The sequence below is a fragment of the Camarhynchus parvulus genome, chromosome 5 (assembly GCF_901933205.1).
Source record: "Camarhynchus parvulus chromosome 5, STF_HiC, whole genome shotgun sequence".
NCBI classification, from domain to species: Eukaryota; Metazoa; Chordata; class Aves; order Passeriformes; family Thraupidae; genus Camarhynchus; species Camarhynchus parvulus.
In genome coordinates, this window is record NC_044575.1 from 3,428,601 (window position 1) to 3,568,758 (window position 140,158).

General features: G+C 41.5%; 3 protein-coding genes across 18 annotated transcripts in view; 2 read left to right on the forward strand and 1 right to left on the reverse strand.

Moving 5' to 3' along the window:
* The window catches only part of OLFML1 (olfactomedin like 1), a 6,005-nt gene extending 3,345 nt beyond the window's left edge, over positions 1-2,660 (forward strand). The window contains exon 3 of the mRNA XM_030950097.1: positions 1,478-2,660. Within this exon, the coding sequence (XP_030805957.1) occupies positions 1,478-2,256 (779 nt within the window). The 3' untranslated portion in view covers positions 2,257-2,660. The remainder of the gene's footprint in view (positions 1-1,477) is intronic.
* An 11,256-nt stretch (positions 2,661-13,916) lies between these two features.
* On the forward strand, positions 13,917-106,877 carry PPFIBP2 (PPFIA binding protein 2). Of its 16 annotated transcripts, none has more exons than XM_030948833.1 (30): positions 13,917-14,306; positions 30,769-30,866; positions 44,140-44,354; positions 64,856-64,945; positions 68,846-68,959; positions 77,022-77,153; positions 82,299-82,478; positions 83,885-83,977; positions 86,456-86,564; positions 87,998-88,030; positions 89,684-89,745; positions 90,263-90,338; positions 91,042-91,139; positions 91,320-91,384; positions 91,782-91,850; positions 92,232-92,292; positions 93,838-93,879; positions 95,453-95,597; positions 96,927-96,959; positions 97,515-97,653; positions 98,298-98,426; positions 98,906-99,056; positions 99,206-99,317; positions 99,805-99,893; positions 100,606-100,728; positions 101,323-101,448; positions 102,285-102,473; positions 102,867-103,037; positions 104,543-104,608; positions 105,266-106,877. In XM_030948833.1, the coding sequence occupies exons 2-30, from the start codon at positions 30,803-30,805 to the stop codon at positions 105,335-105,337; spliced, it is 3,048 nt and encodes a 1,015-aa protein (XP_030804693.1). In that variant the 5' UTR covers positions 13,917-14,306; positions 30,769-30,802; the 3' UTR covers positions 105,338-106,877. The 16 variants fall into 16 exon arrangements, with proteins under 16 accessions (XP_030804693.1, XP_030804700.1, XP_030804691.1 ...); XM_030948829.1 differs by lacking the exon at positions 13,917-14,306 and adding an exon at positions 14,709-14,756; XM_030948840.1 differs by lacking the exon at positions 82,299-82,478.
* LOC115903924 (NADH-cytochrome b5 reductase 2) lies at positions 106,262-113,718 on the reverse strand. Its single transcript, XM_030948846.1, has 9 exons — positions 113,596-113,718; positions 113,343-113,489; positions 112,676-112,748; positions 111,498-111,604; positions 110,384-110,513; positions 109,578-109,661; positions 108,994-109,079; positions 108,348-108,447; positions 106,262-107,490 (listed from the first exon to the last, which is right to left on the reverse strand). The coding sequence occupies exons 1-9, from the start codon at positions 113,608-113,610 to the stop codon at positions 107,318-107,320; spliced, it is 915 nt and encodes a 304-aa protein (XP_030804706.1). The 5' UTR covers positions 113,611-113,718; the 3' UTR covers positions 106,262-107,317.
* Positions 113,719-140,158: the final 26,440 nt, after the last annotated feature.

The following is a 140,158-nucleotide window of genomic DNA, read 5'->3' on the forward strand; positions in this document are numbered from 1 at the left end:
AGAGTGAGGACTCCCAGGAAAAAACAATCCGCTCTGTAGCAGCAATATCCAAAAGCTTTGATTAGAGGGTATCAGTGCACACAAATTACATAAAGATTGCTTTCTACAGGCAACTGGAGTCCTGCCACTGACTTCAATAGGTTCCTATCAGGCCAAGCAGGGGAGCTGGTTTTGCTTTCTCCATTTCATCTGCTGCCAGAGCTTCCTGCCTTAGAGCTTTGTTTGTCCTGTTTACTGAAATGGCTGCACTCCACTGAAAGCAATTCTTTCAACTTCAAATGCTGCGCCCTGTAATTTATGAGTGCCTTTGGTAAACAAGCTTGGTTAATATGCTTTGCAATAGTTTTGGTTTTTTTTTTTCCTGGAAAGGATGCTGCTTGCTAAAGATCTCAGAGTCTAAATGCCTGAGTCCTCCCAGGCTTGGTGCTTTCTGGTCTGAAACGTCCCTGCAGAGTGCACAGAAAATGTGAAGAAGCCAGAGCTGTGACTTGAGGCCAATTTTAACCCTACAGGGAGGTAGAGAGAGCTGGGTGGCTCCACCAGCCACGCTCCTGGTGCAGGAATTGGCAGCACAGACACCACCCCAGCTCCTTCAAAGGCCACCTCAGTGCATGCACACCCCTGCTTGTGTGATCTATATTCTGTTCTTGCTCCTTTGTGTGCAGGTGCTGGGAAGGTGAATGGGAAGATAGCCCAGTTTTTTGGCTTTCAGTTATGCTGATCTATTTTTGTTCCTCTTTATACTATAAATGCATAAAAAGAGGCTATCTGAGGATAAGACCAGTCCTGAAAGAAAAATACTATACATGTGGATAATGGATTTTAATTTGTATGCCTCCAACAAGAAATGAATCTGATTACTGTGTTGATCTAAACCAGAAGTCAGTTCTCTGAAGTAAAAATTATAGCCCTGTAAAAGGACAGACAAGAATAATCACAAAATCACTAACTGTGCTCTTGGTCTCCCTCAGACACACAAACATCCAAATGTTTTAGATAACACTGGTGTAATAGAACAAAGCCAAACACTCTACAGGTAGATGAAGATACTACAGTTTTATTAGCAGGAATATATAATAATAATAATATCATAATATTATTCACATATAATATATATTATTATAGATTATAAATTCATATATATTATTGTATAATCGTTATAGAATATAGTATAAATAATAATATATAAGTATATATAATAATATATATTATAGATTGTTATATTGTTATTTTATATATTATTCAAATATACTATAATATTATTCAAATATAATATCACATAAAACTATTTTCAGCACTACTTGCCAGAGCCACACTGCTGACACTTTTACTGATATATTGACTCTTTTTTGAGTCAATCGCCTTTACTGATATATTGATGAATTAAAAGGAAACTAAGTAATTCAAAGAAAGGAAACTAGAAAATTTACAGATATTCTAATTTTATTTTTCTTTGTCTTTGGTTATTTCCTTGCAGGCTGTGACCACGTGCTTGCAGGTATTAGGTCCCTGAAGGTAGTTAAGAAGACTGGAGGAAAGCACGGCTCTTGGATGAAAGATCCTGGCAAAAAGCACGCCAAGATTTATTTATTAAGTGGCTCTGTGAATAACGTGATTCTGGAATTTGCAAATATCATGGCTTTCATGGAGAACAACCAGACTCTGAAGGCTCGCAGAGTCCCTTTGCCAGTGCCCTGGGAAGGAACTGGCCACGTCATCTACCAGGGCTTCCTCTTCTACCACAGGCACGGCTCCTTGAACGAGATCGTGAAGTTCCACCTCCAGAGAAGGCACGTGGCTGACCAGATGCTGCTGCCAGGGGCTGGGAGGATTCCTGCCTACCAGCTCTCTCCACAGACAAAGATAGACCTGGCTCTGGACGAGCAGGGGCTGTGGGCCCTCCACGCAGAGCCAGAGACCAAGGGGAACATTGTCCTCACCAAAATCAACCCGGTGGCCATGGCGGTGGAGCACAGCTGGGACACGCCCTGCAGCAGCAGGGATGCCGAGGCAGCTTTCATGGCCTGCAACACCCTCCACGTGGTCTACAACTCTCCTTCTGGGGGCTCCTCCCGCATCCAGTGTGTTTACGATGTTTTGGGTGCTCTGAACGCTCACACAAACCCAGGACTGCATTTCCCTAAACGCCAGGGTGGTCACTCCAGCGTACACTACAATCCTAAAGAGAGGCAGCTCTTCGCTTGGGGTGATGGATCCCAGATCATTTACAAACTTCACACAGAGCAGAAAGTTTAAAACCTTTAGCAGCTTTTCAAGCCGACCTAAAAGCCACCAGTCCCAGGTCAACACAGCCTTTTCATGCGTATTGAAGTTGCATTACTCCCAGCTGTTACACCTTTCATCCATTTTACGTAACTTAAGACTTATGTACCCCAGTAATCTTATTGCCCAATAAAGAATATGTGAAGACTGAATGAATATAAATTACATGATGACAAAATGTCACAAAGGACTGTCAGGAGGCAGGAGACAGGCATGACAAGACTGCATGAAAGAGGGCATTGACTTCAGTTCAGGTAGATGATATGATTGTTACCATGGAAATGGAATTGGTACAAGGGGACCTACACAGAGGAGTCTTCATCAGGAACAAATAACACAAATGAGTTTATGACCTCCACCTTCACCATATAGATGACATCCATTACTGTCCTTGTTATTCAAGTCCTTTTATGCTACACTTTCTCCATGTGCTCATTTTGCCTGAACCACTGGGCTCATTCCATGTGATCCACTGGCTTTTTTGCTTTTTCATGCCCAGACCCTCCTCTAGAGGGGAATTCAATGCCCTCTGCTCTGACAGCAGGATCACCATCCTCCCAACAGAAGCAGCACTATTCAGTGCTTTGGCTGCGCTGCAGGTCCCTCACCCCTTCAGTGACACTGCTGTCACCTCATCCTTTTCCTGCAGTGGGTGGTGGCTGCCCCTTCCCACGGTGAGAGCAGGTTTCACTGCCCAGATGCTCCTCATTTCCCTGCCCACTATTCCCTCTGCCATCTCTTCCCCAGAAAGGTGGCTCAGGTCAGAATAATCTGCAGTGATTATGTCCTGCTTGCACTTGGAGCAGTCAGAATTATCACAGACAGAAAAGTTTTTAGCTCTCTATCTGGATATTGCTTGGTCTTCTTTCCTGATGTTCATACTGGCATGGGTGCCATTTGTCTCAGAATTTAGTACTGCAAAATATATCAAAAGCCCTTGTTATCATAAATCACTCTTTTAAATAATTTTGAACAAGTAAAGCCTTTATGTGGAAAAGGTTAATAAAAGAACCTTGTTAACTGCTCCCTGCGCCACTGTCATATTTAATGCAGATAACCACCTGTTTTTCCTTCTTATTTAAGGCTGATTTCTCCATGGGACTGACCCCATTTAGTGAGTCAGTCCCTACTCCACAATTACAGGACTGGGCCCTTTCTTTTGGCTTTTTGAACTGTTTCTTAAGAGTAGGAGAACAAGGGGGAAAAAATCTTTGGAGAATGTTTTATTTTATAAACCTTAGAAGTACATCAAAAAGTAAATACTTCTGAGGTGCCTAATTTTTGAGAGTTCCTAGCAGACCTGGTTTTCTATTTCCCAGTATTATCTTCACCCAATGAATCTGAAAACTGATGCTGAAAGATATGGAATTTTTGGGAGCAGCTGTAGAGATACCCACTTTAGAATGTGCTGGGGCTATATCTGTGTGTAAAGAAAACTCCACCTCTGTTAAACAATCCCTACAGTCTGGGTAGGTAATTCAGACCTTGGGAGGGAAAAACACGGTTGGTTTTGCCTGTAACACTCGTTTGCATTCAAAGCAAAACCACAGGCACACAAAGTGGTGCTGCCATTTCTGACCTTACCAGATCAGGAGGCATTTTTAGGGAGCAATTTTCCCCAAACTGTGAGCTCAAGGACTCGGTACACACTGAGGTGTATTCCCCCCACTCCCTATCATGACATCTCTGATGAGCACAGACCAAACAGAGGCTCCATTTTTTGCTGCCTTGGGTCCCTGCAGTCAAACCATCAAGTCCAGCTCTTGGTAAAGACTCAATTTTTGGCCCACTCATTTCTACCAAAACTAATCTGAAAAATGGGCAGAAAAATCATGGGAGACAATGCAGTGAGGGCAAGAGCAAAGACCTACACTTAGGCAAGAATGATTTGGACAATTCCAAAAGAACCCCAAGCTTCAAAAGCTGATACTGTAATATTGTAATATTGTACTATTGTAATATTGTAAATTTTTGTGATATCAATATTTATTTTAATATTTATTGTGATATTTATTGTAATATTGTAAAGCAGAGGAGAAAAACTAGTTCCCCATCTCACCAATGGACAGAAATAAGTCAAACTGCACTCAGGCATTAGACAATAGTCTCAAAAATTTCCAGTGACAGAGGACTAACAATTTCCCCTGCCAGGAACAACCTTAGCTTGAGCAACCTTGCATTTTGGCAGGGGACTAACCACACAGCAGTTACCTGCAGAGAGGAGGAGCAGTCTCTGGGGCACTGCCTGAGCCATCCTGGGATGTTAACTGAACAAAATAAACTTATTATCAAGTGTATTTTCTCAGTAGGAATCCGTGCCCCTCCTGGAAACTGGGAGCTCCAAAATTGAAAAAATATTACTTGACTAGACCAATCTTTCTGTATTTGTACATGGGACATTCTGTGTGATCTGATGTTGCACTCATTTGCCTTGGAAGTATGATTGGCATAAAATAACTGAAAAATCGAACATTTTATAACTCTTATCTGGGTCCCCTTGTCCTATATTTGATAGAAATAATATACTTCATTAGGATGTCCAAGTAAAAATCCCTTTAATAGAGGATTATTACACTACATTGTTCTGTGACCTCAAAGTTAGTCGAATTTTCTTATTCTTAATTGAGAAGGAAAAGGAAAGACTCCAACATGTAAACACTAATTGCTAATGCAATGAGTTAGATCATGAACATCTTATACATTTTTCTGTTATCCAATCCTTTGTTATAATTAATCCTCTATGTAGAATTTTTGGGAGCAGGGCTTAAATTTTGTACTTCTCACGTAATTCCTGAAACTCTCTGTAATTATTAACAAATACCCAGACAGAATTAAGTGCTTTTGTGGGCTTTTCAAACATAGATTTTTCAGACTATTTAATTTAAACAACGCACGTGTTTTATCAGAATATTTAATTTAAACAGTGCATATGACCAATGGCTTTTTCTTCTAAAGGCCTTATAGTGCTGGCATTACCACTTCAGCTGAGGGTTAGAAGATAAAGTGTCAGCATCATTTCCTGTGCACATTCTCAGTTTGAAACCAGTAGCTGTTCCATGCAGACGGATGGCTCTCCTCAGAAGAGCTGCAAAGATTTACTTTGGCCTTATGCTCACAGTGTGCTTTTCCAAAAGCATTTTTAATGTGTCTGCAAGCTGCATCCTGCTTTCATGCCAGCTCTCCAGTGCCACATGTACAGCTGTGTGGGTTTGAATAGACAGGTGCTTGCTAAAGGAAGGCAGGAGCCTCCCTTGAAATGGAAAATGTAAACCCCCTCCCTCTGAATTATTGTAATTTTGAAATTAAGGGGCTCTCAGGCACAGATATGGGAGTAGGTATAACAGTTTATACAAGGAAAATTAAAAATACAAATGCAATAGTACAAAAAATAAAAAAAACAAACCACTGCCAGAGTCAGACCATGCCCTGCCCCCTGTGTGTCAGGGGGTGGCACAGCCCCATCCCATGGGGGCTCAGCCCTCCTGCAGTGCCAGCTGTGCTGCTGCTGGAGCAGGGATCCTGCACAAGGGGGGAGTTTTCCTCTGCAGCTCCAGGGCTGCTGCAGATGGGCCTGGGCTCCCTCTGGCAATGCAGGGCAGCAGAAAGCTGCTCCTCTGGCAATGCAGGGGGCAAAGGCTGCTGTGCTGTTCCAGGCCCAGATTGGATCCAGGTAGGAATGCTTGGCTCCTCCCCTGGGCGCAGCATCTCCCCATGGGATGCTGGAATTGGATCAGCCATGCAGGGACACTCAGTGGCCATGGACAGCAGAGATCTCCTGGAGGGAGGATTGGCTGTGGCAGAGATAAAGAAAAAACTGCCCCATGGACAGCAGAGAACTGCCCCACCTCTGACAGGTGGGAATAGAACACACACCCAGACACAACCTGTAACCTAAGACAAGCTTGTAAAAACAGCTTTGGCACAAAAAGTGCAAAACCTGATGTAAAGCTTTAGCTGCTCTTTATACAGATCCCCAAAAAATGAGGGGAGTGTCTGAAATCAGATATTTCAGTCCCAGCAGCAATCACCTATGATGTGTGTGCAAAACTTGTATCACTGTGAAAAACACAACCTCCTATGAGGGCCTCTAAAAAGTTCTATTTCAGTAATCATTTTAGCAAAAAAAGGAATTCTGCTGCATGCTATGAATTGCTTGTTTACTCCCCCATTTTGCAAGCTAGTGAGAACATCCAGAAAAAGATGCATTTCCTATTCTGTTGTTTGGCCATAAAATGCAAACATAAATTTTCAGGATTAATGACAGGAGTAAGTGAAAAATGTATTGCTCTAAGCTTAAAGAACTTGCACACAAACAAACTGAAACAAGCCCCAGGCTACCCTGAATCCTTTTTTCCCCCTGTGGCATTGCTATCCTAAGAAAAACAACATATTCACATTCTTGTTGCATATTTGTTACCACTACATTCCTAGTCAGTCTGGTAAACAAATAACTTATTTTGTTTTGATATTTGAAAAACAGATGAGATCCAATAGTTTTATGAAAAAACATTTGAGTTCTCCCCACCCACCTGATAAACCTCCATAGGTTTATCAGTCAGAGCACAGCACTGACATCCAGCTGGGACAATTAAGTTGCAGTTTTCATATTAGATATGACTTTACTGACTCCCTCTAATGGAGGAAGAGGGCAAGGAAGGTGCTGCTTATCATGTCCACGAGCAAACTTTCTGGTGAAATATTTATATTTACATTGTCTGATATTCCCCACAACACCAAATTAACTTCAACACTGTAAATGTCAGTACCCATAAACACTGCTTTTCGTTTCAGCCCTGTTTGTGTCCAAAGTAAAAGAATTTGTGGGGCTGCTTGGTGAGGACATACAACGTCACATGGCCGACTAACCAGAAAAACAACAAGGAATGCTCAAAAACAAGATGTGAACACTTTTCTAAAAGGAATGTGATGTGTACACAGAAAGAGGATGTCTGATGATGCAAAAGCAAAGCAGAAGCTAAATTCCTTATTCATTCCATCACTTCAGGAGAACAAATATTTCATGTGTGCACTGGGTAAAGTCAGTGGTTTAGGCTCTCCTATGGGGAACTAGGCTTTAGGAACAGATTTTTAAAGGAGCCTGAAAAATGTGGACATCTTCCTAAACAGTTCAGCTAAAAGTCCCAGAAGAAATCTTAAGATCTTAAGAGCAGAAAAAGAAATCATTTACAATAGCAAAAGAATGAAACACTTCTAAGGCTGAATGCATGAGCCACAATTCAGATGTGGATCAGAAAGCCACTGTCTAAATCTACAGTTATGACAGAAATGCAGCTGTTGTCATATCAGCAAGTTTTTGATACTGAGGTACTTCTTTTGGCTGGACGTAAATTCACACCAGGAAGAAAATAATGGAGATTAAAAATGTGCAAAAAAATTCTAGTTCTGTATCAAGAGCAGAGCACATGCACTGCAACAAATATGAGAACAACAATAAAGTTGACTGACCATCATTATTTCCTGTTCAGAGAGGATTTTTTGGGAGCTAGAACCCCCTAACTATTTAAAATTTACAAGTCAAAGACAGAGTACATTAGGAAGCTGCAAAGAATAAAATAATGCATTATGATAAATACATCTCAGATTTTAGATTGGATCTGTGTAAAGAAAATTAAACTGCAAATTACCTGAAAAGGCTTGCTAACTGCCCAAATGTCAGCATTACAGTGCTCATAAATATCTTTTTCTATGATTAATTGTGTTTTTCTTTGAGCTAACAGAAAGCATGGCAAAGCACAGAAGCCAAGTTTTGGTTTTCAAACAGAGACAAGTTTATTTAGAGGCTTATGTGGCTGCAATCAGCATGAAATCACAAGAGGATTCAGAGGTCATGGGCAGCGAAAAACAGGTTTTCTCAGAGTCAATCAGAACTGAGATCAAGCTGAAAACAACCCTTCTGAGAGAGCTCGTGCTGGAATTAACTTGTTTCCCCATCAGCTCCAGTCTCAAGGGGGCAAAATGTGCACGAAGGCTGTACAGCTTCTACCCCTGAGGTGTAGCCAGTTTCTAAGCTAGTTAATTTTAAGAACGTAAAAATGAATCAGGAGACAATTTCCTGGTTACTTCTGAAATGTAATGAAAGTCCAGTGACCAGGATATGGGCAGTCATCTACAAAACATCAAAACATGTTTGGAGGTCAAAGGCAGGGCAGAAGGAAGAAACTCTTTTGACACAGCAAACCAATAACCAAAAAAAAAAAACCCACCAAACACAAAACCCCAGCACTCTAAGAGCAAAGAACTGCTGAAGACCTGCAATCTGTTGGATAAACAAGACAGGTCTTAGGTGCTAAATCAAGTCTCAGAAAAACACCAAGTTTATCTCTGAGGGTAGAGAGAGGAACAAAGGGAATGGGAAAATGGCTGAAATTCAGATTTCAGAGGCAAGAAGGGTTCTCTGACAGGAAACCTGTATTCTGTGCAAAACCAGGTCACCTGTCCCCAGGGAACTGCAAATCCAGGAGTTCCCACTGCTGTGTCACTCAGGGTCAATTACTCACAGGTTCCAGGCCGTGCAAGCTCTGGTACACCCATGTGGGTTATCAGCTGCTGGGTGCAAGACAAGCCCTGGAGATCAGGACCTGCTGCTTCTCCCTGCCCTTGGCTTGGGGTTTTCCGTGGGATTTTTGCTGTAATGGACCTTAATGACTGCTCTGGGACTGACACCCAGCATGTGAATCAGCAGAGCCTCAGCTCTGCAGCTGGCCACTCTTCAATCTGCATCATCCATGCCCTGTGAGATGAATTCCCATCTCAGCAAACAGCAGAAAGCAGCAGAGCAGAGCTGAGCAGTGAGCAAACAGAGCCTGGGCATGTGAGCGAGCTCCTGAGCGTCAGCTGAGCCCCAGGAGCTGACCTTGTCTGCTCTGGCTCCTGTTGGGGTTAGATGAAAGGCGTTTAGGCTAATCTCGCCTCCTGAGAGCTGGGACAAGTCCCAGCCCACGGCTCGTTCCTGCAGCTCAGCCAGCACAGGGCATTCTGTTCCGTCACAGCACCGAAGGGCTGAGCCAGAGCTGCCCCAAAACACAAAAAGAAGGCCTGGGCTGCTGCAGCTGGGTGTGGGGCTGTGAGAAAGGGGCTGTGAGAGAGCCACCAGCCCCTGACACACAGAGGTGAGCAAGGAACAGCACCATCAGGGAAAGAGACCCAGCTGGTGTCCTGCCTCCGAGCTTGCAGGTAAGCTGAACTCAGTTTTTCTGCTGTCATGGTCTCTCCTGATGTTTGAAGGGACAGGATTTCATGTGTATTTCTTTTAATAAGAAATACCTTTAAAAAAACTGACTAGCTTTCCTGAAGAGATAATATGACAATAAAATTTATCTTTTCAGCCAAGAAACAGCTTAATAACACCTTCTGTAGCTCACAAAAGCCTTTCTAGCATGTTGGTTTTTTTCCCCCACAGTGAATTCAGGCATTTGTTAAAACCCCCAGTGTTGTGACTGAAACAAACCCCAGGACTGAACATCATCTCGTGGAAGGAGCTGGAGCACCAGCTTGCATGGGGCTGTGTTCTCTGCACCAATACACTCAGCCACACAGGGTATAAATCCACCATCTCCCCAGCTGCCTGATGGTGACAGCAAATGCAGATGTTGGAAACAGCTGTGCCTGCCTGAAAAGCCGGCAGCTGCCCCCCACCAGCTCTTGGTTTGCTAAGGCAGGTTTGCCAACCCCAGAATTTATAAATCCTCCACATGGGGAGGCTGTGTTTACCTGGGGGGGGGGCTCCACCCCAAAACCTATCAAGATTTAAATCCCTTGGCGAGTGGTTTAAAGGCTGAACACGAGATGGCGCCAAGTCCTTGCAGCAGCAGCACTGCCTAAATTTGGATAATTTCACCTGTCTCAGGTGGAATTCCAGCTACAGCAAGCAACCGCATTCATGGCTTGCTTAAATGTTTTTTTAAATGCTGAATGAAAGGCGCAATAGGCTCCTGAAAGGCTTTATTTAAGGACTGCACATGTCAATTAAATCTTCTGGAATAAAATGGGAAGGAAAAACCCCAAACTTCTCAACAAATATACATATTAAGGATTTTTTTTGACTGTATCATATCTGTCCCAGTAAGAAGACCTCTATATCATGTGTTCTGCTAAATTATGACAGAGGAAAAAATAAAATTCTGTTTTCGTATCAAGTAGCTGTAGCTAACGTGCAAAATCTCATTATTCTAGTTTCTAAATGCAGAATTTCTACTTTTATGCAGGGGCAAAACATCTTTATCCAAGCTCTCAACTTGAATGCTTCAAAGTCATTCCACCAACTAAAATAAACCACAGGCATACCTTAACCACTTAAAAAAGAAAGTTTTCAAAGGGTAAGAGAAGGTTGTGCCAGAGGAAATTGGTGATGTGACTGGCCACAAATCTCAGCTAAAGGTAAAGCAGGCTGCACTTTCTAGTGAGACATAATGGATTAGCTGCATGGAGTCCATGGGAAGGATTCTCCAACACATTATTTCCTGTCTGCAGCTGATTTATCCCCATTTACAGGGAAGGAATTCCCTGAGCATTTCAATGGGTCACTTTTTTCAAAGCAAATAGATGACACAGTATTGCAGCTTTCACCATCCTGCATCACGATGTTTGTTTGTTGTTTTAATGCTGGTGTTTCCCAGCCTGCAGCCTATGAGGACTGTGATTTGGGGGGAAGCAGTGAAACCATACTGTGACTAACTTTTGTTGTAGTCTTGGAGAAAAGATTTCATGAAGAAGGATGTGAAATCTTGTGAGAATTCTTGAGCAAATTGATACTAAAATATCTGAGTGGTTGGGACTGAATTCAGACTACTTTAGCTGCAACTAATTTACTCTCCTTCATAAACAGGAAAATTACAGCTTCATAAAAACCGCTCAGCAAATATAACAGCAATTTGGAACATACTGAAAAGTGATGTATCAAAAGATGATTTTTTTTCATTTCCTGCCTTAGAACCATGAGTTTCTATCCAGGGAGCACAGCCATTTAGAGCCTTCATCTCAGAGTCTGTTTTGGCCCTTATCCCTCAGGGACTGTGATCCATTTTGCCACTTTTCTGCACAATCCAGTAACAGGGCAAGCAGCACAAGGAAGGAACCCCTGGGTGCATCAGCCTAACCACCATCCAGGCCCACTTGCAGGATCAGGAACCTGGCCTGAACTGAAACTCAGCATTGCCAAAGTGACCCAAAATGTGACCGCGGCGCTGAGGAAGAGAAACTTGGTCAGGTCTGCTCAATAAGTTTTAAGAACATAAGAATAAACCCTGGTGATTAAATCTCATCAGGATAAACTGTGGGATCTCACATGGGAGATCTCACAGCCAACTTTGCTTTTTGGGATGGAAGCAATGAAGATGGTTGGTAAAGCCCCAGTGCTCTGCTTTGGGGCTCCTGACTTGTTTTTCTCGTGGGCCTTTTCCGAGAAGGATGATTCTGCTCTCCCTGAATAAACCCCATTGTTACACAAGAGAGGCAAAGACTCAGCACAATGCCAGCTTTGTGGCAGTCATGGGTCTGCACCACTGCAGCAAAGACACCACTCTCATTGAAGGGGCACTTCTGGCATGGTAATTAGCCAAGAGGCCAGCAGCGCAGCGGAGGGAGCGCTCCTGGAACCCCCTGCACTGAGAGAGGTGCAGAACTGACTCACCTATTACAATGATCATAAACAGGATAGACAGGACCAACAAGCTAAAGGGAGCCCAGAATTAAGATTCTCTCTGCTTTCTGGTGGTGCAGCAATATTGTGTGGAGCTGTAAAATCATGAGCCATGAACAGACAGGGGCTCGTGCTCTGTGCTCAGCCTCCCTCTGCTCCTGCCTGCTCTTCCCAAGGGAGTGGCAGTAATTGCCTCCCCATTCCAGGCCCTTCCCCTGCACTGGGGCAAGGCCGTGCTCGCCTTCCCAGGCCCTGCCTGACGCTGCTTCTCCCAGAGAAATGGAGAGCAGCATGGGCTTGGCAATTCCAGGGCATGAACAAACAGCACAGGAGGAACCCTGCATCAGTGAGGCTCCCAGGCGCTGCTTCTGTCATGGGCAAAGCTGTCCAGACACCCGTCCTAGACCTCCAGTGAGCTGGGGAAAAGGAGAGGAAACTGGGCTGCTTTCAACCAAGTTTTGCCCAGATTGTTCTAAATTCCACTGACTCTTTCCCAATACTCACCAAGCAGTGCTGCCCAATGATTTTTGGTATCAGTATTATGAAAGATGCAAATGTTGTCAACCTCTGTGTCATTTTCACCGCTCCTCTATGTGACATATTTAAGAGGACTACCTCAAAGCTGAGACAAAAGACAAGAAACATTCAAAAGCCAAATTAATACACAGCCCATGGATCCTTGCCAGGTTAAATTATTCTTTGGCATGTTCAGAGACATTTCAAAGGCATTCTACTTCACTTCCCACTTTCTCTCTCTCCCCCAGCTTGGGCATGTCTGCTCTCTACGTGAGGTCCAATCCTCTATCTGGAATATCTGGTATGTGATTCATAGACCTGGTGTTTTGTGTAAGTTTAAAGCAAAACTGAAGTAACATGTCATTCTTCCCAAGGTCAGAGAGTGGCTCAGCTGGTAACAGGGAACAAGTTTTAACAACTCAAATATACTGGGAGATTATTCCAGGCAAAAAGAGATTCTAAAACTGAGGAGAAGTGTTACAAGTGACAAAATTACCTTTTAAAAAACGTGTATTTTAGACATGCTTAAACTATTTAGATGAAAGATACCATCATGCCAGAAAAAAAGACAGCAAACTGTAGTGGTCAAAATACAACCACTGCACAAAGAGTGAAAAGTGTGCATTAATTGTATTGTATACACGCCTGGAATCTCTTTATCTCACTTCCTGCTTAGCAGTTACTTTTGTTTAGCCAGCTCCACAGAGAACTGACATCCCCAGAAGCACTCAGCTGCTGTGAAAGAGCTGTGCCAGCGCCGCACAGGTGACCCCTTTGCTCAACACAAACCCTCCATCAGATTTTTGCTCATCCAGGCGCCCCAGTGATCACCAGGGAGCTCCCAATGACCAAAACTCACAGCACTTTTTACATTCCTACGAGTGATCCTGGAATCTCTAGAGACAGAAGAAAAGCTACACTTCATGAATGTGTTTTTGTTTAACGTTTGTGTACTTGGAGCCTTCCTGCACTGGAGATTTTTTTTTTCAGTCATAAACACAGCATTAGAGGCTAATTTTTAAGCAGAAGTCAACAGGGGGGATGATATGAAATAGTTATAACAATATAAACTACCTATGCCGTTATTTCACTAAGAGAATTAAAGTCGCTGAGAAGTGCTTTAAGTAGAGAAACACCTGATTTTTCAACCTTTGGAGTAGTCGGTGTTTTCCTCAGTCAATACCGCGATGTCCGTGTTAACCTGGAAAACCCCCCGGGGGCGCAGGAAAACTCACCAAAAAAAAAAAAAAAGAAAAATCGACATAAACCAGCGTACTTTCGATTCCAGCAATAACGAAGCGGGGGGGGAACGCCGCGCAGAGAATTCCCTGAGCGCAGGAATTCCCTGGAGCACCTGCCCGCGCGGGGGGGCCGGAGCGCGCCGGGCGCCGTCACCCGGGGGCGGCCCCGAGCACGGCCGAGCCGGGAGCGGCATCGGGACCGGGACTGGCAAGGGATCGGGAGCGGCATCGGGACTGGAAAGGGATCGGGAGCGGCATCGGGACTGGCAAGGGATCGGGCTGCCCGAGGGGGCCCGGCTGCAGCCGCCCGAGCGGTCGGTGAGGGAGGCGGCGGAGAGCGGTCCCGGCTGTCCCGGGTGCACCATCAGGAGCGGGACCAGGAGCAGAATCAGGAGCAGGATCAGAATCAGGACCAGAAACAGAATCAGGACCAGGATCGGGAGCAGGACCAGGATCGGGAGCAGGACCAGGAGCAGGTCATCGGGCCCGGGGTGTCCGAGCGGGGCCGCTCTCGGCGCTGCGGCCTCAGCCGCTCCTGTTGCTCGCCCCGCTCTATCCCATCTCGTCCGAAAGGAGCGGAGCTTTCAAACAGACGCGGCTCCTGCAAGGTAAATATTGATTCTCCCAAACTCCAGTTGGGCTGTCAGGTCGGTAAATAAAGCGCTTGGTTGGCGTAGGGCAGGGGGTTCAGCGAGCGCTGTCCGTGATGACGCCCAGCTGCAGCCGAGCTCTCTGAGGCGGGAGCCCCCCCCTTCCTCCCCTCCCCAGGGTTTGAGAATTCTCTATAAAAAAGCGGTGAAAAGGAGGTTGTTTGAAGGGTATTCAGGACAAAGTAGCTGGAAAATGAAGTTGGCTGTTCGGGCAGCACAGATAAGGAAGGTAAGGGGATGTCAGGTGCTCCCCAGTCCCATGGGTTAGCGCTCCTGGTTCGCGCTGCTCTGGCAACAACACCTCCTCCTAACATCTGCAAGAAGGATACGGAGCCACCCTCATTCGTGCATCGTGCTGTGCTCAGCTTTGCATGGGGCAGCAGAAGATGCTGGGGATCGTTTTGGCAGGTCTGACTGTGCGTGGGTGTAGTGCAATGCTGGCTTTTTGAAGATATGTGTGTGTGCCACACTTTGTACTTCCACGGCCAAAAAATGTCATTTGCAATTTCAGATTTTTAATTTTCAGGTTGTGGAAGGAGGGGATTCACTGAGGGGTGCTTCTCTGGGGTTATTTTGTTGGGTTTTTTTTATAAAAGGAATATATGAACAAGTGCATAAAAGACTTCATTCTGAAACTTCTGTGGAAATGTGGAAGGGGCAGGTGGGAGAGTAAAGAAAGCAGAATTCCAGCTTTCCATGTTTATTTATTGACTTTGCCTGTGTTCCTGATTTTTACTTGCATCTCATGTATGAACTTTAAAACCACTGAATCCTTATGTTTCTCTCCATCTTTCTAATGGAGAAATACTTGGAATAAAACTCGGTATACCAGGCAAGTGCAAGGTCAGACTGGGACAACCATAAGCAAATATGGGTTGTTGTTTTTTAAATGATATGGGTTTTCCATCCACCTGCTTGTGATTCCAGTTGAGAACAATTGTAAACGCCTCTTGAATCTGGAGGAATCCAGTGTAAGTTAAAGAGAGGGAGAATTCAAAAGAACCCAGCTTTATCTTGAGGACAGCTATAGCTTGGTACCAGAATATGAGAAAAAAAATGTAATAATAATATAATTTATAATGTACAAAGTAATTTCAAGTCCCCAGTAACAAGACTTAAGCTGAGGGATAGCTCAAGACTGGTCTCACCACTGACTGCTGAAGTTTTTTTCTGTTGTAGAGACACATGACTTGCCTGTAACTCTTCTGAGCTAATGTTAGCACTGCTTTTGGAAGCTTAAATGCTTTATTTACCTGAACCAGGTAGTAATCAAATGTTCTGACAAAACATGTAGCAGCTTATCTGTCACCCATCTGGGACTCTGCCCTGTGGGAAGCCCAGATTAAAGGAAGGGGCAGAGACTGGGTTGATCTGTGTGGCTGGAGCGTGGTAGGAATTGGGCTGGGAGTGTTGTTCCCTGATTCCAGCTCCCCTGGCTGCTTTCATCTCCTGTCCCAGGGATTAGAGGGATGGCGCAGAGGGCTCTTTCTGCTGCTGCCATCCCTGTTTCAGCCCTATCCACATGCAGATAAACAGGGAAGACAGGAAGGAGGTAGGGAAGGAATAGGTAAAGGTGAGATAATGAGAGTTATCTTCCCCTCACTCCTCCTGCATCTGATCTCACTTCATCTTTCTTCATGTGGTGTCAGCAGTGTGCAAAAGGGATCAGGGGGTGTGTGTGTGTCTAGCAAAGGGAGAATGTGTAGGTGTAGGCACAGACCACAGAAGTACTCTCTGGGCTCCTGGATCCATCCTCCCATTTTCCTGTCATTTCCAGCTTGTTACACTGGGTCAGGGTTTCCCCAGACAGACCATGCAGCCTCTGAGGCAGCAAAATGTGGCTCCGTGTGGCAGAGAGAGTTGGAATGGCACATGGGAGGATGACAGATGGACAAGAGTAGAATAGAGACCTTAAAAATCACCCTCCTCAACACACTGATTGTGTCAGCAAACAGGCAGGAAAGGCAGAGGGACAATGTCCTGTGAGTGCAAAACAGGAGAGAGTGAAAACAGAACAAGAGACACTGAGCCTCATCTCTGTTATTCCATGTGCAACTCTGCTTCCAGCCCTCATTTACCTCCCTTGTTTCCTCTTTGCCTCTTTCTGGTCTCTCTCCTCAAAACAAACAAACTCCCACAAATCCCTACAAGGCACTCATCCCCAGACACTGCTTTCACTCTTATGAGGCTACTCAGAGGCAGACCAGAAATTCAGCTGGTTTTCCCTGCAGCTAAGCATTTGTTTGAGCTCAGGCAGCCTTGACCTGGTAAGATTTGCAAAGGACTCTGTTCACACAGGTAAAGCAGAGCCTCAATAGGATTCTGCTTATTAGCAAAAAAATCCACCTTCCTCCTGCTCCCTTCCCCAGAAAAGACATTTCCAGCAATAGGAGGAAACCTCCTGCTTGCTTTAGAAGTCTATAATGTGATGATTCAGTTTGTCAAAGCAGGGAATGATAAATAAGGAAATGTGTTTTACGATAGTGATCGCTCAGCGTAGGTGCAAAATCATTGAATGTGCTGTGCAAAGAAAGGCTTTTCTGTTTTCCAGAAATACCCAAGGGTGTGGAAATAGCAATGCAGCAGAAGAGGACATTGTTTAGGGCAGTAGATTAGGACTGTCAGGAGTCACTTTTCTATCAGTGAAGTTGCATCACTCCGGTCTCTGGAGATGTTTCTCATTGCTGTTTGCCACCCCATTCCCAGAGATCATTTCACCCTCTCTGGATATAACCTTGAAAATCTCTTAAAGCCACTCAAGAGGGTTTAGCAGCAGTGGATGTCCCTGGAGGGACGCTTGATCAGTTACCAGAGTTGTGTAGATATGTATGAAATAACTTTGCTTCAGTCAATACTCTGAGAATTGGAAAGATTGAGCAATAAATTAAGTTCTTTAAATTATCCCCAGTTTGCTTTTGTCTGTTCAGTGCTATCAGCTCACCTGTTGCTTTGAAGCTGAAGAAACTGAGAGTGCCCCTTTGCTCAATCTCTTCTTTACCTTTGTCTAGGCACCAGCTCTGAGGTGATGTCTTTGATAACCTTTGGCAGGTTGAATTTCTTCCCTTCTTCTTTCTTCACCTTTACAACATTTTAGTTCTTCTTTTAGCTGCAACAAAATAAAGGTGCTTTTTTCTTGTAGCTAGATGCCTCTGCCTACGTGTTTTAGTGTGATATTTTTATTTCAAGTCTCTCTGAGCTTGTAACATTACAGTTACCTTTTTTGTTTCCATCTTCACGTGTTTATTTTCTATAAAACCATTTCTCAATAGCACTTTTCTCTTATCTGGTAATTCACTGATGCAAAGAACAAAGCAGTAAAATTACAAAGATAAATTCTTTCTGAAGCAAACACAAAAAGTAAATCCTGGTGGCACTGTTGCCAGTCTAGGTCAATTTGTGTTTATAATGTGCACCTGCCAAGTTCCAGTGTAATGGTTTAGAGGATTTTAAGCACAACCTGGATTTTGAACTCTAATTTGATAACCTGTACAGCAAGATTTGTGGTTCACTAGTATTTCTGCAAAACCTGTGACTGAAACCTGTTGAGGGGAAAGAGCGGTATATTTTCATACATATCAAAAAGGAAAATGTGGGATCTTCAAATGCCTAAACCAGGGCTTTATTTCTCTGTCAGATCATCAACAAATGAGGAACCATTAGTGGTTTTCTCAACTCTGTGTATGTGATATATAAAATACATTCTGTGTTTCTCTGTTTAGTCAGATTTTCCAGATTACATCTGAAGTAACTGAGGATAAAAGTTGAAGATTGAATACAGGTTAAAATAGAGCACTTTATAGAGGGGTAAAGATAAGAAACCTGATGTGACCAGACAGTGTAATTCAAGGAATAGTAAAAAATGGATCTGACTTCCAAAAAGCTGCAAGTATGAACTGGTGATTGTATGAGAAGCCATTGGCATATCACCCAAGGAAATGGTGATAAGCTGGTGGTTTCCTGAAGCTGATGTGAGTTTGGAGAAAACAGGTCAGCTGATTCTCCTTCAATGAAACCTTGCATTGGTTTGGAGGGCTGAAACCAGACTGAACACTCAAAGTCAAGAAAAAGACAGGTCCAAAGGATGCCTCTGTTCCAAGTCTTGCTTATCGAATGCTGACTCTGAGTGCTGTTTCCATTAGAGCAACAGAAAGTGTGTGAATATTCATAGGGAATGATTCACTTGCTGCTTAGGTCTTCATGGTCTTTAAGATCAACAGATTGTGTGCCAGTTAAAGTAATTAGTGAAGATAAATCTAAGTTGTTGCATTTTAATATGGATTTCCATCACTTAGAGTATGGGAACTCCTGTTTTACCTTATCCTCTTCTGAAAACAAGTCTGGTTGGTCTCTGCATTCAAAGGTGACTTTGCTGGGATTGCCTCCTTTCTTCTCTATGTACTGCTCCTACAAAAAAAAAAGGAATTTTATTTCCAGTTTGCACTATTTTCAACCCAAAGTTTATTTCAGAAATCTTATTGGGACAGGGGAAGATATTTGCCAAGTGTCTCTTGAATGTAATGAATCATGTTTTTTTCCTCTACAAGGCAGATGGTAGCATCTGCTTTAATAAAGCATAATCAGAACATCTTATTCTAATGGCATTGCAGTAAGATTTATGAGTGTGTTTCTGGGATGATCATAAACTAATGAACATAATCCAATCAGCTCCCAAACAGAAGAATTCTGATGTCTCACTCCAGACAAAAAAATAAAAATCTTTAGCAAACACCTTGGGGAGATATCCTGTTTTAGGTGGATAGGAAAGAAACAAGCACAAACAACTTATGAAAGCAGGATATCTTATTTTCTTAAAGAGTGTTCAGTATATCTGAAGAAAAGAAAAATCAAAATTAGTGAAGTCAATAGTTTCTTTTCTTGAAGTAATCTTCTGTAAATAAAATAGAAGTATATGTACAAAGTATTTTAGTATTAGTGCAGATTATATTAAACCTGAAAATTTGAGTCACAGGCATTATAAATTATTAGTTAACTATTTATTGAATTAAAACATTCTTCAAATTAGAAAGGTGAATGTATGCAAATTAGAAATGTTACATGAAACTGTGAAGTACAACTCTCAGTCTGCTCTGGCAGACCTTGTATGTATAAAAAGAAAATCAAATTAGAACTTCTGTCACTAAAAGAAAGCTGTTCTAACAAGCTTTTGTGCAAGAAGCAGGTCTGCTCTGGCCTGCTTTGCAGAGCATGGTGCTGCTCTGTTGTGAAAAATACTGAATAACCCTCAATAGTTACCCATGCTATGCCCAGTGTGGGCAACATTTCATAATAATTGTAAATGAGGCAAAGATTAGAAAACTATTTCAAGAATTGTGGTCCAAATCTGTTTTGCCTTGATTGCCTTCTTCATTTTAATTAGGAAACTTGGTAGCATCTTGAGTTTCCTCTGCAGATTGTGAAGCACAGCTGGTTCTCATTTAACTGGCAAAAGGCAGATTTTAGAAACCTGCTTTTTTACCTTTTCTTTAGCATGAGGAGAGGAGTTTGTGTTCAGAGTAAGTGGTTTGTTATAAAAGGAATTCAAACTCTAAAATGTAGCTGGGATTCACCAGCAATTTGTAGTTTTTATTTAATCAAAGCTTCTGATTATCCAGGACTAATTGTAAATGGGAGTAGCAGCTGCTCACTTTGGAAACCCAGATTTGGGTACTTAGAAGAGCTTCCAAATTAGTAGAGACTGATAAAAGTGCCATACCAAGCAGAATGTTCATGAATATCATTTCAGTCTAAATGAATTTTATTTGTTGTTCTTAACTAATGAGTAAACAGAACTGTTACATGTTTACAGCACAGTAGTGAAGCAGAACTACCTCTTATCAATAAACAGGAACAGAGGAAAAAAAAAGTCTTCATGACAGAACTGTATTTTAGTGTTTGCCAATATGACCATATTCCTCTTTTCAAGTAGGAATGGACAGGATCTATATTATTTTGGAATTAATGAAGCTGTCTTGAATATTTCCACTTGGAGGTTTGAAAACAACTGAAACAAAGGGGACTAAATCTCTCTTATATAATAGCAAACCAAATTTTCCTTGCAAATTTAATAGAAGAGTACAAAGATGCCACAATTACTGATATGGAAGCAGACTTTGATCCATTTTTGGGAAAATTAAAGAAACTGATAGTGAATTCTGATTCCCTTTTCTCTCCTGAAATAGAAGCAAAAGATAATGCTATCCAACAGATGGTCATTTCAATACTTTCCTCTTTTGTCTATATTTGATTTTGATTTTGATGCAAATGGCCCCAAATGCAAGAAACTTCTGACAAACTTTTCATGCAGACAAAACAGCTGGTAGCTGTTAGGGATTAAAGGGCTTTGCAAGTCATTAGCCTGAAATAATTTCATTTTGTGGCTGTATTAATAAACAGGTCAAATAAAGGCATTTTTATCAAGCATTAAAATTCATGATTAATTTATTACCTCAGGGAACTCCATAGGTGTATTCACAGACCAAATATGAGAAGGAGGACTTTCAAATAGTTCTTGGAATCTGCTCTCAGTCCGAATATTTTACACATCCTGCCTTGCTAACTCTGGCAGGATGTGTAAAAGCCTGGCAAGCAGCATGCCCCCAGGTGGCATTCCTGGTTTTGACAGTGCATTGTATGACTTCAGGCCTTGCTATGGTGCCATTCGGGCCCTCTAAAGTAATGTAAGAATTCTTTTTCATTTTTTCTGCTCTGTCAGTACAAAGGTGTCTATTTCAGAGGCAGTAAAATTTGACTAAATGTATAACAATATATTGTTTTGGCTACAGTTATACTCTAGCATTTGGATTTTTTCCTATTTATTTGAACCATATGAAAGAGTTCGTGGGACTGGAAGTAACATGCAGTAGAGTTTTAGCTAGAGTTTGATTTTTTGGGCAAATCCTTTTGTGTCATTGTTCGTGTTCAAGTTGTTAAATACTTATCAAAATACTTATCTGGGAAGGAATCTAGAGAAATCCTGTGTGTATTCATTATAATGGTTTAATTTGTGGATTTTTCATGTCCTAAAAATAGTGGGAATTCAGAGAAGAAAAGGTTTCCTTTAAATATACCGCAGTGATGGATGATGCTGACAGCCTCCTGAACTTCAGCTGTAAATCTGTATATAAAACCCAGGGGAGCACTGAGTTTATGAACAGGTCTGTACCTAGGTTCAGCTCTTGCAATCAGTTGATTTGCAAAACTTCCAAAAGCTTTCTGTGTCTTAGCAAAACCTGTGAGCCAAAATGACTGAACTGGAATGTGAAACTTTGGAGACTTGGGAGGCTTGAAAGTTTTACTGAGCAATCAGTCAATATCTGGAAATGGCACATACGTCCAGAGTTTTGCAAATTCAAAAAGGCTTCCTGATGCATGGAACTGGGGCTTTGCTTTTTCTTATCTCTTTCTCAGTCCCTCATATCATGTATAACATCTAAGGAGAAATTGACATGGATTTGGCTTATCCTTGCTAAGATGATCTGACCTGGAAATGTATTCATTTTACATTTGTATAGAACTTGGAATGAATCCCTGGAAATGTTTGGCAGACACTGCATGATGGGCTCTGTGGGTGCTAAGAACTTGAGAACACCTCTCACAGCTGGTACTGAAAGGTGCAATATTTTACAGGACAATTGGGGATCTCTTTTGTATCCTGTGCCACAGACGTGTCCCCTTTGTGGAAGCAGCACGGTGAGCACTTCAGAACTCTTTTTGAGCCTATAAAATCTTTTCCCTCGATACTCAAAATTGGATATACAGTTGTTTGGCTTTTTTTTTTTTAATTATCATATTATTCTTGTTTTGCTTGTGATAGTCAAAACAGTAGCAGCGCACACAGATGAGTGTGAGATACAAGAGCTGAGCACTTGGGAGGTTTTCAGGGAGGGGGATCCCTTAGGAGCCTTCCCTGGGTAAATTTGTGTTTCTGTGAGCAAACAGAGCCTCCATCACACAGGTCACTGAGGAGCCCTGTATGTCTGGTCACACATCCATTGTGGCCGCTCCCTGTTCCTTCTAAAGTCAGCTCCTGGTTTCAGTGCATGCCTGATCTGTCTCCAGGCACCTTGGTATTCACTTTGCCTCCAGGATTCTCTGGAAAAACAAGGATAAAGGGTGGTGCATTCTTCTTGCCACCTGTAATGATGTTTCTTCAGCTGGGGGATGTTTTATGTTTCTCTCACCTCTGTGAATCTTCAAAGTATTAAATGTTGCTCTTGGATGTCCGGAGCTACTCTTCTGGCTTGCAGCATTACCTATCTGGATAATGCCTTTTTTTCCAAAATTAAAAAGTCATGTTACTCCACTAAGTATGGAAAGCAATTATGATAGGAGGCTGGGATTTAAAATTCAGCTGTGGCACAGGGTTTGATACAGATACTTTCTCAGCGTTGGCCAGCTCTGCAGGGAGTAAGATGTCCCACGTTCTGAATAATGGAGGAGCAAAACCAACAAAATATGTCATGTTTAACCAAGGTTTTACTTGCTGTGAAGAATTTCTGCCTCTTGGTGATGGTGTCCAGGTGTTGGAATGGTGAGTTAGTTGTCTGTAGCGTTGTCTTGTTAAAGTTTAGGGCTTGATGTGATCAGTGATCTCAGGGAGAATTTAACAAAGCTTGAGGAGAAGGATGTGCCACTGACAGTGGGCACAAAGAATGCAGAATTTACAGGCCACAGGGACTTTGGGCTGAACTCCCAAGATGAGGAAGAAAGTAACAAAGCCAACTCATCAACTGGTGCTGCTCTGCTCTGTGTGTGGGCTGGTCTCTGGCCCACCAGGTGAAATAACCTATTTAGGGACAGAAGTTATACCTTTTCTTGAGGCAGAGAAAGAGGAAAAACTTGAATATAACTTTTTTCCCAAGGGTATTTTCAATAATCTTCAGGAAGCAATCTATATAGGAATGTTTTGTTTATAAGCACAGGCATTGAACTGGGACAGCTGTTAAAATTTATATTTTTGTTGATGTGCTGAGTAATGTGGGATGTGGTGCTTTTCATAGTGATCCATTTGCTGTTCCCTGTTCAGGGCTTTTAATCTGAACGGATTCAATTTTGATGAATTTGCTGTTTCTAGCAGAAGTATGTTTTTCTTTTCTTTGTTTCCCACAGACACTTTCCTCAAAATAGCTGCTGAAGCTTCAATTTATACAGAAGTGCTTGATACTGTCAGTTCCTGTTGGGATGAATTCAACATATTTGTATCCACAGATGCAGGTTGGGTAATATCAGACAGGCCTAGTGAGTGTTATTTATAAATTGCTGCACAGAGTGTTTCAAAGGGGGAAAAATACTCATATGGAAATGAATTTTGCAAAGTCAAAAAGTTGACTTTTTAGCACACATTCTCAGTCTTTACATCTAAAGCTGAGTTTAGACCTCACAAGAGCCTTCGTGTCAGGTTTGTACAGCTGAGGGAAATTCAGGAGAGAGCTTCATAATCAAAGTAATCCAAGAGTAGATAGTTTTGAAATAATAAATATTCATAAGAAATATTTTTCTTCCTTGTGTCTATGTTGAGCTGTTTTTCTGTGCAGTCTAACCCAGATCTGAGGGTTTTTTACCTTAGATATCTTGTGGATGAGAATTACCTCTCCGGGTTGCAGGAAATCAGTTTTCTAGCTCATCAACCCTGCTGCAGAAAAACCCAGCTGGGGTCCCTCTGCATCCACTGGTGCCAATTCCTTCCCTGATCCTCACCCTTCCCAGTGTCTGCCCATGTTAAGGAGAATTTAGGGCTCTCCATTCTTCTAAACCTCCCAAGTGAGTTATTTCTGTAAAGGTTCGTGGCTTTTACAAGGAAACATTCACACCTCCACCTGTGTCATCGTGTCGTTCTTTTGCAGAGGCATTCTTTTGCATCTCTCTAAAAATCAGAAATGCCCTGCACCTTGAATGATGCCCATGGCATTCCAGGGGCTCCATGGGCTCTGCCAGCTCCAAGGCTGGCAAGGCTGCTGATTTCTACAATCATCCTAAGGAACTGAAGAAGCAAAGATTGCAAAATTGGACCTCCTGCCTGTCTTTGAGATACAAGATCTTCTGGCCCTGTGTTAGCACTGTTTAGTTTGTCTAAATTTATAGGATTTTTACAGTGACTAGCTTTGAAAATTTTACTTCTCATATCCACCTAGTCTCTCTCCATTGCTTTCAAGGATTTGTCCTCTGCTTTACTCTAGGGCACAGTTAATTTGTGCATGAATTCTGTGGTTACTTTTATTATAATTCCTCACCTCCCAATTTACCAGAGCATGAATTTACTTACATGATGTGGGGTGTGGGGGAAGGTGTGGTCTGAGCAGTTTCCCAGGCACTGGAGCTGGATTTAAGCAACTTCAAAGATCTCATTGAAATGTTGACCTTCATGGAAGAAAATTCAGAGCTGTGACCTTGAGGCCAGTGAGAGTGGAGGAAAAATAATTAAAAAAAAAAAAAGAAACACAGTTTATTTTAAATGTTGAAATGTTGAGGATCTAACATTTCTTAGTTGTGAAACTCTCTGAGGTACATGTGAACTGCAATACCAAATCTGACTTTTGTATGTGTTTATTTTAAGAGCAGAAACGTTCGTATTTTGGCTCCGAGACTTTTCTCTCGTGTATTTTATCAGGTTCAGCTGAAGTTTATATCCAAACTATTTATTCATTGTGTTGCTTTTAACTAATTAGATGACAGAGAAGTGAACTAAAATAATTAGGCTTTTTGGACTTAATACAGTAACAATTAATGCAGTTTTGGTCTTAAGATTTGCAAAGTCAAAAGCTATAACAATTTTCCTTTATGCTGTGTGTACCACATAAAACTTCAGATATCTGATAACAACAAGAAATTAAATGATGAAGGGCTTTTTTAAGCGTTTATGGACAAAGTTTAAAGCAGCACTGAGGACTGAAGGGCTTCCTGCAGTTGCTGGAAGTGTTACAGAGAGGGGCTGAAGAGAGCTCACTTTGCACATGCCATTCTGTCAGCGTCAGCTCTCAGTTGTAAGGATGAGACTTTGTGCAAACATGAGTCAGGAAATTTGGTTGTGGTACCAGGAGGAGCTGTAACTCAATATGCATCAGCCCTGTGGAGGAGTTGCTGTGAGGCGATCTGTGTTTTGAAGCATCAAGTATCAGTCAGATCTAGCATTTTTTTAAAGGGGGCTTTCTTTTTTTCCTTCACCTTCTGTTCCCTCCCAGAACTGAAATTCAGACTTGTATTAGCAAACTTAATGGGTTTATTTTTGAAAAGAGATGTTTGGCTTTGTCTTTGCCGCTTCACAGTGCAGGAAGTTTAGCTCTGTATTTTCAATCATGATTTAGCATATTATGTGCAAAAGCATCATTGCTTTTTGCTTGTTGCTCTGACTTGCATCAGTAACACACAAATATGGCTTTTACAGTGCCAAGGTGCTTCACTTCAGGATATCCCCTCATATAAGGACCCCCAGCAACATCCTGAATAGAGACTTTAGCAGTTCTGACACCTACCTGAAGTGATTTGCTATCAGGTCCTTGTTCAACTTTAGCTAATTGATATTTCACTTTAGAGCTGCCCATTCTGCCTTCCTGTGGGCAATTCACACTTTCCAGCTCAAAATAAACTTGCTTTTTTTTCATTCCTAGTTTAGCTGTTCCTAAAAACCCTCTGAAATAGCCTTGATTTTACTTATTACAGGATGGGTAATCAATGAAGGAAGAGGTTTTTTACCCTTCTGCCTATTCCAGTGAAGCATGTGAAGGAGAAATAGAGCAAGTACTGTCTGTATTAAGAAATAAATGAAATTTAAGGTAGGACCACAGAATGGTTTGGGTTGGAAAGGACCACAAAAGTCATCAGGTTCCACCCTTCCTGCCATGGGCAGGGATGCCTTCCACTGTCTCAAGTTTCTCAGAGCCCTGCCCAGCCTGGCCTTGGGCACTGCCAGGGATGCAGGGGCAGCCCCAGCTGCTCTGGGCACCCTGTGCCAGGGCCTGCCCACCCTCCCAGTAAAGAATTTCCTCCTGATAGTGAATGCAAACCTAGTTTAAGGCTCTTGCCTTTCTTTCTGTCACTACTACCCTTGTGAAATGTCCCTCTCCAGCTCTCCTGTGACCCCTTTGGGCACTGGAAAGCTGCTGGAAGGTCTCCCTGAAGCCTTCTCTCCTGCAGGCTGAGCAAGGCCAGCTCTCCCAGCTGTCAGATAAACAGGATTTCTGGCTGGAGAGGATCCTGCACAAGGAGCATTCCTCAGACAGACATTCTAGTGGCCATCAGAGATGATCCTGTTCCCTGGATTGCTAGTTAGAACTGAGGATTATCTTAATTAGAGATCTCCAGCAGGTGCTAAGAGACCAGGATCCAAACATGAATTTATAACTTTTGTACCTGATGGAGCCATGAGTTGGAGGGGTGACTCAGTGGCTCTGCTCCTGCCTGGATGCTGCACAGAGTGTGGCTGGGGGAAAAGAAAGGGAAAAAAAGGGTGGGAGTTGGGCAGATTTCTGCGTTCCAGGGCAGGAGTCGTCTTGCAGCTGAAGGAAAGCTTGGAGGACTTCTGAGCTCACCCAAGGCACTTGAAATTTCATTATGCCATTAAGTACAAAGCAATGTAATACTCAAAACTGAGTATTTAAAGAGTTTACAAGCATGTACTTATTCATCCTAGGAAAAAAAAGGCGGTGGTAGGTAATTATTATATGTGTCAGCTAAATGTCTGCGGCCTACAAATTCCTCTCACACGGTCTGGATTTCTGGAGTTTCTATCAAAAACCACACCCCTTGTAATTGATAAAGTTGATAATCTCATTATTATGAGCAACCTTGGGGAAAACATCTGAGTTGCCTGAATTCATGTTGTTCATATTCTTATCTCTGAGCAGCTGCTGGTTCAAGCCAGCCATGAAAGATTCAAATTTAATTAAGGCTTTTCATAGTTCTGAGGAACATCTTGCTCACAGTGAAGATGGCTGTTAAATATTATGTTCCTTTGGACACAGTAACTTGTAGTTTTACATAGAGAATGTAGGCTAAGAAATTTGCAAGGGATATTGGCTCTGAGCACAATAGCTCTGCCAGAGATTTTTCATTTTATTTGGAATGCAAATCTCAGATTAGGATGTACAGTGCAAAACTATCTTAGCAAAATAAATTTCAGGAATTCAGACCAGTTTGCTCTGTCTGCACTTCCTGGAAGATGTCATTACGTAGGCAATTATAACAAACAGGGTTGCAATATCTCTGTGGGCTGGGCTCTAAATTAATATGAGCATGTGGCTTAGAAGGGATGGCAATAATTTTGACTTATGTCTGCTTAACAGTAAAACTTCAGCTATTAATAGCAAGGAATTTTCACTGCTCAGGCAAAAAAGTAAATTCTATTCTTCCTAGAGATCTGAAAAGGTGAGTAGCCTGGTTCTTGTATTTTGCTGGCATATGAATTAATCTAATAAATCCTGCAGGTTAGAATTTGCCTATACTGACTCTTGTACTGTAATGTGAGAGGTAGCTTTTGTGCAGTCCTGAGCAAAGCTGATTTTTTTTTTTTAATATCTGTATATATTTACATAAGTAAATAAGTCATGCATATGTTGATGTCATTCAGGAATGAAAACTGTAAAAACATTTGTAATTAAAATACCAGCAAATAGATGGATCCTGTTTGAGGGGCTGTTACAAATGTCTTGTTATTAAATAATATTTTTTAAAAATCCATAGAAGATATTTCTGTAGAATTAGATCAGAAATGGTAGCTGAAAGCCCAGGAGATCTAACAAGCTCTTTCATAATACTGCTCAGAGCAGCCAAACTGTAAGGAGGGAGTGTCTGGGAAAGTGAGACTTGCCTGGAGCACACACAACAGGTCTGTCTAGAAAAAGATGTCGAGCAAGTAATATTACATTATCTCTCTGGAGCAAATAACATTGCTTTTATTAATAAATCCTTGTTTGATCAGCAGGTTTTGCTATAGCTTAATGCAGTTAGGCAGCAAAGCCTCAGTGCGTACAGGTGAGAAAATAGGCTGTGGAGGCAGGGAGGAGATTGGAGATTCACTTCTGGTGGAGTTTTTCAGCAGAACTCTCTGGGTTTTGCCAAGGCTTTGATGGGAGGTTTTTTCCATCAGTGAATTTTCAAGTTTGTAATGCAGTGTATCAGCATTTTCTGTGCCTTTGTCACCACAAGTGATGAAATACTGTATCAGATGTTAACAAGAAATGTAGTCCTGCATTTCTTGTTTGAACAGCCGTGCGCTGCTCCAGTGGCTTCCAGCACAAATAAAATCATGGAGTGCAGCATAGAATTAGGAACTCTGTGCTATGTTTAGCGTTCTTCACTCTTTTTCTGCCTTCTAACTCTGAGCCAGAGATCTACTGCCCTGATTTCCCAACAGACCTGGTGGCCATGCACTCCTGGGAGAATGGCATGGGAGCCTTGGTGCCCCTCTGGCACCTGGTGGCCGCCTGTAGGTGGATTTCCTGTCACTGAGGTGATTATTCCCCGTGGGATGGCTGCTTTGAACTAGAGGAAATACTGCAAGGAAGGAGGATCATTGCAGCTGAGAGGGCTTTGGTGGCCTGTGATGTGGCAACAGAGCATGGAAGTCTCCCAAAAACCAGCAAACGGAAGCAGTGCGATTGGGGGGAGTGTCTGGAAAGTTCACGTGTGAAAGAAAGCACTCTGAAATTTTAAGTTTATATCAGCTGACTTAATGACTTTCCAGATTATTCTGAGCACAATTTATGTTATTTCCAGTGCCATTAAATGAAATATTTGGGTGACATGTACTTTGGTTAAATTTAGCATCGCTTGAACTTAAGAGATTATTTTGACAAAAAAACTGAGGGACCAAAACCACTGCTTCATTTCCATTAATCTGAGCCTTGGGTGGCAGTGAGCATGAGGCATTCTCACGTTGCTCTTCAGATCAATGTGATCTGAAGTTAAATCGTGGCTTACCCACTGTGGCAAGCTGTAAATGGCAGAGTTCAAATGAGAATGTTGCAGTTCCTGACTCATTCCTGCATCTGTCTCTCTGGATCCTGGCGTTATCTACATTAACTGGAATCAACACAGGATGCTGATAACACAGAGGTTCTTAATAAATTAGCTTTCTTTGAAGAAGAAACCCATTTCTTTGAGAAAAACCCATGTCTCAGGATGCTTAGTTTTCAAAAGAAAATAATTTTGGTTGGATGGTACGAATTTTCATTGTAATATTTATTTCAATTCAAAACTACTTGAATTCTTAGCACAAGTAATCCCATGATAAACACATATTTGTGGCATTTCAGTAGCATTGGAATCACAGGCCCATTGCATTTACAGCTACCCACAACCTGACTTGTTTCAAGGACATCTCTGTCCATTGTCAGGCTGATGTCTTTGGTGACAGCTGCTAACATGGAACAATTTTAAACCACAGCTCTTACAACTCGCTGTGAAAAAAAAACCACTGAATGCCGAGAGACTGAATTGCAGCCTTCATGGAGAAGAAATCAAAATACTGTGAGCCTTTGTGGGCTCTGTGGGTGCAGTGAGCTGTGCTGGAGCCCTGTGAGCCACATGCACGGGAGCCACCCCTGTTTCCTCTCTGTGTGGGCACTGCTCTCGTGCCTCAGCCATGAAGTGATGTGCAAAAGGGGATTTCTTCACTGGCAGTGAAATGGACTGCATAAATTCTTCTCCCCTTTGAAATGTCATCTGTTGGCAGCAGCAGCTGCTGCTTGACTTAGAGTCCAGCAGCACCAGCTCACAAGCAGGGACTCATTCTGGAAAGTTTTTCTCTTTTCTTTTTTTTTTTTTTTTTGTTATCCCCAGTGTCAGAATGTATTTAATCCTGTTTTATAGTAGCAGCAGTAAATTCAGAGAACTTACTAATAACCAAATACCTGGGGCATTTTGGTTATTTGAACAGAAAAAAATGGGATTTTTGGTGTCATGAAAGAGATGGTGATGCTGAAAAGACTGAATATTTCAGAGTTTTCTTTGCTCTTAAGGCAAAAATCAAAAAGCAGACTTCCTAGAGATTTCTGTTGTAGGAAAGACATGTTCTGCCCCATGTCTTCATTCCTTCATTGAACCTTAGTCAATCCTCTTTTTTCCCCACATAGGAAAAGGCTGAAATGCACTGAATTTGAATCTAGGAAACCATTGTTAAGGATGAGGAGCAGGAGAATCTTGGGTTTCCAGTATTTGAAATTCTTTGGGATTTTTTTTTATTTGCATTTGACTGTTTTAATATAATATCTTCCAAAAATTAATCAGAACTCCCAAGTCATCTATCAAAAACAGGAACAGATTTTTAGGTTTCTTATTATTGGGCTGTATTTTTGTATCACTAGGCTGCATTGCTAAGCTGTAGCATGGCTTTGGTTTGTGTAGCCTAATGCATAATGTGACAGTGGCATATATTTTGCCATCAGGCTATTTAGTGTAATACTTATGGTTTATTCTGTCTTTTCAGGAGAGGGAGTAAAGATCTGAAGAAATCCCAGAGGATGGCTTCTGATGCCAGTCATATGCTGGAAGCAGCTTTGGAGCAAATGGATGACATCATTGCAGGTACAGCAATGCATTATTTTACACCACACTGTCTTGAGATTTAACTGTGTCTGGTTTGCTTTTTAATAATTATTCCAAATTTATTAGGTTCTCTGTCATGCAGATTTCACTGTTAACACTCTGGTTCAATAGTTGTGTGGAGAAAGCTGAAAGCAAAATAAAGCAAGTAAAATAAGGCCTAAAATTTCCCCTCAGACAGGTGAACATTCAAGTGAGAGAGGTTTACTTAGCTTTAGTGCTTTTATGTTTACTTAAACACATCCTCAGCCATGTGGCAACATCCAAATGTTAGTTTTGTATTTCAATATGAGTTTAAGAAGTTTTCACCAAGTCTTCTGGCTAGCTGGATAACTTATAGCTGCATCAAACACCTGCACATAGAGATGTATAAAAATATGTGTGCATCAATAAAAACATACATAACTTTTATTATGCCCTGAGGTTTGTGCTCACACACCATGCAGCAGGAGCTCCCTAAAGGAGTGCCAGGGCAGGGCCATGATCTCACTTGTGCACAATGGGGAAGAATTCACAAAAGCTTTAGGAATCTCAATAGGGACACCCAAGCTGAGCCTTCCTCCCTGGTGATGGAGTCGATGGCATCAGCCTCTTGTTGCTGCAGTTGTGCTGCTCCTTGATCTTCCTCCTGCTCTTCTAGGAAAGCTCTCTGTCCAGAGACTGATATGGGCCTTTAAATGTCACCATCAGGCTAGATCACTATCCAGGTTTTTTAGCTTAAACAATCACTAGGGTTTGGTTTGTTTGTTTTTTGCATCCTCATATGAGTCTTCAATTTATTCTATATGTGCAAGCTTTAACAGACTGCTCAGATGCACAGAACTGTAAATATGAATATGGGATAGATATAACTGGAGTGACTTTTCACACTGATGGAAAAAGTTCTAGGTGAATAGGAAAAATCACACATATATTTCCTTGTCCTGAGTGCAAAACCTTATTCTAACAAGATTTTAACCAACAGAAGTTAACTGGGATTTTATTTTTTCACACCTAACAAAACAGCATAGACAGGGAAGCATTGAACTTACCTCAGATGTATAAGAAGAAAATAAGAAAAGCAAGTCCCAAACCATAATTCATAAACTAGAGAACTGCAATACTTTTTGGCCACTGGGATGCCATGGAAGCTGTGCTCAGAAATCACCTGCACACAAATGAACTCAGTGTCTCTCTTCAGTGGTGATTTATACCCAGCTCTGCACACACTGGGGGAATATCATGGATGCACCGGTGGTTCCACTCTGCAGAAAAAGCAAGAGACAGAAAAAAGAGTCACTCTATTTAAATTGATTTTCAGATTAGAGACTTTCTTTTTTCCCCAGGAGCCATCAGTCGTGATGCAAGTCCTGGCTGTGACAGTAGGTCTTTAGTGCTGGGTGTTTTTTCATGGTTTGGAAAGATAGCCTCCTAATATGTGATATAACTGATTAAATAGCAATATATGACAGCCTAAGAAAATAAAATTTTTCCTAAGTTTTGTGTCAGAAAAATAATTAAAGCCAGAAGACAGCTTTTCTTTTGGTTCAGTGGTTGGTTGGTTGATTTTAGTCTTCTTTTCCCGGCTCCTTTTTCAGATTGTTTGTGCCATACCATTTCAGGGTTTAATCTTGATAAATAAGGAATAAAATTAAATTTTCCCAGGCTTTCAAATGACATCACTTTTGCCCCCATCACTTGGCTGTCTTGGTGGTGTAGAACACTAAGGCAGATGTTGGAAGAACTATTCCCTGGAAATCAGCTAATCACAGCTGTTCTGCGCTGGTGAGCAAGCCCTAAAGTAAAAAGATTCAGGCATAAATCAACTGCAGTGGCAAGTGGAGTTTATTTCCACTGTGGTCATGAGCAACCTGTCCAGGAGAGCTGACTTTGTGACTTTGCATTACTTATATTTCCAGTCTGATGTCCACTGATAGGCAGCATAACATTGAGAATAGGCTTATATAAAATATCTGATGGGAGAAGAAACAAAGTATTTCCCAGCCAGGGCATCTGTCAAGCCTCAGGGATGTTAATTGAATGCTTCCCATATGATTTCAGTATGATATCTACCTGTACTAACAAAGAAACATACTGATTTACTCCTACACTTAGGGGAAAACTCAGTTGTTTGGAAAGGTTTTTGGCCTTATTTCTTTATTATTTTCTTTTGCCAGGAATAGATAAAACTTTTTAAGACAGATTAAGTCTGTTGTCATTCTCCTCTAGCCAATGTTCTGTGTGTTCCAGAACAATTTCTTGAATATTCTGGCATGACTGAAGGACCAAGTAGATCTGCTGGAGTCTATACTTGGATACAGCTGTTATCCCAGTTTGTCTGAAACTGAGGCACACAATGATAATTCGAGTTTGACTCTCCCTAATTCAATCCAGTAAGCTTCAGTATGCAGTTGGGGCAGGGACTGGAAAACAGGAATTGTCTCTGGTCCTGTATGGTGGTGAGAGAGAATACAAGGTAGAAAACCCCTTTGAAAGGATGACTGTGATACTGTACTGAAACTTTCTAACATCCTTAGGGTACAAGCATGGAGAAACATCAGAGCAAAACAATGTATGTAGTAAAGAAGCTGACAGCAATTAGGAATTATTCAAATATACACAATCACACAATACACATGTGAAATTAGACAATTATCAAGCATTAAAACACTGTATGTCATCCCACAGTCTGCAACAGCTGATAAGCCTCAAATCAGTGGAGAACTGGGAAATCATGTCCAGATAGTGATTCTCCAAGCTCACTTTAAAAATAGGTTCAGCTCTCATATTGATAAGGTCAAATTGCCAAGCCAAAATGATTTGAATATTATTTTTGATGCAGAAAACATCAGGGTTTGTTTTCAAACATCCCATCCAGGTAGAGCTTCAAATACAGGAAAAATCATCTGTACAGATGTAGCTGCTCTCAGAGTTGACAGAAAACAGCAAAAAGTCATTTTTTTAAGAGCTTGTGCTATTTCAATTCACTGTATCCAGATTCTATGGACATCTCCAGGATTCAAAGACCTAAGTTTATCGAAGTAAACTTAGGTAGCTGATAAAAAAGACATTTTCTTTTGCATTGAAGCCTGAGTGAGTACTGGGAGAGCCACATGCTTCTGTTGGCCTCAGAAACTTTTAGGCACAAAGTTAGCATCACTCCCATTTTAGAGAATTGGGAAGTCCAGAGATGTATTTCTGACATTTTTTAGCTTTTGAAGCTTGAGTATAAATGTATATATACACATGCAAAAAAGGGAGCATCCTATCTCTTTAATCAGCCCTCATTTCTTTTGTTACCTCCATTATCAATAAAATATTGGATTATGGCCATTTAGGGTAAGAACTGGGTATATGCAAATATATATCACAAGTATTTACAGATTTGCACTTTTAGCCTTCCAATTCTATAAGTCCTACCCTGTGGTGGTGTTCACAGGGGTCCCAGGACAAGGGAAGAGATGAGGATCTGGCTCCATGTTTCAGAAGGCTGATTTATTATTTTATGCTATATATTGTATTAAAGAAAATGATATATTAAAACTATACTAAAAGAATAGAAGAAAGGATTTCATCAGAAGGCTAGCAAAGGAATAGAAGGAATGAGAATAAAATCTTGTGACTGTTCACAGCCTCAACACAGGTGGCTGTCATTGGTCATCAAGTAAGAACAATTGACATGCTGGGTAAACAATTCTCCAAATCTCATTCCAAAGCAGCAAAACATGGAGAAGCTGAAGCTTCTCAGCTTCTCAGGAGAAACGATCCTACCAAAAGGATTTTTCATAAAATATGTCCATGACACTGCCCCTTGCTCCAGGAGGTAACATCTCTCATGCATGATTCTGATTAATCCAGCCAAGAAGTCTCAGTGCAGCACAAAACCTATTAGTGCTCAGACTGCATGAGGGGAGGATTGTGAGGCAAGATTAACAAATTGAATTTCACTGGGCCTGATCAAATTTGACAGATAGGTCAGTGTTCCCAAGTCTTTTATGCCTCGGTACATCTGTACTGATAACCCGCCCTCATAGCTATATAAATTAGGCACGCGAAATGATTAGCCTTATTTGACTAAAATAGCAAAAAGGGCTAATGTGATTGTCAATGCACATCACTTAGCCATTAGCTGGAGAGACTTGCACTCCAAACAGAGGCTTCCTCTATAAAAAAGTACCATATATCAGTTCCATCTACTCATTCTTCATTTAAGGTGCATAACTTTGGCGTTGTTTCCCTCTGAGCTTTAACCAAGTCATTACTTCTCCTTTTATTTAGCTTGTACCCATTTATTAAGATGTGTTTCTTTGTAGGACTGTAGATTTTAGTTATTTTTCTTTGCAATATCTCATAACAAATTAATTCAGTTTTTATTTTACAAATATTTTATATCAAACTGCTTCTCACCATCATCAGTTTGTAAATCCATTATTTCCCTTTGTGATTAATGACAATTAACTGTAAAATCTAAAAACTCCCATCACAATATATGTTGCTACAGTCTCTTCAAATTCACCAAGTCATCGCTGTAATTACTGAGTTTCCTTTTAACCAGAGCTCCTGCAATTACTGCTCACTGGAAAATAATGAGAAAGTTAGATGTGTAATCACATGTGTCTGTATCAATGCTTCAGTATTAGCACAGAAAGATTAAAAAGTAAATACAATTAAAAAGTTGAGCAAGGAGTATTCATGTTTGAATTCCCTTCTCCTGAGCTGGCAGAATGTTGGTGTTCAGCTCATGGCTTTGGCTGCTGTGTTAGAAACCCAGCACTGCCCACAGCCTTGCTGGAAAAGGGGCCTCCAGAGGAAATTGCACTTCAGAGATAAACAGGCTTTTAGTTCAAGTTTAATGTATTTTCCTCATGGGATTTACCAGCCAGAATTTGAAGGAGGAGCTGTTAGTGGGGATTATTAAATCACCTCTAATAAGTGATTAGAACTTGGTTTCTACACAAAAAAAGAGTACTGCCACTCACTTGAACTCCTTTGGATGGGCTTTAGGTTCTGTGGAACAAAGTTTTCACTGAGTTCCTAGATAAATAAAAGGAAATCACAGTATTTCCTGGTGACCTCATCCTTCACCCCTGAATAGCCACATGTCATCACAGCATTCATTCAGTCTCACAGCCCTTGAACTGAGGAGGATGGACACCTCTGTTCTGCTTCACGAGGGATTGAAATTGTGCAGACAGGACAGAGAGCACTTAATCCTATTTTTGTGTGTTGGGGAGGTGCTGGTGGGTCTCATTTGAAGTCCATGCTGGGTGACATGCAGCTGATGGGCACAGCTGGGACTGTGTAGTGTGGCTAGAAAATACCTTCTACTTGTTCTTTTCAATTCGTTCACTTCCAAACAGTTTTATGTTTTTATCACTTAAGTCCTATTCAAGGTTCACAACACTTTCAAACTCAAAGTTTGGTTTCTATGGTAAAGGTGTATATCTTTATAATAGGAATCTTTGAAATTTCACTTCAGAGCACTGAACTGACTATTTAAAATAATGCTGAGCACAACAGAACAATTTAAATACTAAGCAATACTAAGATCAGATTAAGTGGACAACAACAGTTTTCTTGCATTTTCTAAATAAATTACAATTGTGTTAAAAGGCTATGCTTCAGTCATGATTAGCGCATTTCCTTTTTATTTTCTGTTATTTTTCAATCAATGATTTAGGCTATTTTTTTCTGAACAAAAGAACTAATATACCTAGAGCACTTATGTATCTTGTTACTGCTATGCATTAAGTAAGGCGAGCATTTGTGAAGTTATAATATTGTGGCTTTTTTAACCATTAACTACAGTGTGTTTATGCATAGATCTTACAGCAGTAGAGATAGGAAAAAGGAAATTACATAGAAAATTGCTTGAAACAAGGTCTTTGATAGAGGAATATGTAAATTCCTGTCATAACAGTTCCAGAAAACTTTGCTTCAAGAATGAGGGGGGCTTGAGGGGAAAGGAAAGATAAAAATTGTGTGTGACCTCTAAATATCCAGGATATTAAAGGAGGAAACAAAAAAGCTGAACACAATATTTATGGTTTATAATTTGTGGGGTTTTATTTTTTTACTACTTAAAATTTGTATAAGGTGCTGACATTTATTTTCAGATACTTGACTTCAGAAAAGCTGATTAGTTAATTCCTCGGATATCAACAATAACTTATTTACAGCAATTAAAAATATTTTAAACATTTAAAAATAGAGCAGTTCATTGTTTTTCTCTTTACTCAATTAATCATTTTTCATGCCAGGTCTCTGTGGCCTTGCCTTTAATTTTGTTAACAACACCTAAAACAAACTTACATATTTGAGTAGCCATTAGAGCCATTTGTTACTATAACCAGGTATTTATTAAGACTTTTACACGTGCTGTAGCCTTCAGGTTCAGACTTTGCATAAGTGTCCAGGTGCATTTTTGTTTTAAAAGCATGTGAAAAGCAGGGCACCTTGCATGCTGCTTTATGCCTGTGCAGCGCTGGCTGCTGATCCCTTCCCCAGGGTTGCCAGAGCAACCTGACCTTTGGAATTTCTTCAATTCTGAGTGCTTCACTTTGCAAGAGGTCACTACAGCTGTCCCCAGACAAGCTTCCCGTTCTCACTTTCTCAAAATCACGGGGCTCTGAGCACAGGATGGACAGGGCAGCCTCTCAATATTGCTTGCAGGACTGATGGATTCCCTCTGCAAACAGGGCAGAACTGCAGAACCTACAGAGCTGAAAGCACTGGGAGCCTCTTTCCTATAAATACATAATTATTATCTAAAAAAGAGGTGTTTAAAATTGTTTGCTGTAGGGTCCTTTGAAGGTCCAAGTCAAACTGATTTACTGATCTATTTGGTCTTTAACTTCCCTTGCGAGTGTTTCTGCTTTTCCAGCAAAACCACAAAATTAGAAGTTTTCTTGAAAATGGGAGTTAAAACTAATTCAAAATGGAAAAATACTTACAGTTTAAATACGCTACTTTAAACTTTTTATTCCTGACAAGAGATAGGGGTTTTTTAGTATAGAACATCAGAAATGCTGTAGTGTCCTAGACACTTACACCAGCTTACCAAACTGCAGCAATGCATTTGCAATTACACCAAGTAAACTCCACACATCAATGCTGGTTTTACTGAGTTTTGAGGAAGGACTGGAAAGAAACAGAAACATAAATAGCTGCAGATACAACATGTGGCAAAGAAAGGCAGTTAAACCATGATGGCCAAAACCCCATGGGACTGAAAATCTGAGACACAAAGGTCCTTTTGTAGTTTGTATGATGTGATGATTCTTCAGTACATGAGTGAGTCAGTTCTTTAACAGGCAAGTGAGCGGATTGCTAAGACTTAAATTTAAAGGAGTTTGGTATCATTAAATTCAAAATTGTATCTTGTCCACTTCTTACTTTAAGCTACTGAAATTGATTCGAGTCTTTTCAAAAGTGAAAGCTGTGTGATCTTAATGAAAAAACTTTCCTTCACTTCCCCACGAACTGAATGCTCTTACTACTGCTTATTAAAAACAATTACAGATTTTGTGCTAAAAACACTGTTTTACTTACACTAATGGTTTCACTGGCCCTAAATACACTCCTTTTTTATGTGTAATTTAAAAAAAAATTTCTTACAAGTATTTTTTATTCTTTAATAAATGTGTTGATCCTGTTTTTCCTGTGCAATGGAGACTTAGCCCCAAACCTCCATGACAGCTGCATAATCCATCCTCCTTTTTTTTCACCAGGCTGTTTAGCTTGTGTTTCTGGGTAGGAGTGACTTTCTTTGTTGTAGCTGTGTGTGCAGTCCCCAAAAGTGCTGCACATCACAGCTCAGCGTCTAGAAGCTTGTAGGAAAGAAGTCTGAGTAATTACACCTATGATTTGCATAAGAAATTAGAGACAGTTCCTGGAAATTGTCTGAAAGATTCCGTGTGTGATTGTAGGCAGAGCTCAGCTGAAAATCATCTGAGCTGCGTGAAGCTCTCATCTGAATGTGGTCATTAGTGTTTTTAGGTTTGGAAATTTTTTCCTAGGGCTTCCTGCTAATCCAGCTTAATAGTTACTTTTCCCTGTAGTTAAAGATCTAAAAGCAGAGATTTGAGGAGAAGTTAATATGAGCTGTGATTCAAAACACACAGTTTGTGATGTATTCTGCATCACAGTATGGGAAGAAAGGGTTGTGAGAGCTCCCTCTTCACTCCTTCTGCAGGAGGCTTAGGAACCAGGAGGCTGAAATATGTCCTGTCCAGCCCTTACTGCTAGTTTTCATAAATTCACATTTTCAAGGCTGTCTTCATGAGGAAAAGAAAACTGTGCTTCAAAGAAAATGGCACTGTGTAATCTTGAAGGAGAGAGGAAGAACTTGGACAACCTAGATGCTCACTGAGTAAAAATTCAGGTAAAAATGTGTTCTCTAGCAGTGTAATGATTGACTGAAAGGCCAGAGGAAAGGTGTGTTTATAACTTTATTCTAACCACTGTTGGTCAGACGGCAATATTGTTACTCATGAATATTTTCAGCTTTATAGAAAGTCATCCTTATCCAGCATAGATGTAGGTTTTGGTGTTTGATGGGGGGCTTTTGGTTTTTTTGCTGATTTGTGATCTAAAGGAGCCAGCTTTCTTAGGAAAATCTCTTTTTAACCACTGATGGTTGAGTTATACATTACCTGGAATTTTTTTTTTCAAACTCAGCCAATTTGAGAATGAAAAAATAGAGAAGAAAAGGATGAATGCAGGGGATCAGAAGTTAAGATGCAAGGGAAAGTGAGAGATCAGACATAACATCTACTGCTAGGAGAGGTGGAAGCTGTGTGAAGGATGAATGGACACAACATGGGCTGAGGAGAGGGGTTTTCAACCTGGCAGGGCTTTTACCTCTTTCTTTACTTGTGCCTAGTAACTTACTTTTGGAAGCTACTGGCAGTGCTGTTTTCTGAATAGGTTATGTATTTGCCCAAAAGGAATGTTTCTTTGAAGCCATTCTGCTAATTGCAAGGAACTCTGAGAGAAAAATGTGCCTGCACGGTCCGGGTGGGAGAAATGAGTCACTTAAAAGTTGTTTTGCTTGTTTTATGACTTATTTTATTCTTTCTGCTTACATATAATGCGCAGCTGCCTTTAAACTCCTTCACTTACTGGCTCTTTGGGGAGGCCAGGAGGGAGCTACTTGCAATGTCTCTGTTTCAACACTTTTTCTCCTTTTCTTTCTTTTTTTTTTTCCTGCTCTTCTAAAGTGAACATTCATGATGAATAATTGTGGTCCAGGAGTACACTAGGAAACCATGGTGTTGGGTATTATATTAACTTCATGACAAAAGATTCCCCTGTGTCCTGTTTACCCCTGGAAAAAGAAGTGAGGTACAGGAAGACTGTGACTTGCTCAAGAAAAAAATTAGTCCTTTTGCAAGAGTTGAAAACTTTAATAATTTTTCCTGAGTAGTGATAAAATTCTGATGTTTGAACTGCATTCTTCCCCTCTTCAGTTATTTATAATTAAGCTACACAGATATAGAGAGCTGTTAATGGTGGAGAATGCTGGTAACAAATAATATTGTGTGGCATTTCTTTGTGTTTTCATTAATCTGCAAGAACATCCAAATTCTTACTGTCCAGTGCTAAAACTTCACGTACTTTGCAGCACAATGATGTCAGGGTTTAAAGCAAGGCAAAGAAATAAAATTATTTACTCCTACACACTTCTGTTTTCCAGGGTGTGTTCTTTTGGTGAGCAGTGCAATCCTACTTAATATGAAACTACATGGAAAGCAAGTAAGAGAGGCAAGCCTGTGATTCATTTGAATTTTAGCAGGAAATCAGGAAGTTTTCTGAATTAAAATGCTGAGTTGGGCTCTGTATTTCTGCATTTCTGTCCCTAGTGCCAAGTGCATTATTTGTTGCATTCAAAGGAGTTCTCCATTTTCCATTGCAGCTAGGAGAATAAAAGGGACCACATTAGCAATCCATAGCAAACCAGTTTTAAAGTAATTCAGCAAAATGTGAGGATGCAGAGAATTCTGCCAGTCTGAACTGTCAGTTGAAGAGCTTGGGATAACTCAAGGCTGCCCATGGAGCATGCCCAGTCTCAGGAAATCACAGAATTCCTGGCTGGCTCTGCCTGTGCTCCAGCACTTTAGGAATTTTATCCTTTATAAAATCGGTTTCTTAAACATGGCAGTCCGTGTGTGTACGTGTTGTTTTCCCTGGTATTTTGGTAGAGGCAAATCAAATGAAGGCATGATGAAATGTGTGAATATCACTGATGTTATACAATTATAATTAATATAATATCACTAATATCACATAATATATAATATTAATATATAATTATGATAATTAATATAATGTCACTGACGTTATATAATATCAGCTGAATTTTCCTGCATCACCTGGGATTGTTTGCTGTGGAAAGCAGATGCTGCCAGGAGTGTTGTAGTTATGATGATGCAAGGATTGAGGCAAGAGGTGATACACAGTGAGTCACTAGGGCTGGTGAACAAAGGTGTTGCCAATACTGTCCTGGAGGAAGTCACAGTGGTACATCTGATGGAGGTGTTTATTTGACTGTATACTGTACCTAGTACAATCAACTGAACTCCTGAACAGCTGTTTTAAATTGTATTTAGCTTGGCTTTTTTCTCACACCTGAAGTATTTGTTGTGGGTCTGTAAGTTTATGTGGTTTTGTTTAGATTGGGTGGAGTTTTGTTTGATTTTTTTCTCTTGTCTATAAATAAAAAATATTCATAAAACTAAGTGGAAAAAATTTGTAGCAGAATGCTCCTTTCAATTTCTCCCATTGCATAAATATTCTGAATTGCCAGTTCATTGCAGGGGTACCCATCACAGCTGATTATGAAATAGCTTTGAATCCTGTCTGATTTTCTAGGGTGAAAAGTGCTTGCTAAGCAAAAAGGAGATACTGGCATGGAGTTTCCCAAAAGAGTGAGAAATGGCACAAAAACCAAGGAATCAATGCCACTTAAGAAGTTAGGGTCAAGTTATCAGTTTGTGTGTGCATCTCTCAGAATGGAACAAACCTCTCTGGCTGAATGAAAAGGAAAGATGGCACTGGTTATATGATCCAAATGGCCCCTTACTCAATTCGGGAATCTGCTATTTTTAGTTTAATAGTTTAATATTAATCTGCATTAGGAGATACAGAACCAAGCTGGCCTGAGTAGCTGAGAGCATAGAAACACATAAGCAAATGTCATTTAGGGGTTAGAGAGCACAAGTCCTGCAGAGCAGACAGTTGATCCTCCCCTGAAAAGGAAGTAATTCCGGAAGCCAAGGCTGGTTTACAGCGTGAGGCTGGCTCCTGTGGCAGCCTTGGAGCACCGGATATTGAGGGAACTTTATCTTGCACATGCTCTTGGCCAGAAATTAAGATGAGATCTTGCACTTGAGGTATTAAAATAAACTCATAAGCAGCAGAAGTCAACAGGATCAAACAGAATATCCTGAGTCAGAAAAGAGATTAAGGTAATATGAAATGCTCCAGTAGTGAAAATGACTGTTGCTTTACCAAAATAAAAAAAGAAAAATCCTGCTACACAGCCTTGAAAAATTCCCAGGAAGGGCTTTTCATTATTTAAAATAGTCAAAAAAAAAAACAAAAAAAAAAAAACCACCATGGATTGTATGGTAGAATTCAAGCCACACAATTTTTTGCAAAGACATGACAGACTACTTTGGGTGACTGAAAGAGTTTTTGGAGAAAACCTGGTTAACATTATTTTAATTTTCCCATAAGCTGTGAGTAAAATTAAGCATTCATTAAATGAGAGACCAAATATTGTCTTTGTCCAAAAACTGGTTGTCATAGGGAATAATATTAGCATTAAATGATCAATTAGCAGTTTGATTAAAAGTTACTTTAGCTATGTCTGTGTCCTAGGACCTCCAGTGTTGGTGTATTCATGAGATGTGTACCAGGCTGCAGGTAAAATGAAACACTGGGTTCAAACACAGTTTGCAATGCCCAGATCATGGTAGATAAATGATCACAGCAGGCAAACTAACACTGATAAATGTGAGGTACTGTGCATTCAAGAAGAAAATCTGAATTCCTTATACATTTTTACATCACATTAGATACATCTGCTCAGGGGGAAAATAAATTTAGGATGTCATACTCAAAGATTTTTTTTCCCTTCGTCACTAACACATAAACTATGTTAAATACAGGATTAAAAAGAATAATAGCAAGGAGATTATTAAAATCCCCTTGTGTGCATCAATTATGTAGTCTTCTAATGAATACTAAATGCTGTGTGGAGCCAGTACAGTGTGAATGATCAAAAACCCAAAAAAATCTCCCATTACATCAAATAGGAAGGGAAATTGTGATTTTTTTTATGCCAGAGAGAACATGAGTGTGTACAATCTATTATACACATGAGGCAATGAATTGTAAATAAAAAGTTTTAAAAGCAGAGCAAATAGAAATTTTCTACCTGACTGCTTCTTAAAGACACAGAGGCATATTAAATTAAATTAAGGTCTGAAATTCAGGACTGAGAAAAGAGAGCTTACTTTAGTGTGCATCTCATTGAAAGACACAGGGTACTAAGAAAATAAGTTTTGGAGATATTAGAATTTGTATTATTTATAATACTTCCATAATTGGGTTATGGTTTTTGTGCCTATTATTGTTGAGAAAAGTAATATTGGTGTTGGAAGACTGGAAGGAGAGAGAGACAATGCAATTTAAAGAGCTTTTTGTAATTTATAAAGCTAGAAAAGTTTCATTTGCTATTTTAATTGCTAACTTTTTGGGTGTCGTTCTCTGTGGGAGAGTTCTACACCTGCTCATGGTCATTTATGTTTTTCTAGATCTGGTCAAAACATGATCTGTTTTGATCCCAGTGTCTTGTCCGAGAGCTGCATCAGTCATTCATTACTGTGCAGTGTGCAGTGTGGGGACATTCAGTGGTGTAGCTGAGAAGTTAGTGACATCTCATGGCAGCTGTGGAAAACTACAGCTGATTTGGGATAAGCTTTGGGATTTATAACTTGGCCATTGCAAACGTGATCTAGGTCAAAAATCTTTTTTGATATGCATGTACAAACCGCTTGCATTTGGTTCTCTAGATTTCATGATTTCTCTAGAGGCTAATTCAGGTATTGCTAAGCCTGAAATGAAGGTTTTCAGCCTGGAGTGAAACTTGTCAGTCTGAAGTCCAAGTATTGTACTGTGCAGTACCTACAAAGGTAGGTATAAAATTAATTTGCCACCTCCAAAGCAATTATATGACATCATTGTCTCTCCTCACTTTGTTTTTCTTTAGGCACCAAGTCAGCCACAGAGTATGCTAACGGTGGCTATGATATTGTGTCACCTGCTCCATCAGTGTACCTGGGCACATTTCAAATTTTGCACCTCCTGGAAGATCTGAAGATGGCCCTGGAGATGCTGGAGGACCCTCAGGAGAAAGAAGCTCTGAGGAACCAAATCCCAGGGGCCACAGCACTGTGTCTGAGGGAGTGGTTTGAGGAGAACCTGGTGAGTTGTTATTTGAGCTTTTCCGTTTTGTCTGCAAACAGGGTTAGGTTGAGTATTTCCATGCTTAAGTAGTTTCCATAAAAACTGAAATCTGCATACTTAGAGAACTGCAGGGGGTGGTGAGCAATAACAGCTGAGGATATCGCTGCTTTATGTACTGATTTCTAAAGCCATGCAGATATAGGAGTAGAAGAAGTTGATAAAAGACCTTACTTTGTCCTTTGGAGAGAGAAGAGATAGTAAAAATGAAGTACAAAAAAAGGTTGCCATTTCTGTGGTTGGTTTTTTTTTTCTAATTTTGTTTGTTTTATTTCACTTTTTGCTGGAGATAACAAATTTATAACTATTTACAAAACTTCTGACTTGTAAACTGTCAGTTTAGAATAGAGTGGCATTGTCTGGTGAAGGGACAGATCCAGACTGGATGATCCTCATTTCCTTTTCCTTGCTGCATTGCCTTTGTTACCAGTATGACAAATCTCCAAAGCATCCTGTACACCAGGCAGGGGGGTAAATGCAGGAAAGCCTTTGCCTCTGAAGGGGAGACATTCCTGTCAGGATAGATGGGGAATGAACCTCTGACTAGACTGGAAAAATCTGAGGTTTTCCAGGTGAGGAGCAGATCCTGAGACAGACCTCAAAAGAAGAGACTCACTGGGTGTAAAGGAAGAGAAACACAAGATTCCCCTTCTCCAAACCTGCCACTGCCAGGGACTGGTAGGATCCTCATGAGTAAAACCTACCTGTGGCTTCCCCAGCTCCAGAAAGTTTCCTGGATTAATGCTTTTCCTTCTGGCTGTGTCAGTGCATGTGACTTTCATGGAACCTTGCCTGTGGCCCCTGGTTTGGTGTTTATGGTCTGCTGGGGCTGCCAGTGCTGTCTGTAACCCCAGTTTGTTTTGTTGTTTGAGCTTGTCAGCTGCTGGCTCCTTGGCATTCTTCACAGAGTGCAGATCTGTGGCTGGAAAATCCTGTTTGGGCCCACGTGAGGGAAAGGAATGAGAATTTGGTCCCAGTTTTGAAAGCTAAAGGTGTAGGCAATGTTTAATTTGCATATACAGTGTTAGATTTTGGATTTAAATATCCTTAGGCCAGCTCTTACCGAATGCTTGCCTGAGCAGAAATTCTAATGATTTTTCTAGTCTTTATGATAGCTAAGAGATGAGTTTAGTGCATAAAAGCCAGATTTTCAGTGTTGTTCACAGTAAAATTGGACCTGTATCAAGAGTAGTATTCATTTGACAAAGCAATTGGGCAGTCTGGATTCAGAACCAAGAAAACAGGGAAGGTGGTGTTTGGAGTACCTCTAGTGCAGCATGGAGAGATAACTGGTTTTAAAATATTCTGCACTGTTCTGCATTGAGGGAGGGTAGTGCACAGCTGCTGTGACTGTTATTTGGAAATGGATAGTAATCTTACGTATTTGAAGACCTTTCTTGAATTTTTTTAAATGCAAATAAAATTTGCAAGCATGCATATAATTTCTGTGGAAGAAAACTGATAAAATTCAGCTCATTAAATGAAATGAAAGAATGCATTTCATAGTTGTGTCCCACACTGAAATTTCCTTCATTCCAGCCCAGAGCTAGGAAACATGACACTTAACATGTGTCATATGCCAGGATAACTGAGGTAGTGAGTTCTAAAGAATGAGATCTCTGCATCTCAGTGAATCCATTCACACTGGGAGCCTCCAAGGCAGTCTGGTCATCATTACTCTATGAAATGCTGGACTATCATTAAAAAAACCCACTCAGATTGGCACATTCTCCACTGTCTCTCTTAAGCATTCTGCCTAAAGTGTAGGCTAATAACTGGAGTGTGTTTTAATTGTTGTATTCAACTGAAAAGTTACATAAAAGATTGCTTAATATCAGTAGCAGTATTTGAATTGCACCCAACATTCTATGTGAAATGTATGCAGCAAACAGTCATGGTGAAATAATTCCTTTGAGATTTTATTGTTTTGAGCTGTTACAGGTTAAATAACAGCTGTAAACGGAGAGGGATTTTCTTTTGTGAGTGACTAATTCCACATCTGTTTATTTTTGGGGTCCATGCACCTTCCTTTGCAGCTGGAGAGCTGCTCTGGCATGTCACTGAGTAGCTTCAGAGGCTACAGCAGTTGCTCTGTTTTTAATATTTTCCTCAAATGGACCATAAAAATATTCCCAACTTATCCTGATTGGGCACCCATTAGAAACTAAAGATACAGAAAGCCGTTCTATGTTTTTAAAAGCAAATAAGTATGCTTCTTTCAAGAAAAGTGTGTTGTTCTCCTTCACTTCAGTGTGTGGTAGAAAATTTTATCAAAAATCATTTCAGCTGCCATGGCTAATCAAGAATACAAACAAAGTGCCTAATGAAAATAATTTGAACGTGTGTTTTGCCACTGCCCCGTGCTGCTTTGCTGGGAAACACAGGAAGGGAAGTCAGAAGGAAGACTGGAGGCTCATTCCTGCTGGATGTTATCAAACAGCCGCATTTGACTGCCAGCACTTTGGTTTGAGCAAATTACAGGATAAAAGTCCAGTGGTTGTCGGGTGTGCTCCTTCTGCATTAGCAATCTTTAGAACCTAATGCAGCCCTGGGAGCTCTCTGAGGCCCAGGGTGGGTGTCCCTGCTCTGTTTGCCGCACAGCAGGATTTGGGATTGCAGCTCAGAGGGCAGGAAGTGGCTGGATATTCTTTGTGCTGTTTTTATTGGGGTAACATCCAGAACGCAGAGATCAGCTCCACCTGCGTGGGGAAAATAACCTCTGCAGAAAATTGCCTCTTGGCCTCAAGTAGCTTTGCAGCTTTGGGAATTGCCACTTAATGTGCTGAACTGTACCTCCAAATGAATAAATAAAGGCTGTGCAGTTTAGCCTTTGGCCAGCTTTGAAGCCCATGGGTTTATTACTGATCAAGTCAGGAAGTTTCTTTGCTGTTTATAGATACTACAGCTGGTCTCACCTGCCTTCAGGCCCATAGCACCAAACTGGAATTTATCAGGCATCAAATGTCACCAAGAGATGTTTCAGATTAATTCAATTTTTATTTTACTTTTTTAAACCAATGGTAACTTTAATATTCTTTGTCCAGTCTGCTCTAGTTGTGAATACCAAAGATGTAGAAAAATTTAGAGATGTCTAGAACAGGAAAACTTTAGGCCTCATGTTTCATACCTGCTATTACCTTCCCTATTAACTCTTTGGAGAGCAGCTGCTGAATTCCTTTTTGTTATGTAGCCAAGAGTGATTTGGTGTTTCCTCTAAGATCAAGGCACAGCATCTGTTGAACTAAAGGTGTTCTTTCTGAAAAGGCCTTTTTTTTTTCCTGTCTCTGTGGTCTGGGATCTATGAACAATTCAGGTTCCTGAGTTTACAGAATAACTGGACACAGTAACTGTGCTGTCCCTGCTTTGAGATAGATGAAATAGGTTTGACAAAGTTATCACTGAATATAGAAAGATTCTGTCTCATAGAATGAGGATTTTATAGTTTCATACAGTTGCACAGATCTTGTGGCATACCTAAAATGGCAGAAAACCTAATTAATTATAGACTTCTAAGTACTTAAGAATTGTATTAAAAACTTTTACCTTGAAGAGAATGTCTGAAGTGTTTTACATGGCTTTATGATTGTAAATTCTTTGGCCTTAAAAACAACACAAAGACCTAGGGATTATCTGGGAGAGTTAGTACAAAAAAAATTCGTGGATACTATCCATGTTTCTTGTTAAATATTGCAGTATTGCCAGCGACCATGTGACCTGTCACAAAGCAGATAGTAATTTCAGCATTAAAAATTAACTGCTGCAGTGGCAATTTGGCTTTGTGAGCTGCGGGAGGATGTATTTAGTTACAGTTTCATAACTCTAAATGAATTTCCACACTGTTCATTCTGGGTTTTATTCTATCCACCTTTATGCAGTCCTTTTGTGAGTAAAGAGGAAACTTGTGTTCTTACAATGGACCTTAAGCCTCATTTTCGGGATTCCTCCTAGTGGAACATCTGTACTTAAAGCAAACCGCTCCATCATGTGGCTTCATAGAATGAGCCTTAAAATGCCAATTCTTGAAAACTCATTAGTATTTTCCTGATTATTCAAAGTTTTTTAGAAGCCTGACTCTGAAAATATTCTAAATATTCTCAATTTGAGGAAATGGAGAGAAGAGCAGAAGAAATAGTAGAGGCACATGCGGTAGAGGCAATTTTTAATAAAATTGTTGCTTGCCTTACGGTATGTGCTGTGCTTTGTTTCTTTTGAGGATCTGTTCTTTAGTGGTAAAACCAAAGACTTTTTAGCAAGAAACCGGATAAATTCTTTACAGCCTTGGTTGCTAATATCTCATAATTAATGTTCAAAAGAGATTGTTTCCACTGTGGATTAAAATCAAGGAATATTTTTCCCCAGTATCTTGACAAAGACTTGAGTGAAAACAGTAAAGCCCAGTTCAGAATTCTGACTCTGTGGAGCCTGTGGAGTTTGGAAGTCACTTCAAAGTCTTATTTTAAGCATGTGTTAAAGTGCTCTGCTGAAACCTAATCACTGGCCTCTCTATTTCACGTTTGTCCAAGATTCATTTCACAGGATTACCCATCCAGAAGAGAGGCAGAAAATGACTGAATTCGGGGCACTTCCAGGCACTTGAAAACAGGCTTTTATAAAAGTATCAATAGCATTTTTCAGCAACAGCTGGGTGGGAAGGGAATGTATTCTGAGCAACAGCAGTTAAAGTCATTTATCTGCTGGGAGATCTGACTGCAGAACTCAACTGCTGGGAGTCCTGATGGAGATATTTATAGCTGCATCTCCCCACTGCCAAGGGATATCAACACATGTTGGATTGAAAAGGGAGCAGCAGAGTCTGCTTGGGACAGTGTAGAAAAGCAGTCATTCCATAAGCATTCGTGTTTATTTTTGCCAGCTTGAAACATGAGATGGGTTCTGTTTTCTGAGAAGGACTCAGAGCTGAAAGCTGAATATCCCAGTCCTCCCTCTTGGTGAACTGATGATGCAAGGAAGGCCTGAACTGGAAAATCTGCTCCTCTCAGGGGCTCCCCAGGTGTTTCAGAGCAATTCACAGGACACCAGAGCCAGCAGAGAGGTGCCCTTCATGGGTTCAGCCATTTAGGAAAACCAGAGAATGCCTTGGAGACAGTGGAACTGCTGGTGCACAGAGCTTGCATGGAGCTTTTCTAAACCAGAACTGATTTTTCCAAAGTTTAGTTTTCCACGAAACTAAATCTGACTTATTGTGGTTGCTTTGTCTGGGAACCAACCCCCTCACCTCTGACTGACTGCACACTGCAGCAGCTCTCAGAAGAAGTAAGGTCTCCTCTACGTGAAGAACTGATAGAAGTTTAAAAGAGTTTTGCAGTGGATAGGACTGTTTAAGATCTCTTTCTTAAAAATGTCATTTTCTTTCACCCTTGTAATGATCAGTAATGTTTAACAGAGCCACCCAAACTACAGTGAGCAGAAGTGCTTAAACAGGATGGAGTTATGGCCTGAGGCTGAGAGTACTCGTGGAAGACAGGTGATATTCCTGCTGTAACACCAGGGCCTGTATTTTATGTTAGTTTTCCAAGATTTCAAGGTACTCTACTGACATCTATGAAGTTTGCCCTCCAGTGCAATCCTCAGATACATGGCCTATCCACACCTTGATGCTGTCAGTGAAATACTCTGCATGAAGCCAGGATTTTGTACAGAAATTGCAAGTTATCCTTCAAAAATACACTTTATTCAGTTTCATTTGTACAAGTCTTGTTCAGCTCTTGGCTTCAGTGCCTTCCTTTGCACTAAGTGGCAGAATATCCCATTAATTCATCTTTCCTTTTGTGTCTGATGCTATTCATGGAGTCCCTTTTCCATCTCACCTTCTGATCTCTCAGTACAATCTCCAGCTGCATACTTTTCACTGATTTAAATGTTACACACTGTATTCATTTAACAAACATAGGTGTATAAATGCATTTTTCAAGTGGGGCTACAGGAAACATTGGAAAATGTTTCCCATAAAGTAATTAACAGAGGGATTGGTAAGAGGGAATTGACAGAAAAAAAAAGTGGGGTTGACAGAAAAGGTGTAGAGGTTACGTAGAGAAACTGAAGACAAAATTTCGTTTTGAAAATCCCTGTATTGATTTGGAGGCATTATTTGTATAACAGAAGAAGGTCATAACTTTGAAGTGTTTCTCTATATAAACCCTATTCACATTTCACACAATTTGCGTGGATAGGTTGACCTATTGAAATTTGCTAAATTTTATTAGTTATGACAAACGTAGCAATATTGTATCCACAACAAAGTTATTTCATTCTCTTTTGGATTGGTATGCGAATAACATGAAACTAAATATTTGTTCAGCTTTTGTGACCATTCAAAAATGGGAAAAAACCACTTATTTTGGACAAATTTTCTAAACATGTTGGCATCCTGTTCTTTTCCAGAAGTTGGAAACAACAGGCTTAATTTTCCTCACTAATGCAATGCTTAAAAAAAAAAAAAGAAAATAATATTTGTCTATTCCTTATCAGAAATAAGGACTTTTATCAGTGTATCTGCAGTTCATTCTATTTTCAGGGATTTTTTTACTATTCTTTCCATTCTGAAAAATCTGATGTGCATCATAGAGATGAGAGGCAAACTGTTACCTGGTATTGTATTGGTGTGTATGCAAATATTTGGTAAATATCCTGTTTCAAGTGTCTCACATCCTCATTTATTGCAGCTTTAGTAGTTTCAGCAGTGCTTTGAAGCATTTGAGACAGGAAACTAAATCTGATTTATTGTTACGTGGTAGGATGAAAATAAATATCTTTAATTATTTTCTTTACATACCAGTGTACTCTGCAAATAACTGGGCAAGTGCTCGTAGTAATGGTGATGCTCTGTTAAGTAGGAAATATTTTTTAGATTTTGTGTGAAAACAGAGAAATCAGGTTTCTTACGTTAAAAGAAGAAAAAAGGCACAGCTCTTGTAGAGCTTGGGCTGGACAAAGCGTTTCAGCATATGGTGAGGAATGTGTGAAACTGCCAAGAATGTGCAAATGTCTCTGGGTGAGTTAACAGGCAGAAACTTCATCTGAGAACCTGCAATCCATCCTCTGTGCCAGCCAGGAGCTGCTCATTGCTCCAGCAGTGACCAGAGGGGACAGGGCAGTGCTGGGTGACCCGGGAATGGCTGCAGGGATGGCCCCACCTGCTCCAGGAGTCACCAGCATGGAACAGGGGTGAGGGGTAACCAATGGCCATCCAAGCCTGTCTAACCCTGAGTCAAGGCTCATTCTTGATTTTCATCAACAAGTTAAGGCCTTAGGATTGAGTGTGTCTTATGCTGGGAAAGGATTATTTGTTTGTGCATCTGCAAAATGTTAGTTCTTGTCTGTTTCCCAGGATACTATTTATTTTTTTTAATTATCGCAAGCATAAGCAAAGCAAGCATGCTCATCTACAGAATGCAGTGTATTTATTTAATTTTGTTCCAAGAGTTTCTCCTTTCTCTGTCACGTAGACATTATCAGTCAGTCACAATTAATACTCTAAGACAAATTTTCTTGCTGGAAATACTTCATCTAGATTCCTGAAGCCATTTTTGCCATGAAAAAGGGATTTCTTCCTCCATTGTCTTCTACACAAATGGCCTGACTTTCTCTATACACAAGTATTCCCATATTTTCTCTCTCTTTTTTCACTCTGAAGCCCTCACATTTTTCTGAACCGTGAGAATAACACGTGTGAATTGGCACGCTGAAAACATTTTCCCATTTAAAATCTGGTCATAATCCCTTTGTTTCCAAAGCAGCCCAGACACTAGGATTGGGGGGAAAAACAAAATTTAAAAAAAACCTATGCAGAGGAAGAGATGAAGGAAAAGTTGATTGTAACTATTAAATTATTGTTATTGTTATTATTGTTATTATTATTAATGTTATTATTATTTAATTATTAATATTACCTAAATAATATTTTGATAGTTAATATTGCTATTAATTCATTTATTGCTTAATGATATTAATTAATTTAATAGTATTAATATTATTACTTTAATAATATCGAATCCAATATTAACAATTAATATAATAATTCTTGGGGATAGGTAAATGTTTGTAGCATGGCCATCCTCACTGGGCTCCCCGGACGAGGCAGGGAGGATGCAAACCTGGACACTTATTTCTTGGCCTAAGAGAGCAAGTGTAAGTTCTTTCAGTGTTTTCAGAGCCTGATGGGATTTGAAATTTGAAACCAGAACAATCTAAAAGTTATTGATTAAAAGGAAGACCTGGAGGACTGCTCTGACTCCTCCTACTCCTTTGCCCTTTAATTTCCCAGGAGATTCAGAGACAATAGAAGAACAAGATTGACCATTTGCATTTGTGCTGCACCAAAACCTACATTTTATCACAAATGAAATGTAAAACTGCTAAAACAGTGCTACTAAATATAATTTTTTGTGTCCATAGGGCCCTAGCTGGGTAGGAGAAAGGGGGAAAAGAGGTGGAAAAGCAAACAGCTCTGTGCTTCTTCAGCTCAGTGTTGGTAGAAGAGGGAAAACACCAGACCGTGCCTTTCCTTCCACAGTTCTAAGAGGATTTCTGGGTGTTTTCTTGTCTCTTCACAGTGGAATGGAGGGACATGAGAAGTGTAGCTGATCATTTAAAGAGTTTTTGTTCTCAGTTTCAAAGCCCTTGCAGCATGTTTGTTTGCTATTTAAAAGAGGCTGCAAGCCTTGTTTGACATGCTGGCTAAAAGCAATGGCTCACTTAGCTGAGTGGGCTTTGTTTTTTACTTTACAGCACAAAAATGTAAAATTGCTAAAAGTTCTTGGGCTGGCACCTTTGGTGTCCTGCACATGGAGTTTTTAGTCCAATCAAGTCTGGCAGCAGTCAGCAATTTTCTATGGAAGTATGGAACTGGCAAATAAACCCTGATGGGTTATCATACAGCTTATGAAGCATGTAAACTTTCATAACTTGAAATATTTTACTGCCCTACATTGCATTTGTGTTGCCATAATGTGTGTGTTCTTTTACTTTTGGGGACAGCACTGGAGAGAAAACAGACAATGTGATGGGGGCAAGAGAGCAAAAGCTGGATCAGCCTCTCTCTGGGGTAACACTTGAGGGTGGTGGTTCTGTAGTGCAAGTGGGGGAGCTTTTGCTTCTTTGTTTTTTAGCTCTCCACTGAACCAGAAACTGGTGCTCAGTGAAGAGCTTCACACAGACATGAATTTCCTGAAAATAAGAAAAACATACAGTGGTAACCTGATGAAGCAATGCTGAGAGTGCAACGTGCTTTCCTTATTTTCCCATTGCCCAGGGAAGCTAACCTGCTTTCCCAGTGAAATGGAAAAGCATTCTGAGCAAATCTGGGGCAACAGATTTGCATTCAGCTGGTTTCTGAGAGTTTCAGGCCAAAGCTCAAGCAGGATGTAAAGTTCAGAATGCAGGTGACAGGCTCCCAGAGAGCATGTGACTGTCTGGAATGTATGCTGTCAACATTCTGGCTGATAAGATGCAGAAAATTCAGACACTCACCTTTTAATCAGGAAGAATGACTAACAGAAACCAAGGCTCCTTCTCATGACCTCCAGCACAAGTGACAAGGTAGAAGTAAGGTATGTTGTCATTTTTAATACTTTTCAAAGGAGAAATGGATACTACCCTCAATGCAGATGCCACACTGGGGCACTAGGTAGTTCAGTAACACAGTTTTTCTGTAGTTTTAAAAATTAAAACCACAATCATTAGCTGATAAAGTGAGGTGGAGTGTTTTAAGAGAGGCATTTCCTTCTTCCCTGAATAAGACTGAAATGGGAGTCTTGGAGCCGATGCTTTGAAATGGATGAAATGTGGAACTTCAAGGTACCATAGTGGTGGTATTATGGAATATGAAAGCTGTGAGATAAAGTTGGATGTATTTTCTAATCTCCATAATTAGATAACAAGGCTTTTGGGGAAAAAAATGCTTTATACTGTTGGGCATTCTTGTTTAATGTCAAGACAACACCTATTCAGGCTTCAGCTTGTCAGCCATGACATGTCAGCTGTCATGCACAGGGAAATGTACTCTATTAAGTAATTTTTTTTTTTTAATGCACTGTTGATGATGCATTGAGATTTTTTCCAGATAGTATTAGCTGTTCAAGAATAACTGCTCTCATCCACTTTCAGACAGCATAAAATAAGTATATTCTATGCTCAGGGCAACCCAAGTCAGATCTGTGTTGTAGCATTGCTTTTGGAAACAGGCAGGTCTTTTGTCCTCACATTTACTGGCGATTTTAGATATCCCAGCACCTTTAGAAACCTTGTAGCAGAGACACAAAAAATTGTCATGTTTTTCTTGTCATGTGACTTTAGGTAAGAACAGATAATAAATATATGAAGGGAACTGAAAGTCCAGGTTTATATCCTTCCCTCTTACCTTGTGCTGTAGGAGGTTCTCAAAAGAGCTCCATCAGGTCAAAAGGACCAAGAATGGTTGAAATATTAAAAACCCACATCCCCTTGAAGAAATTTTGTCACATATCTGTGGCTTCCCCAGTCTGGAATGTGGGTGGGTGCCTGAGTGAGACTGGTCCCTGTAGGAAAGGCTTTCTGCAGCTTCAGACTTTGAGTGCTTTGGGTATAACATTAGTACCACAGGCAGCTTTAACGCTGGTTCTTTCCAGCTGCTGGTCGATGCCTCCCTGAGCCCAGGGGTCAGTCTGGCTGTAGGATCTGAAGGCAGTGAGGAGATAAGCAAACGTTCTGAGATGATCACAAAGGTTCCGTGGGGGCAGCTGCCTTTGGGTCTGAAGAGGTGTTGCCCAAGCAGCTGTCCTTGTGTGTGTAACAATCAGCTGCCTGGTTTAAGGCCAAAGCCACTTTGAACTAGGGGGAGAAACAGCACTGGAAACTGGAGCTTATTGGGAAAAATTAGAAGTTATGGATAACTGCTGTGTGGAGGCACTAGAGGACACCACAATAACAGGCAACACTTTAAACTTCCCTCTTGCCAGAGCGTTGCGTTGCACACGTATTCATCTTGGTGTTGCAAGTTTGAAAAGTTGCCATGCTGTGAGATTTCAGCTTCAGCAGGAGCAGACAAATATCTTGGAAGGGTATCATCATCTTCTGTTAGGACGGAAAATCGCCTCTTTGGCAATAGCAGTATTTATGGGATCATTATCTTATTCACAGGCTCGTCCTTGAATTCCTCCCCTTTTATAATGTCTTTTGAGAGGACAGGCAAGTAATTCAAAGAGCAGAACTTATTTTTAGGTTTAGTCTGAGCCTGAAATAAATTGAGAAGGCTGAGTAGTGTTACGATAAACAGGGAGCAGAACAGAGACAGGAAATAGGGGGTCTTTGGTAATGAGTTCCAGCCACTCTTGAAACAGAAAGCCAGGGAAAGCACTACTTGAGAATAGTTTCTCAGTGACAGCTTAATAATTTTTAGCTTGTTATTCATCATTAAAGGGGAACAGTTCCTGCAGAATGATGCTGTTCTTGAAAGATTCTTTTTTAAAGATCATTTAGTAAGTTATCTTTTTAAAGTTTTTAGGCTTGCATTGTTCTTGCTGCAAACCGATCTGCTGTTTAAAAAAACCAGATGTTTGGGGGGGGAGCCTGAAGTTTATACAGTCGTGTGTTATATATACATCTGGGAGAAGCCTTTGGGATAAGCCTTGTGGGACAGGGGCAGGGGATTCTGCTTAAAATATGACCAGGCACTGAAAATTTCAGAAGTTGAGGGTTAAAAGGGGAAGAAATCACAGCTACATCCCGTAGAACAAAGCAGACCGCTTGCTTCCAAAAGTTTCTTTTAACCCTGGGAATGTGACTGCTGAGATGGGCCCAAAGCATGGATGGTGAGATTGATATTTACAAGCACTTCACGTGGCTAAAGAGGGTAAGTGATTTGCTGGGCTTTGTTTGCTCTTTCCAAATGCACATTTAGCAAAATCTCAGCGAGAATTCTCTGCTTGACGAAAAGAAACTCATTCAGTGCCTCAGACTTTAAACGGTGTGAGTTTCTTCATGAGGGGTGAATTAAAGACGTGCCTTGGTGTAGGAGGAGGAGGCTTAGGGAGGGGTGAGAAAATCAGCTGTCTTTGTCTTTAAAGATGAAACTCTAGCATCAAACTTTGAGCAAATGGCAATAGATTCTGGCAAGTGCTCGTGCCTTCCGGGGATTGCAGTGCAACAAAACAAATCCTGCATGGTAACAACATATAGCAAAAGAGAGGAGAGGCTCTTGTTTACCATGTTGTGCTTTAAAGGGAAAAGTTTTCTGCACCAGATCTCCACTTAAGTGATTCTTCATCGGGGTAACTGTGTGAGACCTCTCGGGATGCCTTTGTCTCGGGTAAAAATGGTGGTGGTTTTCTTCTGTGCCTGTTACTCTGCTAAAAAGATTGGGGTTTTTTAAAGGCGAGGCTGTTAATTTTGTCAATTTTGTTAATGAACTGCCCAGACACAGATTAACTGCATGAAATTGTCTTTGTCTTCCTTTTTTTAAAAGTAGGTTTGTGCAGTTCTTTCATCACGTTGAAAAAATCACTTTGTTTTTGTCAGCTTTTAGGTTCTTTTATGATCTGAGTATTTATTTTCCAGTGTTAGAAAAATCCATGAATGGAATATGACTGGATCCCTCAGAATAGGCTGGCTTTTTAATTAGAATATGGATTTGTGTCATGTCTCTCCTTATTCTTTAAAAATCTGTTTGAACCTGTGTGTACTTTTCCTGCAAATTCTTGCCTATGTATGCACACGTGAATACAAATGCTCTCTTGGGTTTTTACTAGCTGTATAAACACAAAATATCTGTCAATTCTAATGTGAAATGTGATTAGGAGCATTAATTTTGGGTAGTTCCTTGAATAAGTGTAAAATATCAATGATGTGTCAGTCTTTAATAAGAGTTTGTGAATCCTGAAGTTAATTTACCAAATATTTGCATCAGATTCTGGAAACTTTCACACTTCTGGAGCGTGTCTGTGGAGGGCATTAAATGGGAAGTGAGTGGATACAGGAAGTGGCTGCTGGTAACATTATACTCTTAGTTTAACCTGTGCTCTGTGCAGTTAAAGCCAAGTACTTCTTTAAATACATGTATTTTGAGCTCACATATTAATTTGCTATTTAAATGAGGTTATGGACACGTCGTGTCTGCCACTCCTGCTTCCAGAAATTTCATTTCTGTGCAGACATGTTTGCTAACAAAAAGGTTAATGAGGTCTGCTGCCATCAGCTTGAGGGCTGTGCTCAGAAAGGACACGGTGTTCAAATGGAGCACGAGGTTTTACAGGAATTCACAATAATCCTGCTGTTGCTGCATGTAATTCCCTGTATGTCAGGTACATAAAGGAGAATATCAATACTGCTGCTTTTCCTTGCCAGCTCTTTAAAGGGGTGAGCATGTGGTGGGGAAGGGAGGAGGACTGAGAGTGATCTTGCATTGTTCCCAGGAGGACTTTAAGCAGTCTGCTCCCAAATTCCTTTGACAAGTGATTTAGAAACCAAAAAAGTTGAAACAATCTAAGCTGCTTGATCAGTCCTCCTGTCCAAGAATCCCAATGTCTCACAGGGTCTGGCACTGACTGTTACAGCACATAAAGATTTCAGTTCCTGCACTCATAAACTGTTGCTTTTTGGTTGATAATAAAATTGTGAGTTGCTTTCAGAGTAACATGTGGCATTTAACAGAGAATAACTGCAGCAGACTTCCATAAAGCCTTGGTGAAGTATGCCAGAGCTGGATCAAACTTCATCATTAGCAGAAATCACTTCAGAGACCCAGATGGGTTTTGATGTTGCAGGGGTTGCCTAGGCTGGATTTGTGTGGTATCTGTGGCTTGGACTGGGTTAGGGCAGCAAACAAAAACCAAAATCACGAGATCCAGGCAGGCAAAACAACAGATACAACTGCTATTTTCAGATGCTTATAATGGAGGGTCTGGTTTTAAGCAGAATTCTTGTAACATAATGTGCACAGTGGCATCTTGCAACAGCAGCAGGGGAAAACATATTATTGAGATCAAACTGAAATAACGTGTCACCACACTCCAGTTCTTTCCACTGGACTTTATTGGTGGCCACATGACCTGTGGAAATGCTGGGCCAAGAATGGCCAGAGAGATGGACAAAGTGGGGGCAGGAAAACCCGAGAGCATGTGGACAAGGAGGGAGGGCAGGGGATGTTCCTTGTGTATAAACATCATGCTTGTAAATTCACAAATTCATTGTGTATAAACATAGTGCTTTTAAACTGGCCAGCAGCACAGTCACAAAGCAGTGCTGGGCAGGCTGGGGGAAGGGTTTTGCAGGTAATTAATACTGGGCTCCTCCACAGGCCTGAGTGTGGATCTGTTAAAAGTTTCATTTGCAAACTAAGGGACTTGAGATACCCCCACTACCTGGAAGTGTCTGGTTTTTAACAAATATTCTTTTGTTCTCCCAAGAGACTTGGCTTAGAGGGTTCACATACAATTTTGTGTCATTCTGTTGCTTTATTCTTATCTCTCCACCCACCCTTAATTAGAAGATACCATTCCAGATAAAAACAGTACAACCTATATTTTGGTACATAGACATGTATTTATAGCCCAAAATGATTAACATAAATGCTAATATTCACTGCAAACTGTGTGGCACAGAGCTGATGGCTGGCCTGAAATTGGTGTACATTGGTTTTATGCCTTTCTTTTTTTCTGGATGAGATTCTTAAACTGTACCAGCAAGAGGTGGAGTGATCAAACCATGATGTAGCCATTAAATTCCAGATATTGAAGGTGAATCTTGTAGGAATCTATAAAGTTAGAGGGTTTCAGGTTTGTGGGAAAACAGACCTGTTCGTGTCTGTATATAAACTGCCAGCGCAAATCTTGTGGCTTTCCATAAGGATATATTCGTTTAAGACATGTAACTGTCTGGAGGGAAAAAAAAGTATTAGTAAAAATAAATATTAGTTTTTAGAAAAATTATCCAGATAAAATAAAAATATTTGTTTAAAAAATCATTTGGTTTTAGAACTACCAAAATTTACCTAGCTCTGTCTTTGCTTAGTTTCAGAGTATGCACTGTCAGCTTTTTTTCCAGTGACTGCTACTTTCATTTAAGCAACCAGTAACAATGGCAAATAAAAAATCCTGCTGTTGATTTACTAATTGCCTTCAGATGAAAGGCAAGAGTTATAGATCCAGAAATTGTGTTCCAGCCCTCTCCTCCTCCTCTGAGGTAACTGAGGGAATGCACATACATTGAGATGGGTGTGTGTCTGAGGTAGCACTAACATGCCAAGAGATTAAATTTTTGCTTCGACAGTCAGATGCAAATAAAAATGTTTACTGTGTAAGCTGGCTCACTCATCACTCATCATAATACAACTCCTTGTGACTCAGACCAGAATTCTAGTGACCAAAAAGATTGCTACAGAGGTGGAAAGACCAACTCCAAATAGGCTGGGGAGAGAATGCAGTGTGCATTTTCTGGTGTTGGAAAGCAGGGCTGAGGTCTGGGTGCTGCTTTGTGGTAAAGCTGACTGCCTGGACTCTGCTGGCCATCCTCATTGTTTTCAGCTTCTGAACTACAACAAAAAGCAGCACATCAAGCATGTCCCTAATCTTCCCCATCAATACAAGTATTATCATTACCACAGGCATCCTGTGCAAGTATCAGTGGAGCTGAAGGTGGTTCATGTGGCTGAGGAAGAGAGGAGGGTTATGACAGCATCTGTCTCCTCACAGAGGCGGGTGACTTGTTGAAAAAGCTCACAAATCACCACTTTAACTGACTGCCAGGTTTCTTTTCCCAGCTCCTCCCCGCTCCACAGCTCAGGGTGAGATCCATGGTGTTTGTGACAAATTTCTGAGTCACAGCTTGCTGACCAGCTTCAGAAGTTGGAGGGGTTAAGGTTAAAATTAGCTGTGTTGGGGATTCTTGGTGCTGAAAAGGCACACCTGAGGAGAACATCAACTGACAGATATTTCTTGCCAGATCCTTTAATACTTTTGCTGCTTATCCCCATTTTAAATCAAAGCTATTGAATTGTTCTCCAAAGTCTGAATTTTTTGTGTGTCACATGAGAAGGAAAATTCAAGCCCTTTTCTTGAAAGAGGACTCAGTAATGACTGGATCATGTAAGTGATACTTAGACCTTCCCAGCAACTTTGCAATATTATTTTCATATTAAATCAGTGAGCATATTCCAAAGAGAAGATTTGGAAAATAAAAACGAAGAAGCTAAAGCAGGTGATGGAATGCATTTTGACCAAAAAAAAAAAAAAAAGTTTTCTTTTTCTTTTCTTTCTCTAGAACTGGGAGTTACAGCTGATTTGGAATTGTTCCAGGAAACTTTTTGAGGTTAATATCTCTTGCCATCTGACAGGCAGTAAAGTATATCCAAAATGGCTAAGGAGACTTTAATACAGGTGCTCCAGGAAATTTTTTGCAGTTCCTGCCTTCCCATGGCTGGGACAGGTCACTCTTCAGTGGGTAAAACCTGGCTGGATGTCCTGGCACGGAGTGGTGGTGGATAGTGCCACATCCAGCTGGGGACTGTCACCAGGGGTGTTCCCCAGGGATCAGTGCTGGACCCAGCCCCGTTTGGTGCCTTTATTGATGACCTAGATGAGGAGATGGAGTGCACACACAGTAAGGACAAAGGTAACACCCAGCTGGGTGGGAGTGTTGATCTGCTGGAGGGCCGAAGGCCCTGCAGAGGGATCTGGACAGGCCAGAGAGATGGGCCAAGGCCAATGGTGTGACATTCAGCAAGGCCCGGTTCTGGATGCTGTCCTTGGCTCACAACAACCCTCTGGAGCACTGCAGGCTGGGGACAGAATGGCTGGACAGTGGACAGAGAAAAGGACGTGGAGGTACTGGCTGGGAGTGACTGAACATGAGCCAGCTGTGCCCAGGGGGCCAAGCGGGCAAATGGCACCTGAAATACTGTCCCCAGCAGGCCAATGGCACAGAAACGTTGTCCCCAGCAGGAGCAGGGCAGTGGCTGTCCCCCGTGCCGGGCACTGGTCAGGCCCCAAGTGCTGTGTCCAGGTCGGGGCCCCTCAGTCCTGGGAGGACATTGAGGGGCCGGAGTGGATCCAGAGAAGGGCAATGGAGCTGGGAGGGTCTGGAGGGTAAAAGCCCTGTGAGAAGCAGTTGAGGGAGCTGGGGATGTTCAGCCTGGAGCAAAGGAGGCTCAGGGGGGACTTTATCCCTCTGTAGAGCCGCCTGGCAGGAGGGTGGAGCCGGGTGGGGATCGGCCTCTCCTCACAGGCAGCCAGGGACAGGATGAGAGAAATGGCTGAAGTTGTGCCATGAGAGGTACAGATTGGATGCTAGGAAAAATTTCATCACAAAAAGGGTTGTAAAACACGTGAACAGACTGCCCAGGGAAATGTTGGAGACACAGTCCTAGAAGAGTTTAAAAAATGTGTAGATGTGGTACTTGAGGACATTGTTTTATGGCAAAAATGGTGGTGCTGCTGCTTGGACTCGATAATCTTAGAACTCTTTTCCAGTCTTAAGAATTCTATGATTCCTGTAGACAAAGTATTTATGGCATGCAGTGGATTTTTTATCTGCAGTGGTACTGCCATCAGCATATTTTCAGCTACCTTGCCTTAGCATATCTCTCCTTCTACTTTGTTATCATAAACTTTGTGCAATCTCTGTCATTCTTTCATTGGAAGAGGCGTAGTTAAGATATTTGGCTTATAATTTGTCTAGCCCAGGTAACAATTTTTGGTCTTAAAAGCTGGATCTTCTGAAGTAACAACTTTATAGGAAATCCTGCAAATTCAGCCTTTTAGACCTGTGTGACCACATGACCAGTGTTTATTTATTGTTTGGGAGTTCTTAGAGCAAGCTGTGGTCTCATGTCTTTTGTGCTGTGGGTCCTGAATTTAATTTTTGTTGATACATGTGACATCTTGCTCAGTTTCCTCTCAGTCCTGACTCTCACAACTGCAGAATGCTCCCCAGCCATCCACAGATGGCCTTGGTTCGTGTTACACTGTTTTATCTTCTCTTTATACATGCCACAAAGAATTACTGAGGCCCAAACAACTGCTGTACATCAATCAGACACTTTTATTTAGCAGGTCATTTTTCTGTCTACTGTACCTTTCTGTGCTTATCTGAGGCCTTTCTGGCTGACCTCACACCTGCATATTTAGAGCCATTTCTGTGAGGTCTTGATCCCTAAAACTTGGTCAAAAACTTGTGATAAAAGTCTATTTTGAGTAGAGTTAACACGTTCATCTTTTGATGATGAGGGCTGGTAAGTGAGGTGTGGAATGAGCACCTGCACATTCTGTTTTCAGTGTCCCTGTTGGCCCCTTAAACAGGCACAAAAGACCAAGATTGTTGAATTTAGAGGTGGTTCTAGTTAAGGGCCTTGCAGCTATGCTAAAGGACATGGTTAAAACATAAGAGCCAGATGCACCGGAAAAGAGTGTAAATAATAAAATGCAAGTCAGTGCTGACTTGCTCAAAGTTATACATTTAAGCAGAAACAAAGAGTAAAAGTAGAATGAAGAACGGGCTGGCAGCTAAATAAAAGCATTTTAAAAGGATCTGGAAGTTATAGGTCCTAGGCTGAAAATCTATGAATTTTACTGTATGTTTAATATGGAAATAAATATGGCCCAGGTGTCTGTGAGAAGGTTTCACCACTCTAGCCAGTTTCAGCTGGAGTCCTGTGTCTCCTCTTAAGCCTTTAATTGCAGAAGAAGTTGGGAAATAGTTGGTGAAGGGGAACCAAAAGAAAGCAACAAAACAAATCTTGAAAAATTAATCTCTGAGGAAAAGACAGAAAAACTTGTATTTTCTTTCACAGCATGAAGAGGGACCTGCTAATTACAGATGTAGAGATAATCTTCAAATATGTAAAAAGTCTCTGAAGTGAATGGACGGACCTATTTTGTAATTTATGGTGTTATGGTAACCATGAGGTTGAAGAGATGATTCAGATTAAGCATGAAGAAAAATGTTCTCATGATAGGTAGGGAAGAAGTAGATGGAGAAGCTGTGAGCTCCATCTCTGGGGGTCTTTACACACATTTTAATGTCTATACACACATTTTTTCATATTTTTCATCTTATAAGAACTGCTTAATATACAAAACTTTTATTAACTGTTACTTGAAACTTTAACTGTAAAAATTCTCACAGCACTTTTTTTAAGAAGACAAAACAAGAATATTGCAAATACTCATTTGCCCTAGGATGGAATAGTGAACCAGAAGATCTCTTCAGGCATCTTTCAGCCGCTGTTTGTTGGTGCCATTGTGATCCTCTCAATTTCTTCCAAATAATCAGAGACAAGGGTGCTTAGTTTCTCTCAGCTTACAAAGATGCCACACTTGTACCTAGTGCCACACTTATATCCAGTTCAGCACTTTATGGCTTGAAAAGTGCCTTTTGATTGGATAAAAATTTTGTTTCTTGATTTGAGTTAAATCAAATAGCACCATGTTTATTTTCAGCATTTGTTTTAGGTTTGGGCCTGTTGGCCTCAGTATAGATTAAGAAACTATAGATATATTTAATTAAAAAAATAAAGTCTGTTCACAAATGTTGAGTTGAAAAAGAAAGGGCATCTGGGGAAGGCAGATTATAATTCTCTTGGTGCCATTGTGCAAGTAACTATAAATGAACAGTCAGCTGCAGTGGAAGGGAGCTCCTTGGATTCCTGTGTGAGCTGAAAATCCAGGCTGAGTGTTGTGTTCCCTGGCAGAAATGCAGTGCCTGCAGTGGAGCTGGGAAATCAACCTCTGGGGGCTCAGGTTACTTTTGATGCTCTGAGCAAGCAGCTGCTTTTCCCACAGTGTTTCAGTGGGCAGGATGAACTGAGGAGACTCTTCTAAACTTAAAGAAATCCACATATTTCTTTTTCTAATGGTGACGTTTCTATGTGAAGTAATAAAATCCATAGGAAATGGGGCATAATAATTAAGGACAGGCCATATTTTAAAAGGTTTTGCTCCCTAGAGCCTTTTAGAAGTCCCTAAGTAATTGGGTGGCTAGAGTAGTTCCTGATAAGAATTTGATTATTTAAATAACTTTTTAGTTGCTAACAAAAAATTTGTAATTTTCTTTCAGTAATTTCTAGGAATAATACGCCTATAGCAATTTTTACCACTTGAAAGTAAATACAAGATTCATTACTGTGGAGAATAGATATTTCAAATTAAAAGGGTATTGTTTAGGTAAGATGGTATTTTCCATTGCAGTTATAATTTTCTAGAAAATATCAGTCTATTCATTTACCACTCTTGAATGCTGGAAATGAGAGAGTATTCAGAATACAGCTTAAGAAAGGTACATTCTTAGTGTACATTATTTTTTAATGTACAGTAATTACAGGCTTAATACATATGAAATAAACAGTTCTGCTCTATACACACATTTTTTTGTATTTTTTGCCTTTTAAGAACTGCTCAATATATGAAACTTTTATTAACTGTTGCTTGAAATTTTAACTGTAAAATTTCTCACAGCACTTTTTTTTTCCCTCCCAGTCACAGGTGAACCATCATTCATCCAATAATGAAACTTATCAAGAAAGGTTGGCACGATTAGAAGGTGATAAAGAGTCCCTCATCCTGCAGGTATGTCCAAAAGAGAGAAGAATTTTGTCTGCATAGTTGATATCCAGCACATAAAAGCTGAAGTGGCAGAGTGTTTTCTGTTAAACAAATGTTAGCAGCTAACCAAATGTGGCTGATATTTAACCAGGAATTAATTTGTATTCTGTATAATCCCTCTAAATGATTCCATGCTGGGGTACCTTGTAGGAGGAGAGGGGTGTAACAGCAGTAAAAGTGGGGGGGGGAGTGACGAAGGGATTAAAAATAATTCTGTCCCAGGCTGCTGCTTGGATGGTGGTTCTCATTCTAGGTTTGCTAGGTTGTGCCAGTTTTCTAGGTTCTGTATGCCACCATTTTTTTAATGAACCAGAAGATCATTAAAAGGTAGGTAGATGGAACTGGTATTTTTCCTGTTTATATGCTGTACCAAAATTGTTTACATCTTCTAAAAGCTTAAGGGGGAGGGAAGCAGGGATAGAGAAAATCTGACAGTAAAATGCATGCCTAAGCTCTTCCAGGTTTCCTGTTTCTCAGTTTACCAAGCCTTTTTTCAAACACATCCCATGTCCCATTGAGTTCTCCTCCTGGAGAAAACACATGTTGCACAACTTCAAAAAAAAATTTCTTTTTCTGTGGATTTTTGCTGGTACTAAACTGTATATTCCATGCTTTTAAAAACCTGACGCTGGAGATAATTTAAATGGTCTTTGCACATCCTTTCCCTTCATGCTTTCAAATGCATATTATAAGCACCTATATTTATATCAAAGTTGAAGTGTGTTGGGTAGGTGTTCTCCCTGCTTTCAGTCACATGTTTCTGTAAACATGTCTTGTCCTGTATGTTCTGCTCACACTTGTGTTCATTTACTGAGCAGAAACCTCCCTGCTGTTGTTAAATAAACAATAAATGTTTTGAGACACAAGCTTTGGCTTGGTTGGATTTTTTTTTTTTACATTACTGTTAAACTAAATTGCTATTACAAAATTTAGGGGAAAAAAAACCCCACCGGACTGAAAAATAATCTTCTGGTTGGAATTTAAGTGTGTGCTACAAATTCCCTTTACAACTGATATTTATTAGAACACCTTTTATTAATCAAGTGGTTGTTAACACTAAAAACTTGATTCCATTGGTAAAAGCAAGCAGCTTCTCACACTGCACATCCGTGTTTTGAATGCATGAGCAGCTCGTGAGTGGAGGGACGATGAGGGGGCCACATCCAGGTGTTCCACCCAGAGCTGAGGGTGGGACTGGTGCACCCGGGAGGCTCTCCTTTGTTCCCCACATTTCTGTGCAGTCCTGTGATCTGTGCATCAGCTTCTGTGGGTCTGACAGGCCCAGTGCTGACAGGTCTCTGCAGACTGTCCCAGGCTCTGCTTTTCTTCTCTTTGTCCTGCAGATTTTCAGGAACCATTTCTTTGTCCACACAGACAGGTACCTGGGGAAGTAGCCAGCCAAATGCACAAAACACAGGGGTTTATGACACCTTTTGGGACCTGCCTACAGTTTTTCTTAGAAGGAATAGAATAAAATCAGAACTAGAAAATGTCTCTCTTGCATTTTACTCCCATCATTTCCACCCCCATCAAACCCAAAGGCTTAGTCAATATTTATGCATTTTCTTTTCCCACTGCTGTGGGACTGCAACAACCCCAGGCAAATAAGATAGACTAAAACCTCAGTCTGGAAGGTGAGCATCAACAACAACAGCAAAGCTGCCAAGGTGGAGCTGGGTGTGGGACCTGGTTTACACCAGCTCTTCTGTCCAGGCAGTCAAACATGAGGAGCACAGGCAAGCACCAAGCTGAGGCTCCATGGCCTGAGGGACTCTGCTGGTGCAGACCTGGCTGCTGGGTGTGACCTTTGGCAGGAGGGATGAGAAGGGAAAGGGAACAGAGCACCTCTGGATGAGAAGGGAAAGGGAACACAGCACCTCTGTTCTGTGGCTTGTGCTGAATCGCACCAGGGACTGGCCCATAGCTGTGATCTGGAGGGAATATGAGGCGGGGAGCACTCCAGCCTGGCCTCAGATTTTAAATCTTCCTAACATTTCATTTTTAGCTGAGTGCTCAATGCCCCTCACTTTTACAGAAAATATATTGCCTGCAGGCTGAGTCTTGCAGGTGTTGCACTCCTAAGGCAAGATGGAATTGCCAGCTTAGCATAAACTGGGATTTTGTTCTGGGTGTAGCCTAGGGGCTCCTTGAAGAGCCTGGCAGATGTGATCCTGGACAGAGGGGAAAACATGAGCTCCAAGTGGCTGATGTGCCCCTCAGCCCAGCTGCTGGAACGCCCAACACATGCTTCCAAAGCTGCTAAGCTTTCACTAAATTCCTTTGCAGGTCACATTTAACATCCAGAGCTTTCTTTCCAGGTTGCAATGGTATTTAAACCTAACCTGAACTCTAAATAAAGCTGGTTTTCTTTCTCTGGAACTTGCATCACGCTGAATCAGAGAATTCAGTTTGTCTCTTCATGCCTTCTGACCTCACATGGGGATTTTTTTGTATCATCCTTCATTAAATAGGAACAAAACAAAGTAGACAAGCAAAAGATTTCCTTGGAGGGAGTTCTCCTGCCCCAGCCTGGATGTGTCCCCCTGCCATCTGCCTCCACCCACGCCTTCCTATCACCTCTCATCCTGAGTTCAGCTGTACTCTAAGCTACAGACAGCTACTTTAATGGGGAAAAAATATTCTTTTCCTTTTCATTCTTTTTTCTGTGATTTTTTTTTCCCCAGGCATGCTTGGCATTGTGTCAGCAGGTAAAAGAAAGACATACTCCCCCTTTGCAGCTTCCCTGAAGTGAACTCAATTGTTCATTGAGTTTTAGACATGCTGTGTAGTGGATATATCTTAAAAGTTTGACTTCCACATACTGTACATTTTTGTTTTGTTTTATTAATAAAGGTGTTGCAGGGTGAGATGTGAGAGCATTTATAAGTTTTTGTTAACGCATTTTTTCAAAATAGAGTTTTTAAACGCCTTAGGCTCTTTTGTTTGTTTGTTTTAGATAATATTTTTCTAGAATAATCAAGCTTTTTTATAAATAAATAGTCACAATGAATATACAGTGTATGGTCTCCTTAACATGACAATTATCACTGGGGTTTTTTCCATATCTTTCTAACATTATACTTGGGTGCAGTTTTTTCTGCTTTGCAAGATTTGGGTTCAGCTGCTGGGCTTTTTTTATTGCACACTCACTCCTCTGTACCACCATTCCCACAGTTCTTTACCAGGATTGCTTATTGTTTTTTTTCCTGGGGTTCATTGTCTCTATCTCCCTGCTTTTGCTTTCATGTTTTGGCTTGCCAAAGCCTGGGATTCTTTGTTGGAAAAGAACTTTGCCACACTTAAAACTTTCCTTTCACTCATTGCATTCTTTATAGCTTCAGAACTCTTTATGGATAGGTAAGCTATCAAAGTTTTGTTCTTGTAAGTAAAGTAATTAATTGGGTTGGGAAGGAAGAGTTTTCCTACTTATCTGTTTTAGGGAGTGAAATGCCAGCAGAACCTGACATGGCGATGCACGCTCCAAAACCACATCAAACATTTCCAGTGTCCTCTGTTCTTGTTTGCTCCTTTCCAATTCTCCAGACTTTTGCATGAAGGGACCCAGGCTACCTATAGGTAGCATTCCACCTCTCCTTGAAATGCCCTTTCTTTTTTTATATCAAAACAAAACAGTTGCAGGGGAGGGGAGATGAGAGGGCGGGGTTGGAGTGAAATAGAGGTAAGACTGCAAAACTTCTCTCTTGGTAGAGCAGGTTGCTGCAGTGCACAAGAATATTAAAGCGTTTGAGGGCTTTAAAAGGGAACTTCTAGTCAAAACGTGCATTTGGATGTTATATGCATAAGGTAATTGAAACTTATTTCCAGGCAGTTCAGTAGCACTGTGCTTCTCCTCTCAAATTGCAGGTGAGTGTTCTCACAGACCAGGTGGAAGCTCAAGGAGAGAAAATCCGGGACTTAGAAATCTGTCTTGAGGGGCATCAGTTGAAGCTGAATGCTACAGAAGAAATGCTCCAACAGGTAAAAATCTGGATTGCAGACGTTCTCCAGAGGTGGGGTGGGCACACATGGTCAGCTTGTCTGCATGTGTGACTGCCTTTGGCAACGGGATAAAACAGGGAAGAAAAAAAAATGCTTTTTTTATTGTTCTCCTCCTGCTTTGCACTTTCCTCCCCCCAAATAAATGTTTCTTTGTTTTCCTGTTGCAGAAGAGTTTTACTGGCTGGTTGCATAATGCTGTACGTGGCAGCATGTAAAATGAAACTATTGTGTCTTATTTGAGCTGTGCTTATTTGGACATGGCTGAGTAACTGGTTAGACAGGTTAAATGTATCTAATACATGTAGGAGTTATAGAATTAAGAGGTTTTATTTAAATGCCTTCTGTTTTCCTATGGCTTTGAAGTTGAACAGGCAGCAAGTTGGAATGAATTACTGTATCAAGTTCTGTTCTATAACCATTTTTGCTTAACTTTGGAGCTTTCTCCTTAGTTTGAGATGAGAAAATCAGTATATAAAGACACTTTTTGTTTATTTGAATCAACAGTTTCAGGCTATGTGATTTATTTTGTGCTCATTGATGTTCTATGCTGAGGGAGCAGAGCAAATGATAAATTAAATACCTTGCAGAACTTGCAGGTCTGTTGATGCCAAAGTTCTTTCCCTGTACAATTTTCTGTTGTTGCAGATGTAAATTATCTATTGTTAATGCAGTACATAGATACCAAAAATAGATTTGAAACTGTAAATAAGCCTCAAAAATCTATGCCAGAAATTTTTGGGATAGATACTGTTCTCTATGAGCTTAGTTTTTCTCCCCACACAAATATTTTGTGTTCTAAATTTACTATTTTATTCCATGTGAGATACACAAGCCTTTTACAAACTGATCATAGCTTTTAATGATGATAAGGATCCTTGTGCTTATGTATGTAAACAGCAGCAGCTTCTATAAGATAAAATTGTATCTTAAACATTTTAAATTATAATTCTCTGAGCTTCTTGAAAAAACCTTCCATCTCACACAGTCCAAAATGCTTCCAGCTGGGCAAGGTTGCATTCTGAGGGGCCAGCTTTAAAAATGCAAACAGTGAGTGCATGAAGTTTTCTAGAACTCAAAGAACAGTGATTATTTAAGTTGTGGAAATCTGTTTTCAGTCTCCGGGAAGGCATTCCCAGCAGAGTGCAGAAGTTCCCTGTTCCAGTCTAAAGCTGGATCATTGTTCTGTGACTTCTGCTAAAACTGCTTGTTCTTTCTGATTTAAAATGTTTTGTCCAGATTGTCTTCTGAGGAAACTGTGAACTTAAAGCCTTATTTGCCAGAGCACTGAGGCATCTGAAATTACAATATAATATGGCAGGAACATTGCCATTGCAGTGAAAATGTTTGCATCTGCTTGTCTGGCCTTAGGCACAAATTGCTTCCAAAGCTGGTCCTAAAGTGATAAACTGCAAAAGGCTGCACCAAAGCTAAAAAAGTCAGAGAATCTCCAGATATGTCTAAGCTAAGCCTTCAATCTAAATTTTGGCATAACTTTGAGGAGCTGTAGTTGTTGATTCTCCCAGTAGACAGTGGGATGTGGGAAACCCAAGTCAGATCTCTCAGCAGTCAGAGAAGTTGTACATTTATTGTCTCAGCAGAGAATCCTTTTTAATATCATTTATTTTGAAGGTGCTCTTCTCCATTTGCTTCTCCATTCCATCTTTTGTTGAAAAGATTATCCTGTGTGGGGGATGAGCTGAGATTTGGGCAGAAGAGAATGACCTGATCGTGTGCTGATCATGACATTCATGTCAGATATGCGGCCAGTGGATGTTTCTGCAGATAATTTATCAAAATAGAGTGAGTGTGTGGTTTCAGGGGTTTCAATAGATGAATCAGTCAGGTTTTGGGGAGATTTGGGTTCAGATTTTCTCAGCCAGCAGCTGCTGCTGGTGTCCTGCTTTTCAGAATGCTTTCTGTTACCCTCTTGAGAGACAGTGTAGTCTAAATTCAGATTTATTTCATAGTTCTGCTTCCTTATTTACAATATATTTGATTTTTCCACTGATTTTTCCTTTGTGAACTTAAGTCAGCTGCTTCCTCTAAGTGGAAAATGGAGCAATAAAGCCCTGTCTTTTTAATTTCAAGAACTGTAAGAAGAGTTGACTCATAATTAATTCTGTGAAAAAAAATGCTTCAATTAAAAAAACTATAAACTTTAAGATAACCTAATGATGGTATCTGGAAGTTCCACAGCAGAAAGGGTATCTAATCCCACCCTGCAAAGTAGTTTTTGCTGAATCTGTGCTAGCAGAGACTTGTCAGGGTGGGGTTGCTGGCAAAAAACCCTTCTGGCTTATGATTTATGCACCGTTGTTTTGAGCCCTGCTACAAAGTGATTGTGGAACCACTTCTGAAACAGCAACTGGAATAAAAGTTATACAAATAACAGAAAGTGGCTGTTCAGCATTTTGGGGTGGGCATCTTGAATGTGCAGTAGCAGCAGCAGAGGAGAAGGGAGGAAGGATTTTCCTTTCATCCTGACCGTGTTGCTTCTGCCACTGATCTGAGCCTGTCATGCTCAGCAAACCTTCTCCTCCATGACTGGGAGAAAACTGACCTGGGGTTTGGAAGGAAGGGGCTGTTTTTGTGGTGGCTGAGTCAAACAGCTCCCAGGAAAGGTTAAGGTGTGGCAGAAGGGCCATGGAGAGATGTGCTTTGACCTCACTGCTCATGGAAGCACAGCCAAGGAAAATCCAGCTGAGCGGCGTTTGAGCAATGAGAGGATCCTGTGTGAGAGATGCAGAGATGCAAGGACACTTTTTCCACCACAGGTTTTAATGAAGAAAAGTGTTTTTCCACCTTGAAGGTGTCTGGGTTTTCTTCCTTCAAGGAAACTAATCGAGCCTTTCAAAACTCATGAAAGTCAATGGCAAAACCTTAATTCAGTCCTGAAGTATAATTCAGGCTTGGGCCAAGAAACAAGGTCATCCTTCACAGTAAATGGTAATAGAAAATGTTCTGGAACATGGCTGGCAGCAGGACACAAGTTTAATTTCATGGAATTACCTTCCAGTGAGGTGTCTGTGCTGCTACTGAATGTGTGAAGGATATGGAAAGGCTGGCCTGTGTGAACAGCTACCTGCCTTTCCCCTTGGCACATTGTAAAGGGGATGTCTAGAAGTAAAATTAAAGAAAAAAAACTTCCTAGAATTATCCTAGGAAAACAATTTATGCTGTGACAGCCCATTGCCAGTATATCAACTGCTTTAAATTGTCAAGTTACAGCCAATTTTAGAGAGCAATGATATGTGTGTGTGTGTGTGTGTCTTGTTCTAAGTTACTTTGTGGCATTACTAAGTACTTTCTTCCAGTCAATTTTAAGAAATATTTTTTTTTTTTTTTTGGAGAAGAGAGAGAGCCTTGGGGGAATCTCCTATCAGCGAGCTGCAGAGTTGGAAACAGAAGTAATTTTTGCTCTATAAAGTTGCCTAAACTGCCCCATAACAGAGAGTACCAGCCATGCCTAATGCAAACACATCAGTGCTGTGGAATCTGCCAGCTGTGTCATGTCCATCTGAAAAGTGAACTTCTGCACACGCAGATTTCACCTCCACGGTGCCTTTGCGTGCATTTGTTGGTAATTGTCAGGAGTAAATCTAGTTTGTTGCCTCTTTGCTATTCCAGAGCTGCATTTTGTTTGTATAACAGACAGCAATTTCCATTGGAGCTCTCTGGCATAAGGACAGGAGTTTGCTTAACCAAGGACAGTTCTGGTCTGGGTGGCAGAGTCTTTCCTGTACCTGACCTGAACCAAATCCCAAACCCTAGATGTGGTCTGACCATGTCCTTTTGCCCTCCAAATAATTCCTGACACAATCTAGGGGACTCTTGTTGGACAGTTTTGTTGTGTGAACACGATTGTGTCTTCAATCAAGTGAATTCTTTTGAAAAGCACAAAGGATTTGGTTTTAGGATTCTTTGTGCCTTATAAAAAAATGCACATAAACCCTGAAATCCTTGGGTGTAAACAGGAGTGGATCTCTGTTCTTGTGTCAGTTTATGGCCCACTTTTGTCTGGGTCCAAGGGCCAGAGGAAGGTATGCCAGACAGTGGAGAACCTTTTTAAAAACTGGATTAAAAGTATGCAGGGAGGAGCTGTGTCAGAGTAGGAACTTGAATCCAGCACTGTTCAGTGTGTACCTGCTCTGGTTTTGCAGCTGTCTCATGCTCAGGGCAGCCAGAATCCTGCCTTGGTTGCAGGGTATAAATCTGGTGTGTATCTGTTTGCTCCTCAGGAACTTTGCTGGCTGGCAAAGACCATTCCTTCAACTTTCAGTTGCCTGAGTTATCTGATCTTAGATGAATTTCAGCACTTGTTTATAGCATGCAGGAGCTTCTTGCCAGCAGCTGGCTTAGTGTTTCAGATTTTGAAGTGTGCTCTGTGCTGCTCTAGTTGAGCTCTGAGGTTTTCAGAGCGTGCTCTCAAGCTGTGCAGCTTTATCTGTCCAGGTGAGCACTCCACTTTGCTCCTTTGGAGTTAACATGGGCAGGATCCAAGGGAGATCACATCCAAGGGCTGGTCAAGTTGGCAGGGCTATGGGAAGCTCTGTCCTTTCCCTGCCTTAACCATATAATGGGCAAATGATGAATTGGAGGGCTGTAATTCCCTGCCTGCTGCTGCCTTGCACCATTTCATGGTGATTGCACACGTACATCGCTCTCAGCTGTGCTTCCAGCTACGCAAATATCTTATTTCTGCCACAGCTGACACACAGCTCTTGAGAAGTGCAGCCCTCACTAGGGGGGCTTCTGGCTGCATTTTGCTTCTCAGGTAGGTAGCTTGGTCGGTCTGTCTGTCTGTCTCTCTCTCTCAAGGTTTTTAATAAGGGTGAAAAGTAAGGATTTTTTCAAATGTTGTATTTTGTACAGTGGGCAAGTGCAAAATGGGATCTTTGGGTTTTTTTTCCCCCCTCCTCACTTGACTAAAATCTTACTTATGGTTTCTCAATCAGTGTGTGGCATGATTGTTTCCTCTGTTTTGTGGAGAGCTAAATATCCTGGAATTTTCTGTACTTGCAGCTGAGAGCCTAAAAAATTATAGTGTCCTCTTTTCAAGCTATTTTTGTCATGTTATATTTTATAAACTGTTTTATAAGAATTGTGGATTTCCAAGACAACTAAATGTGAGAATGGGATATACAGTATGGGCTACAGCTTCATCAGGAATATTGGAAAAGTTGATTAAGAACTTCAGAAATATACAGTGTGAGTTTTAAAAAGTGTGTTGTGTTTGGAAATAGTTTGCTACTCTTTGATCTGTCTGGTACACATATATCACCACTTCTGCATGCCTCCTCAATTTTTAAAGTTAAAAGTTGAGTTTAGAGAAAGATCTTAAAGAAGGAAAATTACACTTACATAGTGCAATGTATAGTACATTTTAACTGAACACAAATATCTTGTTTCTAAAGAAGACTCCCCAGGATATATTCTATGTCTGTTCTATTTTTCAGCTAAGATCCTCCTAAAGCTGCTACAGCCTAAATTACCATTTTGCCTGTCTTATATTACTTTTTCTTTTTGCTTTCAAACCAATAACATAAATTTGTATTTTCTTTTCTTACAATTGCATATTTATTCTGGCTGAATCCAAGTTGCATCATGCCGCTGAAATACACTATAATTTCTCTGTAACAAAATGGTTCACATTCTTAATGAGCTGTTCACTGTGAGCATCTGCTTGAAGATGAAAATAATTGCTTCCAGATGTTCCCGTTCCCATTTACTTTAAACGGCACTTGCTTTCAAAGCACAAGTTAGGTCCTCTGGATGCAAGAGCAGTTGTCAGCTGTTTTAAATCAGTGGAGCTCCATTGAAAACAAACTAGGGGTAGTTAGCTGCTTTGCCTATTTTAAGTCATGAGATTTATGCCAGTTTACTCCAGCTGAGAATCTGATTCCCCAGCTTCAGAGCAAATTGTAAAATTGTGTCTGAGCTGATTAAAAGCAAAGCGAACCCAAGCAGCTGCCTTAGTGCTGGCTTGGAGCAGGTAGTGCCTCCACGTTCACCCAGAGCTCCTGAACTTGGGGTGGGAGGAGCGAGTGTGGATTGCTCTCCACTGCATAACTAAGGGTAATTTAGGGGTCTGTAGGAAAAATAAGAAGTAATGCCAGATGGTGCACTCAAAGGATAGATCTTTTGTTTTAAATCCCTAGAGGGATGCTGCGGCTCCTTGCCTTATTAAGAAATATTCCTCCCATATCATGGAACACCATGTCAGTGTCCAAAAAATTTCTAAATGTTGTTTTAGCTCAAGAGTGGGTAGAGTCTGTCCATGGGGCCAGAGTTGCCTCATCCTGCTCTTCTTTCTGATGTTCAGTGGCTTTATTTCATATCAAAGCCCCCATTTTTAACTCTGCCTTAACCTGCAGCAGTCTGCTGTCTTAGCAGCTGTGCAGAGCCTGTTCCAGTCTGGACTGAGATGTGCCTCTGAAACTCCTGCAAATTCATGCTTTTGTGGAAGACAGAGGAGTTATTTGTAATTATAATTGTAATTTGTAATCACCTGTGTAGAAAGCAGCTCCTCCTGGGATTTCATTAAGTGACTGCCTCTTAGAGTTTTTCAATTTAAAAAAGTCCGTGCAATATCTTTTCCTGATTAGGGCTTGAGTTATTTCATTTGGAGAAGACAAAAAAAGAAAAAAACCAAAATCACGAGGCTGCATTTCTGTTTATTTTCCCATCCATCCACAAATATCATTGCCAATGTCAGCAGGAATGGGCATGGCATTGGGAATAGTGGGTGGCTTAGATAATTGGTGTTGCAATACAGATGCAAGCTTAGTAGTATTTTTAATTTGTGCAATATTCCCCACCAGACTAAAATAACTTACATGTAGAGCAGATTTTGAAATGAACTTTGACTCTGTAATCTTTGGAATAACCTCTGTGGCTTCTCCAAGCCATGGTCTACAATGCACTATGCAGCTTAGGGCAGAGGAAGAGATGAGAAAAGGCTGCTGGATGTGGTGATTTCTGATCCCTCAATAACATCAGCATAGATCCAGATTAACTGTGGCAACTTCAGTTCAATCACTGCCATGTAACTCAAAGCACAGTCTGCTGTGATTCCTCAGTGTGATTCATGTGATCAACACACTAATGGGGTTTATGAATTATCATAAAATCTTTTAACCATTTGGAAGCCTACATTCTTTTGTTAAAAATCAATTTGGCGCTTGGAAAATGAAGTATGTATTTTTCAATAAGGCTTAAACTCCTGATGGGACTTTTTTTTATTTTTGAAAGCAGAGGTGACAGAGGCATTTGATGTATGTAATACACTCTGTTAAATTTTGGGTGGTTTCTTGCCTTGGCTTTCCTGAGAAATGAAACATTCAGTGAAGGTGTGAACGTTGACCGTTCTCCAAACACACCGATATGACTCCATCCAAAGCATGTGCACTCTGCAATCTGCAAAACAAACTTGGGGCACACGAGCAAAAGCCACGAGCAGTTCTTTCTCCTTTACAGTGTTTCTTGGTTTGGACACTGCCTTTTAGACTCCAGCTGGGACATTTCTTTCACTGCAGTTCCCTCCACACTGCCCAGCCCTCAAAAGCCATCAGGTGCTACATGGTGTGAGTTGCTATTTATTGGTGTAGAGGTGTTGCTTGCCTCTGCTACTCACTTTGGGTTAAGGTGCTCATTCTGCAATACATCCTCTATTGGATAACACGTGACAAGAAGGTCTACAGGGTAATCCTGAAGCATAACTTTGGCTGATGAGTGTTTTAGGAAGACGCCAGCTCTTTTGTAATGTGCCATTATGGAGGTTTGGGTTTGTTCAGCCTCAGTATTGTTTTTGATCTCATGTCTAGCCCAGGGATTAACTTAGCCACACATTTGCTTGAAATAAGGAGTGGGACACGGTGGTTTGGTGATTAACACAGGATATTTAGATGAAAAATAACTGCAGCACTTGAGAAACACACTGAGGTTCAAACTGAGGGTTTAATATGGGCCTGCCAATAAAACACATGGCAGTCTGTCAGTGCTCACATAAATAACTGGGGAAATCTTTCTGCTGTGCTTTCAGGAGCTGCTAAGTCGCACATCACTCGAGACTCAGAAATTAGATCTGATGGCTGAAGTTTCAGACCTGAAGATTAAGCTGGTTGGTATGGAAAAGGAGCAGAGTGAATATGAAGAGAAACAGAACAAAGCTGAGGTGAGTTTCTTTCATTAGTTGTTTGAATTTTTTTCTATGTCTGTGGTGTGTTGTCACACACCTGAGCTTTTGGGCTGAAATCAGCAGGGATTGGGATTTCCCATGCCTGTAGCACAGCCTGTACCACTGACCCCATGAATTCAGGATTATGCGTTTTTGGGATGCGGTTTCTTTTCCTCTCTCTCATTGTACTTCAGAGGTTGCTGTTTGGCTTTCATCAAGGCAGAGTTCCTTCCAGAAGCATTTATTGCAGTGGGTGTTCACTTAACCCTTTCCTTTCCCTGGGAGCTGCACCAACGTGGCTGTGCCAGGCCTTCCAGAGCTCTTCTATCATTTTTGTGGCAGGAAAGACTGTCAGCTCAGTAGTGCCAGAGGTGCCACAAGTGCTGAGATCGGGGATTTTAATGTATTTGTGGCATTTGGTATGGCATTTGCCTCAAATGTGTCTTTTCCCTTGTGGCTACATAATAAATAGCACAAAAAATATCATGGGCTGGAGTCAATTTCAGCCCTTACTCCCTTTCAGATGTGGAGAGCTCTGGACATCAAAGGAGCTTTGGGTTTTGCTGTATTGGTTAAGAAAGAGAGCATGAAACAGGGAATTCATCTGAGCAACATCCATATCATGGTGGTGAGCAGCAGGTGGGAGCTGGGAAAGAAAGCAATCGTGGAAGGGAGAAATTCACACAAATGTGTTGCTCTACTCAGTGGTCCTGTAAGGGGACCAGCTAGAGGAGAGGACTGCCTAGAAAGGAAGGATTGCTGAGTCTGAGATTTATACATTGCTGACTGGGAGGAAAAGTGAAAAAAAAATCCACCCAAAGTTTGTTCCATATTGATTTAGGAGGATTTGAAATCCAGGCAGCATTAGGAACTGTTTGCTCTCCACAGCTCTGCTAGTGGAATAGGTGATAACTTGATAACTATGCATCAGTACTTTGCCTGCAGTGACGTAGCTCATTTGGGGTGTGTTTGCTTTCAACTTACTTATTCTCTGAAGTTTTCTTTAGAGATTCAAAGATAACATAAAGAGAGCAATTTCTGGCAGAGCTTGCAAGCCAGAGAGGCACCAGCTGCTGTTTTTACCACCTGTGGCCCTTCTGGTGCTCTTTCAGACATAATTGCCGGTGCCTTGTGTACAGAGAGGGCCTGAGCACTCTCAAGCTACCTGAAAATCTGAGCAGGTCTGAGCAGCACCTGATGGCTACAGATGGCAGCCTCCCAGTGCCTCCCATGAATGTGGAATACAGGGCTGAGGATGCCTAAATTATTGCAGGGCCAGCCTGGCTCTTGGAAAGCAGCAAAGATCTTGGGTGCATTTTTATGGTCAGGATTTTGGAGTGCCTGGGAGGTCTGGTCCTGTGAGCTGTGCAATTCTGCTGGTGCTGCTGCAGGGAGGTGTGTGCCCCCCTGGGTGGGAAAGTTGAGCTTTAGCAGCCTGGATGCCTTGGTGGTGGCAGTGCAAAGTGATAGGACACGTTCCTGCTGAGATGGAAAAAAGGATTCTAATCTGATGGAAAAGTTGAGAATCCTTGTGTTGAGTGTGGGCTGAATTATTTACTACCCCAAAGTGTGATTAGGTTTCTGGCGTGTTGAAAGTTGCAAACCTTTGTGTGTGCAAAGTAAGGAAAGGTGTGGGAAACAAACAGCATTTTTGATTTGCTTGTTGAGTTATTTGTGTATTTATTTCAGATTCTCCTGAATAAGCATTAATCCCATTTCTCACAAGTTGCTTTCAATCAAATTAGATGCTTAGTTGAATTCTAATGCTTTAACCCTATTTCTGCTCCTTTTCCTGTAAATTATACTAATTTTTCAATGCAGACACGATTTCAAACATCAGAATGAAATTTAATAATGTGGAAATTTATTACATTATTAGATTACAGCTGCTTAAATTTGGTAATGTTTTGAGTGTTTTCCTGAACTCTTTGCCTCCACTGCCCAACTACATCTTTCTCATGAAGAGACCACTCTGAGAAAACCAGTCTACCTGTAGTTTGCTCTTGGTTTTGGCATCCAGTAGTTAAACCATTTTAAATAGCTTGTTCAGATACTTCATGGCTGACCCTGCTATTTCTAAATATAATAATGGGGCTTTAAAAGTTTTAAATTAAATGTGGCATTGCAGAATCATTCAGCTGAACCATGTTTTCTCTCTCTTCTAATTTTGTGTTGGCTTATTTCACAGCAGCTGTTTCCAGTCAGCTAGAATTTATCTATAGAATTGTTTTTCTGGTTGGGCTGGGAGGAAAGAAAGCAAGTTAAGACATCCTTCTAAAAGTGTGTGAGTTTTAACGTGTAAGATTGCTTTCACTTTATCTTGCACAGCTGTCATTTAGGTTTGGTTTTAGTGAGCAGCAAAGAGTTCACCAAGCATCTCTAGCCTCCTCTCACAGGTATTGATTTCACACTGAATGCCACTTGTCTCTGGCCCTTCAAAAGTACATTCTAAATATAAAGTGCCATTTATTTATATATATTACAGATGGGCCAGGAGAATAGCTGCTTGTACATGGACTGTCTCACTCCTGGCTTTGTCACTTTCATTCCTTTTCTGGGGAATAAAGTCCTACTTTTGACATAGTAATGCTATGAAGGTTTCTGGACTCTCACCTGAAGGAGTTATGTGGCTTTTCTCTTACCTGAGAAGCCTCAGAAATTTTGAAAATGTGTTTTTATAATATAGCAAGGTCTGAGGAAGGAGCATTGTCGTAAGATTTATGGCTGCCCAGATGTCTGCTCTACCTGAACGTGGACAAAAGAGACTTTCTGTCTGTCCAGCTTCTTCCTTTTGTAGCAGGGGATAAGTGTGTGGGTTTGGCTGTAAGCTGCTGGCAAGTATTTTGTGGCTCTTGCAGCTTCTGAATTAAATATCTAGTGCAAAGCTACTTGCAATTCCAAAGAAACCTGAGTCAGTGAGGCACTGACTCCCTCTGGGGAGTCTGGTGTGCTGTCTCATCTGAATCAAGGTGTTGTAGTTAGCGTTGATGAATGTTCATGCTGGGAAAGAACCTCAGAAAGGCCTGTTCTACCTTGAAACTGGAAACAATGGCAAAGTCACAGCTGGAGTTCCCCTGGGATAAGGGTTTCCATTGTAAATCAAAGGCGACTCCGACGAAGGGGAGAGAATGATGAGGAGGATTCTATGGATATTAGAAGGTTAATTAATATGCATTTGATCTAAACTGAATCTGTTAAGCATTCCCTCTGCACACAACTGCTCACTCTGTGCTGAATCTTGTGACTCTCAGCTGACACACACACACAGAGTTGGCCCTGAGGAAACAAAACATCCTCACTTTGGATAAACAATCTCTATATTGCGTTCTACTTTGGCACAACACAGGCACAGTGAGTTATAAGAATTGCGTTTTCTCTTTCTCTGAGGTTCAGAGAATGTGAATCTCAGAAATCCTTGGGAAGAATTGTGCCTTGCTTTTCTCTGTGCAGAGAAATGTGGCAACAGGTTTCTGCCATTTCTGTACTGTCAGGTTGGCTCTGTGGGGTCTGTGGATGCTTCCCCTTCCCCTTTTTTAATGCTAAGGCAAAAGAGAGCATTGCAAGGCAGCAGCAGAAGTGTTTCTGGATGCCCCCATGGCACCACAGGCAGAGCAGCTGGCAGCTTGTGCCCAGAAATCCGTGCATCCTGCTGGAGCTGCCCCTCTCCATCCAGAGCCTGGTGTGGGCTGACAGAGCTCTTGCCAAAGAGGGGCACAGACCAAGCCTTGGTGCCAAAACAAAGCAAGGGGTTTGGATGTGTGTGTCCTGCCAGTCCCCATCCCCAGCTGGTGCTGCTCTGGGAGGTACCTGATTGTGGAGAGGATGGTAAAAAAACCAAACTTAATCCTTATTTTTGTCCATTAAAAGTTTGCTGGGTGAAAGAGGATGAGCATCAGACATATCAGACATTGTGATCCTGATTGAGCATAATGTGTATAAAGTAAAATGTATGTAATGGCTTTTCTGAATTTCATCTTAAACAGTGAGCTAGGAAATGCTCAAATGTGTGGAACTCTTTTGTATGAGTTAGGTGAATCTTTGTGGATGTTTAAAGTTGACTGTGGATGCTGTTACTGCCCTGTCCTTGCTGTTCCCTAGCTCAGAGACTCCTGATCTTACTACAGAGTTGAGATTACAGGAGGATTGTTGGCAACTCTAAAGAATAAAAGAATAAAAATATTATTTGCCACGTCATCTGTTGTTCTGTCCAGTGAAATCTTTTTCTCTCCTTTGGAAGATGGATTAAGCTCCTCAAATTTGTTCCACCTGAGAAGATTGAGAAACCACAAAACTTATGTTACTGGTGTCCATGAAAGCTAAGAGAAAGGCACTTCAGACTCGTGATACCTGAAAAAATACTCAGTGCTATTTGCTACAGAGCTGGGGAATTTAGGTGAAATATCATGTAGATTTTCATACTTGACTTTGGTTTGCTTTCTAAGCTGGATTTGTGTGTGTGTATCACTGATACACACAAATCCAAGAAGCTGACCAGCAAACTGGTGCACTTTCAAATAATTACTTTTTCTTCTGTGTTATTTTCCTGAATTCTCCTGCATCTGTTGCCTAACTCCTCCTCCACCTCCAGATCCTGCCCAGATACAGAGAGAGGCAATGGGGTTATTTTTCTGCCTCATGCTAGACCTGGAAACAGAATGACTTTGCTGGTGAATTCTGTGTATAAATTATGAAAGAGCAGGCTATGGCCCCAGCTGAGCGCTTTGCAGTTTCTTCCTACTGGATGATTTGGAAGGGTAAATGAGTGCAATCAAGTCCCCTTTCAGCGAAAGTGTACCTCTGAGCCAGCACATTATAATATGTTCCAAATGATCCCTCACATGACTGTGAAACTTTCCAAAAAAAGTTTCTGATCTTAACTTCAGAGTCAGAATCATGAATTAGTCTGGAATGTAGATTCTGTTCCGTGTAAACTGTGGCTTTGTGCAATATTCCAGGTTTATATTCATTTACGTCTACTTTATCAGAAAGGAAACACATAATCTGTCTTTTTTAAGTTTGCCTTTGATGTGCTTCACATAGTTCTTTGTGCTGCAACTGTAGAAACGTATTCTTTGCATTATTTTTTTTTCCTCACCTGTATTTTTTTTTCTTTTTTTTCTCCCTTTCCTCCCGTGTTTTCAGTCAGTAGTGAACCTGATCAGTGACCTACAGGAGCAGATGTGTAGACTGCAGCTGGAAATTAATAGTAGGATCCAAGAAAGAAAGTCTCAAGATAGGAAAGCAGACTTGACCCCTAATGCTCCTCAATGTGGTGCAAGATCAGTAGAGCCCCTGGGCCAGAAGAATTGCTCTCGGTGTGAAGTACGAGAAGCTTCCCTTGGCAGAAGCCTCTGTATTGCCTCTTCTCCCTCTTGCAGAAACTAAATTCCACTAACCAGAGCTGCCTTGGGAATGTTTTGGCACTAATCTTTGTGGCTTTCATTAGCAAAGAGTGAGAGTGCCATAAAAAATGACCAGAAAAAAAAATCTCACCCCAGACTCTCCGCCCCAATTACTGGGACAAATCTGGTCACCATTGATGGCTGTCTGCTAAAGCACAGAAATCTGTAAAACCCCTTTCAGATTTTTCACAGTTTCCATTTCACTTGTAAGTCTGCAGTGCTGGTGTGCTGTGGGGTTTTTTGGATTTAGGGGTTGAGATTTGTCTGATTTTGTGCAGCATGCTGGCATGGTTTGTAGTTTGCTGCTTTTCCTCATGATGCTGCCACCCCAGCTGTGCTTGATGGTGTGGCCTAACCAGTCATGTGAACACAGATTATTGATTCCTGGATATCTTAAAAGCTTAACACAGGTATCAAATAATCTCAGCTAAGATTCTCTGACATGTACCCTTTCTTTTTCTAATTAAAAGAGCCATAATAAAGATCATCTGCTGGTACTTTTAAAATAGCAAATCCATCACGGTTTTGTTTATTCCCTGCCATTAGCAGGTACCAGAATTTACATAACAGATCCTGCTTGTATTTGATGAAAAATGTGTCACATGGCAAAACAAAAGGTACTCTGCATAAATGGCTTCATATCACTGAAGGTGGAATGATGCTAGTATGCCTAGAAAAAAAACATTTTAATACTTGATTTCAAATCAGGTTGTTGCCACATTTCTTTGGTTAAAATGTGCATGCCCAGAACTCATAAGTAATCTTCTTGTATTGTGAGCGAGTTTTTCAGTAATTTCTCTCATAGGCTTATATTATAAAAATAACTATTCTGTGTGTTACACATATTTTGAAAATAGTGCTGTTGCTTCTGGGCTTGTTTTTGTGCAGAGCTGCTTAATGGACTATTGGAACTACAGGCTTTAGGTTGGAGAAATAATCTGAGAGTCAAATCTAGAAGTCATTCCAAATAAATCTTAATGTAATCCAAGACATTAGTGTGGTGCTTAATGTATGTACTGCACAGGAGTACAAAATTGGGTTACTCCTCCAAACTCTTCCTTTCCTCGGTTCATTTTAAGACATTTTGTCTTGTCAGAGCTCCATCAAGGTTTTAATAATATTGTCCTTTAGTGAGTAAGATACGGTTCTATCAAGGACTGGGAGAAGGGACATGTAAAGGACAGCTTCTTAGAGCAGGTCACAGTTTTTAGTGTGGCAGTTCAGTGTTGAATACTGTGTGGTTCATGCATGATCTGTAACTCAGGGCTGGGAAAAATTAGTATCTGCCAGAAAAACCTTGCCTTTAATTTCCTTCTTCCTCTGCAGGGTTTGTTACAGGAACTCAGACACCTCAAAATTAAAGTGGAAGAACTGGAAAATGAAAGAAATCAGTATGAGTGGAAATTGAAAGCAACTAAAGTAAGCACAATCCCTGGCATTTTCTAATGATAGGCATCTATCAGTTGGGAGGGGATATGCTCCATTTCTCATCAATATCTATTATTCTGACACTTCCCTTTTGCAGGGTAGCTATGAAGTTTTCTTTAACCATCTTTGGAATAAATATCTTGGTTTGAGGGTGGTGTAGCTTTCTTTGTGCCTTTTGCTCCCTCCATGCAGTTTTCAGTCTGGTACTTCTTGCAATTCTTATTTTAGGAAACCACAGAAGGCATTTTGACTTGCAAAGAGCTGCTCAGAGTAAAGGCCTCTTTGAAGGCTTCCTGGCCTTGGTTTGTGTAATGGTGGCAAGCTGCTGTGGGATATACTTTCCTGAAGAGGCATGCAAAGTTTGTTGGGTGTTTGCTTACTATGGAATTTGTTTTCACAGACATTAAGCCCAAAATACACCATTAGATCATCTGCTTTGCCTTTGTGTATATCACACTGCACGGCTGCCTTACACTTTTGTTGACCTTAAGTCCTGCAAAGCTGTTGGATCATAATCTGGAGAAACTTGACATGTCAAACATTTAATCATTTTCCCCAGCAATTAATTTTTCTGGTGGACCATTCTCACTGTTATTTCTAGTTTGAATTTTTAGCCCTTTTCCACTGGATTAAAAAGCACCATACAATTTTTCCTTCTTGTGCTGTAATCACATCTCCTTTCATTTGTGTAATAATCCCTGTTGATATGAATGGCTGACTCTTGACTTGTGGTTGAATCTTGGAGAAACATTTCAAATTATTAGACTGAATTTTCTATTTAATGCTTGATAGCTTGATCCAGACATGACAAACAGCTATTATTTCTATTAGCATTTCTTTCTTTTGAGAATTCTTGGATGAGTAACAGAATGTTGCTGTCATGTCTTTTTTCTCATTAAGATAATAGTTCTTCAATCCATGAAAATGTTTTCTCTGACGTGGTGGAGATCAACAGCCTTTGGGAAAATATTTTCTGAAGCAGTGTGCAGCCAGCTGCCAAGACAGAAATTATGGAAAAAGTAGGAGCAGAAGGAAAATAGGAAAGAAGAATCACAAGACCCACTGAGGGAGAGAAGGTGCAGGACTGGAAAGGAAGAAAAGTACAAGGAAGCAGAAAAATAATCAGAGATTACAGGAATTAGATATTAAGGGAGAAGAGAGCCTTTGAAAGAACTCTGAGGTTGGGTAAACCAGGAGAGGCAAATCCAGATCTGGCATTAAGAGGTCTGCAGGCTTTTGTCTTCCTGTTGTTCCAGCTTCTTAGACCAGAGATTGGAATAAATCCATGGCTGGATATAAAAAGCACATTAGTCAGTGGGAAGTGTAGGAGCCCTTCAGAGATGCAGCAAGGCAGATTCTTCTATTCCACATGGAATTTTAGGCAGAGCAGTGATGTTATCCTGCAATCCAACTGCTTGCTTCCTGGTGAAAATAAGTTGATGTGTTAATTAATCTGTGTTTCTCCCTGTTTGGATAATGCCCTTTGGTGGTTTGCATCTCTCCTGCTTTATTTTATTCTGAGAAACTGGTCACATTCATGGGGTTTTTTGTTCTTTTTCTTTGATTTTTTCTTCCCTTTTTACCCACACCCCTTTTTTTTTCTTTTCTCCTTCAACTGCAAGGAGGCTTTGTGTGCTTTTACAGGGGAAATGTAGAAAGTTCACACACAATGATTTTGAGACCTCTGAAGAAAACCTTATCAAACTGCTGACTTACTAAAATATGCTGCTAGCAGTTTTTTTTCATCAATACAAAAACCAGATTAGAATCACAGCATTTCAAGCTGAACAATCACAGAATTCTTCTCCCTCTGTCTTGTTGAGCTTTTTCATGTGGGATTTTCTATCCAAATTGGGTGGCAGCCCCAAATCTCCAGTAAATGTAAATGAATATGGTATTCTGTTGCATGTGTGTGGTAGTTTTCCAGGCCATGCTTTCCTTCTACGCTATTTGCTGTTTTGAGGAAAACCAGTTTTGTTATCTTGCAGAGAAGATTCAGTATTTATAGATTCTCAGTTATACTGATAAGTAAATAGGATTAAAAATAAAAATAAGTAATAAAATAAATAATAAATAAATAAAATAAAAAGCGCCAGCATCTGTTTAAAAATCCTTTGATCTCTTTTAGAGGTCTTCATGCAAAGTTTGAGTTCCTTGTAATAGTCATTATTATTATTATTATTATGTGACCAACATTGTAGCATTGAGAGCTTTCCAGAGTTTCCTTACCTACATAAATCCTTGGGAATGTTTGTCTGCCTTCTCCAAGAACTAATTGCTTGGGGGAAAATGAGCTTCTGTAATAGCAATAGCAGCATAAATATGTATAGTTGTGCTAGTGTTTGTGAAATATCCTGAGCTGGTAACTGGCCTCAATCACAGCCTCACTCAGACATCTCCTCGTTCCTGGGAAAGACTCACAGACAAGGGGTGGGGAAGATATTCTGACTTTGCTGTGCTCTTTTTCAGGCTGAGATAGCCCAGCTCCAGGAGCAGCTGGCTCTCAAAGATGCAGAGATAGAACGTTTGCAAAGTCAGCTCTCCAGGACCTCCTCATACACTGAAGTGGCAGAAAGAGGTAAGAAGAGGGGAAACAAAATTAAAAAGTCAGAACCCTACTTTAAGTTTGCTTTGGTAGCAGCTTGGACACTGGATTGCAAAGAGATACAAAGAAATGCAAGAATTGAGTTAAAATTTATTATGGGAGGAAAAGCCATGTCAATTCATTCTGTGTTCTGGTAGAGTAGAGGCCTTTCAATGTGTGAAATTCCATTCCAGTCTAGAGGCAGCACAAATTGAAATCAGTATCCTCAAGGACCCTGAAACTTTTTCTGTTGGTATTTTATTTGTAGTTGTAAAGACTCAAAGTAGTTCAATGGGAATTTATTTTTCAGGTATACCTTGAAAATTTCTTTGAAAGATCTTTGCAGTTTCTGGTTTACAAGGGAAAAAAACGGATCAAAGTAGTAGCTAAGCCTAATGTTGTTTCAATGTCCAAACATCCTAAAAGAGTTATTGCTTCCTTTCTTCATGGCTGTGTCTCATTCAGGCTCCCTGTCCCATGAAAGTCTGCACCTTCAGTGTCCCTGCCAGCCTGGGCTGGTTTAGGGCTCTGTGATATTGCAGGTTTCTGTTTGTCTCTGTTGACACAGGTCAATGGCAAACAAACCCGTTTGTTTAGCCTTTGGTCTCAACCAGTGGTGCCACAGCTCTCTGAAATATTCACTCCCTGGGGCTCCTGCCAGCTGCTGGGCCAGGAGAATATGGAATTAGGGACCTTTTTCCTCTGCAGCACCAGCACTCAGCCATGCAGGAGTGTTCGTGTGCTGTTTAGCACAGGGCATCAGCTTTGCTGCTCTAACAGCTTCTGTGGCTGTTAATTGAGGCTCCCCAAGGCTGCCCTGGCTGGGATGTGAATTTCCATGTGCTGTGCTTCCCCCTTCCCAGGGCTCCCCAAGAACCTCCTCTGGTTCATTCCAACAGAGTGACTTAACATCTCCTGGTGGTGATCTCACCCAGCTGCAGAGCTTGTGCATGTAGAGAGCTGCATGTCTAACCAGAAAATTAGTTTGTCTAACAGCAGTGCTTGGTAGAGGAGCCCTTCTACTAATATAAATATGTATTTTCTGCGAGATTCCCAAATAATTTAGGGTATTTCAAAAGAAAGATAGTGGTATGACAGTAAATCTAGAGCTCAGCAGCGTTCAGGTTCTAGCAGTGTGGTGAAACTGTCCTTGATTCCAGTGGCAGAAGAATCAAAGCCTCTACAAAATCCGTGGGCTACATTCAAGGAAAGCACTTGGACTGTATTTGAATGGAAACAGTAACAATCCTGCTGAGAACAAACAAACAAAAATTACTGATTTGATCAGAATTTTAGGTGGTCTTCTCAAATGAATTTGAAATGTACTTGTAGTATGCTAGAATGCATATCCTAATTAAATTGCAGAATTGATCTAATGTGTGCTTTTTCTACATACTTTACTTGACTCTCACCACTTCCCATCGTAGAGGAAGTTTATAGGAGAAGGCTAAAAGAAAAACGTAAGCCTTGCAATTCCCTTTTGGCTTTATCTCACTGTTCCTTTCACACCAATGTTAACTCAGATGCCTCCTGCAGCAATAATTCCATGTTTGTTTAGATTTGGCTGTCTAATTGTAACACACACGAGACACTGCTTTCACTGCCTGCAGCAAGCAGACAGCTCCTTTCCCTGCTCAGTGAGATTTCACTGCAGAAATAAAGGTCAGAGGTTCACAAATCAAATTGTTGGACTTCAAAGGAACGTTGTCAAGGTTACAGAGCCAAAACTTAACAATTGCCCCCTTTTATTTGCACGTATGTAAACTCCATTTAGAAAAGACAGCTTTAATTGAAAGCCTTTCTCTTTGGAGGGGAGGATTTAGGCTTTTTTATTTTTAAATCAGTACATTAAATTAAAAAAAAAAAGTCTGAATAAATGTTGCCATACTTGATGATGTTAATGAATACTGTAAGTAAAATCTGCTTTAGCGTGCCTAAATCTACCTTGATGCCAGTCCTTTTTGAAGTCTAACATTTATAAAGAGAAATCAGTAGGACTGTGATTTTTTTTAAAGTCTCCCAGTTGCTTGCCCACTGCCTGCTGGCTTTAGTTTTTGATTTGGCTGTGCCTGTGCATGTCCTGTGTTTCTTCTTTGAGAAAACACCTGTGAGGTTCATGTACATGTTTTAAACTTAATCATTGCAAGGTGTGCACTTTCCAGAATCCCTGCTATAAAAACTAATTACAGCTTTTTCAAATAGTTTAGCTATGACATTGTGTGTTCAGCCTTCATTTGTAAAACCTTTTTTTCACAGATAATCTTTGGTAATGTTGATTTTCTTTCCCCTCTCTCCCTTCCTGCCTGCTGCCATATCTGTTTTCATGGTTTTTTGGGAACAGTTGTGTGTGGTGTGATGTCAAAGCATGAATAGCTGGAGGTGGGAGTTACAAGACAGGAACTATCTCAGGTTCTGTCTCCATCACACTTGGTTTACTCAGGAAGGTTTACTGGGGCTATTGTTGTAGAGAAAAATGAGAGACTTGCTTCAGCAAACTTAGGATGTGACTGACAACCTCATCAGTTTCAGAGAGGGTGTTTTAATTGACTTGATTTTAACATTACTGGACAACTTCTATCACTAAATTGCGTGTGAGGAAATTCTCCGTTAGCTCCTGACGTAGATTTAAACCAAGTTGCCCAAACTGAAACATTTAAGTAAATAACATTTTACAGAATTTCCTTCTATCAAACCAATTTTTTGTTATTTTTCATTCCCAAGTTCATAGATGTACTTTAGCTACTTCTCAGATGAAATATATTTTCAATCCTACTTTAAATTATTTCCTTAAGTATATAACAGCAAACACACTCTCATCTTTTTTGCAAAACAAGCTTCAGTGTTTCTTTTCTTTTCCATTGCGTGACTTTCATAGTTTAAAATAATGTTATGTAGTCTTCTGTAAGCAAAAACAGGATGTTTGTGTTGTGCAATACTTTTTATAGTTCAGCTTCTGAAAAAATCTGCACTAAATGTAGTTTAGTGGTGCACTGGCCACACCACTGACATGGTTTTGGTTATTAGTAAGAACACAGGGAAAGTATCACAAAACATCTATTTACAGTAAATAGAACAAGTCTTATTTCTCTTACAATGTTTTAAAACATTTTCAGACCAAGAAGTTCAGAGGTTGAAGATAGGAATGGAGACCTTATTGGCCGCAAATGAAGAAAAGGTGAGAAAAGAATCCTTGTTCTATGTGCTAAGAATGAAATTATTGTTTTGAATCTCTGAAATGTTCCAAATAACACACTTTCTGTAAGGACTAAATGAGAAAGGGGATTCATTCTTCAGGAGACTGTCATTTTTGTGGTAACAAATCAAGCCATGGGATTGTTCTGGGTGGTGGCACACACATATATGATCACATAGACAATAATATGCACCCCTAAAAAGTTCCTTTAGGAAGTAGGGAATCCAGACAGGGAAACATTAGTTCTGGAGAACACTAATGTGGCTCATAACATTTATTCCTCAAAAAAAGCTGTGATGTCAAACTCCTCTGGTTTCCTCACAACTATGATTTCACCTTGTCCAGCAAATATTGTGCACAAAGGCAAATAACATTCCTTACAAGGCGTGTGAAGGACTGAGCCTGTTTTCATTAAAATCACAGAGAGGTAGTACAGTGTTTCTGCAGTTAAAAACGAAGGATTTAAAATGCAATTTAATTTATTTAATGTTTTCCACAGGACCGTCGGATTGAGGAGCTGACACTGCTGCTAGGCCAGTACAGGAGGGTCAAGGACATCATGATTGCAGTTCATGGTAAAATGGCTTGGGAATAATTTCCTGCTTTTATTTTTAGTTTATGTGGTGTTTCCTGTGACCATTACGACCTGTGACCACCAGCCATGTTTCACAGCATAAAATGATCCCAGAGAGGGAGAACTCATTTCCCTTCCACTGAGGAAAGCCCTGACAGCTGACAAGACAAGTTTTGTTTGGAAGGCAAAACTGAAAACCCACATTGCTTTGCTGCACACAGTTCTGTGTATTTAACTTCAAAATCTGAGGAAAAAAAAAATCTGTGTCCCATTTCTCCTATACACTGTAGGAAGTGGAGTGGGTTTTAGGACAATCTCATTTTAAGCCGCCACCCTAATTTTCAGCACTGAATTGAATCTGGGATACTTGACCTTCTGAAAGGACAGTTTTGTTCCATGCACACCATCACAGTAACAAGCAATAACAATATTTTTAGGCTTTACATGGCAGAATGGAAACTTGTGTTTAACACACAAAAATTTGGAATGAGAGTGAATGTATTTAACATGCAAAATAGGGAATGAGAGTAAATGTAATTAACACACAAAACAGAGAATGAGAGTAAATCTCTCTCTGAACATTCATTAAGTAAATAAATAAAAAGAAGCCAGGAGCAAGCCATGATGCTCTGGATTGTTGAGCTGATACTGCAGAGAGCAAACTTTGCCTGTTTCTGTCTCTTTCTGCTCTCCAATGCTTTCAGGCTCTCCTGTCTCTGGTGGCTGTGAGGAGGATCTTGAGGCAACTTTAAGGAAGTGGAATCTTCTGAATAACTCTCAAGGGGAATTACAGAAAACAGAGGTACAGATGTTCTACAAGCAGGTTCTGCTGCACAGATGATTTTTTTTGCTGTTGGTTTCTCTGTAGTAACGTGGGTGAGGGTTCAGCTCTGGCAGAATTTTTGTATTTATTGGTGTGGGCACAGTAGATTCAGCAGAAGAAACCAGAGTTACAGGATTGAAACTCTTGTGTCTTCCCCAGGCCTCTGCAGGAGAATTGTCACCAGCTGTGCTCCCTGCAGTGCCACCCAAAGCCATGGAAATCAGGCAAGACCTTTCTTTCTCCTGTGGTGCAAAATTGTATTATTTAGACAGTTTCACTGTTGGCATCTTCTCTGGACTGTTCTTGGCTTTGCTGCAGTTTGGGGCACTTGTGAAAGCTGTGCTTGTCGTGGAGGTTGGCAATGCTTAGATGTTCAAGGTTTATATTATAGTAATAATTCAGCATTTTTATATATAATATATATTTATATAATACATATTTTACAGAATGAATATATTAATATTATAAATATATAATATGTATGAAAATATATAACTATATATTCTATTACGTTATGCTATATATATTTGTTTATCTTTATTTATATAAAATATGTTTATATATTTATGTCTATATATAATATTTTTATATATTTATATATTAATTTATTTCTATTTAAAGTGGAAGCATTCCAGTACCTTTAAGTAATTTAACCTCTCAGCAGGAAGAATCTTTGGAAGTCACAAATAGGTAAGAATAAGTAACTTTCATCAAAATGTGAAACAATTTCCCTTTCTAAAATCCCTAAAGGTTGCACATTGCTCACAGAGTTATTACTGTGCTTGTTAAGAGTTTCTAAAATCATCTAGAGGTACAAGGCTACAGCTGCCCACCAGGCCTGGCTGCCTTCCACTGCTGCTCTGAGGATGCCTTGTTGCTCTTTCTGCCTTCATCTACTGCTGTTCTCAATGCCATGATTTTCAGAATAAAAGCACAATAAAATAAACAAATATCTTAATTCTGAGCTATGTTTTATGCAGACATTATGTGACTTATGCATGAGACACTGGTGAGATGCAAACAAACTGTGTTGTATTGACTGCTGCTTCTTTGCCTGTGCCTTTCTTTAAGGGTTCCACAGAAAAAAAAGTCCAGCAGTTTAGAAGACTTGCAGAGTGAATCCTTGGAAAAGGTTGGTTTATTTGTAATCACAGCTTCTGGTGTTTAATGTCACAACTAAAAGACAAAAGATCAAGTATAAATATTATTTTTGTTATGCATACAGTAACTTTAACCACCACTAACTCTGTGTGTGGGGAAAGAGCCCTAAAACAGCTCAGATTCTTTTCTCCCCCATTTCTAAGCTGGTTGACACACCCATGTGGACACACCTTCAAATTCAGTTTTTGCCCTGAGAGAAAAATATTGAAGTGAAATAAAAGAAATAATGAGGAGTCATTTTGTTAAACTGCAGTATTATTTTGTTTATAGGTTTTTGAAAAATATATTTTACTTCCAAATCACCAAAAATATTAAGGCAGCTAATCCTGAAAGTAGCTAAATGTTGGGGCTGGGTATTTCCACATAGGATTCCTTTCTGGGTGTGTGCATGGAGCAGTGTTTTCCCTGAGCTTTCTGGTACAAAAGGCATTCCTGAAGTTGGCAGCGATGCTGCCTTAGTTAAAGCAGCAGGAGCACTTCAAGGGCTTTAATTCCACTCCAGAATAAATCTTCCCAATTTGCAAAGTCTTGTTACATTGTGGTCCATAGTCTTGTTTTGTCATTATGTACACTGACATTTTTGTACACCTTTGTAATTCTGCTTTGTGAAACTGTTGTTTTTTTCCTGTACTCAAATTAGGCTTAATATCAGGTGACCTAGACACAGTAATGCCATTGAAACCAGACACCAGTCATATGATTGCTCCAGTTCTTAAATTTTTAAAAAATTTTCATAAATACTTTCATATATTTCTTGAATTGCTGGAGATGGTAGTGACCAAGTAGAATGAATTTTGTGAAATTTGTGCTGCATTCATTTGATTGTAGTCACACACGTGACAAATCAGAACTCACATTTCATTCCATGGAGAACTGATAAAGGTTTCCTTGTCATAACTTTCAGTTATTTTCTTGTCTTAAACCAAAAATCTGAATTTGTCTCTGTGATGTGCTGTGATAAGGCTGGACCTACACATTTGTGCTGGAGTTATTCTGCCTTGCTCAAAGCTCAAAGTCCCCCTGCTTCCAGCAATAATAATAATAATAATAATAATAAAATAATAAACCACATCAGTGTCCCTGACCTAACTGTGGGGGAATTTTTATGGCTTGGTTTCTGTCAGAGCCCTTTATGGTTTCAGCTGGATCCATACAGGATTGTGTGTATTATTTATGTCAGTTGTTTTCATATTGGTCTGTTAAACAGCTGTTGTGTTCCCAGCTCAAAGCACCTCTAAAGGGACCACCCAGAAACCTGAAAATAGCAAAATTCCTTTGATCACAACAGAATGTAAACAGGAATTTTGTAGAGTGGGGAATGAACAAACACAATTAGTATTAAATATTGGATTGAGATTAAAATAAGAGGTCCTTGTAATATATTGTCCATACATTAAGCACCATCTGTATAGGAATAAGACTACATTTGATGTTCTGTGTATGTGTGTTAATACTAACATTTGTCTGTTGCTTTTTTCCACAAAACTTTGAAATTGCCCTCCCTGAAACTCCATAGTATGTAGATGGAAAACCAGCACAGCCTGTTGTAGAACAAGAGGTATATTAACTGCAACTTTCCCTAACAATTCTCTGGTGTGGTGTGGTGTGATGGTATGGCTGATTTGCATTTTATATTCCTTTTCTCTTCAAAATGTTTGTGTAGTTACAGTGCTGACAAACAACCCAGGGGCTAAAGATTTGAGAGGGAAATGGTTTGGTTTTTTACTTTTTATCTAGAAGCTTGTTACATGAAGTGGAGGTCAGTCAGTCTCAGAATACACACTGCTGATGTAAGACACAATTTCTCCATTCTTACAATATTTTTGGTACAAGTCAGGATGTACTCCTGCAGTTGCCAAAAAGGAGCAGGAGTTGAGGACCTGAGCAGTATCCAAAGAATCCTCTAGGCCTTGGAATAAGAAGAGATAAAGCAGTGGTTGTCTCATAGAATTTTAAATCTATCATCCTGTCACAGACAATGTTTTGAAAAAATGTTGGAGTGGGGTTGTTGAATAGGAGCACACTGTACTTTCCTGTGTACTAAATATGGTTTGCCTATTTCCAGTGCAGAGTTTTCCTGTGAAACCTCCATTCTGATACTGAAACATTTCCCAGTGGGAGTTTATTCCAAAACACATATTGCATGTACACCATTCCCCTAAGAATGGCAGCTGGAGCTGCAGGTTCACTTCTTGTCTCAAAAAGCATCCCTGTCCTGCAGCTTTCACCCACAGTGTTGGCTTGTCCATCTTTTCCTCTGGATTCAGTGTGGAAGAAGTCCCAACAGGCCTTTTCCAAAACTGTAGGCAAAAGTACTCCTGTGGAACGTGCTTTGCCTGGAAAATTAACTTATTAGGCTCAAAACTATCAGATTTATGGGATCATTTCATCTACCCTTGTAAAAGGAGCAAGGTGCCCAAGTAGATATCACTTGAATGCAAGGAAAATTAGGTTCTGTGATAGAACTAGCAATTATATTTAGCTGTAATTGCTAAAAAAAATTTTAAAAATCACATTTACAATTCTGTCTATGCAAAGAGATTTTTGTCCTTAGAAAAGTTAAATTTCTGTACCCTAACTTTGGCTTTGATTCTTTTACTGTTATTAATGGCGGTAGGAAATACTTTTGTGGAAATTTGAGGTGTACAAATACTTTTGGGCTGAATTCCAGTGAGATTCAATTGTAAGGCAGAAACAGAGAAAGTCTGGTGGAAAATAGGGGAGAAAAAAATGCTCTGGGAAGTAACTAAACACATTTTTGGTGCTATCAAGGTTGACCTTGGAAAGGTCAAACAATTAAATTAGTGACAGGGTCCTGGAGGAAAGGGAGACAGCTAGAAAAATTCTTATGGCAAAACCAGGTAATATTTAACATATATTTTAAAGCAATGCAGGGTGGATGAAGTGGGAGGAGCAGATGAGGGAAGGCAAAGCTGTGTCTTAGCTAGGAAACCGTCAGCTGATGGATGGGTTTAAATTGAGTTGTCTGTGAGCAGGAACTTGCAGGGAGTGGGGTCACTTTGTACCATCCTTTTTTCTCAGCTTTAAGAACATTGTGTAGCAGATTGCAGATGCTGCGAGCAGTTTGGATTTTGTATTTATTTTATCTTTCCCTCTTTTAAAAACAACAGAGTAAGCCAGTGGGGAAAGGCAGCAAGTACCAGACGCTGCCAGGAAAGCTGCCCCGAGCCCTGCAGAATGGAGAGCAGGGAATGTACAGCTCCCCAGAGGGATGTGGCACCAGTGACAACGACGACAACAGCATCCCTGGCCTGAGTATGTACCTGTGCCTCTCCCAGAGGGGACATCCAAACTGTTGGAGGGGCTGGGATAGCGTGGGATGGAATCTGCTGTGCCAGAGCAATGCACTGTGATGTTCATGTGGTTCACTTAGGGAATGTCCTGCTACTTCTTTTTTTCTTTTTTTCTTTTTTTTTAACAAATACCAGAAATAGTCCCATAGCTCATGGCAGAATGAGGGATGGGTTAAATTTTGGGTTTTGGTGGGTTTTTTTTCTGTTGCACCTGACAATACCACTTGAAACTTCATAGTACAACCATCAAAACCATGAAAATTTTGGGTGAAAATCCCTCTATCAGCACTGTTGGTTGCTTAGCTGTGGGGGACCCACTAGTGAAAATTTAATTTACTACATGCAGAAAAACATACACGGACTTTGGAACTACAAATATATTGCCATTCCACAGCCACAGCCCTGTGGAATCCTGAATTAATTTCACTTCAGTGGCACCTTAAGCACAGATTTGTTGACAGAAAGGTGTTAAGAGTGAGGCACAGGACCAGGTATTTTTAGGACTGAGGGGCTTGGGAGCTTGGGCACAAGAGTAACCCTTGTGATTCTGAAGTCTTCTTGCACTTTAAAAGTTAGGGGGGTTTTTTTGTTTGTTTGTTTGGCTGTAGTGTTTTTTCTTTGGTGGGGGTTGGTTAATTTTAAGGCCTCGTGGTCCCTAAAGCTGCTAGCACACTGCAGTTCCAAGGTTGCAATAGGTTGTGGTTGTTCAGGAGTTTTGAAAGAGCTTTTCTGTGGTGGCAACTTTGCAGGCAATGCATGAGCCATGCTGAAGTGTCTTTAACTGCAGCATTATCCAAGGGTAGGTCAGCTTGAAAAGGAAAATGTTCTTTTTCTAGAAACAAGCAATGGCTTCTTAAATGCACCAAGTTAAGAGAATTTTTTCTGCGGGTTGGTTTGTTTCTTGCACGTGCAGTCAATTCATTCCACCTCCAGTTCAGTATTTCAGAGCAATTTTTGGATGTAATCTTAGCCACTGCTTCATTTCAGATACTCTGCAGCTTCGTAGAGCTCTGTAGACTTTGCTTAAAGAGCTGAAACTTTCCAAGAAGAGTTAGGAAAGCCCAAACAGATCCATTTCCATCCCTACCTGTTTAAGATGATCTGTACAGAGTTCTTGGGGCTTGTGCACACCAATGCATATTCACTTCCATATATAACTGCTTCTTTTGCTTTTTGTTTCTGCTCTGAATGCTTAGCTTAACTACTTTGCCCTTCTGTAACTTTATTTTGCTGGTGTTTTGTATCTTCTTTGCTTCTCCATCTGGCTTTCTGCTTCTTGGGATGACTGAAGATCGTGGCAGGAGTGTCAGTGCACCCGTGCTAGGTACTGTATCCAAACAAGATGCAACTTTAACACTCAGTTTGCTGCTTACTTTGGTTTTGTTTCCTTTCCCTCTCCCTATGAAATACTAATCCCAGCTGGGTCCTCTAGACTGAACTCCTTACATGCAGTACTGAAATGAAGTAATAGCTCCTGCTGTGTGGCATTCACATGGGATTCCTTTTTATGGCACTTGTTCCTGGTTTCATTCTGTTTTCACTGAATTTAGAAAAATTCCCACTGATTTTGATGGAGGAGCTGAGATATTAAGAGCAGGCAAGAAGACCTACAATTAATTTAAATAACGTAGTTAACTAGGAAAGACTGAAATAACAGAATTATTTTACCCAATATTTTATTATTTTCTTTTTTTTTATTTTAATCAAATGTCCAGATGTTTTTTCACCTTCTGAGCATGTTTGGCTTTTTTAAAAAAAGAATGATTTTATAGGTACCTCTACTTTCGTGTCATGTCCTGCATTTAAACATCAGCCTCCCAGACAAGAACTTTATCAACAATGAGTATAAAATGTGACTATAATACTGTTCTTAACCCAGGGGAAACAGAGAACATGGATGGTACAGTGGTCTCAGATGACCTTTCACCTCTCTCTTCGGGAACGGATTCAGGTCCACAATCTCCATGGGCTCCAGAAAACAGAAAGAGTCCAAAAGGGATCAAGAAAATCTGGGGAAAGTAAGGTCTTTTGTTATTATTATTATTCACTGTCAAAGCACTTCAGCTGAGAATTAATTCCAGCAAAATCTACAATTATCTGTAGCAAGAATAAACTAAAATTTGGGGAGCAAAAGCAGCTCTGGGATTGCCACAGGTGTGTCCTTTTGTACACAGGGGGGTGGAAAAAATGTTGGGAGTGTTCACAGCACCATGCTGGTGAAAGAAATAAGGCACTGCTGTCATCTTAATGCTATTAATTTAGCATGCCAGCAGCTTTATTAGCCACAAAAAATTAAATTGTAGCAATTTGCTCATTGCGAAAGACACTAGGTAAAAAAAAGGGGGAAAACAGAAGGAACAGAAAGCAGGGCACGGTTGCACTGTGTCCACTTGATGTGCTTCAGCAACAGCAGCCATTTCCAAGTTTGCATTATTAATTGAATCAAAGTGTTAACAGCTGCTCTGCGGAGCTCCTTTATTTGCCTCCAGAGTTAGGTCCAGGCTGAATTTCCTACAACTCCTTCAGCTGCCTCTGGAATTTGGCAATTGCGGTTTCCAGGGAGATCCACCGAGCTGTCAGTTGTCACTGTAGTTTCCATGCAGAACAAACAAATCCTCTGTCAGCAGCTAACAGTCCTGTCGTGGCACTCTTGTCTTGCAAGAATTCGAAGAACTCAGTCAGGTAACTTCCCTGCAGACGACCTGGGGCTGGCGGAGTTCCGGAGGGGAGGTCTGCGGGCAACTGCTGGACCTCGCTTATCCCGATCCAAGGACACCAAAGGCCAGAAGAGGTAACAGCTCCTCTTCCTCTCCCTGGCTGCTCTTAAATGTGCCCAACAGCCAGTCCCGCCTCTTGGGGACTTTGCCCAAGCACTTCGGTCCACGTGGAATTCCACAACAGCTGGAAAGAATTTCCCTTAGCAAAAATCATCCCCTGCCCGCGCTCCTCCAGCGGCAAGTTGCAGCTGCTTGGTGGAGTGTCAGAAATTTCACCCTGTTAAACAACAAGGATAATAATTACCTCCTCATCTGCATAACGATGAGGATTCAGGAATCCCCTTTTCCCTCTTTTCAAACGGAAGATGGGAAATTCTTACCTGCCCTGCAGCTGTTCACAGGTTGTGGCTGGGCTGCCAAATTCCCGGGACGCCCCAGAACACAGCACACCAACAGATCTGCTGCTGTGCTGCCTCTGGCACACCCTGAGCTTTCCAATATGGTCATTCCTTCTTTCCTTTAAGGTTTTCCCAACGTTTCTTGTGCTTTTCAGTGACCACAATGCCCCCTTTGCTCAGTGGAGCACTGAAAGAGTTTGTAACTGGCTGGAGGACTTTGGCCTGGGCCAGTATGTGATTTTTGCCCGGCAGTGGGTGACATCAGGCCACACGCTGTTAACTGCCACACCTCAGGACATGGAAAAGGTAATCACTGCTGATTCTGTCCCCCCAGGCCCCTCCAAACCATTGGCTCTACCTTTCTGAAATCCACAGTATCAATTTTCAGAGTTACCTCATGTGAGGAAAGGAGCCAGAGGCAGGGCAAACTTTTTGTTAATGTGTTTTTGTTCCAGGAAATGGGAATAAAGCATCCACTGCACAGGAAGAAATTGGTTTTGGCCATTAAAGCTATAAATGCAAAACAAGATGAGAAGTCTGCACAACTTGATCATATCTGGGTGACACGTAAGTGTTTGGACTCTCCTGGAGTTGGTTGGGAAGGAATTTCTCCCAGCTCTATGACAGGGCAGCCTGATTCATGTTTAAACACTTACCAAACACCTTTTGAAAAGCACCAAGTTTCCCCATAGAAGAATTGAGGAATTTTGTGTTGCTCTTGACATCCAAACATACAGCTTGTGGTATGTTCTTGGTGGGGAGCCCTGTCAGACAGCAGGAAATCAGATGGGTGGGCTCAGGCTGGGAAGAGCTCCATTGTGCTGCAGACGTGCTCCATGAGGTGGTGTAAAACCAAATACCCCAGGGCTGCTGCGGACGAAGCTGGTTGGTGGGAATTGCTTTCAGGCTGCTGGCAAGAGGCTGTCCTCAGGAAAGGGGAACAGGCAGCATGAGCCTCCTGAATGCCTCAAAAGAAGCCAGTCCAGGCAAGCGGGGAGAAGGGCTTTATTCTCACCGATCTGGATTTGGTTCCCCATTGCTCTCATGTCTGCAGGGTGGCTTGATGACATTGGCTTGCCTCAGTACAAGGACCAGTTTCATGAATCCAGAGTAGATGGGAGGATGTTGCAGTACTTAACTGTGGTAAGTACAGTCCTTTATCCTCAGTTTTACCAGTTTTAACTTCTGAATTAGCAAAAACTTTTAAAATTTTCCTTTGAATGTGAGCAATTAAAGAATTTTTGCGAGACAGAGATAGTGCCAGCAATAACTCCTTTGTGCTGCCTAGTGCATGGAATTTGTTCCTAAGGTCCATAAAATAAGTCACGTGTTGGGACTAACTTCTGCCAAGTCCTTCTTTCAGTGTTATGTAGCACACCACAATTAAAAGTAAAATGACCTGTTTTACATGTAAACTCTGCAGCTCATTGTTCTCCACACCAAGTTAGCAACCAATATTCAGCAAAGTAACAGCAGAAAATCCAGTGATTTGTACAGCTCTGACCACACCCACAGCACACCTGAGCCACACACTTCCCATTCTCCTGCCCAAGTCTGGACAATTAAGGCCTGGATTTGCCTTAACAGGCTACACTTCTGCCTTCATTTTTTAGCCAGATCTTGCTTGGGTGCAAAGTCAGAAAAAAACCCCAACAAACCAACAACAGAACCCCCTCCAAACTTCCACCCTAACAAAAGCCAAACCTTCTTTAAAGTATAAACTTTCATCTTCCCTAAACCACAGTTACTGTAGTGTTACATAAAAATACACAGCAAATTTAAACTCTTTCTTCTTAGTGAGAATATTGGTTTTGATGTGTGTTCTGTGCCACCTAAAAGTCTCTGTCCTTCACAGAATGACCTTCTCTTCCTGAAAGTCACCAGTCAGCTGCATCACCTGAGTATTAAATGTGCCATTCATGTGCTGCATGTCAACGGCTTCAATCCCCACTGTCTGCGCAGGAGGCCAGTTGAGGAGGTAAAAGAATGTTGAAATAAATTAATTTAAGCAAGCAAAAATTACCTGGTCCCAGCCAAAAGGGATAGAAAGTCAGCAGCGTACAGTGATACAACAGAATCATTGTTTCTAGGGACTTGCACCTAAAGCAGCAGTTATGCCACTTATTAGTTGAATCTCATTCATTTCTCTTCAGAAGTTACTTGCATAGTGGGAAAAATGTTAATTCATCTTCCAAGAGAATAATTTGGAATGATTTGTCTTCACCTGACCTAATTTTTAAAATCTGTAAGGTTTTACCCGATCAGCACAGTTTTTTCTTAGCATTAAACACTGTCAATGACCCTGTTGTCAGGGTTGTCCCTTTTTATCCCTGTAATCTGCAATCTCTGCTGTTGCACTTCCTGATGCAACACATGGGGTTTCATCAGTATTAGGCCATCTCATCAGAGACTGCTTGAAAGGGGCCTGAAGAGAAACAATCCCTCAGTCAGGGAAGGACAGGTGCCCCTGGAGGAAGAGGAGGGAGGCTGTTTTTATCAGTTAAGATACGAGCTGTGCACACTCAGACAGTGCAGGCTGTGGTGTCATCACCTTTTGTGGTCCCTCCAACAGAACAACGTCTCTCCTTCCGACGTGGTGCAGTGGTCCAACCACAGGGTGATGGAATGGCTCAGATCAGTGGATCTGGCAGAATATGCACCCAACCTTCGAGGCAGCGGAGTGCACGGGGGCCTGATTGTAAGAATTTACCATTTCACTACTAAAAAATTGACTGTCATATTGAAAATTCAGGCTGTAATATAAACCATCCTTTGTCTGATGTTCATCAAGCTGAAAGAAACAAGCACATCTGCAAAGTGGCAGCATGATCAGGCCTTCTAAGGAGTCTGTTTGTCTGATCCACGCATCTTCATTTTACAAAGGAAAGCTAAAATAAAAAAGGAACAGCTAAAACACTTTCTGTAATCAAAGTTGAGCTCTGCACAAGTGTGTGATAGCAGCACAGAGAAGGAAACCTCAGCTGTGCTGTGCAAAAGTTGCTTTTTGATAAGGCATCCCTGAGTGTTTCTTTGAGTGATTTACCAGAAGTCTGAGCCACTCTAAATAACCACCCTGAAATCACAGCAGTCAGGAATGACATTTTTTAATTCAAAACATTCAGAACTATTTGCAGCTCAGTAATGTCAGGGTTCTGAAATATCATGATTCTACTGCTGTAGAATTTTTGCAAAAATGCAATGGTAGAAATCCTACTAAGATTAAGTTTTTCTCCTAGCAGAGCAGGAAATTCTGAAAGGAAACTTGTTCAACCCAAACTAATGTATGGTTTGATGATAAATATAAACACATATTGATGGGTTTGATTATAAATATAAACACATATTTGCCTGATCACCCTCAGCATTTTTTCTTGGCTCCTTTCAGGTATTTCCCATTCAAACCCTGGTATCATGAGTGAGCTATAAAAGGTCTAATGTGAACAGGTACTTAGTGAGAAATCCTCTGCTAAGCACTGTAGTGGTTTATTATTGCAAATATTTACATAAAAAGTAAACATCCTGCCCTTTTCGCAGATTCTGGAACCTCGCTTCAACGGCGACACACTGGCCATGCTCCTGAACATCCCACCCCAAAAGACCCTCCTGCGCCGCCACCTCACCACCAATTTTAACGTGTTAATTGGGCCAGAGGCACAACAAGAAAAAAGAGAAACCATGGAGTCAGCAGCATACACACCTCTGACCACCACTGCCAAAGTTCGGGTATGTACTGCTGTCAAAACTGAGACGTCAGTGTCAGACTTCTCTACTCTGATTACAAAGAAAGTAAGGAACAAAGGTGAGCAGGGAGAGGTGGATTCTAGGAGTGGTACATTTCCCTTAATTTTAGATATCAGACCTTTTGCTATGTATCTGTTTCAATCAGGTCCTGAAAACAACCAAGCAATCTGTTCTGCCTTTCCTCAGAAGGAGCATCATGCAAATGCATTTAACATCCACTGGAACTCCAGTTTGAGAACAAATGTAGTTAATTCAGAATCTAAATTCTTGAATGACCAGGGTATAGCAGTAATTGAAAAAGGGGAGGATTTTGAATGTTTACAGAACAACTTTACTTGTTTTACTCAAACTACTGGTGTTGACTCCTTATTTTAGCCAAAGAAACTTGGATTTTCGCATTTTGGAAACTTACGGAAAAAGAAGTTTGACGAATCAACAGACTATATTTGTCCTATGGATACAAGCCCAGCTGCTACAAATGGTACTTCGAAAAACCATGGTGGCTACAAAGGACTTAGTCCTTTCACTGACAGGGAACTGGATCAGGTGGGACAGACAGACTGATGCCATGCTCATCTCATCCTCTCCATGCATTCCAAAGCTTGCAAATAACCAAATGTTCCCCTATAACAAACTCTTTGCTACATCCGCATGAACTCACAGAGAAAAGCATTGGCTGTGGACACTGGAAAGAGTTCCAGACTAAGAATGTTGGGGTTTTTTTAATCAACATCATAATAAGCTCATCCATCCTTTAAGCCCTTTTTCAGGACTATGACACCTTTACACTCTGAAGATCGAGGTATTTTGTCAGTCAAGGGTGTGGTTACAGGAAACATAAGACTTTTGTACTTCTAGCTTTCATAATTTTAGTATGGCACACTATTTTTTTTTCTCATTATCTTTATGGGTGGTTTTTAATGTAATAAATTCATTTGGACAAACTTGTACAAAGCTGTTGAGTTACATTAAAGTACAACTGGATTGTATTTTTTAACAGTAATCAGAGAATCCAACTGAATTTTTCTTTCATGGTGTACAGTGGGGAGTAGTTCTGCTTAGATAATATACGTGAAGACAATGCATCAGCAATTAACAAATTATTAATAAACCAATAGTTAATTCACTTTTGTAATGTAGTAGTGAACTTGTGAATGAAACTGTCTAGACAGCATACAGAGAAATGATGATAAAACCCATCAAATTTTATTTCAACTTTGCTGTTGTGTAAAGGGATATAAACCCCTGAAAAACGGAGCGCTCCTGGAGCCTTGTGTGAACTTCGGCAACACACAAGAGCCACAAAGAGGCAGCTGGAGTAAACTGGCCTTTCTCCAGTGACATAAAAACAGTTTAAGCCTGATAAGAGAATGGTCACAGCATTGAAAAGACTAACTGTGCAGGTAATCTTTTCATTTGCATGGTTCAGTGCATCTAACATCTCATTTGTGTTCACTGGCTAACCGTGGTCTTTTTCAATGTACTGCTTCTAAACAGGAGAATACCAAAGCCTGACTGTGAGTGTGGATGTCCACTTGCTCAGCTAGGAGTTGGGAGGGAATGCATTAACTTTGAGCCAAGAAGTTCAAGCATGACAGAAAGACTGGATTTTTCTCTAGGAGCATGCTCTGTCTATTAAGCATGACTTCTGAGCAGGAAATCACAATGCCCTAGTACTGGTGACATTCCTATGAAAAAAGAGGTAGGATTGTATCAAAGACTTCTTGCCTGTGAAAGCCTACCAGAAATAAGTAGTGTCAGACCATTTAGAAAATACTACTTTTCACTGATAGTATCAGTTAAGCTTTTTCTTTTTTCTGTGAATTAAAGGACCAGTTTAATGGAATCAATCTCTCTTAATCAGGATCCACTCTTCCTACCATTAAATGCATTTTCACATACCTTGTAGCACAGAGGCATTTTTGTTAAGGAGCTATTCAACTTACCCCAACTTCATTTGTCCAGGCACAGATCCCTCCCAAAGCTGTATGTAGAGTGAATAAAATTGCACATGCTGTCTGATTTCAACTAGTTGCTGACTGCTTTTACAGATGGAACACTCAGAAGGCACAGTTATGCAAATAGGGGCTCTTTCCCAAGGCATAACTCATCTCACGGTAAGTACTGGCTCCTCTCTTGTTCCAAAGTCACCCACGTGCTCTGCTAAAACTCACTGAAAGTTGGTCATTGCTGGTGGTAATGAAGAGTAAGTGGGTCTCTGTTCTTGTTAAGTATCTCTTTACAGCCTGGCAGCACATTCAGTCAAAAAAAAATCTCTGCTTTTAAATTGCTCTAGAAATTAAGCTTCATTTAGGCCTCTCTAAGTTTTCATGAACTCTGATGGCTCTTTGACAAAATGACAGATATTCATCCCCTTAAACGAAAACAATTCTTCAAAGATTACCTTTTAGAGGTAACCACCACCTCAGTCACAGCAGCTAGGAATGAGGTACAGACTTTTGAAAATTTACATGAGCTAAAACTCTCATGCAAAACCAAACACCTTACTTTTGCTTCTTCAATCCACAGAAGCCAATATATTAAGAAAATAAAAATAAGTGACTGGAAAACATAATGAATTATGAAATATAGTTGAGTTGCATGCCAGACACATAATCTCTAAAAGTTTATTTAAAGCTGTATTGAAGAAATTCCCTTTGACTGTGTGTGGCTCTCACCTCCTGTGTTGTGAGCCTGAGCTCTTTGCAGCTGGGTCTCTGGGAGCACAGGCCTCTCACCAAACACCCTCAGTCCTTCCCATCTTGCTCTTTCAGACACTGCTGAGCCAGGATGAAATGCTGAATGACAGCAGGTTTTTAACACCCACCTTTGAAGACTGGAGATGATGCTTCAGCAGGACCAAGATCACTGCTCGTACCTCGCGCCTGCAGGAGTGGCCAGGAGCAGCTGGATGCCGTGGAGCAGGGAAGCTTTGCCTCTTTTCTGCCACTGCCACCTCCCACCTAGCATTTCCTACTGTCAGTGTCACCACAGCTTACAGGTAACTCTCCTCTGTGCTGTTTTCCCACATCATGTAATAGGAAATAGGAGCTGGGAGAGGAGTGGGACTCAGATCCAGAGTCTGGAAAGCCAAGACTGGCAATGCTTTGTCCTTTCATTCAGTTGACTTTTACATGCTATGTTAATGTACTGGTACATGAAAGACCTTTTGTAATTTTTTATTTTTATAATTAACTTGTAGTGCAGGAATCATTAATACATAATTGTACCACAGGGGCTAATCAGAGCTACCTGGAATTCAGCTGGATGCTGGTGAGAGCAGCAGAAATGGCTCACTCACCATTCCTGTGGTCTTGCCAGACTGGTCCCTAGAAAGGATTTCAATCTCTCCTCCCTTTCACTGGCACTTGTCCTGCCCTCTCTTTATCCAAGTCAGTGCACTGTAGGATGGGAAGAATGGAACATAGTACTGTCCATCCAGCCCTTTTGTTAGGATCATAAGCTGCCATGTTCACAAATCTTTACCTAAGGCAAAAACAACTGCAGCAGGAAATTGTAACTCTGAGACTACCAGGAAAGTACCAGAATAAAACAAAGATTTATTACTTTAAAACACCTGACAAAATAAATCTTTTACTGCTGTACTGGGCTAGACAAGACTGCATCAAAGGGAAGTATGGCCTCTCACTTTTTGAGGGGCTGAGGGTGAAGTTATCACCTCTACAGCACCAATTACTTGTGGCATTTGTTTACACATACACCTCCTGTATTAATGAACTATTAACAAGCTCTCTTAGCAAAAAGATAAATGCCAGGAAAGATATCTCCTTAATTGTAAGGAAAAGTACAGGGCTGGTTTGCATTACTCTCTCCTTGCTAGCTGCAGGTGTTGCTTTAGATTCCAATACAGCCCTCCCTAAGAAAGAGGGAAGCTCCAGGGCTGGCCACAGGAGGCACAGCAAGGGCTCTTTGAGAACCACCTGGGGTGCTTTTTACAGATGATCCACCCTGGTCCTCACTTCACCAGTCTCTCATGACAGACCTTGCACTGTATGGTACGGTGTAAGAAGATAAAACACATGATTTGATTGTCCACAGTGGTAAAATCAAGGCAAATTCTTTTCAATCACTGCAAACTGAAAAAAAGGAAAATTCAGAAAAATGAGAAATAAATCTATGCATCAGCAAACTACTAATGTTTAATAAAAGCTATGAAATGTACCAGTCTGGCAATGCAGTGAGTGCTAGTGACCAGCTCAGGTACCATGGGCATTTAAAATACTTTGTCAGGTCAATTAGCCAACAGATTTATCACAGCATTGCAAATGGGATTGGCTGCTCCAGCTGCCCTGGGATATTCCAAACACAACACTTCCTATTTTCTTTCAATGCTGTATTTACAACTCAGTGTGGTGTTGTGCTAACTTGGCTGTGAATAGTCAATCCACAAAACAGTTGATTCTTCTTTTAAATATATGTAGTAAGAAACCCTAATTAGCATAACACTGGTATAAATGCTTATTTTTTGACTGTTATGAATAAATTCTGAATGTTCCCCTCTCTTTTGCTGACTGTGGAATGATTTAACACAAAACCATGTGGATGACATTTCATCTTTATTTTTTTTTCCTCAGAATTAATATTTTATACTAATTCCAGAGGTAAGACTAAGTAACTCCCATACAATTCAAGATGACTTCTCAACTTCTTAGTATTAAAACACACAATGTAATTATGAAGTTATAAACCATAGAAATTACATCAAGGTGTTAAAAAACACACACAATTGCTGCACAGTTGCACATCAACTGTTCCTGTAGAAAAATACGCAGTACTTCCAAAAAAGGTACCAGGTGACATCAGTGTTAGTAAGCAAATGTACTGCTCTTGGGATAGCCAAGCTTGTCCAGGTTGGGCTGACAGGCAAACTGAATCATTGGTGGTGGCCCACACATGAGAATGAGAGTCTCATTGCCAGGGGGAGGCAGGTGGGCTTTCAGCATGTCTGCAGTGACAAAGCCAGAGCTGTACTTCCAGTCTGCAACAAAGAAATTAATTCAATTACTCTGAATCTCTGTACAGGCTGAAACCTCTTTAAACCTCAGTAAGTAGCTGGAGAATCAAGTTATGGCACCAGCATGTGGATAACAAGGATTTGGTTGATAAGACATGGAGGTCTTAAAACAGTAAGTTATAAAATTTAAAAGAAATGAGCAGGTAGGAATAAAAAGGAAGAGTGAATCAGCTTTCCCAGTGAAGAGGGGTCACCCAGTGGCAGGGAGAGGTATTGAGACGTGTACCTTTTTTTTTTTTTTTTTGAGATGGAGTGGTGAGGTGACAAAGTTTAATGTCAACAAAAGCTCTGCCATGTCGTTTAGTGATAAAACAAATTAAAAGAGGAAAGAAATGCTAAACTATTTCAAGCAGTAGTATTATTGAATGCATCTGCCATTTGAAGTGAGACAAGAAAGTAAATGATGCTTAATCCATACACATGGCAGCTCTGTTTGACCAGAATGTAATCTGGAGCTGCTGCAAAACAAAGATGTGCACAGAATATTTACAGGTATTAAACAATTTAGTGCCAACAACATGCTAACATAACCTCATTTGGGAGATAGCCCAAAACAGAGCTGAACTTTTGATGAAAACTCCTAAAAACTGGAATACATGGAAAGATGCACTGAGTAACACATCTGACTCAAATGAGGTTAATTATGAGCTCCCACTTTTTAAGTCCCACCTGGCTTAGATCCCTTTTTAAAACAGGGTGTGGGGTAAGGTTTCTTTCTGAGGAGTTTCAAAGTGTAAGACAAGCGCTTGACATTACTCTGCTGTCCCCTTGAGCACAAGTGAAGCTCTGACAGGAGCAAAGGCATTCCCATGTGTCCCTACCTTTTGGAGGTCTGTCCAGGGTGTACCACAGCACAAACTGCTCAGGATGCCTCTTGGCAATGTCTTCTAGCTCAGCTCTCAGCAATATATCATTTTCTGTCTGTAAAATGAGAGTGCTGGTTAGCTCCAAACCATCCCAGGAGCCCTCTGCTGGGAGGTTCACAACAAATGCAATGATAAAAGCTACGTAAATCAAGAAAGTAATTGGTATTTTGTTCCCTCCATGACAGCTATTATCAATACAGGCTTTTGTAAAGAACAACAAACTGTGAGACTTAGAAGCCACCTAAACACAGTCCTAAAGAATGGCAATTAGAACTTTTTAATCCAGGCTAAAATCATAACGAGCTGGATTTTTCCTTGACCCTGGCAAATGTCCCTGGACCAGCATGGTGAAGGTTAGCTGTACAAAAAGATTAGTGGAAACAAATCCTGTTTCCTTGAAATCAGTGAAGGACTACGATGAGCAGAGGGATCAGGATCTGGTTGCTGTATTTACTCCCTAATGTAGGAATTCAGTGAAACTATGAGGAGACAGCTAAGTGTGAAAGAGATGAAACATGGGCCATCAGTTTAGAAAGCTCAGAGGCCAGCAAAACCAAGTAGGCTATTAAAGAAGAACAAACAGATGGGTCAGAACACTCACCTGATTAGCAAAAAGGAGGTAACATTTTGTGGAGTCCTTAGGATCATTTGTGATCTGACGGATCAGCTGCAACATAGGAGTTATGCCTGTTAAAAACCAAAATGATTAAAGTGGGTATTTCTTTCCATGGCTACAGTTTCACTGTTAATGCTGCCTCCCTTCAGTCTTCAATGGGATCTCAGTCTGGATTTCTAATCCACATGGAGTGCAGAGACTGGGGGTTTCTATTATGAAAAACAGTTCCAGAACAAACCCACAATTCTTATATGCAGGGCTTTTCTCTTCAGGATTCTCCATCACGTCATTTTACTCCTCAAGACATTCTCTTAACATTCTTTTTGTCACTGATGAAGTGAGTTCTCTGAGATCACAAGGTAAATTAGGATTCAAACCCTCAGGCTGCCACTCCCTAGGACTGAGCTCAAACCACTGGAATGCCTCAGTGTTGCCACCATGAAAAGAAATTAATGAGAAAAGAAATGCAGGTGTAAGTACTCTGCTACTAAAGTACAGTGGTAGTCCTCACATATATCCAAAAGACATTTTCATTCTCTAGACACCCCACATGATGGGACTGGTTTTACCTGTTCCTCCAGCTATCATCCCAAGGTGCTTTGCAAACTTTTTCTCTGCTTCAGACTTCTTATTAGGCTTGATAAGAAAGGTACCTAGAAGAAATATTCCAAACCCATAGGTACATTAGCTTCCAAACAAACATGGACACAAAGCCCATGGGAATAAATTACCACAGGTGATCAACTAATAAAAAAAACTTTTCTGGAAATCCCTCCCTTCTGCTGAGATAGAGTCATCGGGAGAGAGGTCAGCATCCAGAGAAGTGCTGAGCATTCTGTGATGAGACATAAGTGCACAGCTCCTCTCGGTCAAGATCAGTGCAAAATCTTTTTCACTTGTATCCCATAAGAGGATTACTTCTCTGAGCTTATTTCCCCACAGTCAACTCAGACCTGGTTTTAATTATGAAATGGAGCTGGCTCTCAGGCAGCTGGCTATTCAGTAACAGCACAGAGATTCTCAGGACATTTTAAGCCAAAATCTCACTTGCTTAAAAGGCAAGAAATCTGGAGCATCTCCCTCCATATGTGTAGCTGAGGAATTTTATTTCCAGTGCAGACTTTTCAGTCATATAATGCAATAGCAATTATTTTCAGATTTATAGTCCCAGGAGTGAGGCACTCATCAGTTATTCCATACACAAAGTACTCTTTCCCATCATACCAACTCTGACAGGCTCGTGGTCAAGTCTAAGAAAGGTGATTTTTCCTCTTTTCCACTTAAAAAATATTCTCTACAGCTGTCAAGTTTTAGAAAACACCTCTGAAAATAAGCAATACCTCCCTTTTGCTCTCCCACCTTTGTGTCGCAGTACCTGTTCCTTTATAGACCAGGAGTCCATTTGGCCCTCTGAAATCAATGGTATCTCCAATCTTCATGTTATCTAGATACTGGGACATCTTCCCACCTTCTGGAAACTTGGGGTTCACATTTTTGTGGTAGACCTGTAAGAACAATTATTTGCACATTATCAATCGCTAACTTTCCTACAGATAGAATCTGTAGAACATAATTCTGCAGGTCTGAAATTCAACACCTGAGAAATAAATCCAGGCAATTCTTTGCTCCCAGTTATCTCTTGAGCCTTGCAACAGGAAGCAGCCAAAAAAAGTAAAACGTGCTACTGGGCACATGTCCCTCTGCTCCCTGCAAACAGCCAGGATAACAGGGATGGGTGGCAGGCAGATTATGCACTGCTGCCCTCATTTCACTATTATGTCACCCCATTTTTGTGGCTGTTCCTTCTGAAAACAGCACTGCTGCATCTTTTCCTTCTAAACCTTTCCTAGTCAGCCACACAACAGCTTTTCCAGCTTTCAAAGCATGTAAGAAGCAGTAAGGAGCTCATAACAATTCACCACCCTTGTAACACGAAGAACAGAACATGCAAAAAATAATTTGAAAAAAGCCTGGATTTTTGCCTAAGGACAAACTCTTATCATAGAAAAGGATTAGGAAATCCAGAAGTCCTGGGATCAGATAATCCTGCATCCCCTAGCTTAAAGGATTTCCCATGTGTGACTTGTTTTCTGCTTAGAGCTGTTTGCATTAAGCAGTAGCAGCAGCATAGGCATCTAGAGGGAGAGAGGTCAGCATCCATGCACTGCTAAGTAAAAGATTACTAGGGAAATTCCTAAAGTATTGCCAGGGAAGTGATTCTCTCCTCCCTCTACTCTTCCTCTGCCACTCCTCAGTGCCACACAGCAGATACACAGGACACAACTTACTATTCAAGGGCAATGAGTTGTTTGCTGTGCAGTCACCCTATTTGAAAAATATGAGATTTGATGAAAACGGAATTTAATAAAATTTGAATGAAAGACAATGAAATTTGATTAGTAAATCAAAACAAACTATTTCACTAAAATGAAGTGCTTGCCCTCCTTCCAGTTAGCAACCTATCTCTATGAAAGGAAACCAAAATTTACCTTTATAATTAAATCAACATAACCTTTTGCCTCATCACTGGAAACAGGAGTATAGGCTCGAACCACCAGATTCCCATCGATTTTTGCAGAAAGGTAAACATGCTGGCCTGGGGAGAAAGAATTACAATCTGATTACCTCTTTCATCCCTGGAGGACAAGAGAGAAAGGCAGGTATTGTAACCTGCTTGTGTGTAACCTGCATGTGTAATACATGCAATGACAGAGAAAATCTTTGCCATATAAATGCTGCGTGAAACATTCAGTTTCTTCTCTTTTTTCAGCACAGAGCAGGCATCTCCCACGAAGTAATACAGTTTCAGGATCTTATTCCTAAAGTCTTGAGAATGAACCTGGATAAACACATGCACTGCAGGGCACATCTCAGCTAATTTACCATTTGTCTAGTTAATTCCATTACTCTATTCCATACAAGCCAGAAAAGAGTTTGGAGAAAAACAGGCAGCATGTAAGGACATGCTCAGAGCATGGAATGGGATGACCCTGACACCTGCCATACAGCTCAGGGAACTGCCAAACAGTGCAGAACAAACAGAGCCACATCTGCACATCAGAGAGAGACTTTCCCCTGCCCAGATTTTCACTGATTCAAGGTCCAAGGTTCAGTGCTATCAGTGTTCCAGGGCACAGGAAAGAAGGCCAATCCTAGGTTGAAATTTGTACTACAGAACTCCAGATAAAGTTGCATGGAAATGTGTGTAATTCAAAGGAAGTGCATGCACAGGAAAGGCTCTGAATATTTCAGCATCTTCCCAGGCAGCAGAGTTGCCCCCTTTCTCCTTCACAAGTGTGACTGTATTTGCCATAACCATGAGGGCAATTGCCAATAGACTGAGGGGACCAGATGGAAGTAGAATGCAAATAAGAAATATGAAAAAGCTTTGGCATACACCACTCTTGCTTATATCCTGACTGGAGACAAATTCCATCAGGCTCAGTTCCATCTCACTGCTCCATTTCTAACCTACACCACACAACTGGACACAGCACCCACAAAAGATCAGAAATACAACCCCTCTGGGAAACCTGACATTTCTCTCTGAGACAGCAGCATTCAGATGCAGCTTTCAACTCCTTGCTTTGCTGAGCCTTAAATTCACAGTCAGAAGTCCAAGAACTGTGAGAAACCAGAAATACAAGTAATTGTTTACAGTACTTACCTACAGGTAATCCTAATATATGATTCGTTGAGGGTAGCCCAAATCTGAATTTCTTAGTATCGTGACTGATTTCCTAAAAAACCGAGGTTAGAATGAGGTCAGTATCACCACTACTTTGAATTTCAAACTCTACTCAACACAATATGCTTCAGCAAGCCTGCTCTTTGTTAGCATGCAAGCCAAATGCTGGGAAAGGACACAGAAAACGGCTTTGAAAAACAAAGTTGAAATAACCAGGAGTCTCAGAAGCAGTCTTTACTTCCACAAGGAGTGACTTTTGCCTGCCTGCACAATCCCTACAGCATCTTTACATAGATAAAACCAGGAAACTCTGTGTCCAAGGCCAGCAAGCACATTGCATGCCTGCAGACAAAGATCAGGCAACACAGGCGTGCAGCAGCTCCGGGCTTGCTTCTCATGGTGCACCCAGGACAGGATCCGAGGGAGGAACACAGCCAGCATGCAAACGTGCAAAGCATCGGGAAACAGCAGTTCGCAGTGTGCCATAAACGCTTCTACACACCCTGCTCCACCCTGGGGGCATCGCAGCGTGGCTGCGGGGGGCACAGCCATCCTTGGACGGCTCCGTGCCCTGCCCAGGGCCAAGAGCCTCCCAGACCAGCGCACCTACTGCCCTCGGACCCCATGTCCCTAGAGCCCCGGGCACCTCCTTGTCCAGCAGCCGCAGCGGGTACTTGGCCAGCGGGTCCTGTAGGGTGACGGGGCCGCTCGGCCTGCGCGCCGTCCCTCGGAGCAGCAGCAGCAGCAGCGCCGACGCCGCCACCACGGCCACAGCGATGGCCACAGGCGCTCCCTGGCAGGAGAAGAAGGGCAGGCGGTGAGGGCACGGCGGCCGTGAGGGGCACGGCGGCCGTGAGGGGCACGGCCCTCCCCAGCCCCAGCCCCAGCCCGGCCCTCACCGCAAACGCCTCCATAGCGGCCTCGCCCGCCGCTCCCGCCGCACCGGCCCCGCTGAGCCCCGGCCGCGCAGATCCCGCCTCGCGGTTCCTCCTCCCAGTTCCGCCTCCTGATCCTTCCTCGGGTTCCACCTCCCGGTTACTCCTCCCGGGGCCGGGCCCGGGCAGTGAGTGGAGCCCCCTTCCGCCCTCAGCCCGGGCGGGTCAGGGTGCTCCGGGAGCCGAGTTCTTGGTTTCACAGAATCAATGAGGTTGGGAAAGAGCTCTGGGATCACCGAGACCAAAGTGTGACCGGACACCACCGTGTCAACCAGCCCGTGGCACTGAGAGCCGTGTCCAGCCTTTCCTTAAGCACCTCACGTGCTTGGGGTTTTCCATTTTTAAAAGGTAAAGAAAGGCGCAACCTTTGTTCAAGGGAAGTAACCCTTTTTGCAATATGGGTAATTAAGATATGACTGCTAAGAAGTCTTCCACTGTGCATCACAACAGCCTGGTTGCAAGAAAACAGCTTTGGGAGGTTTTACGCTTCCCTTTCTAGAACCCAAGGGTAACTTAGTCCTTGCCTTCCTCCAGAGGGAATCCTGCACAGATCATCCCCAGGGTCGCTTTCCTGGGAAGGTTTATGTAATAGCTCTGACATATGTCAGGTGCCAGGATGGGGACTTCCAGCTGCTGCAGTTTCTTCCCCTTTTCTCTGTCTTGAATTAAAAGACATCATCCAGTAGAGGCGTGAATTAGAGGTTCCAGAAGGAAGCTTTACTCCTCTCCTTTTCAAATGGTCTCAATCTAAATTACGTGATTTCTCTCCTCCCACCCATGTCCCTTCATGTCTAGCTGAGCTAGAGTGAAAACTTTTTTACACATCTGTTCTCCAAAACTAACATACAGACAGAAGGACTGTTCCAGCACAGGATGTGGTATTTAAAACACAGCCACAGCATGCCCAAGCAGCAAAGACTGCATACCTGCTTCAGGTGCACCCCACCCTGTGACCACACACATCCTCGAGGGCTGCTGCGCCTCCTCCCTGGCAGGGAGGCACTCTGGGAGCACGGAGGGGGGAATTCCGAGAGCTCAGCCAGTTGCAGCAGGGCAGTGTCAGAGTTAAAATTTGGGTGTATAAAATACTGCTTGATTGACCTTTTCTAGGAGAGCAAAGACATTGACATTTTCTGAGAGACTTGGGAATGTGAGGCTTTGAGTAACTTTGGTTTTATAAATTTCCAAGATGCCTTAAGAAGGGAACACATTTAAAAGCAGCTCCAGAAACCACCAGCTTTCTGATATTAACAAGTCAAGATTATGCATCTGTGACATGGAACAGGGAACATGCAGAAAACTCCATCCAGCAAGGGCAGGAAGAGTCTTGGAAAAAACATTTATCCAGTGTGAGCGAAGTGGCAACTTGTGCCCTAATCTTTCTGTCTTGGTGACAGCGACCAGTGAGCACAGAGACAATACACCTCTCACTCCCACATCCTCTGGGATTCTGAGCTTTGGAGCTCAGTGAAGGCACAGATCTGTGCTGACAGGCACACAAAAGCTCTTGTGTAAATGCAGATTAGCATCAGCGTTCAGGCTGTTGGATTGCTTCATCATGGAGAATTTGGGAATCGCATTTACATTAAAAACTACTTTGAAAGATTGATCTGTATCGGTCAATCTGCTGCATGGAAGCAGCAGGCTGCAGGGACACACCGTGCAGTCATGGACATTCCCAGGAGTGCTCTGACAGGTTATAGATCTCAAAGGTCTTTTCCAGCCTGAATGATTGTTTCAAAGAACAGGGGGACAAAAACTCACTCACGAGTCTGTCATCTTTTGAATACACTGATAAAGAATCATAGTCACAGAACATTTCTGGCCAGAAAAAGTGGGAGAAACTAAACCACATGTAATTCCCTTCTGGCACAAATAGACTCCATACACACAATCTGGAATAAGAAATCAGTTCCCATTCATAAAAATGCAACCAAAACCTACACTTGTATGGGGAATATTCTCTGGGGGAAGACTGTGTTTTCTCTGCTTACTGATGGTTTTGATAGAACTGTTCAGGCCTTCCAGGAAAATGTAATTCCCCTTCACTCTTGCACAGTTTGCCATCCTGAACACTACAAAACACTGTGAGTTAAATCATAATGGAAGGAATTAGGTTTGACACATATGCAATCAGCTGTTCCACCAAAAATCTCAAACATCTGGAGGATATTGTGAGACAGGGTTGCTGAGCTGCACTTTGTTTCTGCTGGCAGTCTGATGCTGTGTCTTCTCTTTTCTGTCTTTTATTTGGAATTCTGGTAGATCAGCTTTAAACCCCATCATCTGGGAGCAAGAATGAAGTCCTGCCAATGGACTCTCATTTTTTGTAAATAGCAGTTCTTATTTTTTACCTTAAAGAAACTCTTGGCTACGTGAAGATTTCAGTAGAAATAATTTTCATTGAGGAAAAATGGATACCCCAGAGCATAACAAAAGTGTTCATGGCAGCCCATCTGAAATAATGCCCTTGGTTATGTTACAGCAGGAGACTTTTGCAACAGTCCAATGTGCTGTTAAAAACTACTTTAATAAAGGAAGCAGAAGCTTTCCTCTTTGGTCAAGTGTCAGCAGAAACACAACACCACAAAAATCATCTCCTCTTGCCCTTCCTTCTCCTTGCAAGGTAACCCAGTGAGAGCAGCATTTATCAACAATCATGTAAACACGAACAAATTTAAGGAGTCAAGTATTTACTAGATTATTGCACCTGCAGCATCCTGGGAAGACCAATAAAAACTGGCAAAAATGTTTTCAAAAAGGTTTCTTCCTTTATAAATTCCAACTATTTTGGGGAAGGATTTTTATGCTTTAACACAAATAAAAGATACTGGGGGAAAGTAATGTACTCACCTGTGGAGATTTTCACTTTCAGATCTAATGAAGGAGGGATAGGGAAGGGGGAGGAAAAGGAAGTTTCATATTCACAATTTACTTTTGTCCATGTGAAATGGCAATTTTGTACAGCTGGCACTGAGGCAACTCCCAGTGCTTTTTGGGGACACAGTGCCTACAACAAACTAGGGCTTGGAATCAAAACAAAATTGCAAGTTCAGGGAATGCTGACATTGGAATAAACAGTTCTGGAGTAGTCACTACCAGAATGAACCATGCTTTGACAGGTCACTACTCAGTCTGAGTAACCCTTTTTCAGAAGCTAAACCCTTTTCATTTTTCTCTGACATTATGGGGGTTCCTTCTTTGAATCATCAACTGAAGATGGTTTCAAATGAGAAATTTTCTCCTCCCAATTTTTTTCTTCTCATTGACTAAACCTCTTCAATAACTCTCCCTCAGTTTTTCAATTCTCTGTGTAAATTTTAACACAGTCTTTGTTATAGGTAAAAGTTAAGTTAAATTAGGGTATGTAGTTCAATTATATTGTATTAATTATGTTATATTAATTGTATTATGTTAAAGGGGGGGTTTATTAGAATGTGCTAGGAGAAGGGTCCAGCATTTGGTGGAACAGCGGTCTGGCGGGGCAAGGCGAGGTCGAAGAGGGATTGGATGGAAGACCTGACCAATCATTCGAAGCCCTGCAGAAACGATTGGTCCAGAATGAGCGGCGTCAAAGACCAATGAGAAGCCTGGAAATGGGCCAATCATCATGGGGATCCAAAATGGACCAATCCTGGACTCAAAGGGGGCTATAAATGGAGGAAATTCGGTTTGGTTGGGGTTCTTTTTGGATACTGGTTTGTTTTTGGGAAGAACCCAGTGCACTTGGGGTTAGCGCACGGTTTTGGTTTTTGGCTCGCTGTGTGGGTGCCTGGGCTTATCCTGGGTACTCCGTTCCTTGTAGCTATTTTAATAAACAAGAACCTCTTTCTCTGGAGAAAGTTTGGCCTCGTTCATATTCATAACACCTTTTGGGGACTCGTCCGGGATAGGCCACGTCCCGAAACAGTCCAGGGTAGCTCAGGACCTGGGAGACGCGTCCAGCCACCTTTTAGGCTGCCAGAGATTGGACTACATCGGACTGCGGAAAGGATTGCGCCTATACCCGAGGCTGCAGGGAACACAGCGACCCAAAAGGTGAGAGCCCTCCGAGAGGGAGCGGGGCTCACGTTGCCTCAGAGCAACGTGAGTGGGGTTGAAGGCAATAGGGGGTGTGAAGTGCGTGTGTGTGAATGAGACAGGGGCTGTGAGTACAGACCCCCAAAGCGAGTGCAGTCCTCCCAGTAACGGAGGGAAGCGAGTGTTGTTGTGGAGTGCCTGTACCCCTGTGGACCCCTAGGAGTAGGGGAGACGGGGAGTACCCACCTATAGCCGCCCTTACCTGCCCAGGCTCCTGTTCCTCTGGTGATTGGAGGCTCCTAGGGGTGGTTTGAGCCATTGGCCCGAGTTGTACCCCTTGAACTAGGATCCCGTTTGGGGGTCATAGAGGGGGACACACTCGGTATCCCAAACTAGGATCCCATTGCGGGGGTCATAGGGGTACCCAAGGGGGTTAGTGGGGCGGACTGGCCCAGTGAGGGGTAGAGCTCCGACCACTAGCTCAAACCACCTGGAGGGCTGTTCCTCAGGGATAGACCGGGGGAGTCTAGTCCCTGAGGAACTAGGACCTTGGGGGTGGGAGAAAATACTCCTATATGGAGACCACTGAATAAAGTGGCCACCGTGTAGGGGAGTGCTCTTTTTCTGAAGCTGGGGAAGGGGAGGGTGCCCAACCCAAGGGGAGTAGGGTCCCTTCGAACTAGGACCCCAGTGGGAAGGGGGCCATAGAGGGGAAGTAGGTTCACCCTGAGCTAGGATCCCAGCTAAAGGGGGTCGTAGGGGTGGCTGAAAGTTTACTTCACAGGGATGGTGACCTGCAGGGGAAGGTGGGCCGCCGGCTGTGGAAGGGCCCTTTCAGTCACTAGGGCTGAAGGGGAGGTTAGAACCGGTTTCTGTTAGGGAGAATTTTTTTCTTGTATGTTAAGAGTCGGAGCCCCTAAGGAGTGAGGTTTGGAGGTGAGGGCAGGCCAAAAGTCCTTCAACCACTCCGTAGGAATTTTTGAGTTTTCCGTGTGGTGGGCTGAGAAGTGGCCATTTTGAGTTTTCTATGTGGCGGGCTGAGAAGCGGCCATTTTGAGTTTGCTGTGAGGCAGGCCGAGAAGCGGCCATTTTGAGTTTGCCATGAGGTGGGCCGAGAAGCGGCCATTTTGAGTTTTCTGTGTGGTGGGCCGAGAAGCGGCCATTTTGAGTTTTCTGTGTGGTGGGCTGAGAAGCGGCCATTTTGAGTTTTCTGTGTGGTGGGCTGAGAAGCGGCCATTTTGAGTTTGCTGTGTGGTGGGCCGAGAAGCGGCCATTTTGAGTTTTCTGTGTGGTGGGCCGAGAAGCGCCATTTTGAGTTTGGTGAGGCGAGCTGAGAAACGGCCATTTTGAGTAAGCGGCTCACTGAGGCCATTTTGTACATGGTTGAGTGTGGTGTGTAGAGGCCATTTGTGAAGAGTAAGTGGCTTATTGCATCTATTTTGTATTTAGTTGAGCAGGTGGTTGTAAGTTGTTTCATTTCTTGAAATAGCCATCATTATTGTTTAGTTTCCCCACTAAAACGATAGATATTATATTTCTTTTTGGAATTAATTTCAACATTTTACTATTCTTAGGTTATAAAAGTTCATTTGAATTGACATGATTATTCTGAAACCCTTGTTAAGCTGGCATATTTATTTTATTTCCCACGCTAAATATTTAAGTCGCCTTTTTTTTTTTTTTTTTTTGTTTCCCACCAAACCTGTGATATTTATTTAGTTTCCCATGTCAAACATTTCTTTAAAGTTGCCATCTTTGTCTTATCTCTTATGATAAGGAACTTTTTAAAGTAATCATTATTATTACATTTTCCACAATAATTAATATTTATTTTCTCTTTCTCATTTATAACTAACACATATCCCTTATTAGAAAAAAAAAAAAAAAAAAACAAACAACAAAAAAAACCACTTGTATTTGGATACCAATTGCTCAATTGCTAGTTAAAGATGGGACAGTGTGCTGGGAAAAGTGCCAGCAGGAAGAGAAAAGGGAAGGACATTTTTAAGAAAATACCTCCTAGTAGTCCTTTAGGTGAACTTTTAATAAACTGGGATACTAATGAGGGAATGAAGGATCTAGATAAGATAAAAATGATAAGATACTGTACAGAAATATGGCCTAAAGAGATTATTGCTGAAGAAGCTATTTATTGGCCCTGGTATGGGACAAAAGAACGATGGCTATGTGTAGCTTTAATTAGATATGTCAATACCTGAATAGAACCTTGTGATGAAGAGATTAAATATGCTAAGTGTTGGTTAGAAAGGGAGAAACAGGAAGAGGAAATAAAATTATATAAAGCATCCAGAGATAAAGAAAAAGAAGAAACTAAGCGACCAGAAAGGAGGTGGGATCCTTTAGATAATCTTCCTCCGCCTTCCCCTCCTGATCCCTTAGATTACCTCCTGTTACCTTCTCCTCCATCTCCTCCTATAGACCACCTTCCTCCTCCCCCTCCAACCTTGTACCCCTTGGTACCATCTCACGAGGTGGATGCAATTTCAGTATCTACTCCCACAGGAGTTTTAAAATCACCTCAGCCTTTTAATTCAAGTTGCCCTGCTCCCGGCATCCCCTCTTCTGTATCACCTCTCTTCCCAAATATACCAGAACCTGCCCATTGTAGTACTTCAGTTTTGCAGATTCCCTCCAGTTCCTCAAGTACCCAGACACTGGTCTCTAGTACCACTCAGAGTGTCCATACCCCAGTCTTGGCTCCCAAAACTTTCCAAAATACCCCTCTTTATTTTACCCCCATACTTCAACCCATAACCCAAAGTACCTCGTCCCCTATTCTTATTCCTGGAACATCACAAAACATTCCTTTTTATTTATCCCCTGTACCCCAAAATACCGAGAGTCCCATGCAAGAGGAAAGTTTGCAAGCAAAAGGTCAGGGAGTGAAAAAGGCCTGTTGTTGTAAAGATAGAGAGGAAAAGAAGTTAATTGAACCAGATGAGCATGTAGCAAGCCATCAATATAATACAAAGTTCCAAGCAAAGAAAATTCAAGATGAATGTGGGAGAACTGAAAAGTTGTTTCCTCTAAGGGAAGTGCCTATGGGGGGGCAGAGGCAGTATTGGTTTTGTGAATGCCCCATTAACCGCCTCTGAAGTTAGAAATTTTAAGAAAGAAATTAAGACTTTATTAGAAGACCCAATAGGCATCTCCCAACAATTAGACCAATTCTTAGGGCCTAACATCTTTACATGGGAGGAATTAAATTCTATCCTAGAAATACTGTTCTCTTCTGAAGAAATACAAATTATTCGTACTGCATCGGGTATGAGGATTTGGGAAAGAGAACATAGAGGGGCTCCTAGAGGAGAAGATAAAATGTCTATTAACCCACCTAATTGGGATCCAAACCAGGAAGAGGGAAGAGCGAGCATGAGGCAATATAGGACACTAATTGTAAGAGGGATAAGAGAGGCAGTCCCAAGAACAAATAACACAAGATTGGCATTTGAGAGTCACCAGGAGCGAGATGAATCACCCAGTGCCTGGTTAGAAAGATTGAAACGAAACTTTCAGTTATACTCAAGTGTGGATCCAGATAGTCCAGAAGGAGAAGCTTTAGTTAAAATTCAATTGGTAACTAAGGCCTGGGTGGATATACGAAGGAAATTGGACAATTAGATGATTGGCAGGAAAGAGGAATGAATGAGTTATTAAGAGAGGCGCAAAAAGTATATCTAAGGAGGGATGAGAAGACCGAGACAAAAGCAAAAATGATGGTAGCAGTAGCTAAAGAGAGTGCTAGATTTGGGAATAGTGAGTCACCAGGTGATGGAAAAAGCGAGTACACAGGTCCAAGAATAAGTGGGTTTAAAGATCAGCCAAGTAGACGGTATGAGCCAGACAGAGATAATAAGTCACCTTGGCCTGAGAGAAGACCACCCAGGGCAGAAGTCATATGCTTTTATTGTAGTAAGAAAGGACATAGCAGAAATTTCTGCAGAAAAAGAAAGATGGATGAGACTTGCTCAGGAACAAGACACCTTAGGGAGAAGGCTGGAAGGAGAGGACTAGGGGTGTCAGGGGCTCTGTGCTCTGAGGGATGATATTGGACATCAAAAGGAGCCCCTGGTAAACCTAGAAATTGGCCCTCAGAGCGAGGAAATGGAATTTTTAGTGCCTGGGCTTATCCTGGGTACTCCGTTCCTTGTAGCTACTTTAATAAACGAGAACCTCTTTTTCTGGAGAAAGTTTGGCCTCGTTCATATTCATAACAGTCTTCAAATCCCTTTAATGAAATTAGCCCAAACTAGAAGAAAATATCAATTCAGTTTCTTGTAACTCTCAGTAAAGTTCACCCCTGCTATTTATATCTCCAGCTCCATGACTTTGGCAGTGGTGCCTGATGGTCACACACTGTTCCCCAGCACAGAGGGAATTCATGGCCTTTTGGGAAGTGTGAACAAAAGCACAAAAGCACTTCTGAGCATGAGTTGTCCCCATGTTGCTGTCAAATCCAACATGTTTTAGTTGAGAAAAATGACAAGTGACTTCAAAGAAGTGCACATGGAATCTCTGATACTTTCAACTGAATTCTACTAAATTTCTACTAAAAACAAATAAGAAAAATTCCAATAAACATGCTAACTGGCTAGCTGCATAAAAGGATCATTCTTAAAAAAAAAAAAAAAGGGTCCAAGTAGGGAGTAAAGTGCATTTACAATGCTGTCAATTTGGTTTTGACAGCTACCTGTCAGTAACACTCCAAGGGACTGTGAAATGCTGCAGTGCTTTGACAGGAAATCATGTAAGTGCTGTATCCTGGGAAAAGATAAAATTAAATAAAATGTTCCGAGACAGAGGATTTGTCATAAGCAAGGGATGCATTACTGTGAGGACTTCATTACCAGCACTCACCATGCTGAGGTCTGGGAATACTCCCAGGGATGCTCTGTTGTAATGTTTGTTCTTCTCACTCCCTCTCCAGCTGCAGGCACACCCCATCCCCAGGACATGACACCAGCGAGGCTCCAGGCCCCAGGCTTGCCTTGACACAAAAGGGATCTCCCTGGAAAAAAGCCCAGCAAAATCCCAGGAGCCAGAACTTGTACATCTGAGTAAGCCTTAAAGAGGTTTTTGGGGTCTCTTTTGTGCCTTACTGAAAACCTGCAACACAGGGGACAGTGAGTTTTAAAAGAGCTGTAAAGACGCACACGTTTTTGGGGTGTTTAGTCGGGATTGTCAGGAAGGGGAGAGACAGATTAATTCCCTCATGGGTTCATCTCTGATGTACTTGAGCATGTAAAAAAGGAGTGAGGAACAATCACTTAACCTTTATCCCACTTCCTTTTCTTCCTGTAATCCAATTCTTTCCAACATTAATTAATTTATCAAGTGCTCTAAAGTTAGAAAGCCCTAAGCATTATTGCACTGTGGTACATTGCAAAATTGCTCTCAGGAACCTATTCTACAACCCATACAATAATTAAAAAGGAATCATGTCATTAAGTGCATTGCCCCACAGGGGACTTTTGAAAGAATTCCTACATCCAAACCTCCAGTTTACAGTGAATTTGCTGTAAAAGACGCTCTCTGGAACTTTTTGTTGTTTGAGGCAAAATGAATTTACCATGGCATATTTTGGTAGCAGCTTATCCAGGCAGATTTACACATGGAAATAGAGCTTGTATGGAGAGGATATCAGTTGCTATTTGCCCCAACAATTTCTACAGCTTTTGAGGAGGCAAAACTTTATACTTCCTGCACACTTTATACTTAGCCAATATGACAGACCTGAGAAACACACCACAAGTTTATAATGTTGTTGACAGCATGCTCAGTGTTTTATTGTTTGGCCAAGGGCTTCCTAATAACTATTCCCCCAACCCACCATCAGTGACCACCCCAACAATCATTTATGTGTTTATTCAATTCTAGTTTTTCATTCTTTACCCTGCCAGTCAAAGGATAACAAACCCCAGCTTTTATTCTGAATATGCAGTTTTATAAGAATTGAATATAAACCCTGTCCTAGAAACTTTGAATTGCAGTTGTTTTGGGTTTTTTTCTGGTAGAGATGCAGAATTTATTATGAATTTATAAAAGTAGCAGTTTTCTTACTAGTCCTGAAGAAATCTCCATTTCTGCCACTTCTGAAACCCGTATCACTAACATGATTCCAGCACTAATTTAAAACTATTTAAAGCTGCTTGCCTTATGGGATTCATTTGTATTTTACAAGGACAAAACAAACACTCCAGACCCCCAAACCAGTTCCATGTACAGCAGAGCTCTGCGCTCATCCACCGCAACAGGAGGGCATAAAAACAAGAATAAACAATCCCTGTGGTTATGAGTGAAGCTCACAAGCCACTGATGTGGAATAGAAGATGGAGAAGCAATGGACAGATGGAGAAACAATCCAGAGCACATTCCAGTATCTCACAGAGAGGCATCACTTTCTGTGCAGCACCAAAGGGGTCAGACAGAAAAAGCACAGAGGAGCACAGAGGTTCTGTCCAAGCTGCACTTACTTGGGATGGCAAAACAGAAGGGGAGGCTTTCTTGTCCTGTTATTCTGTGTTCTCCTCTTCTGCTGCCTATTCATAGTTCTGCTGAAGCTGTTTCCTTTATCCTCTGTGCAGACAGAGGCACCTGCCACCGGGGAGCTGCTCTTGCCCTAAAGCTGGCAGCTTTGGCAGGCAGCTCTGGCAGCACCGCTCCTGCCCAGCACCACCCTGGCCACTGTTGTAGTTGAGACAGAGACAATACAAAGCAACACACTCCATTTTCAGAAGGCTTCAAGCCTGTTTTTGTTCTGGCATGCATGCTTTTTATACTTTCTCACAAAACTGCTAAGTTTACACTTTGGTCATGAGAGAAAAACAAAGTGTTTATTGGAATAGGCAGTTGCAGATTTCTCTTATTTATCCTTCTTTCTTTCTTGGTTTCTTTGTCAATGACCTTGGTAGGAAATTCTTTCAGGGGTAGACATGAATCCTTTTATCAAACTTCTCTCTGGCTTACAGCAGTTGCTGTAAAACCTCTTCCACAATTCCCCCTTTTTTTTGTATTTGAGCCTCAAACACAATTGCTAAGGATTTTGCAGGGCCCTTGCAAAAAATCCAAGCAGACAGGGGAGACACAAAACAATGATGACAACCAGCAGCAAAATTAACAACCCAGCTTCCAACAGACCACAGGCAAAGGTCAAATCCACCACACCACCACTGATCTCCAGCCACACCTTTGTTCTGAAACCCAGTGCAGAGCTGGCTCTGTGTCCCAAAGCTTTGTAGTGAGAAAAACAAAGCCATGAAATCACTAACTGTCCCACACTGTTTTAGCAGGCAGAGCCTGTCCCTGCTGGCCCAAAATAATGGCATTAATCAGTTAATGAGCCTGGACTGTCCCTTCTTTTGCTGTGCACTGGGAGAATGAAATGCCTGTAAACCAAAGAGTGCTCAGTGCTGTAGAAATGTGCACAGCTGCTCCTTGCTGTGAGGCCATTAAAAAACAATCATGCACACACCCAAATAAGTTTTAGACCAAGAGAAAGCAAAGAATATGGAGAATGTTCATCATCAGAGCCCTCCAGTCGCTTTTTCTGCTGGCTTTGAGGGGTTTTTAGAGGAGTCCAGGGCTGGTGGCAGGGAATACAGGCTGCACTGGGTCAGTGGGACACTGACATGGCCCAGCTGCAGGAAAGAGGAAATTTAATTCTCGCTAGAAAAGCCTCTTCATGTTGCTGCTCCTGTCTGAGGAGGAAGAAAGGTGGAAAATGCGTTCACCCAGTGACAATGTAAAGTTTAAGAGAAGAGGGAACAAGGAGTGAAGGGTACAATGAGCAGCAAATGCCCATTAGTAATTAACCTCTTAGAAGATCAGTAGGAAAAAACAAGATTTAAATGGGATTGGTTTTTTGGGGTTTGGCTTTTTTTTTTGTGCTTTGGTTTTTTTAAATACAATGAGCTGTGCTTTCGAGGGTCACATCCTAACAGTTTGCAAGGTCACTGCAGGAAAATTGGAAAGTCTCTAAGCTCAATAAAAGTCATGGTATCATATTCTAAACAAGATATAATGGCTTGAAATATGAAACTTCATAACTCTTATAATTCAAGTACTATTCTTCTGAATCCAATTGTTCTTAACTGAAAACAGATTAGCTTTGACATGGACTTAATGTATTTATGTTTGGATAGTTGGGCAGGAATTTTGATTTTCCAACAAACTTATTTTTCATCAGTTTTAACCTATTGTAATTCCAATGACTCCAAGTTTGCTGTAACAACAACAACAAAAAAAATCAAATCTAATTCTCAAGGTAAGCCCATTATTGCCTACCATTTCCCCAAAAGGTTATGAAAGATCCTGAATGGCACCAGCAAAACACTCACCTCAGTTTTATTATGCTTTACAAGCCACCATCCACCCTCCAACTGAGAGGGGGGAGCTTGGCATTCACCTTTTTTAGTCAGAACCTTCATGTTACTTCAAAGACCAATAAATTTAAAAGCTGAGGGAATTAGGGATTCTCAGTTCTTAAAATCACAACATTAAGTACCTCTGCAATTCCCAACCATGTTTTTTCTCTCTCCCTCTGTGCAAATTAAGTCACATCTCAAAGCAAAACCGTGCTACACCTTCACTTGGGATTCGTGGTTTGGGATTTATGTACTTTTTTAGACCATCAGAGGTCACTGATAAATATACCTGACTTGCAAAAGACAAACTACAAGATTTCAGCTCAATATTCCCACATGAATCCTAGTTAATTTGGTCTTCTAATTTAGGATTATAGCTAGGTTTGGGTAAAAACTGCAAAAAAGGACCTACAAACTAAAATTCTGCAATGCTCACTGTGCTATCAATTAATTTTCCAGAAAAAATCATATCCACGATTATTCAGTCACCCAAGCAAGCCTTTTTCGGGGAGCAGATTTTTTGCCTGAAAATGTAGAAAATAAGTATTTATAAAAAGGTCAGAGACAAAAGTTAAAAGCCAGTATAATTTTGAACCTATGTAATTCCATCTATTATTAAAAACAGTGCTGACAGGGGCCTGTTTCTCTGTCAAAGACAAACTGACAGCCAAAACCATGGGGCAAATCCTTCCCAAGTGATCCAAAATATCCGATGAGGGTTCTGGCAGTGCTTGCTGATCCCTGATGGCCTTAAACCAGCCCCAAATTAGGCTGCTACCGAGAGGGCAGGGGTGCCCCATCTCCCATGGAAGTGCTGCTGCCATTCCCCTCGTGCCAGTCTCAGCCCTGGCCAGGCTCTGTAGAGACCTGGGCTTGTTTTATGGAGCTGGGTTTGCTCTTATAGCTGGATTGGTTTCTCTACCAAAGCTTTTAACCAGAAATTGAATGCCAGTGCCAATGCAAAGGAAGGAATACATGCCCTGGACAGAGCCCAGCCCGTTCCTTCCACATGTAGCCCCCAGTTACAATTTAAAGCATCAAAATCCATCATGAAATTCAGCTGGGCTGTTCTAGCCCTGTCCTCAGAGCAGATCCAGAATTTTCAGTTCTGTTCCAAGCTTTGTGGCAAGCTTGTGCTCCAAGCTCCTGTCTAGTTCTGGTGAATAAAGGTGCTTCAGCCAAGCATCCTGAGATGTTGAGGTACCACCTATCACACTCCAGGCATGATGAAATCCCTGTTATTCAGGGGTGAACATCCCCAAAGGGCAGAGTGGCTTTGTAGGTTTTCAGCAGCACAGCAGGAGTTGAAAGCCACCCAGTAACTCTGGAGTTTAAAGAGGAAAAGTTGCTTCCAGCCCTGCACGGCTTAGATCTGCTCCACATCCTCCCAAGTATTAGTGAGCCTCACAGTTCAGGTTCCCCTGGATGCAGAGGACTTTGTGAGACTTTGAACACTTCCTCCCTCACTGATCCCATCACAGCCACCCCAAAACTGAAAGGGATGAGGGTTCTTGCCTCAGAGAGACCCTGAGTTGTGTCTTATTGCCTCCAATCAACTCCAGCAAGGGCTCAGAGGGAGCAGTAAAACTGAAGGGTTGTCTCCTGATAATGTTTTCACTTCAGCTCTCTACACCCTCCTAAATTCTCCAGCTGGCCCATCAGGGCACAGAACAAAGTGCACAATGGCAAGAATGCTCAAAGGAACACTTGGGGCAAGAAGAACCCACAGAAACCCCTCCAGAAGCTGTTTCCCAGAACATTTGTTCTTTAATTCAGGATTTTGGATATGGATGAAGATCTACTTGAGTCTCCTGGGCAATAAAAAAGGAGCACAATTTTAACACAAAATGCATTTTTTCATCCTGCACTGCTCAATAGCTGATCTACCAGCCAAAAGTCACTGGTGACCAGGAATTAAAAGAAACAGCATCTGCTGGCCTTTTCCCACTTTTCACTGCAGCTCCATATTTCCATTTTCCAGTAGATGAGAATTACAGATACAGGCTCAGTTACTTACATCTGTGATGAGCAATTTTCCTTTTTGAAGTTAAGTCTCCTCCCAGACAGAATTTTTACCTTTAAAAGCAAACAAGACCAAAACCAAACAAGGCCAACAAATGCAGAAATACTGCAGGCTATGGAGAGCACAATGCATTGATATCAGCCAAAGCTTCCCTTGGCTGGAGTCCAGCCTTAAACTGATACATGAGGAAAGGACAAACGAAGGAAGAGAGAGGGAACAAAATTGTGCTTAGCTTAAGTATTTGCCCTGAATATCTCAAAATGCTTTGTAAGGACAGATCAATACTAAAGCTTTTCAGCTAGTACTTGGCATATGGATTAAACAAATCAGCAGCAGTCAGAAGCAAGTTGGTCACTTAACTCCCAGCTTAGTCCCCTTAGGAATGTTTTGTGAAATGCAAAGTCTTAATAGCCAGTGGCAGCTGCTCAAGGTAAATAGAAACAAAAAATAAAAAATCCAGTACATCACCTGATTTTTGGAGAGCACAGTGGATACATTTCAATGCTTTTAGCATGGTAAAGATTTACAGTATTACAGTGCTTGCAGAGAATATGCTCAAAATGCAGAAATGTGCCATGGCAGGCAGGCAGCAGTGAGATGAATCCTTGCAGATTTTTTCAGAAACATACTTAAAATAAAAATAAAATCAAATAAAAATGTATTACATCAGCCTGGCTATGCTATCAGTCATGTCTGCACTTCACATCCCATCAAGACCAGGAGGTGAAAGGAGAGAACTGCAGGTGGCTCCAGGTATCCCTGCCCAGCCTGGTTCACATCTCCCTGCCTTGCTGGGAGATGGAGATGAGTCCAAAGAGTAGGAAGAGATGAATGACCTGTCAAACTGGCTTTGAAGTCCAGGAGAAGGAAATCCAGGAGTAATCCATGTATTTGGTCCTGATCAGCCAAGTGAGAGCAGTTTCCCCTGCTACAGGAGTCTGGCCCAGGGCCTGTTTGCTCTTTTCCAGGCTCAGTCTGCATGGCTAAAACGCTCATTTTCAATCACACAGTCAAATGCAATCAAGAGCAGGCTCACAGCCCTCAGGTGCTGGGTCAAGAAGCATCATGCTCGTAAAGTTATTTATGTTGTGCCAAAACTGTAGAAAGGTGGATTTAAAACTCTTCAAATTTGGGGTATTTTCAGGCTGAAATCTAGGGAGTGGGTTGGGATTGTAAAAGACTTCCAGATACACAGTTCCCACTTTTAAACATGGAAAATGGAGACACAGAACAACAGAGAGACAGAGGGGGGAACTGCAAAAAAGTTAAAATCAGAACTTTGTCTTCTGCTCCTGATGCTCCCGGAGCAATGTGAGAGTGTGGGAAGCACAAGGAGCAAGCCATTCCAGAGAGATGGGGAAATCTGGGCCAAATGGGATAAATGCACAAGGATGGGATATTTCCTTATTCCCAGTTCAAATACAGGCAGCAGCAGGATCTCCTGCACTGACATTTGTCCTGCTGCTGGGATACACCCACAGTAACCAGCGCTGGGAGAGGCAGGAGCCCTGTTCTGTCCCAGCTCTGCCATCAGATGGCAGAGCAGCACCAGCTCTGCCACCGAGGGGGTGGATCACCTTCCCATGGTCTGGTTCGATAACAGTCAGCTGTAAAAATCAACACAAAAATTGATGGTTTTCGATAAAAATGTATCGTTTTCCCTTGGCACTGCAAGGCAAAACTCATTCACACACAGTGAGATGTTTAAAGCCTTGTCAGAAGGTTTGGTTCACACTCCTTTCAAGGCTCTGTAGAAATTCATTTCAGTCTGGTTTTCATGATTGCAGAGAAAGCTTAAGGAAAACTGAGGCGTCTGCAAAGTTCTCTGACCACAATGAGGAGCCACGTGATACACATCAGTGACACAGCAAGCACAGATCTGGCTGCAAGGGTTTTGTTTTTGTGGGGCTTTGCCCGTTTTGTGGTCATTCTCAGTGGTGAGGGTACAAGGGGCAGGACTTCGCAAACCTTTTCTGCCCCACAGCAGATCCCTGAGCAGGGTCAGTTACACAAAGTCATCTGGGTTTAAGGTGTGGACAGCTTAGAATTCTCCAGCTGGATCCACATTCCTATTTTTTCACTTTCATCACCAGCCTCACAAGCAGCTTCTACCACTGCAACCACCTGCAACAGCTGCTGCCACAGGAGACTTGTGGCTCAGGTATTACTAGCAATGAAACTCTGGCTTTTTCCTTTAGGGAACAGACTTTGTGCTACAGTAAATGCCACAGCAGGACGAACAAGGGGAAGTAGAAAACGTTGGTCTTGAAACCAAGGGGATTCCCTGTCTCTGCAACTGTTGGTGTAGCTGTAAACAATAAGGAGGAAATGAGAACTCTGCCTTAAAAATATTCAGTGCTTGGAATGTGCAAACATGACTGAAAAAATAATTGGGAAGAGGCAAAAAGAATGAAAGCAAAAATGCTAAATAGTGGAGCTACAAAAAAACCCTAAAACACCTTTGGATTGTTTGTAAGAAATGTGATCATGCAAGCTGTGAAGCAGAGTTGTGGATGTACAGCCAGCCCAGCACACGCCTGCTTTGGAAGGGATAAATTTCAGCTGTCTCAGCAATATTTGGCAAAGCTGAGAGGGCTTAAGTGTGCAGGTTCCTCCTGTCAGGCCTGCAGTGACAGGGCAGAGCCAGCCCCAGCAGCACATTGCAACAAAACCTTCACAGAAGAGTCTTAAAAGCTTAAAGAAGATGGAGTTAAAGGAGTTCCAGGGCCAGGGTGAAACTACAGTGGGTGGAAAAGTGAACTGTGCCACTGCTTGAGTCTCTTGAGCAATTCAGCCAAGAGCTGGAGGCCTCTGAGCAACGTCACAGAGCACCACAGAAACCACACCATGCTCAGAGACAGGAAGGCTTTTGCCTTTCATCAGCAGATGTGAGGCATTCACACCAGCAGCAGCAGCTGAACCCATCGGATTCTTTGCAGTGGAGTCCTCCTAAGGCAGGCAGGTGAGCTCTGGTGCCAGCCTTCTTTCTTCAGGACACTCATTTCTGCCAGAGTGGCATAAAGACATTGGTCACCACATTTACTCCTGGCTCAAAGACACCAAGGTGATTTCAACCAAGGCAGACACGGTGTTCAGGTAAACTGGACAAGCTTTGCTCTCAGTTTGGTGTAAACAGGAGACAGAATTACACCACTACAAGTTCTGTGCAAGCTCAAGACTTCGTGGCCATGGGGGTGGTGAGCAGCCCTGTGCTGATCGTGCAAGAGCTTTGGTCAGTTCTGAAAAAAATCAAAAAGCCAAAAAAACCAGCACACAACAAAGTAGACAGAAAACACTAACTCCCTGCAAAAAAACAGCTGAAACACACTGAACAGCAGCGTTTCTTTCACAACTTTGTGCACAATGCATCCCTTTTTATGTAGGAAAGTGCCAAGTCAAGCCCTCAGAGCTGCAGCTCCCAAATACTGCAGAATGCTGTCGTTTTGTGCCACTCTGTGCTGGTTTATATTGAATTAGCACACACCCCTTTCTGCCCTGTTCCTTGCCCTAATGTAATATGTATGGGGTTCCATCACTAATTCATGGTTTAGGAACTCTCTACTTTCTCTAGAGCAAGGGTCAGGGGTAAACTGTAGTTTTTGGTATCTTTTCATGCAAAAAAAAAAAAAAAAACAAACAAATAAACCAAAACAAAAGCCTCAGCACAGAAAGCTTGAGTGGGCACATTTGTGTCTGGGTAGGTGGATGAGTGGAAATGGGGTAGGACAGAAAAACAGCACAGCAAACTTCAGTGAGGCACATCCTTACCTCCAGAGTAATCTACCACAAAAAAAAAAAAGAGAAAAAATATACACAAAATCCACAAACAAAATTCAAAATTTCACACTCCAGTATTTCTACCTGCAATGTTAGAGGTTGTCTGTGGGCTAAGTGGGGTCTTCGGCAATAGGAGAGCCAAGCAAAGCATTCCTGCAGCTTCAGAGCCTCCCTGAGCCTGCAGGAAGGATGCTGGGCTAAGGACTGTGAGGAGTTACTAATTAATCTCCAATATTGCCATTGTTGCAGGCAGGAGAGGAGTGGTTACTCCCTAGGTGTGCTCAGCGTGAGTCACTTTTCAAACAGCAGAGCCAGTCGCAGGCTGCAGGGCCCCAGAGCCTCTCCCACGGGCCAGGGTTCACCACTGGCACAGGAAGATTCTGGTTACAGCCTGATTTTCTGGGCTTTCACAGCCTTTGTCACTTGTATGCTGTGCCCAGGCAAGGTTCTCCTGCCCAGATTGAGTTAAACGTAAAATTGACACACACAGAGCAACTGTCTGGGCTTAATGAAAACGGAAAAACCTCAACTAAAGAATTTGGGTGCACTTTAGCTTAAAACTTCTCAAACTTGAAATTTTATTTTCTTTGTTATACTCATTCATTCCTCGCTCTGAAATCCCCGGTACAAGATTCTGTTATTAAAGGGATACAATTAAATAAACAAAACTGGGATTCTGCATCACTTAGTGGTACATGAGCGGCCACTGCAAAGTTAGAATAGCAGAAAGGCTGAAATAATTAAAAACAAGAAAAACAAAGAAACAAAAAAACCAATTCAGAACCCCTGAGATGCCACTCTTCTGTTGCATATTTTATAGATATTTTTGTCCATCTGGACACTCAAAATCTTCAGTATGTACAGCTCCAGCCGAGGAGCTACAGAGGAGTTACAGAGGAGTTATGAGAAGTCCAGCTAAAGGCTTAATGATCTTGACTTCTTGGCCAGGGAAATGAGACCAGAGGAAGGTCAATTTTGCCATCATTTGATTGCTGTTGGCACCCAAACATCCCAGCAAGCTCTGCAGACTTCACTCGTGCAAAGTTCTCTCCTACAGAGAGTTTATGAGCAAAATGTGCTGCTTTTAGAATTAAAACCTAAATTAAATCATCTGCTGCTGTGTAGCTTTAATTGGCCAACTTCAAACGGCTTCTGAGCTGGGTGGTTTGCCTGCTTAGACACTTTTTTTCCTTTCAGGAAACGTCCCTTTAACCAGAACACTCCTCATACCCAACAAAATGTGGAATGTAGTAGTTCCCAAGAATGATAGAATGGTTTGGGTTGAGAGGGGGCTTAGGGATGATCCCATCCCACCTCCCACTACACCAATTTGCTCCCAGGCCCATCCAGCCTGGCCTTGAGTCAGTGACAGGAGTTGGTTTTGCCATTCAAATTCCCCTTGGCACAACATCTGTTCCCACAGGAGATCCCCTTTACTCCTTCCCTCTGCTCCTGGGTTTGGAGCCTGGGCAGCAGACCAGGCCTGGCCTGTTCGCCAAATTCCACCCAGCCAGGTGCAGAGTTCACCATGGAAACCCTGAGGGACTGCAGAGGAACTGGGGGTCTGCGAGATGCTGCAGCAATGTCAGCACCTTGGAGCTGCCTCCAGGACTTCCCATGTTCTCTCTGATCCCAGCAGAGCCACAGGAGAGACAAACAGGTGTGGGACAGGGATCAGAGCTCTGGCAGGGCACCCAGCCTCCCTGGGAGAGACCCAGGAGAGCCACACCGGGGGGACAGCAGCCCCTGCTCGTGTCTGAGGGCACAGTTCAGTTTCCAGGAGCAGCCACCACCAGCAGAGCTCCCTGCCCATCGCTGCTTGCCCGAAGCTCTGCCCACTGCACAGCCCCACTGTGGGGACACCTCCTCTTTTGGCTCATCCTCCCTGTGCTAATGAGTTGTCAGTCCAAAAAAACCACACCACAGCAACAGCATCTGCAATATTCCTCTGAACAGGGCACCAGCACATTCCCTCGACCGCTGCTTAGCTCTGCATTCCAGCTGGCTTTAAAAATTAACTCTAGAGCACAGCTCCTACAGAGCTGTGGGAAAAGGGAAACTAAAAGGCTTTTTTATTCCCTCAGATGTGTGCAGCTACAAGGTCCCAGGCTGTTTTCATTAACTGGCAGGAGGAAAGTGCCTGTCATGCAATGCAACTGAACCTACTCCTGTACTTTCACCTCTCTTGCTACCTGCTCAAGCATGTGAAAAAAGCACTTTCAAGCTCTGACACTGCCTCTCAGCAAGATCATTTTCCAATTTTCCAAGATTTCAACCCCAACAGGAAAGAAACTGCAGCCCACACCTCTTACAAAAATAGCTCTTATGGCAGAGTTTTTAATTTTTCACACTCTTTGCTAATCCTTTCTATGCACAACTCAATTGCCCTGGAGCAGAACTTATTGACAACTCATGCTAACTAACAGAGTGTTAGTACCTAAACCAGCCCAGGGCTGTAAGGCTCCAAAGTGCATTCAGTCCACCTGTAAGGGTGAAATGGAGATGAAAAACCTTCCAGCTCCTTGGAGCAGTGCAAATCCTCTTGTCCACCCTGCATTGCAACATTTCAGCTTTTGCTACAAAGATGGACACTGGAAACACTCATACATTTGTGTATCTGTGTGTATATATATATATATATAGGTGTGTGTGTACACATATATGCTCGCAGAATTTACACCCAAAAAAGAGCAAATGATGTAATTTAGAGGGGATGGTTTTTATTTGGAAGTTGGCACTAGCATTTTAATCTGCTATTTAATAATGAGTTAGAAAAGATTTAATTTAACACAGGCTAAATATCACAACGTAGTATGTAGTCTGCAAAGTGTTAAACTTCAATGAATGTGCAAACTATTGCCTGTATGGATTATTTACTCAAGTACTTTTAAAGCACAACACCGGTAGCAGGCAGCACTTACAGTCCCCTGAGGCAAGACTCTGCTTAAGAAGTTAATTACCAGGTGAGACTGACCTGGGCTCTGCTTCTCAGTTCCCAACAAACAACTATTCTTCAGTTGTTCTTCTCCAAAGAAAAATAAGTGAAAGCACGGCAGTGTCAGAAAATCTGCTCTGATAACGTTACAGTCTGAGCGCATATCAAGGGTAATTGCATGTCACTTCTTCAGAATAGTGAATATTGCTTCTCTGGTAAGCTTAATAACACAGCTCAAAATGTTAGTGCACTGAAATCCAAGCAGAGCCTACCAACCCACATCACGTGTATTCAAATTATTTTAGCCCAAAGACATCCCAGACAGTGGCCAGGAGTCTGTTGTTCAAAACCTGCAATACAACCAAATTCCACTCATATAGCCTTTGTACCTTTTATCTTCCCTCAGACACTTCATTTTGGCAGAAGAGAATTCAACAGCCTGAGACATCACCCTGCAGCAATTTTACATTTAACTAAAACCAATTCCTGCAGGAGCAAAAATCAGTGTTTGCAATAGTTCATTAAAGTGTTTACTTCCCAAACACAATCTCGAAGGCAGTTACAATTTCCACCCTAAAGAAAGGGACAGCATTAAAAAGATTTTAAGAGCAGTGATTCACCATCTGCCTTCCTTTTTAACTTTTATTTCTCACTCTTCTTTCAGCCAGATGCAAATACTCCCAACAAGCTCTGCAAGTTTCTTTTAATGCAATTGTATAAAATCACTTTTTTACCACTTTCCCATTCCTTTAAGATCAAGTGTTTCTTGCTATCATAAGGTAGTAGGGCAGAAGGCTTTAGACAAGTCTCAAGGAGTAATTTCTGCAAAAAGGCTGAAATTTTTCCTCCCATCTTCCACCATCTCTCATCTGCATTCTGTGTCCATCTCCATCTCTGCCTGACTTCCTAAGGGATCCTGTGAAACTGCTGCTGCTGCTGAAGGGAACCAGCAACAGTTTCTGAGAAGATGCAGCAGCCACCAGCTCTCAAAAGCCCCGAATGGAACAGGAGATGCCCTGGGCAGCAGGGCTGGCAGCAGGCAGCCTCAGTTTCAGGTGGTGGCAGCCCTTTCTTTCAGCATCACTTGAGGCACAGCTGAACTCCTCCTTGTTCTGCTCTGAAGCCCCAGGCAGTCACTGTGCAACACCTGTGTCTTTTGGCAGCACCACCTGCTAATAATTACTTGTTCTAAACTCTCCCAGCCTGGGTTCCTAAAAATAACAAGGTGATCTCAACATAGGAGCCAGCCCATGTGGCATAGGTGGGGAGAGGAATTAAGAGAAAGGTGATCTGTACAAAGATTTCATGCCTTAATCATCCCTCAGGATGCAAATCATCATCTTCACTTGTCATATTTCAATAGCTTTATGACAGCAAATGCAAAAAACATTTCAGTGTGGTGGCAACAACCTCTCAGGATTATGAAGGGTGTTACTGGGAGTGTGCAGGTGACACTGGCTTTCCACTTGGGGTGTTTTTCTGGCTCTGAAGTGCCTGAGGAGATGGCTCTTTCAGGCAAGTTATCTTACCATGCCACCACACTCCCAGCTTAACCCCAAAAGAAGCCTGCCAAAAAAGGGTTCATTGCTAAACCTGCATGCCAAGCATCTGGAAAGCTCCCACAAGTGAGGGGAGCATCTTTTTCCAAGTAGCTCATTCAGCTTCCATGACAGCAACACTCATCACTGCTGGCTCCCAGGATAACAACATTTAAACAAGACAGAAAGCAAAACCCCCAAGTTTCTACCAGAATGGCTAAAGTGACAAGACTGCATGAGTTTAAAACAATGAAAAAACAAAGTACCAAGAAGAACTGGCAGACGTTTTTGCACTTAGTTTAAAAAAGTTCATTTCTAATTAGAAGCAAAGTTATTTGATAGGTGTTAAGACAAACTTTAAAGAGAAAATCACCAATTGCTTCCATATTCTGTGTCTCTGAGTTTTCAGAGCATTTTTCTTTTTGCCAAGCCATATTAAAAATATTTCAGCTCATTAATTCAGACATAACTAGTATTTTCTACCAACAGATTAACTCGTATCAGTACTTTCCCTGCAGTCATGGCAGAAACTGATAAAACAGGGAGACCACTTAACACTTGCAAACAGGGAACTGTTCTCTGTCTCTCTAACCAGAGGACTGCTACAAAAAAGCATTCACAGAATAGAACTCCCTACAGTATCTTCAGCCACCTCATGTCCCATGGAATTTCAAGTCACATTTCCTGCTGTTTGAACTCCCATAGAGGTGCTGAGCACCCACTGGCTCTGAAATGCAGGAACCAGCAAAGCAGCAGCTGCTCTATCCAAAGGTGACTTACTGAGCTAAGTGCAGCACATTCCTATTAAAAATGGATAGACTTGGTTTTCAATTAGAGTTGGTACCAGAGTGGGAGTTACCTTGCATGCTTCTCTTTCCAAATCAAATATTTATCAGAGGAAAACCACAGGTGTCACTGACAAGGAGAGATTAGCTGTGACTTAAAGCCACACACCTGGATTGAAAAGTGGTGAGACATGCTCTGCTTGCTAAGTAACCTTAAAAGTGCATGTGTGTTAGCCCAGGCAAATTAGAAGCCTTTCATTTGTTTCCAAGAAGTAGAATTTAACAGTATTAAAACTCCAAAGTGGCACTTTCCCTACAGTGCCTGGCACTAATGAAGTTTTTACAGCCAAGAGCATCCAATCTTTTTGTCTCAAGTCAGCTGAGTGGCTGGCAAGAGCAGAAGCACCAAAGGCAGCACCTGGGGTGGGGAAGGAAAACAAAGGAGCCAAGAGTTTTGAAGAGTTTGTTCACTCCATAAAATACTCCAGTACCAGGACTTACTGAAGCATATTTAAATCCAGAGCTCAGGTCTTCCTTTTTAAAAAGCTTCTTCAGCAAGAGGACATGGAACCCAAGACCTGAACACGGAAGCTGCCTACTGCATTGTCACTGTTGCAAAGTGAAACAGAGGAAAAAGGTGATTATTGTGAGTCCTACATAATCTGGCCTGAAGTTCCCTTGAATCCTTCCCTTAGTTACTAAGCACAAGATTCTGAACCTATGTGCTGTGTGCCTCATGCAACAAATAGCAGGTTTATGACCTAATCTGGGAGAACCTTTATGAAACAGGAAAGGTAAGATTGATTTCAAAGATGGAGGCAAAAACAACCCCAAGCAGCCTCTCTCAAAGTAAAGGGGATTTCACACAGCTGGAGAATACATGAGAACAAATATTAGCCATATTCAGCCTCCTTCCCCCTTAATTTAACGATTTCCTTTTGTTTCCACTGGTCTTTCCCACCCCACAATGCAACTGCTTTTGCAAAGTCTCTGCTTATTTTAAGCGTTTGCCTTATGATTCTGAATCATACTGGGAAAGCTGTATACTTGAGGAAGTCAAGTCTCCTGGCTTTAGATTCTTGAATTCCACCCAAGTAGGTGCCTAAAACAGCAAGCACAACTATTTGTGTCCTGGACATCCAGTTCTGGGATAATTTCATCAGGAATGAAGGAAAGGATGAGCAGCTGAGTTTCATAAAGATAAAAATAATTCAATTCTATTATGCCATCTTGAATGTGGATTAAGGTTGACATACAAAAGTTAACAGTGTCTAAGTACTGCATAATTTTCACAGAGGTGGCAAATCAGATGTTTGCTGATGAACACAGGAATAGCACAGCTCCTTTCTGCTGCTGGTGGACTGGACTGCTGTTCCTACATAAAGGACAGAACAGGAACTCCTACCATAAGGGGCAAGGGCTCATTCTACACCCCAGAACATTGTAACTAAGCGGTGATTTTCATTTTTTACCTTCTAAGGATCTATGGCAAGTTTCCTTTTTTCCATATGCTCATTAAGAAGTAAAAGAGGCCTTTCTTCTCCACATCAGGCCACGAATTTTCCAAAAGTGAGAGTGGCTACAGAATACAATCCTCAAAGGTCTAACAGTTCAATTAGAGTGATATTAAAGGTTTATGGTAACAATTCCAAGACTTGAGGTTAATGCCTGTAAACTGAAGCAAGAAGTAAAAAGTCCCATTCACCCTACCTAGGGCCCATGGCTCCGAGCATTCCAGTGCATTAATGTGTTGCAACTTGTGCTTTCACTAATTAGTCACAGTTCCTCCTGCTTCCCATAGAAAGAATAAAAGCTGCTCAGAGCTCTCATTGTTCCATATTCCAGAAGAGACAGTTGCATAATTACTAATTACGAATTACCTATCAGTGAGTCACAGTAGCTGTGGAGTAGGGAAAGCCAAAGCTCCTGCACTGAAGAGAAGCACTGGGCTAACACGAAGGAGAAAAGCATTTATAAATACCTTGGGAGTGAAGCAGGGTTAAATTTAGTTTGAGATGGCAGAGCAGCAGCTCAGTTACACAACCTTTAACTGGAAGTGCTCTGCAGGCAGAAAGGAGGCCAGAGCTGCCTGAGGGGCTGAGCAATGCTCCACAAGAGAGGCAGGAAACCTGGAACTGAAAGTGCTAAGTGAGACCTGTCAACCCGTGCTTCTTCACTTATGATGGTAGGGCACATCTTGAAAAGCAGAGCTGACAATTGCCATCAGCTCCACTGCTTCTGGAGATTTACCCAAACACACAGCCAGGGTCTCCAGGCCAGACAAAAACTGCTCGTGCTTTAGCCCAAAGAGATTGACAAACAAAAATACACTTCAGTACATTGCTCCAGAGCAGGAATTCTTTGGTGGCTTTTCTTCGTTTCTGTCTTCAGCTCTGCTCAACAGGCTGGGAAATGTGCACAGTAATGGGAAGTTTTACTTCCCAGCTCAGCTCTGGGTGCTTTTCAATTGAAGTTACCCTTACAAACCTGTTCTTTGCTTATCAACAACAAAGGATTCAACACTGTACTATGAATAAAGGGAAAAATGTTCAACAGTATGGGACATAGGGGACAGCATCTTAAAAGCTTTTTGCTCTTTGCTTCCAAGTTTGAATTTGAGATCAACAAAAACCATCTTGGTTTGCCTTTTTAGTCATAAAGGAAAGGTTAAGCTTAAAGCTGGCAGACCCCAAACCACAGCTTGCAGAGTTTTAGGATTGTATTATTGACAAAAAAAAGAGGAGGAATCTGTGAAAAATGAATATTCCAAGAAATAAAAAACAAAAACCCACAGCATTTTGGTGATGCACTGACTTAATGCTACCTTTCCCTCCCTCACCACAAAATACAGATGCCATAAATAACTAAAGATCCTTGAAATGTGAATCCTAAAGCTTCTGCAAAACCACAGTACCTTTTTTTTAAACCATATGAAAATGCAGATGGTTCATGCTATTTAAATAAATGTGAAACTAATAGTACAAATGAACAAGCAATGACAGCAAGCGGAAAAGAGGCTGGACACACAAAACAGTCACCAGGGATACCTCACCATGTGTTCTGAT

What these genes read in the sequence shown, in the direction of transcription:
- PPFIBP2 (XM_030948833.1), top strand. Translation starts at nt 30,803, where the DNA reads ATGGCTTCTGATGCCAGTCATATGCTGGAAGCAGCTTTGGAGCAAATG. An exon ending in AGAAACAGAACAAAGCTGAG is followed by an intron (nt 77,154 to 82,298) that starts GTGAGTTTCTTT and finishes CCGTGTTTTCAG; the next exon opens with TCAGTAGTGAACCTGATCAG. An exon ending in GGAAATTGAAAGCAACTAAA is followed by an intron (nt 83,978 to 86,455) that starts GTAAGCACAATC and finishes GCTCTTTTTCAG; the next exon opens with GCTGAGATAGCCCAGCTCCA.
- LOC115903924 (XM_030948846.1), bottom strand. An exon ending in ACCTCCTTTTTGCTAATCAG is followed by an intron (nt 108,448 to 108,993) that starts GTGAGTGTTCTG and finishes CTCATTTTACAG; the next exon opens with ACAGAAAATGATATATTGCT. An exon ending in CCTGGACAGACCTCCAAAAG is followed by an intron (nt 107,491 to 108,347) that starts GTAGGGACACAT and finishes TCTTTGTTGCAG; the next exon opens with ACTGGAAGTACAGCTCTGGC.